This window comes from Lycium barbarum, chromosome 9 (assembly GCF_019175385.1).
Source record: "Lycium barbarum isolate Lr01 chromosome 9, ASM1917538v2, whole genome shotgun sequence".
NCBI classification, from domain to species: domain Eukaryota; kingdom Viridiplantae; phylum Streptophyta; class Magnoliopsida; order Solanales; family Solanaceae; genus Lycium; species Lycium barbarum.
Genome location: NC_083345.1, coordinates 112,144,410 through 112,267,589, shown reverse-complemented (window position 1 = coordinate 112,267,589; position 123,180 = coordinate 112,144,410). Strand labels below are relative to the sequence as shown.

Below are 123,180 nucleotides of genomic sequence, written 5' to 3'. Positions count from 1 at the left end.
GCAATGAAGTACTAGTGGTCTGAGATGTACGAAGTGTCTCATCCTTACTCTGTGTGATGTCATACACCTTCGCTACTGTTACACCCCAGAAATTTTTCGTTAACGTACAGTGAATAGACTAACGAAGGGCACGACATATACGATATTTTAATAAGTAAGAAATAACATTTGATGATTCTAAATGAGATTTCAAAGACATGTGAGGTAGGAGACGGAAGTTGTTAAGGAAAGCAATGTATAGGTTATGTGTCGGGCAAGATTTACGAGTATCGAATTAATGATGGCATAATGATGCTTTGGAGAAGAGTTATAATGTCCCTTAGATTGTTAACGAGGTGTTAAACAAGTGTCAAGAAGGTTCCATAAGGATTGGAGATCAAACGAACGACGGAGATCATTTCAGGGAAATGGGGTTATACGACAAACTTATACAGTCCGTATAACATTATAAAGTCCGTATAAGGGTCCGTATAACACCCAGCAGAGATAATGTTTGCCTGGTGGTGAACCACGACCACTTATACGGGCCGTGCAATGTTATACGGACCGTATAAGTGTCCATGGAAGTCCCGCCGGGCTGAGTTAAGTTCAATTATATAAATGTGATCCCACTTCACTAATTTCATTTCCCACACTTCTTCATCTCTCTCAAGGCTTCTAGAGGGTTCCACACACTTCTTCCATAAGAACTCAAGAGAGATTCAAGATCAACTTCATCAAACAAAGAGAGCCAAGTGTATGAGACACATTAAAGTTCATCCAAGCCGAGGAATTCCAATGGAAGTGTAGGGTTTTGGTGCAAGAGAAGTATTTACACTCAAGGCTTATTCCTACACTATCTAAGGTAAGTTTTACAATCTTTCCATGTTGTTTAGGGTAATGAGAGGTTGAAAGACTTAGATGATGGAAGGAGATAGAAAATGGGTCACAAATATGTGAATAATGAGATTGTGAGTAGTAGTTTGGAATGAGTCATGAATATTGATATGTTGTGATTGTAAGAATTCTATAAGTGACATTTAGAATATAGGATAAGTATTATATGTGAGAAAACGCAATAGTGAATTATGACCATAATTATGGAGGAATTGAAGTGAAATTGTGAAATGTGGATAATGTAGATGAATGATGATTGTTGCGTATAATATTGTGAATGTTGTTATGAATGGTTGGGAGTTGATATGGTATATGGGAAAAGTTGTATAAACAAAGGAAATGTTGCCCAATTTTCTCTAGCTTTAGTAAGCATGTTCTTATAATCAATTAGCTAATGTTAATATGAACTTTCTTGAAGGTAGAAACGCGAGCAACGAAGAAGAATGATCAAACGATAGAATAGCTAAACGAAAGAGGTATGTAAGGCTAATCCTTTCCTTCTATGGCATGACTCCTATGGCTTGAATCTTTCCATTTTTCCATGATCTTCCTATATAACGGAAATTATGAGTCTATGACTATAAGGAGCTATATATGTATAAGATAAAGAAAGGCGATAAGACACGAGTATGATAATGGATGATGATGATGAGTTTAAGTCTAAAGAATCCTAAAGTGAGATATGATGCCCATGAAGTTAATGATTCTAAGTATGGTTCCATTGATGCTTTTTCTTGTGTGCACTCATCTTAAAACGTTATTCCCTTCAAGGTGAGATATGATGATTATGATCACTCCATAATGTAATCGGGGATCCACAACCTCATGTCACCCCGACATCGCCATAGTTGCCTTCAATGTTCTAATGTATGATTTAATGATAGATGTATGGTAATGCTAAGGATGATGTTGATTTCATTTATGTATTTTTATGTATATGTATGTATGTGTGCATAGCACTCCCACTGCTCAGTTATGGATAGCATCGAGTCCCGGAAGGGCCGAGTACGGATAGCATCGAGTCCCGGAAGGGTCGAGTACGGATAGCATCGAGTCCCGGGAGGGCCGAGTACGGATACCATCGAGTCCCGGGAGGGCCGAGTACAGGTGATACCGAGCCTATATGGCCGGGTACGTGGCTGTACTGCATTGTAAACTATTGCATATGTAAGTATGTGGATGTAACAAGTGTATCTCTAGGAGAATAAAGGGGTAAGTACGTATGACGAATGTTTAAAAAAAGTATTATGAGAAATGAACGGTTCTTTTATCTTATGCTATCCCTCATGCTCTTATCATGTTATTATCCACCTCTTACATACTGAGTACATTGCTCGTACTGACGTCCGTTTTCTTTGGACGTTGTGTTCATGCCCACAGGTAGACAGGGAGGCGACCCAAATTCATAGGAGCTACTAGCAGACTTTGAGGGCACTCCATTGTTCCGGAGGTGCCATTGATTTATTATTTTGTGTACATATATATTTTGGGCATGATGGGATCCTGTCCTGTCCATATGTCTAGTACTCTAATAGAGTCTCGTAGATACGTATGTGTGGGTAGTATGGTCTTATTTTGATAGCCGAAGGGTTTATGTATATAAAGGCAATTATGTTTCAAATGAAAAATGGTTTTCCTACGATTATAAGCATACGAAATACGACTGTACGCAGAATGAGTAATAGAACTAGTGGTGCTCGGTGGTTAGCCCCGGGTACCCGTCATGGCCCTAGCCAGGTCGTGACAAAAGTGGAATCAGAGCAGTTCAGTCCTAGGAAGTGTCTACGAGCTGTGTCTAGTAGAGTCCTTTTTATGGTGTGTTGCGCGCCACATTAATAAACAGAAGGCTACAGGGCATTTAGGAAACATGACCATTCTTCTTCTTACTAGATCGTGTTATAGAGCCATGTTATAATATTTTCCCATCCTTAATGGTGCTTTTATGATTTCAGCAAACTTGATGAAAGGAAAAGTTACTGCAGCCCATAAGGGCAAGGCAGTGATTGCAGAAGGGCTTGAACGGGGGCCATCTACGGATATGGAGGAGAGTGAACCCCAAAATAAGGCCCTATCTCGATTTTCCCGTACCTCGCCTACTTTAGAGGATCATAGGGGAGCCTCTACTTTAGCACCCCCACCCCCAATTCCTCCTCCAGATGCCTCGGGCCAAGAAATGAGACAGGCCATTCTTTTATTGACTCAGTTAGTAGCCGCTCAAGCTCAGCGGCAAGATGTGGGCCACGGTAACAGGGGTCGGAGAAAGAGAGTTAATTCTCCAGGGTTTGATCATGAGTTTAGGGGTGCTCCGAGACAACAATTCTCCAGGCACTCAGCTCGTTCAACAACTAGCGTTCCTCCACAGTTCCTTGGACCTAGGTTTGAGGGATCTACTTATTCTAGGCCGCCCCAGAGTCTCAGAGTTGCCAATTCCCGGATTAGGGGTGATTCAAGACAGATAAGATTACCCGTAGCACGATGTAGTCAATGCAGAAAGTTACATTCTGGACCGTGCCGCTTGGGTTCAAATGTTTGTTATGCCTGTGCTCGGCCAGGCCATTTTAGGTGCGATTGTCCATCGTTACGTGGTAAAGATAAGGTTCGGTCTACGGGAATGGTAGCTGGCTCTTCATCATTAGTACACCCTCCTAGGCGGAGGCCGCAGATAGTAGCAGGTTATGATAGAGATCAAAGAGAAGTGCCCAGTCTGAGTGGATCCCAACGCCATACCTATGGATTAGCTGGGCGACAAGATCTTGAGTATCCCTTTGATATTGTCCCAGGTACATTGTTAGTAATCTCTTGTGATATGTATGCGTCGATTGACTCGGGTCCTACACTGTCATATATTACTCCGGATGTGATGATTGTGTTGAGGTGAAAAATCTGAGCCAATCCAACAATTTGAGATGACTATATTTGTTAGTGACCTAGTGATAGCCGGAATCGTGATTTACGAGTAAGTTGATTGACAGTGAGTGAACATAAATAATATGTGTATGTATATATATTGGAATTCTAGACCGAGTGTGCAGGCACAACTTATGAGACAAGCTCTATTATTTATATCCTTTAATGGTAAGTGATCTTGTGTTGCTGAGTTGCATATTATGTGTGTCCCGATATATGTCCTATTGAGGCATCGGACGTGTTTTCTGGGCTATGTGCAGGTTTGGGATTGTTATGTTTACAAGAGAAACTCTGCCAAAATTCTCCCAAGAATCTAAAGGAAATTGTGGGAACTGTAGACAGAATTGCCGTGAAAAGAAAAGAAGGCCAGCAACGAGTGATGAAGGACAGAGCTAGTGACCAAAATGTGGGATAAACATAGCAAGTATGTATTATAATAAGAAAAGGATGAATAGGTTAGGATGGAATAAAGAACATGGGAAGGGAGAATGGTGTGCTTGAGGTAGAAATAATTTTTATATACTAAGGAGAATTAAAGGGATAAGCACTCCAGAAGAAGTTGTAAGTCAGAAAGTTTGGCTAGTTCCCTTCGCCTTTGGGAAGCATTAAGTTATGAGATAAACTTGATGTGTGTCTGTAAGCCAATGCACGATGTGCTAAATCAGATTATTAAGCTATGCTTCGCATAAGGAATAGAGTGGGAGAGACTTTTATGTCACTATAAGCTAACTTTAATGATCTTGGCGATACTTTGAGAAAAGAGAATACAAGAGATGTGTTCACAAAAACGCTTTGCCTAGTAACTTGTTGACCTTGTGATCGCGGTTGTGTTCTGTGTTATAGTTTAAGTTATACCTCCAGGAATCTGTTCGGATGATATTACGGCAGGGATTGCTATTATAGATATGAGGAAAAGCAAAAATAAGATAAAAGTGATCGGCAAAACAAAAGGATGAAAAGTGATGAACGCCCAGCATATGTGATGTACGTGGTAGGAGTGTTAGAAACAAGGAAGGAAGGGTAGGAGTAAGGCAATATGAGGGAAGACCACTAGAGCAGTAACCCGATAAGCGGAGGATGGAAGAGAATCAAAACCTGCGGATCCCCTAATACTACGAGGAAATGTTAGTAGGTGTCGTGAAGCGATTGAAACTTTTAATAAAGTCGTGAGAGCGGTGTGGCTAATTAAATTATGACCCGAGGTATGGAACCAACCATCGAGTAAGATATATTATATGTGGAGGGAAACTTTACACAACATCTTTTCGAAGAATTCTAAAAGGGCCATGTATTACCCTGCCATTAATATGTTGAGGTAGTGGAGGATAGTACTTCTATGGCAGTGTGAATTGATCAGAGGAGATTATGCAAAGAGCGACGTTGAATCATAAGTTGCAGCTTTATCAAAGGTGAGTCAATGATACTCAATGTTTAGGACTATTGTCCTATGAATGAAATCATTTGAGAAAAGGGATGAGAATTAAGGCAAAAGAAGAACAAGGTTTGATTGTGAATGATCAATGAACTGACTTTATATATATGTCAAGACAACAACAAATGGAGTCGCGTCCTCAGTGAGTTATGCAGTGAAAGTCTTAAAGAAAGATCTTTGAGGAAAAGGTGAGTTAAGAGAGGCTAAGTTGAGGACGATACGGTATAGAGAGTATAGAGTGAATATGAGTTATATTAGTAGAAATGGCGAGCATACAAGATAGTCTATGGGTGTTGATAGAAGTAATGAAAGAAACTTAGGGCTAAAGGCAATCCCCTTATAGTTGATAGTGGTGGCAATAAGCGGATAACCAATAGAGACCATCAAAGAAGTAGCCTCCGACTATCCGAGGCAATGTGATCGCTGAAGGCGTAAGAATGAGATGACACAAGATATGGGCCGTAGAACGTAAGACGGGCGGAGAATCCAACATGGCAGTCGTACAATAATAAATAAATTATGGGTTAGAGTTAACAGATGTGCATATGACATAAGAGTAGTATTAACCCCAAGGAGATACATCGTGTGAGTATCGCGACTTCAGTTCAAGCGCAAGGTAGACAGGAATAAACTGGTGTCTCCATATAATAAGGGCTCACACGAATGATTTTATAGCAAGGAGTTACAGGTGACGAGGGTAAGATTCGGACAAAAAGGGGGGAAGTGAATGATGGATTGAGATGGGAAGTCAAGTGCAAATAATCACCGCGAACAAGTTACATGGATGTGAAGTTTCAATGTCGCATAATAATTTAGGAAGCATTGTATAGTGAAAGCCTTAAAGGCGGAGTGCTTGACTCAGAATTTAGTAATGCCTTTGCCAATGGAAAGGTGCGGCGCTAGCAATAAGAGAGGGCCGAAATGGAAATGAATTATCTAAAAACGTGTAAATACTAGATGGTAGCAACCTACATTCAAAAGGAAAACATATGTATGGTCATTTAAAAGAAAAAGTTGATGCATTGTGCGAGAGTTTCAAGCTTAAGGTACTCAAACGCAAGGAAAATTAAGGCCGCATAGCGCAGTAAATGTAGTAAGATAGATTTAGACGAGAAACTGGAAGCGAGCAGTGGGAATGAAGAAGAAAATAAGGAGTAAACTTGTGTGAGACAATCCCGCGGTACTGTTCAAGATGAGGATGGTTTTAGAGCAGAAATAGGCGTGGCAGAGTAAGGAATCATATAAGCTACCTATGAAAATTTGTCAAAATGCTTGGTTCTCTACCAGTGCCTAAAGACTGATACATTTCAAGAAATAGGAGAAGTACAGCTAATAGGCCACGAGTTAATTCAACAAGTAGTAGAAAATGTCAAGGTGATCCGAGATCGATTATTGACAGCCTAAGGTCGCCAAAAATCTTATGCGGACAACCGCCGGCGAGACTTAGAATTTCAAGTTGATGACTGGGTATTTTTGAAGGTGTCTCCAATGAAAGGTGTGATGAGATTTGGTAAGAAAGAAAAGTTAAGTCCTCGATACATTGGACCCTATAAGATTATCCGCAAGCTGGGTCAAGTAGCTTATGAATTGGACTTGCCTCTAGAACTTGAATTAGTCCATCCAGTTTTTTATGTCTCAATGCTCCGCAAGTGTGTTGGAGATCCTATGAGGATTGTTCCAATAGATGATGTTCAAGTGACAGAAAAGCTAGTCTATGAAGAAGTGCCCGTTGCCATATTAGACAGGCATGTACGGAGACTTCGAAATAAGGAAGTAGCCTTAGGTAAAATCTTATGGCTGAATAACAACCGAGAGGAAATGACTTGGGAGCAGAAGAGTGTATGAAATAAATATACCCGCACTTATTTCAGCCCCCAGAAGAGATCCACGATGAAACATCGGGATTATGAGGTTTGTATGTTTTCTTTTTATGCGTATGGGTCGTGTCTGGCCAACTTATATTGCTATTGTGTTGTGGCCCTATGAGGCAATGTTATTATGGGCTGTTGTGACAGGATGGTAGTGCCATATTACAGGGGAAACTCTGGCAAAATTTTTGTAGAAATCCCGAGTGCTTAACATTCAAGGACGAATGTTCCAAAATGGGGGGAGAATGTTACACCCCGGAAATTTCCCGTTAATGTACAGTGAATAGACTAACGAAAGGCACGACGTATATGATGTTTTGATAAGTAAGAAATAACATTTGATGATTCTAAATGTGATTTCAAAGACATGTGAGGTAGGAGACGGAAGTTGTTAAGGAAAGCAAGGTATAGGTTAGGTGTCGGGCAAAATTTACGAGTATCGAATTAATGATGGCTTAATAATATTTTGTAGAAGAGTTATAATGCCCCTTAGATTGTTAACGAGGTAATAAACAAGTGTCAAGAAGGTTCCATAAGAATTGAAGATCAAACGAACGACGGAGATCATTTCAGGGAAATGGGGTTATAAGACCAACTTATACGGTCCGTATAACATTATATGGTCCGTATAACATTATATGGTCCGTATAAGGGTCCGTATAACACCCAACAGATATGATTTTTTCCTGGTGGTGAACCACGACCACTTATACGAGCCGTGCAATGTTATACGGACCGTATAAGTGTCCGTGGAAGTCCCGCCGGGCTGAGTTAAGTTCAATTATATAAATGTGATCCCACTTCACTAATTTCATTTCCCACACTTCTTCATATCTCTCAAGGCTTCTAGAGGGTTCCATACACTTCTTCCATAAGAACTCAAGAGAGATTCAAGATCAACTTCATCAAACAAAGAGAGCCAAGTGTATGAGACACATTAAAGTTCATCCAAGCCGAGGAATTCCAATGGAAGTGTAGGATTTTGGTGCAAGAGAAGTATTTCCACTCAAGTCTTATTCCTACACTATCTAAGGTAAGTTTTACGATTTTTCCATGTTGTTTAGGGTAATGAGAGGTTGAAAGACTTAGATGATGGAAGGAGATAGAAAATGGGTCACAAATATGTGAATAATGAGATTGTGAGTAGTAGTTTGGAATGAGTCATGAATATTGATATGTTGTGATTGTAAGCATGCTATAAGTGACATTTAGAATATGGGATAAGTATTATATGTGAGAAAACGCAATAGTGAATTATGACCATAATTATGAAGGAATTGAAGTGAAATTGTGAAATGTGGATAATGTAGATGAATGATGATTGTTGCGTATAATATTGTGAATGTTGTTATGGATGGTTGGGAGTTGATATGATATATGGGAAAAGTTGTATAAACAAAGGAAATGTTGTCCATTTTTCTCTAGCTTTAGTAAGCATGTTCTTATAATCGATTAGCTAATGTTAATATGAACTTTCTTGAAGGTAGAAACGCGAGCAACGAAGAAGAACGATCAAACGATAAAATAGCTAAACGAAAGAGATATGTAAGGCTAATACTTTCCTTCAATGGCATGACTCCTATGGCATGAATCTTCCCATTTTTCCATGATCTTCCTACATAACAGAAATGATGAGTCTATGACTATAAGGAGCTACATATGTATAAGATAAAGAAAGGGGATATGGCACGAGTATGATAATGGATGACGATGATGAGTTTAAGTCTAAAGAATCTTAAAGTGAGATATGATGCCCATGAAGTTAATGATTCTAAGTATGGTTCCATTGATGCTTTTTCTTGTGTACACTCATCTTAAAACGTTATTCCCTTCAAGGTGAGATATGATGATTATGATCACTCCATAATGTAATCGGGGATCCACGACCTCATGTCACCCTGACATCGCCATAGTTGCCTTCAATGTTCTAATGTATGGTTTAATGATAGATGTATGGTAATGCTAAGGATGATGTTGATTTCATTTATGTATTTTTATGTATATGTATGTATGTATGTATGCGTAGCACTCCTACTGCTCAGTTACGGATAGCATCGAGTCCCGGAAGGGCCGAGTACGGATAGCATCGAGTCCCGGAAGGGCCGAGTACGGATAACATCGAGTCCCGGAAGTGCCGAGTACGGATAGCATCGAGTCCCGGGAGGGCCGAGTACGGATACCATTGAGTCCCGGGAGGGCCCAGTACGGGTGATATCGAGCCTATATGGCCGGGTACGTGGCTGTTATGCATTGTAAATTGTTGCATATGTAAACATGTGGATGTAACAAGTGTATCTCTAGGAGAATAAAGGGGTAAGTACGTATGACGATTGTTTAAGAAAAGTAGTATGAGAAATGAACGGTTCTTTTATCTTATGCTATCCCTCATGCTCTTATCATGTTATTATCCACGCCTTACATACTCTGTACATTACTCGTACTGACGTCCGTTTTCTTTGGACGCTGTGTTCCTGCCCACAGGTAGACAAGGAGGCGACCCAGATTCATAGGAGCTACTAGCAGACTTTGACGGCACTCCATTGTTCTGGAGGTGCCGTTGATTTATTATTTTGTGTACATATATGTTTTGGGTACGACGGGGTCCTGTCCTATCCATATGTCTAGTACTCTAGTAGAGGCTCATAGATACGTATGTGTGGGTACTATGGTCTCACGATGTCCTTATTGTATGTACATTATTTTAATAGCCGAAGGGCTTATGTATATAAAGGTAATTATGTTTCAAATGAAAAATGATTTTCCTACGATTATGAACATAAGAAATACGACTTAACGCCGAATGAATAATAGAACGAGTGGTGCTCAGTGGTTAGCCCCCGGGTACCCATCATGGCCCTAGCCGGGTCGTGACAGCTGATGGGAGAGTGGTGGCGAAGGTCTCAATGTGTCTCACCTGGGCCATCCTGCACAACTGTATGATAAGGCACGGGAATATCAATGTTATCGCCTCCTGTAGTGCGCGTGCCCAAATGGCTCTACTGATCACCTCTCCCAAATTCATCGGGTATCTGGATAGCATTGTAGCCATAATCACTGCTCTATCCGGTGTGAGTATGTTATCCGCTCCCGTAGGCAGAATGCGATATATGACGAAACTCCACTAGAATTTAGCTTCCAAGCTAATATCAGCCTTATATATCTTTGCAGACAAGCTACTCAACCATGGTGCTTTGTCTGCCAGATCCCGAGCCATCATTGTTGCAAACTATTCTCTCACAGAGCGCTCCGCTCTTTTTTCAAATTTATCATCATATTTCACTGTGGCTGGCTCAACAAAGTCATCTCCAAAATAAAACCTGTTGATTGTATGGGCAGAGATATCAACATGCACACCTCGAACATAGATTGTATCTAACGGAGGGGCGACTTTTAAATCTTTCTTTTTCTTGTGCCGCTTCTCTAGTAGCACTCTGTAGGTGGCATAGAATTCCCGAACCATGGTCGGGCAGTAGTCCCCTGGAGGCTGTGTGAATGCCTCTAAATGATAGTGTTGGATGAGCTCAGTAATGTGAGGGTAACTCTCTAATCCACTCATACTGATTTCCTCCTCTTCTTGAATATTCCTCCTCGGATTTCCCCCGGTGACTATAGTCGCCCCGTTTATGTAGTACTTTCTGCACCCACGATAAGGAAATCGGATTGCGGCTATCTCCTTTTTTTTGCAGCCGCATCCGCTGTTGTTCCTCATTTGAATTCAGTTCAGGAGCGACTTGTTGCTCTGTTGCTACCTCGCTAGCACTAGCGGGTGCGAAGGATAACTCCCCCTCTTCAGACTGGGAGGAGTTTTGGACAGGTGATGCTGCACGAGGAGTGGTGGTCCGTGCTCTTTTTGTAGTCGTTGGTACCACCTCTTCACGTTCAGAGTTGGAGGGTTCATCTCTAAGAGCAAGAGTCGATTGTCCCCGACCTCAGCCTTTTTTAGGACCACCACCCCGCTTGAATGGATTCTTTGGAGGCATATCTACAAAAAGGAAACCCTTCTTTATTGAGACAACCATAAAAATATAGCAAAACCAGGAAAAGATGCAAAACATGTGAGAATCTTAAAACTGCTAGTGGTTCCGTCGAACAGCTCGAAGAAACGTCGAACAGATCGACGGAATGTCGAAGTGTTCGTTGAATCAATCGATGGGCCGTCGATCTCACTGTCGATCTAACTTTGGTCACTGGAATTTGAAAATTATTGACGGTGGAAAGGACGCTCCGTCAATTGATTCGACGGACCGTCGAGTCCACCGTCGAGTTTGTTTTTCCTCAACCTTTTGTAAAGAATCATTCGACGTTAAGAAGGACGGTTCGTCGAGTGAATCGACGGACCATCGAACTTAGCATCGAATGGAGTTCTGGTCTTCTCCATACATCACAGAGACATAATGCTGACTTGGGTTCTCAATTCAACAGCATTTACATCTATTCAATATGATCCTCGGGTCGTGGTGCAAACCCTCTCGTAGTTGGGGTTACTATGACTTCACCCAACATTGGCTCGGGTTAGATTATGGAAAACAAGTGGCGAGAAAAACAGCTCTTTGGTCGTAATGCCCTCCAAGCCAAAGTTTCAAACAACACTACTAAAAAAAAATAAAAAAATTCACACTTGTGCATTTCATCAAACAGGTGGCGGGCAAAACAACAGCAATCTCATGAATGAGGTATGTTGGTCGTAATGCCCTCTGACTCGGTGGAAGACCAATGAATCAAACATCTAAAAACAAACCACCCCCACCAAAAATATTGAGCATTCTAGGCTAAATAACAAAAAAACATAGAGCAATTTGAGCAAAAATACACTAACAAAAACAATAATGGAAGTCGAAGCAAACAACTAGTATGAACATATGACAATCAAAACATGATCTAGCATACCTTAAAAGTGAGAGAGGACTCGATTTTAGCACTTAGGGGTGATGAACACATAAAGGGCCACTGCTAGGATTACAACACTACCGAATGAGAGAGCAAATGAGAGTGAGAATGATGGTAATGGGCGTGTTTAAGAGAGGGGAAGGTGGAGTAACTATTGGGTAACAGTTATGGGAGTGGGAAAGGTGGAGGAGGAAGGAAAATTTGAAAAGAAGAAGTGGGGAGAAAGAGAGGGGCGTCGGATTATATAAAAATCTGATAACCCTAATTGATGCATTAAAAGGACGGAACGTTGAATGGTTAGGCGTTCCGTCAAGTGCAACGTCATTTGCCTTTTTTTATTTTTTTTATTTTTATATGTAAGGGAGAAAAATGCCTGTCGAATTGACCGTCGATCAGTTTGACGGAACGTTAAACCTGTCGTCAAAGGGTCATAATTTCCAGTGATGAATCTTTCATGTGGTCCATTTCGACGGCGCATTCTACGGCTCGTCGAGCTACCCAAAAACATTCTAATAACTTGAGAGGAGTTTAACAAAAAGACATTACCTCCCCCATACTCAAATCGTACATTTCACAAAATGTAGAACTGAAGTCGGGGGGTTACTGCTTACCATTGTTTAGTAGTTATAGTAGTTACTGTTAACCTCCCCATCATAGTTCTGGTAGAGGTCTTGAGATTCATCCTCCCAACTGTTAGCACCTGCATCTCCTGCTATCTCTCCAAGCTGTTGAAAATTATTGACACTATCCATAAGTGCAAGATTAGGAACTCCATGTTCAATATACTCCCCATAAGCACCTTGCTGTCGTGCTACTTCGGACGAAGCTTCTCCATGGTCAAATTGATTCTCATGTTCCTGAAAATATTCTTGTCCTATAGGAAAATCAACTCCCATATTTTGTATATTAAACGTTGGGACAGTAGGGATGTTAGTTATAGTAAGTGCTCCTACCACATTGTTAATAATTTTTTCAATGGATTGTAAAATGGTGGTTGAATAAAAGAGAAGTTCCGTTTGCGTAGCTCGAACAGTAGCAAATCTCGAACAGTAGCAAGCTCGTCCCTCATTTGCTGCCGTTGAGTGGACACATTATCAATTTTTTTCTCCAGCCTGTCGAATCGTGCTTGAAGATCAGTAATCCATGCCGGTGGTTGGTGCCTCTGAGGATGTGGCAACTCTGCATTATTTGGTCCGACACATGGTCCTAGAGCACGAATAGTGCCCAGACCAATGTTCGAAGGCACAAAAGTTGTTATTTCATCATGCATAGGATTTCCATAAATGGAGATCAGCTTGGTTATAGTGGAGCTATAATATAGAGATCTAACAGAATTTTTTGTTCGACACTTCTTCATATTGGCGCAAATGACTCGTCCAACGTTAATTTGTTTTTCATTTAGCAGAGCGTACGGCCACGCGGCTCGCATAGGTCGGATTTCATTCGAATTTCTATTTGGTACCAACCTAGAGTTGAGAAACAACAACCATACCTTTGCAACCACACTCAGATTTCTTTGCTGAAACCAGGCCCTTCTGCCGTTCGTATCTACGTGCCATTCCACACCAAAGGGACATAATCCTCGGTATTGATTTATTTCATCCATGTCCGGATGGTTTAGAAACTCCTGGAACTCGGCATCGTCAGGGCTTGGCAATCCATACAACCTGTTAAGGACAGCAGGACCGAAGTGGATGGTACGGCCCCGAACAGTGGAAGTATTTCTTTCAATATCCATATTCGCGTAAAATTCGCGAACAAGGAATGAGACTACAGGTCCTGGATTTTGAGTGAACTCTGCCCAGTTCATTCTTTCAATCATTTCAAGAACGTGTCGAATTTCTTCACCGTCCCCTTCAGTGAATACAAGTCCTCTTTCTTCAATTAAGGGACGGACTTGGGCTGTTTTCTCCCAAGCATAAGCGTCATAGGAGACAAACCTATTAGTATCATACCTGATAGTAGTGCTCCTTGGTGCCATTTTCAGATTTTGAGAATTTTGGTTGAAGGAGAAAAAGAAACAAAAGATTTTAAGCAATAGAAGAGTACTTTTCCTTTTCTCTGGTCACTTGATTTTCTTTTGATTGTGAAAGCTGTTTATAGAGGTTTGCATTGTGTTACAGCATTTGTATAGCAAAGTAATTTGCAGTCGGTTGTTTTCTTGATCAGAGTGAGTTAAATTACCGTGTTCACCTTTCGTATTTTGACGGCACCAACACAATCTTTCCTTATATTCTCTGATATGTGTTACGTTAGTGGAGGAATAGCAAATCTTCTGATTTTCTCACTTTAGTATTTAAGAGGCTTTGGCCTACTTTTTCTATTCTTAACCAGTAAGTAACTAATATATATATATATAAGGAAACGTAATGTCATTATATATATATACACTCATACTATATGTAGTTGAGATATTTTATATATGTATAAACACAAATGGTAAGGTTTTTTTCTTAATTTTTTTTTTTATAATTATGAAAATATGTGTAATCTTATGTCTATATCTGTAGTAAAAAAAAAACTACATAATGACCAAATTGAGTGCATATAAAAGAGTGAAGAAGAAAGTAGTTCTGAATTTAACGTCGTCAGCTCGACTTATTTATATTTTTTTTTTGTTTTTAAGTAAAAACAATTGTTGAAGCCTGTTTATCAAAATTTCTAGTGATATAAGGCTTCAAACGATGACCATTTACTTTAAATTTTTCTCCCCCATCGATATGTTGTATTTCAATGGCACCATAGGGGGTTACTTCTGTTACACTGTATGGTCCTGTCTAACGTGACTTGAATTTTCCAGGGAATAATCTCAATCGACTATTGTACAATAGAACGTGATCTCCTATTTTAAACTCCTTATGGCGGATGAGGTTATCATGCCATCGTTTTGTCTTTTCTTTGTACAATTTAGCATTTTCATATGCTTCAAATCTGAACTCTTCCAATTCATCAAGTTGCAATAAACGATTTTTTCCTGCATTTGATAAATTTAGATTTAACGATTTTATAGCCCAATATGCTTTATGTTCTAATTCCACAGGCAAATGACAAGCTTTTCCAAAAACTACTCTATAAGGCAATGTTCCTATAGGAGTTTGAAAGCAGTTCTGTATGCCCACAAAGCATCATCTAATTTTAGAGACCAATCCTTACGGGAGGAACCAACAGTTTTTTCTAATATTCTTTTCAATTCTCTATTGGATACTTCTATTTGCCCGCTTATTTGAGCATGATATGGAGTTCCCGTTTTATGAGTAACTCCATATCTTGACAACAAACTAGCGAATTGTCTGTTTATAAAATGAGTTCCCTGGTCACTTATGATAACTCGCGGAGTTCCAAATTTAGAAAAAATGTTTTTCTTAATAAAAGCACAGACAACACGAGGGTCATTTGTTTTAGTAGTGATTGCTTCTACCCACCTTGAAACATAATGAACAGCCACTAAAATATATTCACAGCCATTCGAAACAAGGAAAGGACCCATAAAGTCAATGCCCCACACATCAAATATTTCACATACCAGAATAGAGTTAAGAGGCATCTCGTCTCGTTTCGAAATGTTACCGCTTCTTTGCCATTTGTCGCAAGCTGCAACATAATTTCTTGCGTCCTTGAACAGAGTAGGCCAGAAAAAGCCAACTTCAAGTACTTTTGCGGTTGTTTTTCTCCCTCCATAATGTCCTCCTACTGCTCCATCGTGGCAATGACTTAAGATGTTGTTCATTTCGGTTTCTGGTACACATCTTCTGGTTACTTCATCTGCACAAAATTTAAATAGGTAAGGATCTTCCCAATAGTAATGTTTTGCATCTTTTTTTAGCTTTTTTCTTCGTTCATAAGAAAAATATTTTGGGATCCATCCTCCAGACAGATAATTGGCGATGTCAGCAAACCAAGGTGGATGGTTTACAACTGCTATGATTGCATAGATATGTTCATCGGGAAATTCCTCCTTGATATCGGATATTTCAGTAGGAGGGTTTTCCAGACGTGACAAATGATCAGCTACCTGATTTTCTGATCCTTTTCTGTCTTTTATTTCAAGATCAAATTCCTGTAAAAGGAGTATCTATCTTAACAATCTAGGTCTGGCATCTTTCTTTGTTAAGAGATACTTTAAAGCTGCATGATAAGTGAATACTGTAACTTTTGTCCTATCAAATAGGAATGGAATTTGTCAAATGCAAATACTACCGCCAGTAGTTCTTTCTCAGTTGTGGCATAATTTCTTTGAGCTTCATTGAGCGTTCTATTGGCGTAGTAGATAGGTCTGAAAATCTTGTCCTTCTTTTGTCCTAATACGGCTCCAACTGTTGTGTCACTCGCATCGCACATTAGTTCAAATGGTTGGCTCCAATCAGGAGAAACAACAATTGGGGCATTGGTCAATTTTTCTTTGAGGATCTCAAATGCTTTTCTGCAATCATTTGAAAATTCAAACTTCACATCTTTCATCAGTAGGTTAGTTAGTAGTTTTGAAATTGTTGAAAAATCTTTTATAAACCTTCTGTAAAAACCTGCATGCCCTAAGAAACTTCTAATGCCTTTAACAGTAGTAGGAGGGAGTAATCCTGCTATAAGATCAATTTTTGCCTTATCCACTTCTATCCCTTTAGTAGTGATTTTATGTCCTAAAATAATTCCCTCTGTTACCATAAAATGACATTTTTCCCAGTTAAGAACTAGATTTGTCTCTTCATATCTTTTAAGCACCAAGGTTAAATGATAGATACAATCTTCAAATGTCTTACCAAAAAGTGTGAAATCATCCATAAAAATTTCAAGGAACTTTTCAGTCATGTCTAAAAAAATTGCCGACATGCAACGCTGGAATGTAGTAGGGGCGTTACATAGTCCAAATGGCATTTTGCGATAAGCATACGTACCTTGGGGGCATGTGAATGTGGTCTTATCCTGATCTTCTGGAGCAATTGATATTTGATTGTATCCAGAATATCTGTCAAGAAAACAATAAAAAACATGACCTGCAACTCTCTCCAGCATTTGGTCAATAAAAGACAGAGGAAAATGGTCTTTTCTTGTGGCTTCATTAAGTTGTCTGTAATCAATACAGACTCTCCATCCTATGACTGTTCTGGTAGGTATGAGTTCATTATTTTCATTTTTTACTACTGTTATACCTCCTTTCTTTGGTACTACCTGCACAGGACTTACCCAAGGGCTGTCAGATATTGGGTAAATGATACCTGCTGCTAGAAGTTTCACCACTTCTTTCTTGACAACTTCTTGCATTGCTGGGTTCAGTCTCCTTTGGGGTTGGACTATTGGCTTGTAATTATCCTCCATGAGAATTCTATGCATGCAAATAGCTAGATTGATTCCCTTGATGTCAGCTATAGTCCACCCTAAAGCCCAATTAATCTGCTTTCTTGTTCTGTAGTTAAAGAAGATGAGACGATTACTGGAAAAAATTCAGATTCAAGAAAAACATATTTCAAATGAGAAGGAAGAGTTTTGAGTTCAATTTTTGGTTGAACTTCTGGTGGGACTTCCTCATTTTCGAAATCTTTTTCAAGTGTTTTAGCTTCTTCTTTTATTATGGGGTCATCATCACTTGTCGAACCTGATTTGGACAAACATCTTTCCAATAAATCAGTAATCAACTAATCATCTTTGTATTCATCTGCAAGATCATTTAGCAGGTCAATTTGAAAACAAGAAGATGATAACTCATCCTCGGGAAATTTCATTATTTTCTGCATGTCAAAAATTACTCTTTCCTCATCAACTCATAGTATCAATTGTCCTTGATGGACATCAATAATTGCTCTACCTGTAGCGAGAAATGGTCTACCTAAAATTAATGGCACCTCAGTAATTTCTTCCATTTCAAGTACTATAAAATCTGCTGGGAATATAAATTTGTCGACTCTTACAAGAACATTTTCAATTATTCCTTTTGATTTTTTAGTACTTTGATCCGCCAGTTGAAGAGACACACCAGTGTCTTTTATTTCACCAAGTTCTAATTTCCTAAAAATTGAAAAAGGCATTAGATTTATTGATGCGCCTGAATCACATAATGCTTTTTCAAAATGAGCACCTCCTAGAGTGCAAGGAATTGTAAAACTTCCTGGATCACCAAGTTTTTGTGGAAGCTTATTTTGAAGTATAGCACTACATTTTTCTGTAAGCTTAACGACAGAAAGTTCTTCCAATTTTCTTTTACTTGACAAAATATCTTTCAGAAATTTAGCATAAGAAGGCATTTGTGTCAAAGCATCTGTGAAAGGTATATTAATGTAAAGCTTTTTTAAAATTTCCAGAAACTTTGAGAACTGTTTGTCAAGTTTTTCTAGTTTCATCTTTTGGGGAAAGGGGAGAGGTTCAGAATGAGGATTTCTAATGAATTCATTTTCTTCCACCTTTTTCTTTTTGTTCACTTGGAAGCTTAGGTTCATTCTTATTCTCGCTTTCATTTACCTGTTCTACCTCTCGTGGAGTTCCTTGTCGATCCGCATATGGATCATCAAGAGCTTTACCTGACCGTAGGGCAATGGCTTTGAGGTGCTCCCTTGGATTCTTCTCGGTATTGCTCGGTAGAGTACCTTGAATTTGTCCTGACATGAGGGTTGCTAATTGGCTTACCTGAATTTCCAAATTTTTGATGGCTGAATTTTGGCTTTCCATTTTTTCATCAGCAGTCTTAATGTATTTGTATATAAGGTCTTCAAGGCCTGGCTGATGCGTTCTTTGGGGCTGTTGTTCATACTGTTGAAAACTTTGCTGCCCTCTGTTTTGATTTTGAAAACCAGGTGGTGCCTGTACTTGCTGCTTTTGATTAAAAATCGTTGGGAATTTTCAGCACCATTAGGATTACTCCATTGGAATCCTGGATGTTTTTGTGCCATAGGACTACCAAATGAGTAATTGTTTCTGTAACCAATAGCACTTACCTGTTCCTCATTTTGAGTTGAAGCTTGGCATTCGTGATTGGGGTGATTACCTCCACATACATCACAATTCTCAAGTTTAGATGGTGAGTGCGCATTTACCTGAATAGCCTCGACTTTTTGTGTGAGAGTTGCAATTTGTTGTGTCAATGAATTTAAAGCTTCAACTTGATTCACTCCTGCTGCTTTCTTGATAATCATTCTGTCTGAAGGCCATTGAATAGCATTTTCTGAAATTTCATTCAGTAATTGTGTGGCTTCTGCAGTGGTTTTGCCCATTATAGATCCTCCTGATGCTGCATCAATTACATTTCTAGCAGAGGGTTTAAGACCATGATAAAAAATATATAAAATATCAGAATCTTGGATACCATGATGTGGGCATTTTCTTAACATTGAGTTTAATCTTTCCCATGCCTGGTATATAGATTCAGTATCTGTCTGCATAAAATTATTGATTTCTTGTTTCATTTTAATTGTTTTGGCAAGTGAAAAATACTTGTTAAGGAACTTTTGGGTCATTTGGTCCCATGTAGTAATAGAGCCTCTTGGTAAGCCTCGCAACCATGTCTTGGCTTCTCCTTTTAGTGAAAAGGGAAAAAGTCGCAACCTGATAGCGTCTGTTGTGACTCCATTGTACCTGCAAGTTTCAGCTAATTCAAGAAAATCAATTAGGTGGGAATGTGGATCTTCACTTACATCACCCGTAAATTGGCATGAATTTTGGATGGTCTGAATCAAGTATGTGCGGATTTCAAAGTTATTTGCCGCTATTGGTGGTCTCCTTACGCTTGACTCTCCTTCAAAGTGATCTGGCCTTGCATAATCTCTAAGTATCCTATTATGCCGTGGTGCCACCTCATCAAATTGTTCATCCACTTGATGTGGTGGAGGTGGGTTGTTTTCATTGTTCTCCATGTCTTTCAGTGAAGGAATTTGAGATTGTCCTTTTCGTAATAATTTTAAGGATTTTTCAATTTCAGGATCGTATTTAACTAGTTCCCTTGAAGAGGAAAGGGTCATGCACTTCCTGAAGTTGTTTTTTTTGTGAAGTAAAAATTAATAAATAACAAAAATAATGGTTCTCAAATTAGTAGTAAAACAGTTTATCTGTAGTAGACTTTGACAATCCCCGGCAACGGCGCTAAAAATTTGACGAGTGTCTGGCGTATATATATTTTTACTCGTACTCTGTCAAATTATAGTATAGAAAGATGTTGAACCCACAGAGATTGGTTTATCTATTCTACAGACGTTTCTTATTTTAATTACTATTTGAGAATATCAGAAGAGAGTTGATTAGTGAATTAATTAACTAAAAATATGTAATTAAAGCAATGGAGAAATATTTTAATTTATCACAAACGTACTAAAAGGTGTTAGGATCCTGACTTCACTTAATATTTCTATTATAAAGTAAATTCTTTAATCTTCAATTTCTATTTCTCATAAATGTATAAATGCCTCTCACGATTACATTTATATATATAATTACTTAAGTTGAAGAATTAATCGCACTCCTCTCAGTTATATGAATTAATTATCAAAATAGTAATATTAAAGCACCAGAAATATATGCTTGAACTGAAACATGCTCTTTATAGTAAGTCCCTTTCGGTTACCGTACTTGCTATAACTAATCAATACACTATCCGCCTCTCTCGATTACAAATAAGTGTAAAATTAATTATAACATAAAAGAGATAGATGTCACTAAATAAATATTAACATCTATCAATACGACATTAACTATGTTACTTCTTCCGCCTATCTCGATTACAGAATTAGTAACAAATTAATTGGTAGTATAAATTAGATAAACGTTAGCAAATAAAATAACATCTAACTGTAAAGCATATCAAAGTTAAATAGAAAACTTCCGCTCAAACATGTGAAATTGAGGAATAATATTATCTACTATTATATAGAAATATCAAGATCTGTCATTCTCCCAACAGAAAATAAAGTTATTCCATATTGGGAGTTAATACAGCTAATGGAAATATTCTTATCCATTAATAAGAAAATAGAAGAAATATTCAAGAAGAATAATTCCGCTATTTAATTAAAAGTAGGACCTAGAATAATTTCCTAACATCAAACAATTGAAGAAATAGTAGAAGAACTGAAGAAAGGAACAATATATTTTGCAGTCCTCCCTCTCCTCTCTCAAATGCTCTCAATTCGTCTTCTATTTATAGCAGTGATTTTCAACTTCTTCAGCCAATCAAATTGATTGGTTTATGCAACTTGCTTCTTCAATTAGTGAGCACGGTACATTTCCAAAATGGAGACTTGTAGGTACTATAGATGAGATTTTGCTTTTCTTTTCTTCTTGTGGGTCCCACAAAGGAAAACTTGCACAATTTACTTTCCATTTTGCTGCACCTTTCCGTTCCCCTCTTCTTCTTCTTCTTCTTCTTTTCTCATTCTTCTTTTTCTCATTCTTCTTCTTGATTTTGCTATTTTGATTTATTTATTAAAATTATGGTGTCTCCTGCAAATAAAATATAGAAATATTAATATTTAAAATTAAATAACAACTTAATTTATATATGTATTTTTGTCTTATCATCCGCATACCAAGGAGCACCTTCACAAGACACGGCCAAAAGTCTTTCATCAGGAAAAGCATCATTTAATTCAAGATCTGCACTCGGTCTTCTGGCTTCCTCAAGCCTAGATAGATAATCCGCAACTTGATTTTCACAACCTTTTCAATGTTTGGCTTTAAAGTCAAACTCTTGCAACAATAAAACCCAACGAATCAATCGCGGCTTTGCATCTTTCTTTGTCATCAAATAGCTCAATGCCGCATGATCCGTGTGAACAACCACTTTGGATCCCAAAAGATAGGCCCGAAACTTCTCAAAAGCATATACAATGGCTAGAAGTTCTTGCTTGGTGACGATATAATTCATTTGAGCACCATTGAGGGTTTTTCTAGCATAATAAATAGGATGCATGATTTTACTGTGCCTTTTCCCAAGCACCGCACTAATAGCAAATCCGCTCGCATCACACATGAGCTCAAATGGAAATGACCAATCCGGGGAGACAATAATTGGGGTAGAAGTGAGCATTCCCTTCAATTCATTAAATGCCTTAAGGAACTTTTCATCAAACACAAACTTAGCCTCCTTTTCAAGAAGCTTACACATTGGATTGGCGATTTTTGAGAAATCTTTGGCAAATCGCCGATAGAAGCCGGCATGTCCCAAGAAGCTACGAACTCCTTTGACGGAGATAGGTGGAGGAAGGTTGGAAATAATGTCAATCTTTGCTTGGTCTACCTCAATAACCTTATCGGAAATCTTATGGCCAAGGACAATCCCTTCCTTTACAATGAAATGACATTTCTCCCAATTAAGTACAAGGTTGGTTTCTTCACACCGCTTTAATACCTTACCAAGATTGGCAAGACATTCGTCAAAAGAGTCACTAACAACCGAAAAGTCATCCATGAAGACTTCCAAGAAATCTTCTACCATATCCAAGAAAATAGACATCATACACAGTTGGAATGTAGCCGGGGCATTGCATAAGACAAAAGGCATTCGGCTAAAATCAAAGGTGCTATAAGGACAAGTGAAAGTGGTTTTCTCTTGGTCTTCTAAGGAAATGTTAATTTGGTTGTACCCTAAATAGCCATCCAAAAAGCAATAATAAGATCTTCCGACTAGTCGATCAAGCATTTGATCAATAAAAGGCATAGGGAAGTGGTCTTTACAAGTTGCGGTGTTGAGCTTTCGATAGTCCATGCACACTCGTCATCCAGTGACCGTCCTTGTAGGAATCAACTCATTCTTGGAATTAGGGACAACGGTGATGCCCCCCTTCTTTGGCACACATTGTACCAGACTCACCCATGGACTATTTGCAATTGGGTATACAACACCGCATCCAACCATTTGATTATCTCCTTCTTGACCACTTCTTTCATAGGTGGGTTTAGCCTTCTTTGATGCTTTACACTCGGTGAACTATCTTCTTCAAGCTCGATTCTATGTTCACAAATACCAAAGGGAATCCCCCTAATATCCGCAATAGTCCACCCAATAGATCTTCGATAAGCCTGCAATACTTCAAACACCCTTTGAGTTTGTTCCTCATTTAACAAAGATGAGAGAATAACCGGTAGAGTATTATCCGGGCCAAGAAAAGCATACTTCAAATGAGATGGAAGTAGCTTGATCTCAAGTTTTGGTGGCTCAATAATCGATAACTTAGCCGGACGAGTGGTTCTTTTGTCAAGATCAAGAGATAATTTCTTTGGCTCATAAGAATACAAACCTCAAAGAGAATTTACCGTTTCAACACACCTCTCCATTTCATCTGCCTCAAAATTCACCAAAATAGCCGAAAATGTTTTTCAAAGTGTTCCTTCTCTAATTTATGCTCTACCGCTTCGTCTACCACATAGAAAGAATCAATGACCAAAAATGCTCTCATAAGCACTTGGAAATTTAACCCCTTGCTAGCTTGGAAGGTTACCTCTTCATCATTTACCCGAAATTTTATTTCATTATTTTTCGAGTCCATTAAAGCTCTCCCGATGGCAAAAAATAGCCTTCCCAAGATAATTGGGTCTTCTTTGTCAACCACACAATCAAGGATGATAAAATTCACCAGTCATAAGAATTCTCCAACTCTAACAATGACATCATCAACAACCCTTACCGGTTTCTTGATGGTTCTATTGGCCATTTGGAGATGCATGCTCATTGATCTAGGTGTCCCCAAACCGGATTGTTTATATATGGCTAGTGGCATCAAGTTAATACTAGCCCCATTATCACACAGGGCACGAGCAAAATCATGGTGACCGATGGTGCAAGGAATAGTGAAAGCCCCGGGATCTCCCTTCTTCTCAACCTTTGTGGACGAAATAATAGAGCTCACACGTTGGGTGACTCCCACCGTATCATGCTTGATTGGTCTTTTCTTCGTCAACAAGTCCTTCAAGTATTTAGCAAATCCCGACATTTCTTGGAATGCATCAAGAAATGGGATATTCATTGACAACCCTTTCAATTGGTCATAGAAGCGTTGGCACTTGGCATCCTCCATTCTATTTATCAATAATTGTGGAAACGGGGGAGGAGATTTATATGTTTGAGTCAAAGGTCTAATTTCCCCCGTGACCTTGCTCTTTTGAGTGCTACCCTCGGTATCTTTTCAATACTTGGCACCTCATCATCCTCAACAACAATAGGGTATGCCAACTTCTCCTTCTCAATAAGACTAGGCACTTCAATTGGTGCCTCAATTTCTTCTTCAATAACCTCATCAACAACCGGCTCCACAATAATAGGTTCAACCACCCTCTCATCCACAACATTAAGGATCTTCCTACTTCTAGTAGAAATAGCTTTGCATGAGGCAATTTGATCACCTCCACTACCCTTTGGGTTCGGAATTGTGTCACTGGGAAGTCCTCCTTTTTGTGGAGGATGTTACTCACGAGAAAGATCTCGCATTTGTGGCTCGAGTTTTTGTATCAAAGCGGTGTGAGAGCTTACCACTTCGGTCAAATTTTCCATCTTCTTGTTACTCTTGTTTTGGTTTTCCAAGATCTTCTCAAGCATACATTCCATTCGAGTGGTCCCTTGATCATTGGAAGGACCCTCTCGCCAATTTTGAGAGTTGGAAGAACGACCTTTTAGTGGAACATAGGTATTATAATTCCGATTACCATAATTGTTGTTGTTGTAATCCTTCCTATCTGAACCACCATATTCATTTAGGTCATATTGATTGCTTTGTTGTTGGGGTCTCCATTGCTTTTAATAACCCCCTTGAGAGTTATCGATATAATTAGCATCCTCACATTGTTGTTGCCCCTCTAGATAGGTCTCCTCCAAGACTTGATACATTCCGGGAGCATGAGATGGCTTTTCTTCAACAACATTCATACTCTTAGCTTCTTTCTCCGCAAGCCTCTTTGATAGCAAATTCATGGAGGTTTGCAATTGAGCAAAAGCATGATCTTGCTCATGATTCTCTTTGGACACCGCGGCAATAGAAGGACTACCATAGGACAAATCTTCACTATCATTGGAGTGCCAAGCTTGGTGATGAGCGGTGAGCCGATCAAGCAAAGTAGTAATATTTGCAAAAGTCCGATCCATGAAACAACCACCCGCGGCCGTATTAACCGCAATTAGATTCATAGTGTCTAACCCCTTGTAAAAATTCTCCATAAGCACATTCTCCGTGAAACCCTGATTGGGAGATTGGGTTAGATAGTACTTGAACCGATCCCAAGCACTGTGCAGTTGTTCACCCGGTAATTGCTTGAACTCAAAGATTTTGGCTCGGAGTTCTGCCTTTTTGCTCGGCGGAAACCACTTCTTCAAGAAAATATTGGATAATTTGGCCTATGTGTGGATTGAGTTGCTTGGAAGCTTCTCATACCATTCACGAGCTTCTCCAATAAGTGAATATTTGAAAAGCCTCAATCGAAGAGCATCAGAATGAACAACGCCATTTGTTTGTTGAGTACACACATGCAAGAAATTCCTGAGATGGCGAAGTGGGCAATTCTCCGAAGAATTTTTGAAGTACCCCTCAAGTTTCAATAAATGGTAGAGATGACTCTTCACTTTGAAGTTTGCATTTCCAACTCGAGGAGGAACTACCACAGCCGTATACTCCGCATCATTCATAAAATCCGCAAATACATTCTCATCCCGCTACCTGTACAGGTGCAGGAGGGTTTATATGGAGCCCCGCTTGATTTTGATTTCTTCGATTGTTTCGGTTGGCTCTGCCAACCATCTGTTGCCTAATAACAAGGAGACAACAAACAAAGTGATGGAATAGAAAAAGGTTTAAAGAAAAGTAATTAACAATTAGTAAATTTCAAAACCGTATTTTCCGGCAACGGCGCCAAAATTTGATACGCTCAAATTACACCTAAATTATGGCATAAGGCAGTCGGTGTCAAATATAATAAACCAACTAGGTTGGGGTCGAATCCCACAGGGAATAAAGTGTGAAATAAATACTAATCATATATTTTACTAATCTCTAAACACTTTAGTTCTATTCCGACTAGTGTAGAAAAAGGGTTTTGGTTTGTATTCGCTATTTTGAAGTATTTGGAATTTGTTTGGATTAAAAGAACTAAAGTTGTGTCCCCGCTGTGATTAGATGTTATGCTATGGGTATCAATATGATATATTTCTAATGGGTCGTGGTTTTGTATGCACTCAAACTCTAATACACTTCCTAATATTTTTCAATAGCTAGAAAGTATTTTTTTTCATGATTTTCCCAAATATAGAAAAGTTGCAAGTAAAACCGATTAAATATGCCAAGTAGAACTCATCTTATTCCTAAGTGAGTTCATTAAACGAGGGTTAGCGCCCTGAGTCCTTGTTATATTATTTCAACTCAAACCCTAGTTCATCTTTCCAAACAAAACTAGGGTCTGTGCATAAACAAGTGTTTGCAACCACTAACTAACAATGAATATGATAAATAATAAAACACATCACAACCCATTATATATATATATATATATATATATATATATATATATATATATATATATATATATATATATATATGCAATGTTAGACACTCATTACATAACACCCATCATTTGGGTTCACAACTTTGATTAAAGAAACTACTCACACATATTGGTCACAAAAGTAGTAAGCAATAATAGAGACATAAAGCTTACAAAGTGTAATAAAGATGGTGGAATTGGAATATTTTTGTCTTCACTAAACTCCAAAAGTGGTGTATTCAATGCTCACGCATCAATGGAAAAACTGTTAAATGTTGGAGAAAAATCAGATGTGTAAAAAAACCTAAAATGTTCTTTAAATAGGCTCCAAAAAAGCACACCAACGATTGACAAAACTGCCCCTGGCAGCAAGATCAACGGAACGTCGATCAGTTAGACAGTCCATCGATGCCTTCGTCTTTTGTTTCTTCAGTGGTATGGTCCATTCGACGGTGCCGTCGACCAGTTCGACACTCCGTCGAGTCTTCCGTCTTTCTCTCTTCTTGTTGACAAATCTGTTCGACGATACAAATGACGAAACGTCGATCAGTTCGACGCTTCATCGATGCCTCCGTCCTTTGTCCTCTTCAGCGAAGGCCATCACTGGAAAATTGAATTTATCGACGCTTCAAAGGACGGTCCGTCGATCAATCGACAGACCGTCGAATCTTCATTTCTAGGCATTCTTTCCTTTTTTTTTTTTTGCTTTTGGGCCATCGTATTCCTAAAACACAACAAAAACACATTAAAATGCCATAGACTTACTTAAAAACAACCAAGATTCATAGTAAAAGGGTGTCGAATGTGCCACAAATCCGCGGTACATCAATAACTATGCTGGAAAAAATCAGAATCAAAGTTATCGAGAGGATGAATCAAATAAGAGAATTTGCTGAAAAATGGATAGGTAAAGTATCACCTATGGCAATAGAAACTCTTAAAGAGAATGTTGAATATGCAGCAAATTGTGAGTTGAATTTTAATGGTGATATTGGATTTGAGGTTAAAGATCCACCATATAAACATGTTGTTAATCTGAGGAACAAGGTGTGTAGTTATAGGTCATGGAAATTGAAAGGAATTCCTTGTTCACATGCCATTACTGCAATTTAATACAAGAGCTTGGAGGTTGAGGCATTTGTTGAGCACTGGTATGACAAACATGAAGATGTGGCCAAAGAGCACAAGACCACCCATTGAGCCATCTGAAATTATTCAATGCCAGGTAGGCCAAAGAAAAAGAGGAATAAGGATGCTGATGAACCAAAGAAAAAATTTGGAAAAGCTACAAGGAAGGGCAGGAAAATGACATGTTCAGTATGCAACACTATGAGGCATAACAAGGAAGGATGTCCAATTGCTGTAAGTGTTATTCTATTGTATGCCTTTATGATTTTGTCATTTAAATTGGAATACTTAATATTGTGAATGCAGAAAAGTAGTGGTGCTTCTTCTTCAACTGCTGCTGCTGGTGCAACCAATGCAACAACAACTGTTGGTCCTGTTGGTGCAACCAATACAGCAGCAACTGCTGGTCCTACTGCAGCAACTGCAACTGATGGTGGTAGTGTAAGTGCAGGTGGAAGAGATGGTGCAATAAGTGATGCAAGAGGTGGTGGAAGAGGTGGTGCAACAACTGGTGCAAGTGCAAGTGCAAGTGGTGCCACAACAAGTACTCCAACAAATGCTGGTGCGAATACTCAAAAAACTCAATCAAGCACTCAACAGTCAACTAGTACTGCAGGTCCAAAGAAAAAGACTTATTCAGTTAGAAGTGGTGGGACAAATCCTGGTTATAAGAAGCCACCACAAACTAGGTCTAAGAGGCCAAGGGCAGCTCGTTATGGTGTGCTATTTGGAGAAGGTGTTAGTGTGATTGAGAGGGTAAGTATTTCAATTTAAAGACATCATTCTTTTGAAACTTTTGAACATCTCTAACTCAATCCTTTTTATTTCAGACTGGAACAACTGATAGAGTGGTCATAGTGATGGATTAATTAGTTCAGTACCCACTAACATTGATCTTGGTTACAAACCACATGGACTGAGGTGGAATGGTGGAGTTGCACTTACTCAAAGGTAGCTACAAGAACAAAGTGTCAAAAGAGCACACTCTTCTACAAGCACTCAACCTACAACAAACACTCAAACCACACCAGACAACAATTAATAGTGTTTGAAAGTAGATGCTAGACTTGGTAATTTTAAGAGCCAACTATTTTGTTAATTAATTTTGCCCGACAATTGTAATGCTTAAGACAGTTATAATGCTTAAGACAGTTGTAATGCTTAATTTCAAGGTTTATGTTTCAAACTAGACATTGTCATTTTCATAACATTCCTGAACAACAAAAAATTCCATTCCATGACAAGACTAGGCACATGTTCTTAGCAGACTACTAATCTTAGATACTACTAATATTACCTTCCAACTGAAAATAACAAGCCTAAACAAACTAACTAGAACTACTTATCTTACATACAAAAGATAAAGAGCCAAAGAACAATAACCACAACTGTGGCAGCTATGCACCAGGTCGACCTTCCATGCCTTCCCCCACCAAGACTTGTAGAGTTCATTAATGTGTTGTAGTATTGTTCTTCGCATATTGGATCAGCCGGATCGACCCATCTAAAATAGCCACATCCATTACCACTTGCATATCTTTGGCAGCCCAAAACCTTCTTCCAGGATTGATTGGTGTCTTGGACATCTTCAGATCAGCAACAAGTCCACAATAGTAAAAACGTACCTTCATGATTTCTTGAAAAAGAAAATCGACTTAAACAAAAAAAAAAACATCTTGTAAACAACACTGGACAAGAAGAACATATGCAGAAAAGAAAATAAATAAATGGGGAAGAAATTTGGAGGTCAAATTATGGGATAGAGCTCAAAATCGGTTCAACAATGGTGGTTTAAATGATTGGAGAAGAAGGAGGCTTTTAAATACCAAAAAATGACTGTTAATGCCTTTTTGCAAGGCCTCACTCACCTAAAGTGAGTGTATCACACGCACAACTGACTCAAATGCCACATAGGATGAGAAGTGTTTAAAATGCTCAGTTTTGATGGGAAGAGGGGTTCAGTTGACAAACATGAAAGTACAAACACCGGAATGTCAAAAAGTATTAAGTACAGGGGTCTTCCAGACTATACCTCCTAAAATAAATTATAGAAATTTATGTGACTAGAAGTTATTTCATTACGCGTAAAAAAATAAATTTAAAATTAAATTATTACTAAATATAGAAGATTTCATTCTTTGAAAATGACTAAAAAAAGAAAAGAATATCACGTGAGACGAAGGAAGTACTTACAAATCACAATTCTTAAGGAGATTATAAAGTTACTCGTGGACATTGAAAAAGACAAACCAGCTGGAAAAAAAAAATGCTGGTAGCCGTAGCCTTGTTTGAAATGCTAGGAGTACTAGTTTTTGTGACAGCCAATAATAATATATATATACAGCAGTTTGATGTGAAGTGTGAACAAAGATTTGTTTAAAACTTAGCTACCTTGAAACTATCACTTGTAACCAATAACCATTCTTGAATCTGCCTTTTTTTCACCCTTCTCAAAACGAGAGAGTAATTTAGTACTAGCAATATGCAAGTTGAAAGAATAATTAATGGTCTTGGAGACATTTTTGGCATTTAGCAAAGAACAAAGCTTTCAGATCAGATAAAGTACAAAGCTTTCAGATCAGATAAAGTTTGAGTCTTTTCTTTTTTTGAAAGAATAATTTATGGTCTTGGGCAACCTTGGCATTTAGCAAAGAACAAAACTTTCAGATCAGATAAAGTTTGAATCTTTTTTCAGATAAAGTTTACTTCACTGCCATTTGAGTGAAACATAAGTAGTCAAAGTTAAGTTAGGAAGAACTCTCTTAAAACCCCATGGGAAAAACAAGTCCAAGAGATTCCCATTTTCTTGGAAATTGACTTTTCCAAGACATTTTTGTACTAGAATCTTGAAAAAACCCAATCTTGAACTTGGGTTTTACATATTGTGATCCCCATTTGCTTGGAAGTTGACTTTTCCAAGACATTTTTTGTACTAGAATCTTGAAAAAAACCCAATCTTGAACTTGGTTTTGTTGTTATTTTGGGATCCCATTTTGCAGATTTTGGCGAGTAATGGGGGAAGAAGCCAAACTTCAAATTATTCATAGTGAGGAGGAGGAAGTGCAAGAAAGTGAGCATAATAATGGGAGCTGTAGTTTTGTTTGTGCTTCATTTAACTGGTTTAGAATGCTTGCTAAGGAATTGCATTGGAGTTTTGTGTTTGGTGTGGTAATTGTATATGGTATAAGCCAAGGACTTGGTGGAGCTTTTTCCCTCATAAGCACAGAGTACTATATGAAGGATATTCAAAAAGTTCAGCCTTCTGAATCTCAGGTTTATTCAGGAATAACTTCTATCCCTTGGATTGTCAAGCCTCTGTGGGGTCTTCTCACTGATGCTGTTCCCATTTTGGGGTATCGTCGCAGACCTTATTTCTTGTTTGCGGGTATAACTTGCAATGCATTTTGCTATTTAGTTTCCTTGCTGATTTAGAAGTTTCTTGATTATCTGTTAGTTTAACTGTAGTTAATGTTGTTTCTAGGCTGATAGCTTGTTGGTATCTGTCCATATAATATTGTAGTACTACTTACTAAAACTGGAAAATCCTCATGTTATAAGTGAACTTATCAATAAAGAAAGAAAACTTTTAGAGGACTTAGGCGCACGAGTAACTGAGAACCTTGGTACAAGGGATAAGATCCAGATGTGACATGTTTTCGAGAACTATAGCTAAACTTCTCTGCTCTTAGCCTCAGCTGTCATTAGACGAAAGAAACTCATAGAATATGCTACTGGCACATAAATATCTCTTCATCTAAAGAGAGTACTTATCAGTATATCTTAAAGCTATAGAGCACCTTTCTATATTTGCTTTGTTGTGTGTTATTGTTTGGAAGAGAAACACCCAAGGATGTGCCCTCGCGGTCAATGAAGTTTGTGAAAACCTTGGAAACTAGGTTTTGAATCCCCATAAAGACAAAATACACCTTTCCGTCTGCAATTCTGCCTAAGTTTTAGTGGGTAGAGTTACCTTGAAGTTGTGCTAGTGCGAGGTAGCAGCTAGCCTGTGTAATAGTTGAGATGTGCACAAGCTAGCCCGAAAACATAAACATAATGCAACTTGAATAAAACCAAGTTGTATGCTATGTTGGTTGGATTTGATAGGAGGCCTGCGGTTGGAGATCAAATTTGAGAAGTTTGACAAGATTTAATGATTGGTTTTGTCGTAAAACTCGGTGGGGTGGAGTTTTTTGGAGAAGTAGGAACAAATGGTGGCATTATCATGCTAAAAGGAAATATTGGTTTTTGTTTTTTCCCCTTAGGAAAGAACATGCAAATAATCAGCTTTGTCCAAGACAAGTTGGTGTGTCATTTTTATTGTACTCTTTTGCTCATCATCACTTTCTTCAGTTCTTGTCTTTTTTTCTCTTTTCTTTCTCTATCTTTTCTAACATAAGCCTTGAAGTTGGTTCTTCAGGGTGAAAGGCAAGTTTTTCTAGAACCAATTCACAGGCCCATCATTCTTTTGTATGAGTGCCAGTGCTTCCATCAGTTTATGCTGTGACTTCCATTTGGTGAAGCATGAATCACTCATCATGTGAACCATTTTATATTCTATAACGCTGCTACAGTTTAAAAATGTAATTTAAAACTGAGGGAGTAATATCAGTTCCAATAGTTGCATATAGTGGTCGATCAGTTTCTATTCCCTAAGGCGATCAAAAGATTGAAGGAACAAAAGGACAATGGAACTTCGGCAACTATGGGTAATCATGCGTTACAAGGGAGAATATATTCCTTTGGCAGTCAAGAAAGCCTTCCATCTAGTCCGATATGTGAAGTTCATTGCAGATTTAATATTCCAGTCCAAGGGAAAGGCTGATTTCATCACCCAAGGAGAAATATATTTATGGTGAAGTTGGAGCATATGGATGGGAGTGTAATAATAATAATACAACAACAACAACCACATTCCCAGTGTAATCCCACAAGTGGGAAGTGTAATAATAATGTATGCGTATAATTTAGTATGAACCAAATATATGTATATAATCAGGAGTCAGGACTAAGAAATTCCATAGTCAGGGGAGTTATAGCAACAGTTAATTTGTTTAACATAAATTGGACAACTGAGCTCGGGATTGAGGCGTAGTAAATTCAACAGGTTAATTAATTATAAATGGTAGTATGATTAATAATCTTTGTAATATTGTCGTAGTGTGTAAGTACAGACAAGCTGATAGATAATGCTTCCACACATTCTGAAGCTTCGTTTTATCTTTAGTTTATTCTTCAGAATGTATAAGACTTGTGTCCTCAATTTGTTTTATGCTATTTAAATAAGGATCCTGAATGCATGAATATAAATTCATGCGGACTTTTAGCCTATGTTGCTTAGACTCCAAAAATGTTACCCCACCAGTGTCGGATCCTCAAAAAATGTACTATGCGGTACTTTTGAAGAATCCGAGCAAAATGACTTTTAGGTTATCCGGATAGTACTGGCTCATTGGAATCTTCCTCAGCCTTCTAAGTTGTAGTTAGTGCAGGTGGTATGAACGGCCCTTGGTGTTTTGATGGAAAACTCTTAGGCTATGGTTCTGGTTTAGGTTCTCTGCACTTTGAGTAGATGCTTCTCATATTCTTTAAGTATCTAACGACTTAATCGAGGAATTAGTTCCCCTTCCTGAATTTTATGCAAAAAATTGATAAAATTGTCCTCTGCACTTGATGGTGCTTTTTCCACGTGCCTGCACCCCAAGTGAATATTGGTTGAATATTATGGAATTTCAAGTGTGGCGTGCCAGTTTTTCTGGACAACCTTAGCATAACTTGGTTAGTCAATCGACGTGCAGACAAAAGTTAACTCAATGAAAAAGTTAACTTAGAGCCTGTTTGGATGGGCTTATGCCTATAAGCTGCAAACAGCTTATAAGCTAAAAAAAATAAGTTGGGGTAGTCTAACTTATTTTTTTTGGCTTATAAGCTGTTTTCAGCTTATAAGCTGCTTTAGATAAGCTAAGTCAAATGGGCTCAATTATTTTTTTGAGCTTATTTTAAGCACAAAATGACTTTAAGCTGGCCAGCCAAACACTCAAAAAAGCTGAAAACAGCTTATAAGCAACTTATAAGCCAATCCAAACGGGCTCTTAATATCTTCTCTGTTGATTGTTTCTTTTCTATATTTGCAATTTTTCTGTTCTTCTATCAAAGCATGATATTCAATGATTCCAGGTTGTCTTGGAGTTGTCTCCATGCTGTTCTTATCGTTGCACAAGAACTTGCATATTGTGCTTGCACTGCTCTCCTTGACAGCAGGAAGTGCCGCGGTTGCTATTGCTGACGTGACTGTTGATGCATGTGTGGCGCAAAATAGCGGTTCTCATCCTTCCCTCGCAGCTGATATGCAAAGCTTATGTGCCTTGAGTTCCTCAATTGGGGCACTAGTGGGATTTTCTTTAAGTGGTATATTAGTTCACTTACTTGGCCCTATGGTTAGCTTTCTATCCATAATTTAAACAACTTGAAATATTTATTATGGGAAGTTTAGTGATGGGATAATTACTTTTTTGGACCACCCAGAAAACTAATAGCTGGCAAATGTATATATATATGTGTGTGTGTGTGTGTATACACACACACACACACATCAATATACATATAATAGGCATAAGCAATGCATATGTTTTGTATAGTTTGGCTAGTGCCCGTAGTTAATTTTGGTTGACAGGCCAAAAATGAAAAAATCCCATCTCTAAATATAGTAGATTACTTCTGAATCATTTTCTTTGAAAAAAGTGGGTGTATGGCTTATTGTCCATACCAGCCGGGCTTATCATTTTGGTAGGAGTTTTACTCAAGGAATCTCAGACACACAACTTTGCTTATCAACAGGTACTTACATCTCATCTCACTACTTTTTTTTTTTTTTTTTTTTTTTTTTTTAAATCTGTCCATCTGTGCTCATTGAGCATGGACCTGCATATATTTATTGAAACTTCATACAAAAGAAAGGAGTTAAGGTTTCCCCATACTCCTTTTCCTACGGAAGGTGGAACAGCCTCGAACCTATCCATGGTAGTAGGTTAGCACTTAAGTTCACAAAATATCAGCGAAAGGGGGAGATGTTAATTCATACACAAACTCCCCAGTAGAAACTATACACTTCCCTAAGGGACATCAAAAAGATAAAGTCTTTGTAGTTGTCTATCTATGCTAAAAGAGTTTTTGATCTGTTTAGTCCGAAAAGAGGGGAGGCCGAGTTTATCCAAGTTGAACTCCCCCTTAGCTTGTCTCGGCAACTGTGTGAAATCAGTATACTACATATTTTGATTGCATTCGAGTCCTGTATTAGCAAGAGTGTCTGCTACTTTATTTGCTTCACGAAAACAATGTTGAATCTTGAAATCTTCAAAGCTTTCCAAACTAGTTCTGATATCCATCACCACCATCTGAAGATTCCAAGGCATAGAAGCAAAGTTTTGAATCCATTTAATCAGCATAAGGGAATCACTTTCCACTTCGATTTTCCTGATAGCATTGTCTATGCACCACTTCAAACCAGTTTGTAACGCTGTAGCTTCTGAGAGATTATTAGTCATGTATCCCAAAGGAGAGGAGAAGGCACTGATAAGCTTTCCTTGATGATTTCTGATAACACCACCACCACCACTGAGGCCTGGATTCCCTTTAGAACATCCATCTGTATTCAATTTCAACCATCCATCTCTAGGGGGAAACCATTTGACAGGGGTAACCGATATATCGGGCTTTGCTTTGTCTATAAGATCATAAAAGTGGTACCATTTCATAAAAGGTGGTATTCTGGGAAACTGATTGTGTGTCACTAAGTTCAATTGCTGGTTAATCATCAAGATTATGCCATTATATGACATCCTAGAGTTCTCAAATCTGCTCTTACACCTTGATTTCCATATCTGCCAAATGATGATACTTTTTGTGAATAGGTCAGTCTCTAAAATCTTAATCCTTCCTCAGGTAAACCAGAACTTAACTGATGCTGCCAAGGCTATGTGGAATACTTTGAAATGCCCGGAGGTTTGGCGGCCATGTCTTTATATGTACTTGTCCTTTGCGCTGAGTGTAGATATCCAGGAAGGAATGTTTTACTGGGCAACAGATTCAAAGGGAGGACCACATTTTTCAGAGGTGCAAGTCCAGTACATTTGAGAATAATAAATTCCTTTAACTTACCGTTAGCCAAAGGAAACTAATAACGCATTTCAAAAATATCTTACTATCCTCTAACTAACAACACCAGACAAATGATATGAGGACAAAACCAAAGAAGTTAACCTGCTTACATGCCGAGCCAAATGTTGCTTACCTTATCAGCTATACATACAGTAGGCTCTCCTATTTTTTCATTTGGCATCTTGTTTTGACTTCTCATCAATATTGTAACTGCATCCGAAAACCTATGATCAAATTAAAGTTAGTTCTTTGTGCTCTTTTGGGGATGTTAAGTAAATAAAAGAGTGCTCTCTCTAACAGCTTAAGCTTTAAGATGAGATTTAGTCACACTTCAACAGGGGATAGCAAAAGTTGATTGAACTGATTGATTGCACTTTTCCTTCTTCCTATTTCGTGTAACTTCTCCTATGTGGAAAGAAAGAAGCCTACACGAGATAATTCTATTAACTATGCTTACTTTTTGGGCGTTATTGGTTAAGGAACTCACAATGGAAATGTGAAATTTTGTAAACATTTTTTTCCTGCAGGAGAGTATCGGATATATATCAGCGGTAGCTTCCATTGGGGCGCTATTGGGGGCTATACTATACCAATATGGATTGAAAGACCATTCTTTTCGAGACCTGCTCTTTTGGACTCAGTTACTATTTGGTCTGTCAGGAATGCTAGATTTGGTGCTGGTTTTGCGTTTAAATTTGAAATTTGGTATACCCGATTATTTCTTCATGGTGATAGATGCAAGTGTATTTCAAATGGTTGGATGACTAAAGTGGATGCCGCTTCTTGTTCTAAGTTCCAAGCTCTGTCCTCCTGGCATTGAAGGCACCTTTTTCGCCTTGCTCATGTCCATTGACAATTTTGGACTTCTTACATCAAGATGGGGAGGTGGATTGTTGCTTCATGTCTTCAAAATTACAAGGACTAAGTTTCATAATCTCTGGCTATCCATTTTGATAAGGAACATTTTGAGAATTACTCCACTTTTTTTACTATTTTTGGTTCCCAGAAGTGATCCTAACTCCTCAATCCTTCCTGATGAAGTGTCGGATTCAAAAGAAACGACTGAAACCTCAGCAACTCAGAATGAAAAAATTGAACTTGTCGCTCTGGTTCACAACATGGATAGATAGGGAGTCATACATGTTCTTCAGCTAATCTTACAGAAATAGTTACCGGTTACAAATTTTAGACACAGCCCATTATAATTTTTTTGGTTTAGTTTAGATGGTAAAGTTGTTGGATAGAAGATTCATTTTTCTCTGTATTTTTACGAGTTTTTGTCACATTGACAGCAAGCATGTGACAACAGAAATTACACTGTCTGTAAACTTGTAAGACACTTGCTTCTTATGGATTATATAAGAATAATGTGATCCACACACATTCAGCTTGATGCTTTTTATCATTTCATGCCCAATTTTTTTCTTCAAGTATTGGATGTAATTTTTATTGCATATGTAAATTCTTCTATAGAGCTTGAAACTGTAGAAATGGATTGTTTATATGAAACCCCAAAGATGCTCTACTTTCTGCTAACTATATTTGTTAACCTATCCGGCTTCATTATTTTTGGGGTCCCTCAGAAGAGTTGCTACAATTTCTTATCTTGTTATTCTATTTCTTTATGTTCTAAAGATGAATGCCTTTTCAAGAACTCCCCCTAGTTTGTTTGGAACCTAGAGTAATGGAAAGGAAAGGACGAGGAAAGAATGAAAGTATACTTTCCCTTCTGTTGGTTAAGAGGGAAAAGAAAGTAAAAAAAGAAAAGTATTTTTCCTGTAGCCAAACAGTTAAAAAAGAAGTTTTTAATTGATCTGATCTTTTTCCCCCTACTTGTACTTCCTTTTCTTTCCTTAGTTTCCAGGAAAGTGTGGTTAGAAATTAAACAACTTTTAAAAAGTGTAGTTAGAAATAGACATAAACAACTTTTCCTCTGTGAACCTCACCTTCCTTTTGGCCTTTTTAACATGATCATCATTATTCCAAAGATCTATTCCCTCTTATCTACGACAATTGCTTTCATTTAATGTATTCATCCCTTTGTTGCTTCATTAACAAACTCCTTAAATAAAGCTACCCAACTTTATTATCCTAGTTACCCATGTATCATTTCTTTAAAAGGGGGATTTCATGAAGTTCTTTATAAGAATTGGTTTATCATTTTCTATTTGCTTCAATTAGTTCTCTCTAGTTTTATCCATGACTTGGAAATTTATGCTAGTCCTAGCATGGCTAACTACACTAATTTGTTCTACGACGTCTTCGAATAAGGGAGGAGAAAGTTATGTTCGCGATGCATGCAGTGTGACTCGATACCAGGACCTCTGCATCCACTCGCTAACATCATTCTCGAGCACGGCCAAGGACAACCCTAGCAAGTGGGCCCGGGCCGGGGTCTCGGTGACAATAAGTCAAGCCAAGGGTGTCACTCAATCCTTGTTGAAATTGAGGAAACACAATTCCTCGAAAGGGAGAGGAAGAATTGCTATTTTAGACTGTGTTGAATGTTTGCAAGATGCACTTGACAATCTTCACAACTCACTTGGGGTGCTAAGAAAACTTAGCAGCCAAACTTTTAATGACCAAATGGGAGATGTGACCACTTGGCTAAGTGCTGCTCTCACTGATGAAGACACTTGCTTAGATGGACTTGAAGACAAAAGGAGAAAACAGGTTAAGTTACTCTTAAACAGAGTCACAAATGTTAGTTATATCACTAGTAATGCACTTGCTTTAGTCAACAAGCTTGCAACAACTGGACCACAATGCTTAGAAAATTCATAGAACTTAGAGATTTTTCTTTAACTCTATGAATTAATTAGTAACCTTGTAACTGGCTGCTATTAATGATTCTAGTACACTGATAATCTAAAAAGAATCTTTAAATTGTCAGTGTATATATCTTAATATCCTTTTCTTTTAATTAGTTGGGTGGGTGAGTGGAACCGAGGTGGGGAGGTTCAGAAAATGTTACTTGTACTCTAAGTGACTCTTATGTACCTATGTTGGTGAACTATTACTTCCTTATAATACCATTTGGATATTTGTTTTTGTCAATCTTATTTTGTTTTCATCCCTGAGAATGATTTGCAAGAATGATCCCACAAGGATGGTCTTGAATATTTGATCCGCTTAAAAGAAATTTTTAGAAGTGACATCCGCTTAATGTGTGTGGATCACATTATTCTTGTACTAGATGGCCCGTGCCAGTGCTGAGCACGGGCGTATGTCCGACATTGCTGATCGTAGAGCAGAAAAAATTTAAAAAAACTGCACTCACATGAAAGTTAGTGTATTACAAACCAACCTGCTATAATTTGATTTTTATAGTGAACATAATGTTCACACACACACACACACAAAAAAAAAAAAAAAAAGAGAGTTCACTTAATAAGGGGAGTAGCCAATTTCATAAATTTAAATACAACTCACATCAACTATTTACAAAGTTTGTCTATAATCTATTGATTAGCTAATGAGAACTAAATATTTCATGCTTTTGGAAATCTTTTAGCAGCATCAACTATGTCGTACAGATAGTTTTTTGTTCTTTCTGGATATGGCTTCAATGGTAGACCTATTAAAACCTGCACAAATAACATGTGAAATACCAAAATAAAAGAAATCATCAAACATGAAATTGAAAAATAAGCTCAATCTTATAAGTGAAAGTTTGATCACCCTTTTATTTCAATCAACAAAATCTTACATTGAAGTTGTAAGGCAGGAAGTAATCTAAATCACATCTTTATATTACACAAACCAACGTATATATAGGGACTTCATTACCACAAAAGAAAGGAAAAAAAACCAAAGAAACAAACAGCTAGAAGTTGGACTTATATTTGTTCTTATACCCAACACCGTGACATGGAAGCAGTCAATAACATTTAAAATCTCTTTCATATGAAAAGTACATAGGTAATTGATTTGAGCCATTCAGATAAGATCAAAGTTTTCTCTCAATATTACATCAAAACAAACCTGCGTAGTTTTAAATCAAGTAATCTGCGGTTCTGGTCCACAATGTCAAGTTTTATATAAAAGTTTGATGTACTAACAATATATACCAAATGCCTCCAATGCTTAATAATCATTCATTACTAATGCAATATCCGTACCTTTTGAATTCTTGAAAACAAGTACTCTAATACCCTAGGCGTCGTCCCACAATTTACACTATGTCTTCTGGTGCCTCCTTCAGTATTTCCAAGCATGGTTGTGTTTTTCCACTTCCAGTCTGCAAGAGAGACATAGAGTAGCTAAATACAAAACTAGTATAAAGTTCGAGTCTTTTTCACACACTGACATAAAAATTGGGCAGTACTGCTGAAAGCATATATTGGAGATCTTAAACCGTATAACTGAGCAACATACCTGGCCATAGGCAAACACAGAGCTATTGTAGCCTCCCATGCAATTTTCCACCATAGGTACTCCAGTAGCTTAAAGAGCATCTCCTGTATATCGAAAGAAATGAAAACAAACCACACCAAAGATACATGAAAAGAAAGGGTTTTGGTTATTTTCGTTTCAAATTGATACAGAATATATGAAAAAAAATATATATAGCAAAGTTAGAGAGAGATAAGGATAGAAAGAATGAGAAAGATAGGCAGTACTAAGACTCAATCCATGAATTTCCACTGTCCATTTGTCATCGACAATAGTAGAGACTTAGAGTTTCACAGTTTTTGGCCTCCATTGTTATTTGATAGAAAAAGCTTGGAGGTTAGGCATGGAAGAAGATGTGAGATAGAAATCGGTGATAAGTGGAAGCCAGTTGCATCTCATACAACTAAACACTGTCACCAAAAGAGGAAATAAAAGAGCTGCAATCTAGAAATACCTGAAGTGCACATACGAAATAACAGAATCCCGTAAGTACTCTTTGTCGTACCATCACTCCCACTTATTATATAGTTAAGAATAATCCACAAGAAACAAGTGCCTTGCAAGTTTAATACAGTGTAATTTCTGTTTTCACATGCTTGCTGTCAATGTGACCAAAATTCATAAAATACAGAGAAAAATGGATCTTCTGCCCAACAACTTTTACTATCTAAACTAAACCATACAAAAAAAGGGCGGTGTCTAAAATTTGTATCCGGTAACTATTTCTATAATATTAAATGAAAACGTGTATAATCCACTATCTAGTATCCATGTTGTGAACCAGAGCAAGGAGTTCGATATTTTCATTCTGAGTTGCTGGGGTTTCGGTGGTTTCTTTTGAATCTGACACTTCATCAGGAAGGATAGAGGAGTTAGGATCACTTCTGGGAACCAAAAATAGTACAAAAAGGGGAGTGATTCTCAAAATGTTCCTTATCAAAATGGCTAGCCAGAGATTATGAAACTTTGTCCTTGTAATTTTGAAGACATGAAGCAACAATCCACCTCCCCATCTTGATGTTAGAACTCCAGCATTGTCAATTGACATGAGCAAGGCGAAAAATGTGCCTTCAATGCCAGGAGGACAGAGCTTGGAACTTAGAACAAGAAGCGGCATCCACTTTAGGCGTCCAACCATTTGATATACACTTGCATCCATCACCGCGAAGAAATAATCGGGTATACCAAATTTCAAATTTAAACGTAAAACCAGCACCAAATCTAGCATTCCTGATAAACCAAACAATAACTGAGCCCAAAAGAGTAGGTCTCGAAAACAATGGTCTTTCAATCCATATTGGTACAGTATAGTCCCAAATAGCGCTCCAATGGAAGCTACCGCTGATATATATCCGATACTCTCCTGCAGGGAAAAAACGTTTGCAGAATTTCACATTTCCATGTGAGTTCCTTTACTAATACTGCCAAAAAAAAAAGTAAGCATGGTTAATAGAAGGGGTAGTTACATTTTTGGACCGCTCAAAAGAATAATAGCCAGAAAATGTTTAGGTTTTGTGTATTTGAAGTATAAATATACAATTGTATACACCAAATATACATATAATATACATAATCAGTGTATAAATTTTGTATATTTTGACTAGCGGGACAAAAATGAAAAAATCCGAATAGAATATCTCATGTATGCATCTTTCATTTTGAATAAGAGAAGTTATACGAATAGGAAGAAATAAAAGTGCATTCAATCAGGTGAATCAATTTTTTGTTATCCCCAAAAGAGTGGAAAGAACTAATTTTGAATGCACTTTTCTTTCTTCCTATTTCGTTTAACTCGTAAAAGAGTACAAAAACTAATTTTAATTTGATAATAGGTTTTCTGAAAAGATAGCAGAGGCCTACTGTATATATATAGTTGATGGGGTAAGCAACATTTGGCTTGGCACCTAAGCAGGTTAATTAACTCGGACCACTGAGTTCTCTTATTTGTTTTTGTCCTCCTATAATTTGTCTGGTGTTGTTAGTTAGAAGGGGATACTGTCAATTATGCAGAACCTCTCTTGTGTGATGTCACCCCCCTCTAATTAAAGCCTTACAAGTTCGATATTTTGGACATGCGTTATTAGTTTCCTTTAGTTAACAGTAAGTTAAAGGAACTTACGATTCTAAAATGTACTTGGGCACCCAACGGTGTGGCCTAGTGGTAAATGAAGTGGGTTGAGAACCATGAGGTCTCAAGTTCAAATCCCAGCAGAGACAAAAACACTAGGTGATTTCTTTCTATCTGTCCTAGCCTTGGTGGACAGAGTTACCTGGTACCTATTGCTGGTGGCAGGTGTACCGTGGAATTAGTCGAGGTGAGCGCAAGCTGTCCCGGACACCACAGTTACAAAAAAAATGTAATTGGCTTGATTAGAATGTGACATGTCAAACGGTTTTTCCACCTTCGAAAAATGTGGTCCTCCCTCTGAATCTGTTGACCAGTAGAACATTCCGTCCTGAATATCTACACTCAGTGCAAAGGACAAGTACATATAAAGACATGGTCGCCAAACTTCCGGGCGTTTCAAAGTATTCCACATAGCCTTGGCAGCATCAGTTAAGTTCTGGTTTACCTGAGGACGTGTAGATTAGGATTTTAGAGACAGACCTATTCACAAAAAGTAGCGAGATGAGATGTAAGCACCTGTTGATAAGCAAAGTCGCGTGTCTGAGATTCCTTGAGCAGAACTCCTACCAAAACAACAAGCCCGGCTGGTATGGACAATAAGCCATATACCCCCTTTTTTTACAAAGAGAAGGATTCAGAAATCATCTATTATATTTAGAGATTCACTAGCCCATAATGATACTCCCTCTGTCCCAATTTATGCGGCACATTTTACTTTAAGGTTTGTTCCAAAAAGAATGTCATCTTTCTGTAATTAGGAACGACTTAACTTTAAAATTTCCTTTTCACCCTTAATGAAATGATTTATAGCCACACAAATGTATAAGGTTTGTTTTAGACCTCAAATTTCAGTAGCCTTCCTTCTTTCTTAAACTTTGTGCCTAGTCAAACGGTGCCACATAAATTAGGACATAGGGAGTATATAAAAAGTTGTTAAGTACGGATAGAAAGCTAACCATAGGGCCAAGTAAGTGGACTAATATACCACTTAAAGAAAATCCCACTAGTGACCCAATTGAGTAACTCAAGGAATTTAAGCTTTGCATATCAGCTGCAAGAGAAGGATGAGAACCGCTTTTTTGCGCCACGCATGCATCAACAGTCACGTCAGCAATAGCTACCGCAGCACTTCCAGCTGTCAAGGAGACCACTGCAAGCACAATATGCAAGTTCTTGTGCAACGATAAGAACAACATGGAGACAACTCCAAGAGAACCTGGAATCAGTGAATGTCATGCTTTGATGGAAGAACAGCAAAATTGCAAATATATTAAAGAAATAATCAACAGAGAAGATATTCAGTTAACTTATTCATTTTTTTTTTTGATTAGGTAAAAGTATTATTAAAAGAAAGGTACCAAGAAGGTACACCAAATTACATCGGAAACAGACAGACCCTACAAGAGTAACAGATTACAATTTTCCAAGAGAATCCAGAAAGTCCATATACAGATCCATGTTCTCTAAAATATTCTTCTTACACCATATGAACAGATTGAGCAAACACAGGTTCTTAATTCTAGAAATATGATTCGTTTTATTCTCAAAGCAAGCACTGTTCTTTCTCTCCAAATAGTCCAGAAAATACACAAGGGAATGGTCATCCAAAGTTGCTTCTGGCTCTTTGTTACTTTCTGCCCTTGCCAGCTCTCCAATAGACTTCTAACATCTGAAGGCATTACCCAAGCTACATGACACAGGCTCAGTCTAAAGTTCCCAACACTGTTTAGCAACCTTACAATGGATAAAGAGATGATTGACGGATTCCCGCTCCACTTCACATAAATAACACCTGTTGCTTAACTGATATTCAGTTTAACTTATCCATTGAATGTCTGCACTTCAATTCACTAACCAAGTTATGCTATGGTTGTCGAGAAAAACTGGCACCAGACGCTTGAAAATTCCATAAGATCCAACCAATATTCTGTTGGGGTGCAGCTAAGCTGCTCGGACTCGGGTGCGGCTGTCCGATACGAGTGTGGATCTAGAGGTTGGATTCTTCATAATCTAAATTTTAAGATTCAGGAGCACAAGATCTAGGTATGGATACGGGTGTACGATTCGGCTAAAAATAATTCAAATATCTAAATAAAGAGTTATAAAAATATGGAGGTCGAAGATTAGGGTAAAGGGTAGTAGGTAGCTGAGTGTTGTCGTACTTTTATGTGGGAGAGACAGGGGGCTAGTCACCTCTTCTCCTTATCTAGTACTATTATTTAATATTTGCGTAGCATCTTATTCTTCAATTTGTAATGTTACTTGTTGCTTCATTTGCTTTGTTTATCTTGCTATTTTGTTGTCGCTATTATTTCAATCCTGCTTTGATTTCACTTCTTTTGAGCCGGAGGTCTATCGGAAGCAGCCTCTCTACCCCAAAAGGTAGGGATAAGGTTTGCATACATCGTACCCTCGCAGACCCCACTTGTAAGATTGCACTAGGTATGTTGTTGTTATTGAGAGTTATAAATATATACCTAAATTATGGTGGACTATTTGGAAGGAAAGGTACGCACGAATTTTTGAGAGCAAGTTTGATCTATAACTATTATTAAGTACAAATGCATCTCCTTACTATTTTTTAGTGCAACAAAACAACAACATACCAGTGTAATCCCGCAATCTGGAGTCTGGGGAGCGTAGGATGTACACTGACCTTACCCCTTACCTTGTGGGGCAGAGGCTGTTTTTTGGTGCAACATGGCTATTGCACATTCAGCAGTGATGTTGACTGGTAAATATCTTTAAAGCACATTCTGGTTGCTGACCCTACCAAACAACCCTTGTCCACTAAAAGTTCTCCTTGTTTATTGACAAGTCCACTTCTAACATGGGTTTTTCCAGTTTTAGTAAGTACCACAATATTATACAGACAGATTCCAACTAGTTATCAGCCTTGAAACAACATTAGCTACAGTTAAACTAACATCAAGAAAGAATTCTAAAATCAGCAGTAAAACTTTAAAAAGCTAAATGGCATTGCAAGTTTTACCAGCAAACAAGAAATAAGGTCTGCGATGATACCCCAAAATGGGAACAGCATCAGTAAGAAGACCCCAAAGAGGCTTGACAATCCAAGGGATTGAAGTTATCCCTGAATAAACCTGAGATTCAGAAGGCTGAACTTTTTGTACATCCTTCATATAGTACTCTGTGCTTATGAGGGAAAAAGCTCCACCAAGTCCTTGGTTTACTCCATATACAATCACCACACCAAACACATAACTCCAATGCAATTCCATAGCTAGCATTCTGAACCAGTTGAATGGAGCACAAATAGAACTACAGATCCCATTATTATGTTCACTTTCTTGGACTTCCTCCACCTCATTATTAATAATTTGAAGTTTGGCTTCTTCCCCCATTACTCCTCAAAATCTGCAAAATGGGATCCCAAAATGACAAGAAAACTCCAGTTCAAGATTGGGTCTTTTCAAGATTCTGGTACAACAATGTGTTGGAAAAGTCAACTCCCAAGCAAATGGGGATCACAATCTGTAAAACCCCAGTTCAAGATTATTTTTTTTCAAGATTCTGGTACAAAAATGTCTTGGAAAAGTCAACTTCCAAGAAAATGGGAATCTATTGGACTTGTTTTCCCATGGGGTTTAGAGATTTCTTACTACTTAACTTTGACTATTTTATGTTTCCCTCAAATGACAATGAATAAAACTTTGTGTGAAAAAAGAAAAAAAAAGATTCAAACTTTATCTGATCTGAAAGATTTGTTATTTGCTAAATGCCCACAAATATGTCTCCAAGAGCATTAATTATTCTTTCAATTTGCATATTGCTAATACTAAATTACTCTCTCTTCGTTTGAGAAGGGTAAAAAACAGGTAAATTCAAGAATGGTTATTGGGGACAAGCGAAACATTCAAGGTAGTTAAATAGTTTATCAACTATAGTATTATTATAGTAATTCCAAGGGCGGAGGAAGCTGTCATAAAATAACATTTTCAAACGAAAGAGTATGGCTACCTGCTGTTTTGTCTTTGTTAACGTCCATACAAAATGTTTACATGTGATTTGTATTATTTTATGTGTGTGGGGGGTAGGGTGGGCGCTTGTAAACTTTTTTTCCAAGAAGTTGTGAATTAGTGTTAGTGTGCAATAAAAGCTTGGCACTACACTTTTAACCGGGCGTGCTCACGGTTTGGCTAAAAACAGATTCAAATTAAAAAATCAAAATTTTTGTGTGGTTTGATCTGGCTTTAAATTTTAATAAGCCGATAATATTTAATTTGGTTTGATTTTATTAAAAACAACTCAAAAAATCATACCCGATAAATTATATACAGAAATTTTATAATTTTAAATACTTTGTACTATATTTTTTCATGAAAATTTTATTTAACTCTAATAGGCTAATGAACTTACAAACTCCGCCTGTGTGAGCTCGCTTACATTGCCGGTCCCAAGCCCGGATAAAGGAGGAGGGTTGCCGAGGGTCAATCGGAAACAGCCTCCCTACCCAGGTAGGGGTAAGGCTGCGTACATCTTACCCTCCCCAGACCCCACTATTGTGGGATTACACGGGGTAGTGACCAAGACCAAGACCAAGGCTAATGAACTTACACCTTAAACTCATTTCTTAAAAGAAAGTCGTGAATCTCAATTATTCAAGAAACAACTATGAGATAGACCTATATTTTTTTATTTTTTTTTGTATTCCTTATAAATTATATTCACTTGATTAAAACTTATAGATCTTAAGATATTTTTTCCAGAATTCAAGAAAATTATAGCCACCACAATAAAACCTTAATAACGAATTATAAGTTGGTAAAGGATGAAAAATTTAGGGAAAAAAAATGAATGAGAGAAATACCATTAGTTTTTTAAAAAACCGAAAAAACCAAACTGATCCAAACAAAAAAAAAAAAAAGAAAAAAGAAAAACCAAACTGCGACAAACCAACAACAACTAAACCGATGAATGTTCAAGCCTCGAGAACAGAGAAACTCTTGATAGAAGCACTTCTTTTTTAAGTGACCTATGCAATGTGAATCAAGACCAGTCAGGTGTGAGTTATATACAGATACAAGTAGGGCTGCTTATCGGGCGAATTGGGCGGATAACTACGCTTAACGGTTTGGCTTAACGGTTATCGGCTTTTAAAAGTACTAATCCGCTAGCCAACCGATAAGATATCGATTAGTTCGATATCGGGTTAGTAATTATCGGACGGTTATCGAGCGGTGTATCGGTTAAATTACGTAACTACTATTTTTTTTATTTTTTTTTGCCTTGAAAGACAAACGTTTTATTCATAATTCGGAAAAGGTCCAAAAATACCCCTGAACTATTGAAAAAGGCTCATAAATACCCTCCTTCCACCTTTTGGTCTAAAAATACCCTTCCATCCACCTTTTAGGTTTGTTTTTGGCTCAAATTATTTTGTGTTGGAAGTTACTATTGCAATAATTGTGGTTCCAGAGAAAGGTGGTGAAGTGATCACCATCGGAAGGGTTGAGATTAAACTTGTGAATTCTTAACTGTTAAGTCCTATCCCGTGGCTATGAGGCTTAATTGACTTCCTAGTTGTTAAATTATGAACGGTCCAAAAATACCCCTGAACTATTGAAAAAGGCTCATAAATACCCTCCTTCCACCTTTTGGTCTAAAAATACCCTTAAGGTTTGTTTTTGGCTCAAATATACCCCTCAAACTAACAAGTTAAAATTAACTCTTTTAAAAAAGCCAAATGGCAATTTGTAATTGGTCAATAATAAAATTCCGTAATTTTAAAAAAAAATTGCCAATAATAAATTTCCAGTAATTTAAAATTCCAGATTTAAAAAAAAAAATTGCCAATAATAAAATTCCGTAATTTACATATTTTTTTAAAAAAAATTGTGTTTTTTTTTTTTGCATTTCGTGAATTAATCAACAAAATATGTTTTGTTTTTGCATTTCGTGAATAAAAAAACGAAATAGGAAATTATAATTTTTTTTTGCATTTCGTGTATTAAAAAACGAAATAGGATAAAAAAAATTATTTTCGTTCATATAAAAACGAAATTGGAAAATTGGACAAAATATATTTTCCAATTTTGTTTTTATATGAACAAAATTAATTTTTTTATCCTATTTCATTTTTCAATACACGAAATGCAAAAAAAAATTATAATTTCCTATTTCGTTTTTTTATTCACGAAATGCAAAAAAAAACATATTTCGTTGATTAATTCACAAAATGCAAAAAAAAAAAAAATCAGTTTTGTTCATATTTTTTAATTTTTAAATTAAATAATATATGTGTCCAATCACAAAATGCCATTTGACTTTTTAAAAGAGTTAACTTTAACTTTGTTAGTTTGAGGGGTATATTTGAGCCAAAAACAAACCTTAAGGGTATTTTTAGACCAAAAGGTGGAAGGAGGGTATTTATGAGCCTTTTTCAATAGTTCAGGGGTATTTTTGGACCGTTCATAATTTAACAACTAGGAAGTCAATTAAGCCTCATAGCCACGGGATAGGACTTAACAGTTAAGAATTCACAAGTTTAATCTCAACCCTTCCGATGGTGATCACTTTACCACCTTTCTCTGGAACCACAATTATTGCAATAGTAACTTCCAACACAAAATAATAATAATAATAATAATAATAATAATAATAATAATAATAATAATAATAATAATAATAATAATAATTTATGGTTAATGGAAGAGTTTACCGAAGATAATTATTGATGGTTCAGACTTTTCACTTTAGTGCTTTAGCTTTAGATTTTAGTGTTTTAGGTTTACAATACATATTTTATATGTTTAGGGGTAAAAATATAAATATGATAAATTCTTAACGGGTTAACGGTTTGCCCAATAAGAAAATTGTGTAATCCACCCCCGCACCGATAAGCCATTAACTACAAAATTTTAATTCATTCCCCAACCGCTAATCCGATAGCCCACTACCAATAAGTCAATTTTACGGTTGGGTTATCGGCGGCGGTTCGATTTTGAACAGCCCTAGATACAAGATGCATAAAGATTTAAAGGCTTGAATAACAGCTATCCAACTCAGGCAGCTTTTGGGCTTCCTTTCCTTAATATGGTGTCTGCTGTCTAAGTTCAACCAAGGGTTGCTCATGCCCACATATTTGTTCAAGTAATATACTAACAAGAAACCAGGCTCAATTATCATAGATAAACTAGTACAACAACAACAACAACAGCCCAGTGAAATCCCACATCTTGGGGTCTGGGGAGGGTATAATGTACGCAGACCTTACTCCTACCAAGGTAGGATGGCTGTTTCCGAGAGACCCTCGGCTCAATCATAGATAAACTAGTATATCGATTAAAAGTAGCAGAGAAATAAAATCACTAGCAAGTTTAAAATGCTTGTACAATTTACAGACTTATGCAATGTACATCCATGATTCGAATTGCAAGGCCAGTACAGCATTGAGTTCCGACAAAAGTTGGTTCCCCCCTTGAAGCTCTGCAGATAGGATTTGGATTACAGGGAAGAGAAGCATATTATACATAGAGATTCTTTCCAGACTGCGATCCGCCAATCCACAGCTCTTTTCTTCATAAAAGCCAACATGAAATTAATTGAATATGGTAGATATAAACTAGCCTTTTAAGATATATTATCTCTGTGATGCCAGCTTTTTCAGGTGTTGCAATGTTTTCTGCTTTATCCACTGTCGGTCGTTGGGTAAGTAAGCCTGGATGGACTGATCATACCTGCAAGTCATAACATAATGCTGGAATTAGTAGAATTCAAAAGCATAGTGAGTGCTAAGAAAAATTAACACAAAAGCATAGTGAGTGCTAAGAAAAATTAACAATGTGTTCTATCTGGTATGATGGACCAGGGGCCAATCATTTGATGTGCACGTAGCAGTTCATCGTGTTAATGAACTGAAAGTACAGAAACAGAAGAGATAGTCGGAAACGTGCTTACAATGAACTGAAAATATTTGGTGTGAAAAAGCAGTACCATTCAAAGACCTGCTCTCAGGAGCCATATTTACATGTTCATATATGCTTTGCTTTGTCAATAACACAATGTGCAATACTTGCATATTTCACTGACTTGGGATTCTATTCAGGGGGTGCACGGGTGCAATCTCTGTGTGTGTGATACATATATATATATGTGTGTGAGAGAGAGAGAGAGAGAGGAACAGGTACACTAATGCACTCATATCGGCAAGGCCATCTATGAAATTGTAAAGATCTGAGATGTCGTAAGTGATTTCTCTGATAGCTGGGTTCAATTCCTTGAGTTTCCTCTCATACAAAGCACAAATTCCTGCAGGATAAAAGTATCTTAGGAAATGGCTAAACAGAAGAGGAACATTGAAGCTTAAATTACATGCAGATGGTAAAGAATTTATGCCAAAGAATGAGAAGAATCTGCCCCTGAATATTTTCTACAGGGAAAGACAGTTGGGAGCAAAAAGAAAAAGTAAAAATGTTAAATACAAATTCCATCGACACCCCTCCCCCTTCTCATAAAAAATTTAAATCCAATAAACGACGATAGCATTTGACAAATATGCAAGTAAACCATTACTAACTAAATCTCTCCCATCAAATAATACCATCCAACTTTCCAGTCCAGGTAAGCTTATTTTCTCCCGTATTTTTCTCATTCATTCTAGAGATTAGAGATGCTGATGGTGGAATTCACTCTACAGTTGTTCAAGTTCTCTTTTGAAGTTTGAATCTATTTATGATTTCTGATCTGAATATGCTTTGAGATCTTTTGCATTCTTTTTGGGGTTTTAACTCTTTAATGGCTGAGGTGGGATTACACTGGGTATGTTGTTGAGTTTTATTGTGTGCTATGTTTGAAAACTTGAATAAAATTTTACTTGTTGGCTGACCAGAACTCTTCCTTTCATGTGTCTTTGACTTTTTTTTCTACTTTCATAGATGGCAGAAAAAGAAAGTAGAGTAAGCGAAAGTGGGGGTTCAAACGATTGCATACTAACACTTCATGTCCCAATCCAGTTGAAGCTTCTGTTATTTGGGAACATTTTGAGAGGTACAATAATTCTAATGGAGTTGTTAGAGCAAAATGTCGTTTCGTGATAAAAATTATGCAGTTGCTACAAATAGGTAATGGCACTTCATCAATGGAAAAACCATATGAATCAGTATCCTAATTTTTCCCTCATTAAAATTAGTCAAACGTAAGCTTTCAACTAATTTTAAGTGGTCCAAAGGAAGGGGTGATTAACCTTAAGAAAATTGATCAAGCGCGAAATAGGAAGCGCTTTAGCTCAAATGATAATCGTGGATAAGTTGCCATTCAGTTTTGTTGAAAATGAAGGCTTTAAAAACTTTCTGATAGTCACAGAACCTCAATTTCGAATCTTTTTTGTTAACATTGACAAGAGATTGTTATGGGCTTTATAGTGAAGTTGAAAATAGTTTTTCAAAGAAGAATGTTATGAAATTAGTCTTACCACATATACTTGGACTTCTTTGCAAAGAATCAGCTATATATGTCTTACAGCTCATTTCATTGATCGAGATTGGATTTTGCATAAAATACTACTTAATTTTGTCTGATCTCTAGTCATAAGGATGGTGATATGACACTTGTTATTACTAAATGTTTGCTTAATTGGAGTTTGGAAAAGGTGTTCACTATTACGGTTGATAATGCTACAATGATTTCCTGGTGAAAGAAGTGTCTAAACAATTGAACACCTTATCCAAACTCCAGTAAAGCAAACACTTAGTAATAACAGCCTACATTTCATTACCCTTAAACACTAGAGATATGACAAAAGTTAAGTAACATGTTATTGAAAAATCAATCTCTATCAATGAAGTAAGTTGTAAGACATAACGAGCTGATTCTTTCCAAAGAAGTCCAAGCATATGTTGTAAGACAAATTTCTATATGTGCTTCTTTAAAAAACTTATTCAAACAGGGGTCCTCTTCACTAAAAAGCTCATAACAACCTTTTGTCAATGCTCTACCAGGAGGAGTTCGAAATATGAGGTATTATGACTCTCATAAAGTTTCTTAAAGCCTTGCTTCTTTTTTTGATCAAGTAAAGGTATTTTCACTCATAAACATGGCCAAACTGGCCGTATACATGAGGTATACCAAAAGATAAAAAATTTACAGAATATGATTCTCTACAAACTCCGCCCAATCATCTATACAACAAAGAACTTTCTGTTTACACCAAAAGAAAATAAGGGAGCGGAGGCTACTCCTCAACTGAAAGAAATTCGATTCTACTCCTTCAAAGGCTCTCCTATTTCTTTCTCTCCAGACTACCCACATTAGAGCAAGTGGGACCATGTTTCAAGCCCTTCGTCTTCTCCTCCTCCTGCTCTTCCAACTAACCATCAAATCTTTCACGGTTCTTGGCATTGTCCAAGGAATGTGAAACCACTTAAACATATCCCACCATAATCTCATGGTAATCCCGCAATGTAGGAGAAGATGGTCCATGTCCTCGCCCGTCTCCTTGCACATGTAACACCAACTGACCAGACAACCTTCCGCTTTCTAAGATTTTCCGCTATCAGGATCACCCCTCTAGTGGCTAGCCAAGTGAAAAACACACCTTCCTCGGCACGCTTGGAATGCATATTGCATTACAAGGGAAATCAATCTCCTCCCTAACCAAGAGTTTCTCATAAAAAGACTTCACAGAGAACACTCCATTGTTTCCCAAGCCCCACACTTCATAAAGCCTTGCTTCTCAACACAACTAAAGGCCAACCCAACCATAATTATCATTTGAGCTAAAGCCCTCCTATCATTGTTCTTGATTAAATTTACAAGTGTTAATCACCGCTTCCTTTGCACCACTTGAAGTTGGTTGAAAGCTTATTTGTGTTTGACTAATTTTAATGAGAAAAAATTAGGATACTAGTTCATATAATAATTCATTGATGAAGTACCATTACCCTTTGTAGCAGTTGAAGAATTTTTGTCACAGTACTTAAATGCAAAACATCCCCAAACATATTCAATTTCATTCTTAACAACATGGAGAGAGGGCAATGCGAGCAAACAACAACTCCATGTCAACCCCAAGCAAGATGGGATTGGCTATGAGTCCTCATTTTTCATGTGCTCCGTTTAAGCCATCTCACGTCAATCAGGAGATGACAATAAGATTAAAAAGAAAAACATCAACGGGGTTGAAAAAGACGATATCAACGAAAGCAAGTGACTAATAAGAGCGCAAATGGCAGCAAAGGAAAAGAGAAATTAGAGAGATATGCCTATGTGAGCTTTACATTGTCGGTTCCAAGCGAAGATAAAGAAGGGTTGGGGTTAAGTAGCATTTAGTGTACAAAATTGTCATGATCAATTCTCTAGAATATAGAGGTTTCATATAGCTAACCTCACTAGTTTAAGATTGAGGTGTAGTTGATTGATAGAGAGATGAGAACAACAAAAGATGGTTATTTCAAGTTATGATTACAAGGTGAAACACATTGTTAGTTAAGATAATAACTTAGAAACCCAATAATTCCTAGGAGCAAGACAACTCATGAACACTACAACTTCTCAAGTACAAATACTTGAGAGAACTTTGAGAAGTTAATCAACAAAACACGACATATGAACCCAGTTACTACAATTTCTATAAATGCACCAACAGATCCATCAAAGAGAAAACTAGCATGTCAATATGTAAGTCAACCAACACCTTATTAAGTCTTTTTCTTTTAATATATTTTGGAAAATTCACCTTACAAGGTCATTGATAGCTGTATATTAAGTTCCACTATTTTACCAGAACTAACACCACAATGAAACTTCTTGCTTGTCATGGGGTCCATAACAACAGATCCTTGTCAGTCTTTTACAGGCTTTCATGAAAGTAACCACCTATGAATGTGAAGTGTCACCTATAACGCAAAGCAAAACAATGCTCTGTTCAACCCTTCCCTCGACATAACGATCCTATTTATCCCTTCTCAAAAAAAAAAAAAAAAAAAAAAGATCCTACTTATCCCTAAAAGTAGGTCCATACAGGTTGCAGTTCCTTTCTACCATCTAATCCCATCATGAGAGTGACTCTATTTGCCTTTATTTCCTTTACCAGGACATAATTTCTCCCACCAGAAAAATTCTCGTCCATCATAACTCTGAAAGTGTGATGAACAAAATGGGAAGTTAAAATTAACATGCTTGAATTAGCCAGACCAAAGTTTCTTGAACTTCAGTGAGAAGGCAAAGAATAAGTGTTCGTAAAAGTTTAGAATAAGAGGGATTTTCATCTACAGATAATAATACATAATGAAATTGTTTGCAAGGACTACAGGTAGATTACAAAAAATATGTTGGCTTCTAGTTTCAGATTTAAAGCTGCTAACAAATCCAGCTGATTGACAATTATGTTTGTAATCTTTACATATTTTTCCTGGGTTTGTACCTTATTTCTGGTTACCTACATTCAGGTGCCTCGGAGCAATTGCATAGATAATCAGAAAAGGGTAAATATAGAAATGTCGTGATAAATACCGTCCATTGCTTGACTTATTGATTCATAATCCATGAAAGTGCGAGTTGCTCGGTTCTGAGATGTCTGCATGAGAATAATGGTGTGCCTGTTTGCCTGCATAACACCCAAAAGAGTAGTCAAATAAAATATGCTAGTAGCTTTTTGCCTTCATCTTGTTCTTCTTTTTCGGTAAACCTTCATCTTGTTCTTGATGTACTTAAGTTATAAGAATCACGCCAATAAGATCATGCTGTACCCATACAGCACTCATATCAGTATTCGATGTTGGACAACTTTTTTTAAATCAGAATGCAAATACAACTTATCTTAAGAATCTTTAAGCCTGATGAAGTAGCTATATTCTCCTTGGGGATATCCCAAGATGGGAATACCATACATAAATGGGGATGGGAACTATGTACATTAATTTCTCTCAACTGTTAGTAAAATATTGTTGTAGATGATCAGAACTTTTATCTTTACCTAGATGCATATGGTGTGTCTTTGTATGTTTTTTCCCCTCAAAAGAACGACAAAGCGGACAAATATGTCTTCGTATTCAGAACATGTTACTTAAGTCACATAGAGGATTAGAGACTTTGGGCAGCTTAGCTTTTCCAAAAGGTAAAAGCAACATCTAAGGATAATCAGCATCACAAACGACGAAGAAAATCTCTTTCCACGGAGAGAACATCTTAAAAGAGAGAGATACAGTAGGTCCAAGGATAAGGATCATAAATCACCAAGAATATCTTTCTACCAAAAGAAGATCTAAAAGAGAAAATGATTCAGTATGGCCCAAGCAATAATACTATTTGGTAAAGACAACAAGACTAGTAGATATTAGGATGTTGACCAACAAAAAGGAAAGAAGAAAAAAACAAAACCCTATTGAGGCAGCACCAGAATACCTTATGGAGCGGCCATGAGAGAGCAACATAATACAATTGCAAAAGAAGCTAATACCGTCCAAACGAATCAATAAAATGTCCTCATCATATTTAACCTATGTTGGTCAGATTCTTCAAAAATGCCGCCGGTGCGTGTTGGATCCTCCAAGCACAGTGCACTTTCGGAGGATCTAACACAGGTGCGGCAGCACTTTTGGAGAGTTGAGCAACATAGTATAGAGCTAAGCCTCTTTCAAAATCAGCAAAGACATGTTAACTGGATCAGAAGTTCAACCTATTCAAATTATTTCATTTTATTTCACAGTGGAACTTCCTCAAGGGAGTTTTTCTTCACTAGCGGAGAGCCAGAAAACACTATATCCCCAACGACCTTTGCTACTATTAAATTTTTAAGCATTGAGCGTATGACTGGTAAAATTTTAGATATTCATAGCTAAGATATGGTCATAGCTTCTATTATTCCTCCTCACTTTACCTATCTCCACACCCCTCTCCATTTCTATGACTAGGTTACCACTACTAGGACCCAAGTAGGCATGTACACAGATCATACAACCATTCAGCACCTCGGGATTTGTTTATGCTACAACCCCCTGTATCTCACTCATCTGCATACTCTCAAAACATTGTATGTCTCCCAGGTACATCAGAACCCAGAAAAGGACTAATTGTGGAAAAGATATAAACAACAAAACAAAAAATACAACAACAACAACAACACACCCAGTGTAATCTCACAAAAGTTCATGTATATGTAATGCTCTAGAAGGAAAAAATGAAGTCTTTCTTGAATAGTCCCTCTTGCACCCCACTTCACGCCAGAAAACAACTACTAAATAGATAAATTACAAAAACACCAAATAAGAAAGAGGGACAACTGATTTGCTCATCAGTTCAGCTAATCTACTTCTACAATATGTCAACTTAGGGGTGGCAAATGGGATGTTTGGGCTAAGATGGGCTAGGTCAAGATGAGCTAAATCAATAAATGGGTCATTGCCCAACCCTGCCCAAAGTCTACTTGGGCTAAGATGGGTTGGGTCAAGATGGGCTAACCAATGGGTCATAGCCCAACCACCCCAACTTGACACAACTTTTTATCTTAGTGTGATACTACGTACTAAGTAACTAATTTATAAAGATAATAAAACTCGTGAACAACTTTAAATTGGCTGGAAGCATATTCGACGCAATTTGGATTTAACAAAATAAATTTAGTTGATTTATATCCTAAATATTAGAAAAAGTAACATGGAAGAAATAATAATTTTTTACAGACACATCATCTGTGGAACATAGCTAGTGCAAAAGTGCTCCTTTCATTTTTTGATTAGTGTAAAAGCAAAAGTTAAAACTGCTCTTGTAACCATCAAATTTGCTACCATAGAGTTCACAATTGCACAATGAGGGGTAACAGGTATACCACAAGGCTTCTTTACAATCGTTTTTTTCTATGAAGAGTGTTTTGGCCAGTTTGAGGTTGAGCAAACCTCACACTAAGTGTTGTACCTGGGTAAAAACTGAAATTTCCAGAACCATTGGACAAAGCTTCTCTTCATTGGTCAATCAGTTTATAAGTTTAAACAATATAGTTGCATATAATAATTGAAAACCGAAGCAGAAGTCACAGGAAATGTGTCACCTTGTTCCAGCAGCCCTTTGATTACCTCATTTCGTCCAAGAAACAGAAAGGACAACAGGGATTCCAACACCAAAACACAAAGCTAAACTGAGACAAAATTGGAGTTATAACCAAGTGGTTGCAACTTCATCTAACACTCAAGTAGTGCATGGTTAAAATCTCACCCATGCGATTCCCTTTCTCCCCAATTTACAGGCCTCCACTCTTCCTCCCCCCACAAACCCAAAAGGATAAATATTCTATATAGGATTTTGTATTGCTTTTCTGACAATTACCCCCCTACACACATGGTTACCAAGCACCCACGTAAAAACACATTACAGCACTTGTATGCTTGAAAACCATGAGGTTTCAGGGCTCTTATTCTAAGAGCTGTTGATATTCCCTTAACTGCAGATACAACAATACCAGTTTTTTTTTTTTTTAATAACAGTGGTGCCTGGGCCAGCTTGCGTGCACCTCGACTAATTCCACGGAATACCCGCCACCTCCCACCAGCAGCAAGTACCAGGTAACTCTGACAGATGGTATGGGAAGAAATCACCTAGTATTTTTGTCTTTGCTAGGATTTGAACCTGAGACCTCATGGTTCTCAACCCACTTCATTGACCACCATGTCACCACCTTAGGTGCTCGACAGCACCAATTATGAACCTTTATTTCATTTTATATTTTATATCGTCTCGCTCCCTTTTTTCCAACAATTCATCCTAAGATGACACTGAAGTTGTAGCATCAATAGATATTTGGTTCAAATATCATTCCCCTTTGCCCTCTCCACCCAACCAAAGGAAAATAAAAATAAAGCTACATTACATAGTAGATTCTTTTAATCATTTTAAACTAAGACATTAAGTTTAGTTAAAGACTTTAAACCAAGCTAATATGCATATTCATCTCAGCAAACAAAACCAAAAAGTGGGGGTAAAAGAAAGAAAAACATCAAGCAAGTAAACTAACAAAAAAAAAAAAAAAAAAACCTAAACACCCACAATTGAAGAAAGAAAGAAAAAAATTGGAACCCTAAACATAATTATAAAGTTGAAGAAAAATCAAATAAAATTCAAGAAAGAAGCATAAACAACAATGTTGGAATTGAAAAAAATAAAACATTACCATTATGAATGGATAAGGATGATTTTGTATTTTGCTGATATTTCGAAGCAGAGAAACGAAAACCTTGGGAACAAAGGAAGGGAACGAGCTTTGATTTGGGGGTGGAGGGGGGGGTGGTCGAGGGCGAGGGGGGGGGTCTGTACGTTAACAAAGACAATTTGTCGACAGAATTGTTAAAATTGTATTCAATTTATGCGAACTCATTTAACTATGCACGACATTTAAGAAAGAAGAATTTTTTTTAAAATTTATGATTCAAAATAAGTCTTAAATATTTGTGTGGCTGCAAATCATTCATAAAGTGAATTTATTTCTAAATTAGGAAAGAGGTCATTCATTTTGGCACGGACTAAAAAAGAAATAGGTTCACATAAATTGAAACAGAGTGAGTATTTGATTTGTTTAGTTTTATTATAAATTCAAAAAAAATGAAGAAAAAATGTAACCAAATAGATGAATTATAACACCAAAAATAGGCGTTTTGGGCGGAGCCCGAGGCTAGCGAAGCTTACCTGTGGGGCGTAAGTATCGTGGTGTATGCCCCAGTCTTCTGAGCGTTTGTTTAGGCGTAAGCCCGAACATTTTGGACGTTCATTTGTGGCGTAAGTCTCGAGAACTTTTCAAATTTGAGCCAAAATTACTTAATAAATCTTTTTTTTTTTAAGTTAAATATCCAAATGTTAACTCAAGTAAATTCTCAAACTAAAAATCTCAAAAAATCAAAAAAGAAGTTTCTATTTATCCTAATTTCATAATATTTTCTCTTTGTTGTTTACGAAGTAACAGATACATGTTAGACCTATGTATTTAAAGTGCAGACTACAACACAAAATGTTTTATCCTCAAATTCTTACTATGCTTGCATTTTCTTTCTTTATGTTATATTTTCTTCAAAATCTTTTTAGAAATCTTCAATTTATATTTTTCAACATAGTAGTTTTAGTTTTAGAATTTCTTTTGGTCATGCTAGTATAGATAATGTTCTGAAGATTCTATTCCACCTATTTCTATTACTAGTTTCATCAGGCCCGTGCTAATCCCGGGCCCAAACTCAAAATATAAAAATAGTATTTTAAATTTAAAAAGTATAATTTGTATCACATTTTTTTATTTCATAATTAATATAATTTAGTGGCACGTTAAACATGTCTTGTTGATAAGTCTTCATAATTATTAAAGTTTGTAATCACATAATTGGATAAGTTTAAGTAAAAAATTATTTATGAGGAAGGAAGTTTAGCTAGAGAATTAGAAAATATGAAAGGGACTACAAGTGATTCGCTATTCTGTAAAATAACATAATTTAAAATATGTTAATAATTACAACTTGATGAAGATTATAATCCACAAAACATTGGCAATTTATGAATTTGTGAACATGTAATTTCTTAGTTATTGACAGTAATAAATTAAATCGGTGTTTAATAAATCCTAATTTCACTTATAAATTTCATGTAGCAAGAGTTTTTGACAAAACTCTTTTTTTTTTTTAATCTTCTAGGATCATCTAGTACAATAAAATTCTCAATGACTTCAAGTTTATAGTACAATATTTATAACATTTTTAGAGTCTTTACATAAATTAATCCAATAATAATTGAAGTACATAAATAATGTATTCCCTCTTATCCATTTTACATGTTTATATTTTGGACGCCCCTTAAAAAATACTCACTCCATCCTCTTTTAATTCTCGTTTTTGCTCTTTTCACGTTCATTAATAAACATAATAAGTAGAAGATATTATTTACTAAGTTATCTCTATTTATTAAATGTTTTTTTAGACTTGAGAAATATTAAAAAGATTTATAAGGGTATAGTTGAAAAAATTGCAAATTTTAATCTTGATTATCTAAATTAATAATTATTTCAGGATAAGTATTTTTAGCTAAAGTCATTGTTAATTTAGGACGGATGGACTATTGATTAAAATGATAATTTGACTAAATTACCTTATATATTTTTGCTCTCAATTAATATTTATCTTTCTTTCACCACATTAATCTATCTCCGTATTTTAGATCAATTATTATTAATAACCATAACAATTTAAGTAGACTAAAAAGGGAAAATAATTTTTAATATCATACCAGAAACTTAATTTAGAACAAACCTTTATAAACATACGTATAAGCTCATTAAAGAAGCAAAGCCCAAAATGTATAACCCAGATAATGCAAAAGCTAATTCAATAAGGGGACCTAAGTGGGTTTGGTTTTAAAAGAAAAGATGAGGACAAAAAGTCAACACCAACAACACGTGTAGGGGTGTATCTGGTCCAAATCATCAAAGAATGAAATTACTATTTTGACCCGGTGAGGACTACAAAAAATTTGTATCCTCACTTATATAATTTTTTAAAATTTGTGATTTAAAACAAATTTTAAATAACTGTGTGATTATAAATTATAAAGGCATAACGGAAGTTTTAAGTTATTTTTAATTATAAAAAGGTGACTTTTTTTTTACAGATTAAAAATAAAATAGTGTCACATAAATTGAAATAGATGGAATAAGATATAAGAGTGAATTCACAAAAAGTTACACCTATTACAAAGAGTCGGGTGGATTATCTTAAGAAAATGAAAGAGGGAAAACATGAGAATACAAAATGTAAAAAGTAACATTCACGTGGAGCAGCTTCATAGGACCAAATGATAATGTGAGGACGACAAATCTTTTCCATTGCTGCTTATATATAATAGTTATAATGAGTATTCCCCCCATTTCAATTTATGTGAACCTATTACTATTTGGAGAGTCTACGAAGTGATTCTTTGATCACATTTTCCTTACATTTTTTTCTAAATTATTTGAACTATAAATTATCAGGACTTATAGTACTTTTTATGTAGTTTCAAAATACATAAATTTTATTTTTACATACTTGAAAAATCTATATCAAAATTTATGGTTAAAGTTATAAAGTTTGACCCTCGTACTGCGAAAAGGTTCACATAAATTGAAACGGATGGAGTATTAATTTGTTATCTAGTTTTAGGTTTTAAAACAATGACTTTAAATTATTGTCATTTTTACCTTTGAATTATGAGGATAGAGTATCATTTTTACAAATTTAATTATGTCTCATCATGATCATGTTATTGGTGCATTGCATCTTTACGTCATTCACTTTTTCAAGATTTTTTGTTAATCGTTCATGCAGATGTTAGCATGTTAATAATAGATATTACATTATTCTATTATATTTTTTAATAATTTTAATGTATTTTTATTTATATGTTTATTTTATTAATTTATAAAATATTAAAAATTAAATACCTATGCGGCTTACGTCTTAGGGCTTACACCCTGCCGAGGCATATGTAAAATGCCTCGCCTTACGACCACAACTTTTAAAAGACTGGTTGTAAATGCAAAATTTACATATCCGAAGTCACAATATGTCATCCAACTCTAACAGTCACCATACCACACAACCAATAGAAAATGTACTATCATTATACCGTAATTACATTCCAAAATACAACAAAATATCATCAAACTAACTTAATAGTTCATTTCCCCTTTCTTGGTCTTAATTTTTGAAGTCTCTACCGCCTACTTTGCTTCTCTACCTGATTTTCAGTACTGTAGTCTTTCCCTTCCCTATTTGCTTTCTTGATAAGTCAGGAAGATCCGTGCGTTCACTAACACGTATGTCATTTCTTGTGAAACCGATTTTCCTGGTCCATATCATTACTAAGCTTTTCCAAGGCTTAGAATGTTACAAATTTGAACACCCATTTCAGTTTCAAGTAGCTTTCTTATTCCTAACTCAAGCTATTAGATAGGGTTTAAAGCCCCAAATTCTTGCTATTTAACTTTTTTCCTAACATCTACTTTCTTTTCCAAGCAAAAATACAAGTGTTTAGGCACAAATAATGTGGGCCACCATTAAAAGTCGTTCAAGCTTGAAGAGTTAATAGAAAACATCTTTAACATACAATTGAAGTTTGAATACAAAACCTAATCACATAACTAACACATTTGGTCCCACAACCTTAGTTAATGGGTTTAGCTACTCATATTCATTAATGTAAAAACAAAAGTAGATAAATATTCATGACACTTACAAATAGTAGTTGAAGTGATGACAAAAAGTAAAATATTCTCCTTAGAATCTTCAACAATTAGAATCTTCAACAACCAATACTAAATGCTTGTAATACTAAGAGACAACAAAAACTGAATAGAGAATGCCTTTTACAAAAGCCTAGGAGAGTATTTATAACATCCCAACAACGTGCACCAGCTTTGGACAAAAATACCCTTCCGTGCATATCGTGCGAGCCGCAAGTGGTGTCGGAGATGCAACTTGTGAACCGTAGGTTGCACCAAACTTCCGCAGGTTGAGCCAAAGTCAATGTGTAGATGGCTCATCTCCGACATCAGATATGACTCGCAGGTTAAAAGATAAAGTCTTCTAATAACTGACTAACTAGACTATATCTATGAAGCGTCTAAAGATAACTGTCTAACTGTTGAGAAGATTGAAGTAGGATAACACCCCGGAGGAACTAGGGCTCACCAATAGCTGATATGAGCGGGTCCTAGCTAGCTAGATCGTCAACCTGTATATCATTGCTTGCATCGCGAGATGCAGGCCCCTAAGTAATAAAAGGGACATCAACACATTTGAATTGTACTAGTATGTAAAGCAACTGAAAGAAAGAATATAAGTACTGAAACTGAAACTGAACTAGACAGGAAAGCAAGAGTCTGAAGTACTCTTTGTTCTGAATGAAGAATCACCCGTAAAACTGTAAATATAACTGTGTCCTAGGGCCCAAATAATGTGCACAAAACTGTGGCCTCAAGCCCAAGCAATACTTATGCATAAACTATGGCCTAAGGCCCAAAAATACAGATACAGGTGTTCAACATTAAATAATTTACAAGACTGTGATTGGCTGTAGCTGATAGCATGATAACTGTTTCTGATTTTGCAACTTAAACAAATAACTGATTATATACTGACTGAGACTCGTGTGATGTCAATACACAAGTCTATCATAATTACGTACTGAGTTCATGATATTCAAAGTGATCACCATGAACGAATTATGAAACTATAACCCTAAAAGATAGGGGTTCTACAACTATTCAAGAAACTAGGGCTAAATTGCATTCTGATTCAGATTACTAATAAGCATGTAGAATGAGGCGTATGAAGAATCATAAACGTTCCCTAACGTAGATGGTTAGCCTAACATACCTGTATATGCTCTAAATCTTATAGCTACTGGTCTGAAATTGAGAAGAATCCCAAAAGTCTAAGTCTTGAACCATTAGGTGGGTTTTCTTGAAAATCTTGGGTTAAGAACAATGTTTCCCTAATTAGGTTAGATGAGCATATGATTTAATCCACTTGGAATAAGTTAGGATAGCTTACCTTAGTGTTCTTGATAGTGGAGGAGGAGAGCAGGTCGTTCTAGAGTTCAGGGACTTGTAAAAATAAAAAGAAAAACTTAACTAGGTATTTATAGGTTCTGGTGCGGGTTGGGAAATACGAACCAAAATACGGTCTGTATCCCAAATTATGGTCCGTATTATGGACCGTAATTAATCATGTTCCAAAAAAATAGAAACACCGCCTTACTTCCCTCCTCAAATACGATCTGAATTACGGGCCGTAAACCAGATTACGGTTTGTAATTAACAATATAATTCCCCAAGAAAAATTCCATAATGTATAATGAATTTGGATGGCATTTTACGATTTTAAATACGGGTTGTATAATGAATTACGGTCCGTAATCTGAGACGTAAATCCTCATCTGATAACTGTAGAGAATTTTCCAATTCTAACATTCTCTATATGATTTTCTAAGTCTAAAATCATGGTCAAGGCTTATGTTAAAGGTATGATGTGCTACACACTTGCAGCCAATTGGTTTCTTGCCTTATGGAAAAGGAACCGCTTGCCATGTTTAGTTGTTTTCTAATGCTTCTATCTCAGCTTGCATTGTATCAACCCATCTTGGCTCCTTACCTGCTTCTGCATAGCAAGTAGGTTCAACAATATTAGAGAAGGCTACAAGATAACTTTGGTATTCTGGTGATAATTTCTCATAGGATATGTATTTAGATAAAGCATAAGACATATTATCATGAACATTCAAATACATGAAATCCTTCATCCATCAAGGAGGATGTTTTCCTCTAGTGGATTTTCTTGTATTTGTTGTATGTTGTACTACTAGTGTATGATTTTGCACTACTGGTTGATGTGCTATAACATGTTCTGGTTGTTCTTTTGGAGATATATGAGGTGCTTGTTGAGCTGCATCTTGTTGCTATTGTTGTATATTATGCAGATTAGGTAACAAATCATATATCTAAGCTCCACTTGTTCTTGGTTCTTCATTTGTGAAACCGTGATTAGGAGTTGTAAACATATTTGGTGACTGCTGAGATTCAGACCATTTAAATGGGAATATATCTTCTCTGAAAGTAACATCCCTATTAACAAAAAAAAAGCACTTTATGAGTAATTTCATAGCGTATATATTACTTTTGGATTTCAGAATATCTCGTATGCACTATTTATTTGGTTCTGGGCATAAGTTTGCCATTTTCTTTAACTATTTTTGCATGGCACAAATACCTTGGAATTCTCACGTGTGAGAGTGAAGATTTCCTTCCATGTAACTTTAAATATGGAGATATGTTCCCTATCACAGTAGATGGAATTCTATTTATCAAATAAGTTACAGCTTTAACACAATGACCCCAAAACTCAATGGAATATTAGCCTGAAATCTTCTCTTGTAATTTCTAGAATATGTTTGTATTTTCTTTTAGCTATGCCATTTTTGTTGAGGTATACAAGGACATGATGTCTGATATATAATACCTAAACTGTTAAATAAGTCACTACATAATGAGTTTATGAACTCAGTTCCATTGTCTGTTCTCACAGTTTTTACACAAGTATCAAATTGAGTCTTAACAGAAATAAGAAACTGTCTGAAGAACAATAATAACATCATATTTGAGTTTCAGTTGAAATATCCATGTCATTCTAGAAATTCATCCACAATAGTTAAGAATGATTTGTAACCATCACAAGTAGCAACCTAATAAGGTCCCCACAAATCCATATGAATCAATTCAAATAACTTAGTACTAATAGATGAACTAATAGGAAAAGACAATCTAGTTTGTCTAACTTTAGGGCAAACAGTACATCATTCATTATTTCAAATTTATGAGATCTTTGCCTAGGGAACAACTTGTGCAAGGTATTGGATGGAGCATGCCAAGCCTCAGGCCTTCTATGCCAAGTGTCGATCTCCCCTTTATTCAGCCTTATTGTAGTTGATATAGTTGCATTATTAGCAGATATATGAATTCTAGCTCCAGTTTTTCTACTTTCCAGTAGTCTTTGATTGACTAGAAAGTATAAACCATCCCATTCTCTATCAATCTCCTTCACCTGCCCATTGTAGAGATCCTGAAACACACAAAAGTCAGGAAAAAAATCTAGCTAAACATTGTAATTGTCTAGTTGCTTTTGATACTGAAAGTAAGTTGTACTTAAATTGAGGCACATTTAAAACATTTTGTAAAGTGCTTCTGGTTGATATATCACTTGTACCAGTATGAGCAACATGTGATATATCCCCATTAGGTAAAAACACTTTTCTTGGATTGTCAATTTTTGAGATAGTATTATTATTTAGAAACTAAACATATGAAGCCATGTGATTAGTAGCCCCTGTGTCAATAATCCAACATGGAGGAGGATTATTTGTTACAACTGGAGCACTAATGTTACCTGACATATTCACTAAATTAGTGGAGATATTATTGCCTTGATTCTATTCAACCATCCTGCAAATTTTTTCATACTGTTCCTGAATGAACTTAGGAGGTAAAACAATATTCCATGCATTTGTGTTGGGTACACCAGCAGTGGTGGTTGTTGGTTGAACTTATTGCACATTGTAGTTATTGCTTCCTTGACCATGTTGCCGATAACCATACATTTGAGACAGGTTCTGAGAGTTCCACTCCCCTTTAGCCACAACATTGTGTGCACTTGGGTCTATCCTTCTCTGCTTGTCTCTATAATCAAAGATCCTACTTGTTGATGATAGCATCACTCACATAAGTTGATGCCAAATATAGTGGATTATTATGATCCATTGCTTGTGTATTGGTTGCAGGAATTGCAGTAGTACTTTATGAACTATTTGTCGCATTTGAGACATTGATTGCATTGTTGTTTATCGCCTTATCTTCAGAACTTGACAATAAGACTCAAATCTATCAAACAGATTCAGAATTCAACCGTAAATGAGTAGAATTGATTCACTGTGTGAACGGTAGTTGCAATTTGAATGTATTGTGAATTGTGATTACAATCGTAACCCTAGAATATTCTCATAATTGAATTGAATTTAACAATAAGAATTTGTCAAGATCTTGACTAAATTTTGGATCATATCTGCTGATTCAATCAGCTGTGCTCCGACACCATAAAGAATGATGAGGATTCATCAATGGTGAATCCAAGAACAAGATGAGAATTTAGAGAGAAGATGATATTTTCATATTATCAAACTTGTGTTGAATGGCAACAAGGCTCTATATATATGGTTAGAGAATAGAATTAGTTTAGAGTTAAGCGTCAAAAACACACCTCAAGTATCGCCTCTTTTTGAGTTTCCTTCATGAATTATCAGTTGTGAGAGTTTCCTACCTAAACTATCACAACTAGTTTGCAAAACACACCTCAACTATCAGTAGTTCACTTTTCCTACCTAAACTATCAGCAACTAGTTTGCAAAACACACCTTTGTTCACTTTTAGTGAGGTGTTTTTTGCAAACTAGTTGGTGATAGTTCATGTAGGAAAAGTGACCAACTGATAGTTGAGGTGTGTTTTGCAAACTAGTTGGTGATAGTTCAGGTAGGAAACTCTCACACTTGATAGTTCAGGTAGGAAACTAAAAAAAAGTGATACTTGAGGTGTGTTTTTGATCATTATCTCAATTAGTTTAACTAACTAATCCTCTACTTAGTCACTAACGGCTAATACTACCTTAGTAACTAGGGAAAAGTATTCAAAACACACTCAAACTATGGCCAAAATTGCCATAACACACCTCAACTTTAAGGGGGTCCTATGACCCCTCTGGACTTATTTTTTGTGTATTATTTACGCTTTCAACCGGTGACCTGGACTAGCAAGTGAAGCTGCTCTCCTTCAGCGCGTAAGAGATGATAAAAATGATATGGACCAGTGTATATTTGCCACATGGCCGTCCAAATAACGATTTTAATTCCCCAAATCCAAAATCAAAACCCCTCAAACGGCTAGATCATCTCTTCTTCCACATTGATTTCTTCCCCAAATTTTGTGGTAAATTTCTTCTCTTTATGTTTCAATTCTTACCCAAGATTGGATTCTTACAATTTCTTTCCCCAAATTTCTGATTAAAAATTCGGGTTAGCTATGGAAGAAACAAGATTGGATTTGAATAAGCTTTGTATGGACAATGAAGATCCAATGTTGAATGCGGAGGTGCGATGCAGTCATGGTGTGTTGCTCCCATTGAAGACTTCTTGGTCCGACAACAATCCCGGAAGAAGATATTGGTCTTGCCCCTACTATGGTTCGAAGAAGTGTAAATTTTTTCGATGGAGGGATCTTTCCAAAGTTGATGAAAGATCGAAATACATTATTCCAAAGTTGGTCAACAAAATGAAGGAGATGCATGGAGAATTAGCTTCAAAAGAGAAGAAAATTAAGGAGATGGAAGAAGGATATGGAAGTTCCGAAATTGCCGAGATGTTGAAAGAGATTGAAATGGAAGAACAATCTGTCTCAAGTCATATGAAAATGAAGGAGATGGAAGAACAATCAAGTGTGATTAATCTGGGCGAAATTGAAAATGTAAAAGAGATAAAATCGAAAAAGAAGGGGATCAACAACTTTAGCTCTAATTTGATTTTCACATTTTGTATCTTGTTTTGTTTTGCTAGTTGGATCAGTTGGTTAATGCGAGGAAATGGTTCAACTTGTCATGACCAATTGCCTTAGTGTTTGTTGTATTTTTGAAGTTCTGGGTTTAGTTTTGTGCTTGATTTTAGGTAGGCAGTGCTTGGGAAAATGTCTTTTGTGTTGTGGTTAATGTTAGTTAGGAACTACTTTTCCCTTTTCTCTTGTCTTCTGGTTAATGTATGTTAGGAAATCCTTTCTAGTTTTCTTTTGTTTTGGGTTTAATGTAAGTTCGAAATTGATGAATGAAATCCCTTTAATTTAGAAAGAAAAGGTGTTACATGTGCTCCAACATAAACCTTGCTTAAATTGAAAACACGGAGACCAATCTAATCTATTTCTATGATCTCCTGTTTTTTTTTCAACAAGGAAGTGTATCCGGTCCCTAGCAGCGTCACAGGCCTTGAAACACAATACATCCCCTGTCCTGAATCCGTTAGCATCTATAAATTCTTTCCATCCTTGATAGAGCCGCGTATGAGCACCAACTTTGTATTTCATTAAGTATGCACCTCTTTCAGAAATTACAACAGCTTCACGGTCATTGTCTGGGAGAAATTCAAGAATGCTACCTGGAAGGATCTGCGGAAAAACATGTGATTACTAAAACTAAAATAACAATTGAAAATAACAAATAAATTAGATGAATACTTACAAAATCATCCTTGCCGACGTATGATTTGGTCAATTTTTTCTCAAAATAAGCTACCATTTTCAAATTAAGGCTCATGTTAGAGGCTGTGTAGAATGCTATTTCATGGTATTAGAGTGTGAGTGAAAGCCTATATTTATAATGTGTATTGCAATAAATTCCCCACTACTTAACCCCCAACCACCTTAGCTGTTGTTGATCACCTTTAAATCCGGTCAAAAGCTTGACCACAATTAGTGAGCAACAATAATTTCGTTCAAAATGCTTGACCAGATTTGGTAAGCAACATTAATGTAGTTCAAATGCATGACCAGATTTCACTTGGTCCATAAACTGCACTTTCAAAAAGACCAGATCTGTTGGAACATAGGTTCCACATTCTGGACATTAAAAATGTTCACCAACAATGTCAAATAGAAACAGACATTCTGGACATAAACTGCTGAAAGAGACAGGACTTAATAATAGAAACAAACCTTGCTATATATAAACAATTGCACCAATATAAGTTTGTACAAAAGTAGTGCAGTAGCATAATGTCACAAAACAAACATCTAAACCACAGCTACTTTAGTTTGTTTATGAACTGCAAAAACTGTCAACTACATTAACTTGTACCAACATATTAACACTACTTCCATGGATCCTTTGTCTGCGAGTTCTGGGTTGCTGTCACTTTTTTCCTTTTCTTTACCCTCATCTGTTCAAGCTGGCTTGATGTATTGATGCTTTGCCCTTCCACCTCACTCCATTCCTTGCTTTGTGACCAAGGTCCCCAGTAACATCAGCTGACCTTATATGCTTTGTTGGAGCAGCATCAATTATCCTACTACTTGGCAAGCCATGCTGTAGACAAAGCAAAATAATTGTTTATAGTTAGTAAACTCAGTTGCAACAAATATACCCATTCCAACAAATATTTCAGCTCTTACATTGTATGTTGTAAATCCATTTTCTGCCACAAATACACCCATTCCAACAGTCCTAGGCCTTTTGTAAAGGGTAGTTTGAGAGGTTTTTCTTGGTCTTCCCCTCCTCATATTAGACTGAGAAGCAGCAGGTTGATCAAGTGCATTGGCTGCAACAGGTGCAGCACTAGAAGATTGAGAGGTTTTTCTTGGTCTTCCCCTACTCACATTAGACTGAGAAGCAACAGGTTGGACAGGTGCATTGGCTGCAACAGGTGCGACATAACTTGTTGCATTTTCAAACCATTTAGCAGTAATGGTTGTCCTCCTTGTTCCCATACCTCTTGTTGGTGCTTGAGAAGTACTTCTGGGCCTTGCACTTGTTGTTGTTGGTGCTTCAGAAGTACTTCTGGGCCCTGCACTTGCTGTTGTTGGTGCTTGAGAAGTACTTCTGGGCCTTGCACTTGCTGTTGTTGGTGCTTGAGAAGTACTTCTGGGCCCTGCACTTGCTGTTGTTGGTGCTTGAGAAGTACTTCTGGGCCTTGCACTTGCTGTTGGTGGTGCTTCAGAAGTACTCCTTGGCCTTGCACTTGCTCTTGTTGGTGCATCAGAAGTTAATGGATTTTTCCTTGGCCTTCCCCTAGCTTTTGCTGTTGTTGGTGCTTGAGAAGTCTTTCTTGGCCTTCCCCTAGCTCTTGCAGGTGCAACACTTGATTAAGCAAAGCTTGCTTGAGATGCTGCAGCAATATCTGCAACAATATCTGGTCCATTACCATAACTTGTTCTACCAGAATCCTACCAAAAACAGTAGTGTCAAATCAAAACCATTACTACAAAGAGTATAAAAAATAGAGGTTACTTTAAAAGCTCATACCTTCAAAGGACAGCCTCTTTTATTATGGTTTTTACCATGACAAATGCTGCAAGTCATGTCAACTCCTTTTCTTGACAACTTACCATATCTTTTTGACTCAGTTGCTTCTCTTCTCCTCACCTTCTTTGGTCTGCCTGACATAGGCTTTACAACTGGTGGTGCAACATAGGGGTTATTGGACTCAGGCCACATTTTCATATTGGTGACTGGTTGAAGAAAATGACAATAAGTCCTCAAGTAGGCCTCCTTACTGTAGCAGCTATCAACAAACTCAATGGGTTCATACTTCTTATATAATTTGGCAGTAAGGGCATGTTGACATGGTATTCCCTTGAGCATCCAGGCCCTACAACTGCAAGTTCTATTTCTCAAATCAACAGTATGTTGATATGGCCCATCACTAATTTCAAACCCTCTCTCACCATTGAAATCAATATTACATTCCATTGACTTCTTTATGTTGATTTTTAGTACCCTCAGTGCCATTGGAGATATATTGGTTAACAATGTTTTCGGAAATTGACTCAACTGACCGATTCTAGTCATTACCTTCACTCTAATCTCTTCAAGCATAGTGATAATGGTTTTATGCCTTGGTCTTAAAATCCAGGCATTGAAGCTCTCAAACATATTATTGTCCACACTATCACACTTAATGTCAGTTCTAAAGTACAGTTTACACCAAGTTTCAGGTGGGTAGTACAGTAAATCTGCAACAATATCCTTACTATCCTTGGCAGTACCAAGTTGTTTCATTTTGTCCAGATTTATCTTCATCTCTCCTTCAAAGGTGCTTTTTGCACACTTCCAGAATTGGTTCCTTCTTTGAAGACCTCTCCATCCTTTTGCCCAGTTGGCTAGGATGTGTCTTGCACACATCCTGTGCTCCAACAGTGGTAACAATTCTTGCATAGTTGATTGAAGCCCCTACAATTTTGAGAAACAGATATATATGAATGGACAAAAACTAAATGAAGAAAAAAAAGTGATTGTCATACCTTTTGCATGTCTGATATCACTGTGTAGTTGCTGCCATCTCCCATTCCCAAATCAGCTATCAACAATTTCAAAAACCATGTCCAAGTGTTCTTATTCTTATATTCCACTATAGCCCAAGAAATAGGCAACATTTGATTATTAGCATCTTTAGCAACAACAGCCAATAACTGTCCTTTGGTTATTCCCTTTAAGAAACAACCATCCAAACCAATACATTTCCTACAGCCACCTAAAAAGCATTTTTTCAAAGCATCAAAGCAAATATAAAAAATTTCAAACACCAACCTACCACTTTCACCAGAGTCATCAACCTTAACAACACAAGTACTCCCAGGATTAGTCCTCAACATTTCATCCCTATAGTCAAATATTCTTCCAAACTCTAACACATGATCACCCATGATTTCTTAGAGTACTTTAGCTCTAGCTCTCCTGGCAGTGGTTTTTCCAACATGTATGTTAAGTTCTTCCCTAATCAACTGCTGAAACTTGAAAATCCTAATGTTTGGTTGTTCTGTAATTCTATTCTTGTAATGCTTAGACAAGAACTTAGCATTGCACATGTAATTTCTAGTAGTCTTGACACACCTATGTTTAGGATTGTAGGTTTTGATCATGAAATCATTAGTCTTCTTGTCAAGACTTGCATATAGCAGCCATGGGCAGCCATCCCTACACCTCACCCTAACCTTTTTGGGTTCATTGACAAATTTCTCTAACTGCACACCCCTTTGAATGCATATTTTGTAACAGCATCCCTAAACTCATTTACATCCTCAAAAACCATCCCCAACTCCCACATCACTTTTTCAACAGTTTTGTCAAAAATTATCCTTCTCCTAGCCCTCTTAGACCCTGACTCATCATCTGTATCTGATTCAACACTATATGCATCAGAACTGACATACACTGGCTCATCCCCCGCAACCTTACCTTTCAAGCTTGTGTCAGGAGTAGCAGTTTCATCAAAGCCCAGATCTGGACCAATTTCACCAACAAGAATTTCTCCAGGGTCATTTGGTATCCTTTCTCTTCTTTTCCTCCTTTGATATGACCTCCTTTCATCCCTCAAATTTATGCACTCTTCATGAACATCATCACTTTCATGTTCAGCATCATGTTCATTAAATAGTTCAGCTTGGTCAGACTCAGAACTATCAATAGTGGACTGGTCAGATTCAAGAATAGGAAATTCACTACTTAATGGGTTTTCAGAAGCAGCAGTTTCAGCAGCTACTAGTTCAGCAGGTGCTGCAGTTTCAGTAGCTGCTGGTTCTTTATTAAAAGCAAACTCATCCCCTTCTTGGATACCCCCATCGCTTTCTTCATTAAAAGCACCCAAAGATTCCTCATTGGGGCTAGTGTATTCCAGCAAAGCAATGGGACCATCTACATTATCTAAATTATCAACCATGTGACAGACATAGATTTCAATAGTATCCCCATTTTCAAAACTTTGTGAAATTTCCATAATGTCCCTATCAGTTTGGATTTCTACAACACTGTCACTATTAGGTCTCCTAACACAAAATGAACAACTTGTAGTATACCCTAGTTCTTTAATATAATACCTTAGTTCAAAAAAAGACATCCTATCCACATCAATATCCAAAAACTCTGTTATTTGTCCACCCTCATACTTTGGTTGCCCACTACTGACATCCAAAATCCCACCATGATACCATCTCAATGTTACTAATACAAACTCACTCATACCTGAAATTACAATTCAATAATAGTACAAACAATCAGTACCACACATATACAATAACAATATATGGTCAACAACAATCACAACCCCACACACAGCAAATAACAACAATTAAATTCAGACTTCTGACAACACAAGGCCAAACAGACCCCAAAATCACATTTTGGGGTGAAAATAAATTGGACGCACTTACAATAGTAATACTACATGACATAAGCTTAGACATCTCTTAACCCCAAATAACCCCAATTTAAACTAAGAAAAACCCATAATTTTTTAACAAACCCTAGAAATTCATACGACAATGTCACAAATCCTATCTAATATAGAAAAAAATAAACTTTACGCGTACAATACTGACAAAAAACACGACTAACCTGGTATTTTTTCAGTTCACTAAAAGCTTGCCGCTACCTTCAAGATAAATCGACGATTTTGGGTCAAAATCCTCCGCGATGTTACCACCTAAACTTAGTTTAACTATGATTCACACTGATTTGTAGAATAAAATGGTATTTGAGTGATTAAAATGGTAGAAATCGAGTGGAAGGTGAGTGAGAATTCTGGATTTCAAATTTTGGAGAGCAAAATAATGAAAAATACCCGTCTGGTTTTAACTTTATGAGCGCGTGCATACACTCGATGTCATTTGAGTGACTTTGTCCGGTTAAAAGCGTAAATAATACACAAAAACTAAGTCCAGGGGGGTCATAGGACCCCCGCAAAGTTGAGGTGTGTTATGGCAATTTTGGCCATATTTTGAGTGTGTTTTGAATACTTTTCCCTAATAACTATAATGACTAACAACTTCCTAACTACTCTAATCAACAAATTGAAGCGTTCAGTTGCCAGCTGAAGCCTAATTAAGGTGTTTATCTATATATTATGCCATTAGGAAATGACAGTGTTAAGGTAGTCTTGATGTTCCGAAGTATCTAAAGCTCCATTCTGTTATAGGGAAACTTTTTTTTTGATCCTCATATCTACATGCAAACCAACCTTTCCATATTTTTAAAAATTTGCAATATCAGCTTGTGGACATTATTGTCATGACCCATTTCAGCCTAGGTCATGCGGGCACCTACCTTTCCCACCTTGGTAGGCGAACCCTTAACTCCACATTCACAATAATAGAAAATAGCGGAAGAAAGTAAAATAACGTAAGTCTCACAATATAATATAATGTTAACAAGTGCGGAAGTAAATGAAATCCACCCCAACATCTAGTCTGGTCATACAAGAGCATCTAAATCCTTATACTAAAGGCCTGAATAATAATACATAAGTAGTCTCAAATCATATCTCTGAATGGAAAGTAAGACATAAGTAATGGAAGAGTCTCTAAGGTCAGCGGACGCCATGCTTACCCTGGAAAACTCAAGTGGAAGCTGAAGAGTCGATCAACCACGAGTCAGAGAAGTAGATCCGACCTGATACTCTGCATTCATAAAAGAATGCAGCAAGTGCAGGTCAGTACAAATAACGGTACTGGTAGGCATCATCACCCGACCAAACATAGATAACACAATTCAGAAAATAAGTAGATAGCAAGGAATCCAACAAGTATAAGATAATAATATCATAACCAAGTGTTCATCATCGCCTACGTAAAGCCCCTAAACCTAAGTACACCAAGTTCGAAATATATATATCCAATCTAATCATCACAATCGATCACCACGAATCGAAATCAAGCCAATGCAATGCAATGCAGTAATGGAATGAATGAGATGTAATGCCATGCAAATGAGGTGTACACATGTACTCTGGACGGAAGTATCGACGTCTCGGTAGCACAACTCGGTGTGACTCGCGTAGTCTAAGTGCCACCCGTCCTGGATCTTTGCCCAACAAATAGACGGGACTTTGGCTAATTTCTCACAGGGGTAGTCTCACCGACACCACCCTTGGGGACCCGCGGCGCCCATGCACTAACAATGATTTTGGAATAACATCGAAATCGGCCATGCCACAACAATGCCGGAATAGATCGTCGGTCATCGGCCTCGCACAATCACTTAAGTAAAAGAGTCGCTCAATCAACGATACCGGACAATTACCGACTATCGGCCATGCATCATAAATATAAGGGAATGTATGCAATGCACTTATCAATGATTCCGGAATTGAACCTCGAACATCGGCCTTCTCACAATCACTTAAGTAAAAGAGTTTATCAAACATCAGTTTCATACAATCAATGATTCCGGAATGGATCTTCGGACATCGGCCTTTACAATCACTCAAATAAGGAGTTTATCAAATATCAATTTACTCAATCAATGATACCGGATTATCACTGGGTGTCGGCCATGCATCATGAATGTGTGAGAATGAGTGCAATGCGTACATCAAGTATCAACAATCAAGTTCAACATCACAATTACCACGAAGGGGTACGCTATAAATGTATCATATCACCATACCATCAAGGGTATGCCAACAATATATCAATATTACTAGTACCAACAACGGGTACGTCAACAATGTATCACTATGCAAATACCAACAACGGTATGTCAACCATATCTCAGTTAAGATAGTAACACAGATTCTGATATTTACCACTACTCATAGCATCAACCATCAAAATGAAACAATAAACACACATAAAGGGTAGTTAGTCCCAACACATATCAGGGCCCAACCTAAGGAAATATCCAACCCAACTTCATACTCGAAGGTTCGCATGCTGTCTCCGACATTATATTCTAAATATGTGATTCGCTACGCATAGTCTCACTAGTGGTAAGCCATAATCTACCTGGACTGCCGAACCGTAACAACAACAACAAGAAGTCACTCTATCGCGTTGCCCTTCCTCTGAAACTCAGAACCAAAGTAGTCTAAGCAAACTAGAATTCTAAATTAGAAATCATAGAGACTGATACTAATATTGCTATGATATCAATTAGGTCCATTTTAACCCTAGAAATTAGGGGAACGGGCCCACAAGGGCGAAACGGGAAATTCGCGGGTAAAATACCAAATTGAATCCTAGGTAATCATAACCCAATCATTAATTGTTTATTTAACTCAAGAATTGTCTTAAATCTGATTTCAAGTAAAAATCCCCAAATTGGGTATGAACCCTAATTCTCCAAATCCGAAATTCAACGTTAACAGTGGAAGATATGGGCTTACTAAGCTTACATTCATCACATTTTAACATTAACATCATCAATTTATCAAGTATAATCTTAGAGAAAAATCTCCAAAAACCCTTCTTTAAATTCCATTTCTATGGGATTAAAAAGGGAAGGGGAAAATCTAAGATGATTGTGATTAAAGAGGAGTAAAGGATTAGACAAAGTTTTACCTTTAAGAATTCCTTCAATTTGTCTCCAAGAACAGCTTTCCCGAGCTCCAATATCGAGATATGAAATAATGAGGGTCTAAGACTCATTTAATAGATTTAACTGCCCGTCACACTCTATAGCGGCACTGTGACCGCCCCAGCGGCTACCTGACCTCTTTAGTGGTCAAGCCTAAATGGCTCGTACCTCTTCAGTGGCAGGTCCACCGTTCTAGCGGTGCCGCTGTTGCGGTGCTGGTGTAGCCAAAGCGGGTATCAGACACCAAAAACTTTAGCCCAATATTTTCCTTCGATCCGATTTTTTGACTAACTCCCGAGACCATCTGCTCTCATATCAGATACTTAGTCCCACATAAAAATGCACTACGAACGCACCTGTGGTCTCAGAATTTCCAACGGAGGTCTCGTTGACCGAGTCAACCAACGATGTCTTAATTCCCATTTCCCATCCAATGTTTCGAAATGCATCTGAATGCATTGGGAACTGAATAAAGCACACACACAAGTTCTAAAGGACTATCCAAACCTCTTGAAATTACCAGAATTCCGAAAAAGGTTCGTTTGCCCAAAATTCAACCTCGGGTCAACCCTCTTTCACTTCAAGTCTATATTTTTCCCAAAGTTGTCCGAATCCAGTCTAGACACCTCAGGAAGCATGTCAACTGTTCCCTCGGGTCAAAAGGGAGCTAATCAATGCTTGGGAGCAGGCGAAAGTGCCAAAAGAACTATAACGACCGAACAGGTCGTTACAATTATTTTTGGATTTAATATCCCACCGTTGAAAACTTCTCTAATTGGCTAATGGTGATGGATAATCCCCAGAAGTATCCCTATAACCTTCCAGAGTATGAGACAATGAATTTAAATGGTTCTTTGGGGATGCCATTTTGAAGTTTTGGTTAAAATATGAAGTTATTTATGAAGATTTAAGCTATTTGGTGATCTTTTTGACCAATTTTTCGTCAGTTGCAGTTGTAGGAAACGAATCACAGTTTTTGTATAATAGTGTAAAGTTTGCATAAGCACCTCTTATACATTATTATACTTTTTATACAAGGTTGATACATTGTATAAATTTAGTGTATAATATTATATACCAGGTAGGGGCGGCCGTTTGATATTTTCAAAGTTTGGTTTTGGTAATTCAATAATCGATACTGAAATATCTAACTTTCAAAAGTTCAATCCAGTATGATAAATCAAACTTCGATACGGTAAATTCCAATATTTCTATAATTATATCTTCAATATTTGACTAACCAGTATTATTATTTATTTTAAATTTTAGAAAAATAGGACAACGGAAAAAGAAGAAACCAGTTAAGTTTTAGAGCTTACGATGGTAATAAAGATTTGGCAAAAAAACAATCGTCAAAAAAAATTATTTACACAGTAGTGACCATGTATTTAAATTTAAACTATTAATAAGTGAAAGTTGTTTGGTACGATGAAGGGTATAATCATAATTTATGAAGGGTCCCACCAGGTGTCCAACTATAGAAGCCACAGGGTTTTTGTTTACCATTTTGCCTTCACTTCTATATGAAAGCATCTCTCTGTCCTTCGACCTCTTCTATCTCTCTCTTAATGGTAAATTCCTTCTTCTTCATTTTTTGGCTCAGTTTTTGAGTTGTTCTTCCTCTTTCTCTTTTGTTCCATTTTTTGTTTTAGAGCCTGTTTGGATGGGCTTATGCCTATAAGTTGAAAACTGCTTATAAGCTGCTTTAGATAAGCTAAGTCAAATGGACCCAATTATTTTTTTGAGCTTATTTTAAGCACAAAATGACTTTAAGTTGGCCAGCCGAACACTCAAAAAAGCTGAAAACAACTTATAAGCAACTTATAAGCCAATCCAAACGGGCTCTTAGTCTTCTTCTACTTTTTGGTCAGTTTTCTGTTCTTTGCATTGCTTTGTATTTTAGTCTTTTATTTTTTGGGATCTTCTGATGATGGAGTATTATTTTTTATTGTTACAAAAATTGATGAGTCTCATGTAGCTACTATAATCTTGAACTTAATTATCATTCACTTGAGTCTATTTAGCTTTTCCTCGCATAAAATTGAAATTATGAAAAAAGGAAATGGAAACAAAAAGTCAAGCCACACACTCCAAAGGGTTAAACATAACTTTCTTTTTTTACAAATTTCGGTGAAGTCCAACATAAACACACAATTTTTTTTGAATTTCTTTGGTAACTTTTTGATTTCTGGCTACTAAAAAATAGCCATGTATGTGTTTCAAACTTAAATTATGGATATCTTGAACTTTTGGGTTGTTTTTGTCACGACCCATTTTCACTAAGTCGTGCGGGCACCTACCTTTCTCACCTCGGTAGGTGAACCCTTATCCCAACAATCATAAAACATAAGTAAAGCAAAAGAAAATAGTATAACGTAAGTCTCACAATAATGATATGAAGAAATGAGGAAATAATGAGAATCCAATCCCAGTATCTGGTCTGGTCATACAAGAGCATCTAAACCAAAATACTACCAGTCTGAATAGTGATAATAATACATAAATAGTCTCAAATCATGTCTCAGAATGAAAAGTAAAACATAAGTAGTAGGAAAAGTCTTCGGGCAGCAAACGTCCTCATGCTCACCATGAATAGACTCGAATCAGCAGCCTCAGACTATCAGCCACGAGGAGTAGAAGCGGATCTAACCTGGTACTCTGCATTCATAAAAGAATGCAGCAAGTGTAGGTCAAGGGGGTGGCTAGACCCCAATCATTCAACAAGGCCCAACCTAAGGCAATAGCTAACTCAACTTCATACCCGAAGGTTTACATGCATTGTCCGACAATATTATCTAGCATACGCTTCACTAATCGAAGATTCACCATGAGGAAGTCATCAATCTACAACTATGCCAGTGATACACAAAACCACCATTTTTTATTCATTATCTATCTAAGGTTTCCATCCCAATCTCCGAAATCCTATACGTGTATTCTTTGCTTCATCTAACACGAGCATATGAAAGTCTAACTGGAGTCTACCAACATAGGGAAGCCGTAACCTACCTCAAGGCCGAACAGGTGTGCGAACATCTACTTGGACTCCGTCTTCCATCCTTGTAGGGAATTTTGTAGATCCAACAGGTCTAGAAACGATGGATAATTTCAAGTAAGTAACAATTTAGAACGCTAGGTTCATAGGGGTAAAATCATCATTTCTTAAATAAAATACCTGGTCCTCAATTTATTGCTATTTAACCTTATTTTATAGAAATCAAGGTTTACATAAGTCAAACTTACCTTACTAGTCCATATTCCTCATTATCAAAGCCTAACAAGTTAACCCATTTTGAAATAGAAGGATTTATCTTAGAACTTGTTATTAATCTAGGTCTTGCAATAAATAAGCCATCTTTGAGTTACTATTTACTCTTGGTCAATAATACCACTTATACCCAATAGTCTCTTAAGAATTTTAAGAAAGAACTTTCATTTAATGCTTTGCTATAACCATAAATGGTGTAAAAAGAAAGAGAGAATTAAATACAGATGCATTGAGACACATTTGATACGAGTCATCTCTGGGCTGTGTGCGGAGTGACCGATACTAGTTTGAGACTTATTGTATATCGAGTCATCTCATGTGCGGAATGACTGATATGAGACGTATTGGTTAGATATAGAATTATCTCTAGGCTGTGTGCGGAGTGACTGGTACATGGACTTTGCGGGTCCCCCATGGGTTGTGTTGCCGAGCTATGATGTTCCATGGTCGGAGTACATGTGTACGGTGCATATGCATTGCATTCATCATTCATATATTATTACATTGGATTGTACCTTTTGGTTTTCTGTGATATGATTGTGATATATTGGTTCGGATTGGTTATACCGAGACTTGACACAATTGGGTTTAGATGCGTCATAGGGTTGTGATTTATGGATTCAGAGTCGATATACTGAGACTTGGCATATATTTCGATCATATTTTGTTGTCTCTCTTATGTGCCGAGCGTGATTTGGGCTGTTGCTTGGATTTAATATGGATTGTGTTGGGATCCGTGTATGTGACTAAATGGGGATGGGATACTGTAGTTATACTTAGGTCTTGGATGGATATTCTCGAACTTGGCACAATTGGGTTTAGTTGCTATAGCCATAGGCTGTGATCTTGGATTGGGAAAGTGGGGTGCTAGATGACCTTAATATGGTTGTGTATGACTTGCTAGGTTTGGGTGAGTGATGAATATTAGAATGATGAGAGAGTTTTCCTTAAAACAAATTATGGATACGATAAATGATAGGTTGACTTGCGGTATTGGCATAGGAGTGGCCCTGTTAGTAGTTGTAATGTTACGGTATTTTGAGCATGGCTACCTAATTAGTATGCTAGATGAATTAGAATGTGAGGAATGATAGAAGTTAAGGAAATGGAGTACTAGAAGAGCGTTAATGGAGTAAGGCTTCATAGTTGTTTGGGACGAGTGGAAGGTTATATTCATGAATTGATTTAAGATCGCCTACCAAGTTTATTTGTGGATTCTATTATCGTTATGTTATTCTAGCCATTGTCGGCCTATGATTCTTACTAGTACTAGTGTTGTACTGATACTACTCTTGCTACGTCCCTCTCGGAGTGTAGAGTTGTGCAGGTTATTGGTTGATTTGGAGATTTCGGGAGATGTGCAGTGCCTATCTTGAAGACCTCCATCATCTTATTCCTAGATGGAGGTTAAGTATTTTATTTTCATTGTACATTGTCTCCAAATTAGTCGCTCTTGTACTAGTCTAGACCAGGTCATGGGAAAAGGAGTCAGTGTATATAAAAATTGTTTGTAAACAATTCCGCTTTATTTATACAAGTGAGTTTACTTCCGCATCTTGTTTATGTCATAACTTGAAGGAAATTGAGTCTTGTTTTATGATTGCTAAATTGGTTAGGTTTTGGGTTAAGGGTTCGTCTACTGAGGTGGGAATGGTAGGTGCTTGCGCAATCCTAAAATGGATCGTGATAGTTGTTGGATTTTCCACATGCATGCTCATAATTTTGTGATTGTTCTCAAAGTCAATCAAGTTTACTTACATCACCACATTATTATTGAATGGATTTCTCTTTTCCCCCCTAAATTATTAGTATTTGTTACTATTTTTATGAGATTTCGGTAAGCCATATAGTTTGTCAAAAATTTGATGCTTCTTAGATGAACTTGAGTTGAACTTTTCTTGAAGATTAAGCTGAGCTGATTTTTCAAGGAATATTGATTCTAACGAACACATTTTTTTGTTTTTCAAGTTTTTGAAAGTGGAAGTTGCTCAAGGATACAAAAGAGGACACTGCTTAGACTGAAGGAGGGTAATTTCTGCACCTTTTTTTGTTATAATGTTATATGATTAGTTATAATGATAAATGGTTGTGCTTTATATTTCATGTTAGACTGTATAGATGTGTGTACTTAAGGAATAAATTAATTTTTAAGATTATGCCTTTTATTAGGGTTTGTTTCGTATGATTTAATCTAAACCCCATTTGTGGGATTGCATAGGGCATGTTGTTGTTATTGTTGTATGTTAATGTGGAGAAGGACTTCGGGATAGGAGGAGGAAAATCTCCTAGACTTGTTATGAGGAAAAGGGATTCTTTTCCTTTATGGTTTCCTGCCATACTATTTTTCAAGTTATCTTTGAGGAAAATTCTATCAAATATACATTTTGAATACTACCGTTCGGGTAGACATTACTTTCCTTGTCATTGAACTTAAAACAAGCTCCAAAATATTCATTATGTGAAAAGAAGAATCATAGGTACTTTTAACTTAACTAGTCTCTATAAATGTGCGTTGCCACGTCAATCTTTAAAACTTTTATTCAAAAGATAGTAAATTTTTTCCGCATTAATATTTAGAAAACATTTACTTGAGTTATGAACAAATAATGGCAGAGGCCATATGCTTGTTTCCTTACTTGATATAGTTCATGACACTATACTTGTCCGTAAAAACTATGAGAACTTGTATACTCTCCACCTTGATTTTAGTTTGAAGTTCAATGGAAAAAAGAATTAAAATAAGAGACAAATGTACTGCTAATTTTAGAAAGACTTATAAAGATAGTAGGTATTTTATAAACATGAATCAAAAATTTCAAATAGTTTCAGGGTACGAGAAATCATCCTTGTCTAGGTACCTGCAAAACATAACATTATGCAGAACTTTGTAATAATATAAGGCTAAGATATACCCAAAACATCATCCTTTATTTACTTAATTATCTACAACACACAATATTAATTAGGAATTCTGTAATCTCACTAATAAAAATATCAAGAAATCATAATTCAATATATCACAACGAGAAAAGATTTTTCAACCCCAACTAAGTATGGCTATTAATGGCGGTATCAATAGTGTTAGAAACGGACTCTTTGCTTGGCTGTTATGATATGCATGAAGGACAAGGAGGGCAATCTAATCCCTAAATAGAACTATTTGACATGTTTGTAAATATTATAGTTTTCTTAAATTTTGATATTAGATTGTAATTTGGACTCTCAAAACAAGGGACTTGATTATTGACCAATAAATTCTTAGACAACTTGGACTCTACGAATAAGTAATGCATTTGTTCATAAATTTGATAGAAACCTTCTACAATTAGAATTCAAAGTGGCAAAATCATATTTAACTTTAAATCATGAATCCTAATTCACCCAAGATTAAAAGTATTTATTAGGTATTATTATAATATTCTCCTTAATGAAACGTATTTATTTAGTGCTCAAAGGGTATAAAAGTCATTCAATATTTGAATGATATTTTGGTCAACCAACATTTGTATTCATGCTTTTAAAATAATATAGATAAATGATGAGAAAAGTAGGAGCAGGAATCATAGGAGGTTGATTTATGGCTAAGAAGCGAGCATGTAACTCTTCTGAAAAAAGTTCCATACTTTTAATCTTTATACGACACATTTTGTTCTTTCTTTCCTTTAAACAATTGATTTGCTATATATCCAATTCTATGTTCAATTTGTTTAGTTGGCTAATATGAACTGGCCGGCGAGCAATTACTATTTCGGAAAGGTAGAAATCCAGAAATCATGCAATCAAAGAATACAAAATGAGATCAAGATCAGCCATGTTAGTTCAAGAGCTGATGGATGGCATTATGGAGGCAAAAGCTTTCAAGTGGTAAGCTCTTCCAGAAGTTTTGTATGCTCTTTTAATATGATTGAGTTTCTATTGGACTTGTGATATTTCAGAAGATCATTCAAACACAACTTTGATGCTTTGTGGTAGGAGATTATGAGCAAACTTGAAAGAAGATTGTTTTCTGGTAAGCTTTGGAAAAAGTACAGAGGTTGTTGAGGCATTTTTACTAGGGGGTAGCTAGGTAGTTTCTCATTTGGAATTTTTTAGAATTTGATGTTCCACATGATAGATATCAAACATCAATATGAATTGGATCTTCTGTTTCTAGATATCAAGAGAGTTCAAAATGTTGAGGAAAAGGTATGTAAATTTTTATGGATGTTTGAGCACGTCTCGATTTTTTGTAGTGCCTAAATTAAAGATCATGCCGATGCAACTAAACTTGAAATGTTCCATGACTCCAAACCAGTGGCAACACACGATCGTTTGGTACTACAGGTGGCAAGAGTGGTATTTATTACATTTCTTATGCATACATACATATATAGAATTTCAACCGAGACGTCCGGATGCCGTGGCATCCTCACCCTCCCACATAGATCCGTCCCTGATTATACGTGATATATTCTATATTTATAATATATATCTTATTGAATACCCAAATCAAGAAGGAGGCATAGGAAGTTGTCTTACCTGTAACATGTTGTCTTACCTATAACATGCCTGCACACACAGGTGCATTAAGGGAATATGGAAGAGTTCTTGTGAAGCGCCGTGAAGCGTTTCAAGCAGTGTATAAACATAAATGTGAAACTTTTAAAACTAGTATGTGCTAAAAACGGTAAGAAAAAAAAAAGACATAGATCTGCTCCTCTTTCTATACTTAGAAGGCTCCTTGGGCAATTTTTACTTAATTTTTTCCTTAGATGAGACCAAAATTTTGGATGAAATGTTGTTGAACATATGATTGAAATAAAATAAATATAGTTGGGTGCACTTAGCTTTCAGATGGAGGGAAGAGTAGAGATGAAAACTTCAGTCTTTATGAATTCTATTGGCATAGCTCTCACTATGCATTAAAAACATTAGGGTATAAAAACGTTTACACTACCTTTGAATTTAAATATGAATCCACCCCTTTTCTTAAGACGCACAACCTCACGTGGCATGAGGAAGTCACTTGAGTACTCATCTTGGAAAGAAAGAATTCAAATGTAAAGCAGAGAAGGGATAACTTAGAGTTTTATCTTTATTCCCTCTAATTAGAAAAAATGGTGCCCATTAACTCTTCTGGAAGGTTGTGATGACCAGTCTTTTTATGTGCAGGGCTAGACCCTATAAGGTATGGGTTCACGTGAACCCAATTGATTTTCTTAATATTTTGTATTTGTATTAAGAAACTTATAAAATATTTATAAATACTTGACTGTGAACCAATTCTCTTATTATATGTTAATTTGAGGTCATTATAGGAACTCATAAAATTAACTTTTCGGATATGCCTTTGTTTATGAATCCCTAAAGTTTTCTTTTTAGTTTCCCTTATTCTAATTATTGTAAGGCACACATTTACTTCCCTTTCCTAGGGTGGAGCTCTTTCTAATTTTTCCAGTGTTATAAATTTTTTGTATTTGTTTTTGCATATGGTGCAAGGAACAAGGGGCAAGAAAGTATTAAGTAATTAATTTTTGACAAGGCATTTCATGTGCTATTAACAGCTTCCAATACTCATAACTACTTTTGTCTTTTGAATATTGTTTCACCACTATATTGATTCCTGCTTATGAAGATATACTTTCTTCGAACCTTTAGGGAGTTCATTTCAGTACAACTGTGCCTTTGCATGGTTCAATATGTCACCTTGCTAGATGATTTCTGTACTTGTGATAATCAACATGGAAGAGATTGTAGTTTATATCATATGTTACTTTATTTGGGTTTCTACACTTTGTACTTCTAAGTTTTCTATATGCTTTAACTTAATCAATCCAAAATGTGTTATCTTTCCCTCTATGCAGTGTATTTACAAATCTCATCTATTGATTTTTATTTGACATCTCAGGTGACTAAAAAATGATTGGACAGTGCATTATCAATATGTCCAATGTTGAGTATATCAAACTACTGCACCTTTTGCTACAGTCTGATGGTTAACAGGTAAATTGTAACTGGCTTAAATTTATTTTTTTATTTCTTTCCGTTTACATTATTTCGGGAGCTGGTGTGGAACTGTTTCTTTGTGTATTATGCTGTTATACAAAACTTCATATGGATTGAACATCTGTATTTTTTACTGTCTATGTTATAACATTTATTATTCATGAACAAAATTTAGTAGTTTAGTAGGGAGAGCTTTTCTCTGTACAACAATTAGTGTCACTCACTACTGGAAAATAGGCTTATGGCAACGCCGAGAAAACCGTTGCTATAGACAGGAGAACCGTTGCTATAGATCTATAGCAACGGTTTAACGTGCGTTCCATCTGCTCGCGTGCCCATATATATATGGCAACGGTTTCTGCAACTGTTGGTAAAACCCGTTGCTCTAGCCATATCTACAGCAACGGTTGTTCTTCTTTCTGATGCAACGATTTTTTGTGTTATTTGGAACGGTTTCCAACCGTCCCCATAGCCCTTTAAGCAACGACTTTTGAGGCTATTGCAACGGTTTCGTAGAGGTTATTGCAACAGGCTTTTCCTTTATTGCAACGATCTTTTTTTTTGTACAAAAATCCAGTGCAATTATTTGGAACAACGTTGTTACCCACCAAATAAAATAATCTCGAAAGTTGAAACAATTAATAAGCGGAATCATAGCTCATAATATCTATAGAAACAAAATATACAAAAATTGTTTTCAAGAGTTAGCACATGTTTCAAAATGTTAGAAAACAAAACAAGTCCCAATATGTTGGAAAACAAAATATTAGAGCTAGAATATTTGAAGTTTCTACAACTTTCAACCAATTTTCTCAAGTAAGATCTTCAATGCGTTCATCTTTCTCTTCTTCATTTTCTCCACCTGCAAAAGACGATAAAAAAAGTTATTAACCAAAATAAAGAGTTAAATTAAAGGTGATCTGCGTCAAATCTTGAATGGGAAAAGGAAACAAACTGTTGAGAGTGGAAATAATGCTAGGCAATCTCATGGTGTAAATGGCACAGAAAAAAATACCTTTGAAAATCTAGTACAAGAATTTGTGGATAATACTACAAGCAACAAGAAGTTGGTACTATCTAAAGAGGGAGAGACTGATGCTTATAAAAGGAAAAAACAGCCCACTCCCGTAGATGGTATAAAAGAATTTCTGGTAGTTACTCCACTTTGATATGTAAACAAGGGATCTCCTCCTGGATGGAACTATTTTACGCCCACTCCCGTAGATGGTATAAAAGAATTCCATTCCAGCCCACTGTATCTTAACTATTCCGCTTTTCCTCAGTTGACTAACGTAATTAAAGGACACATGTCATCTATGTGAGCTCCGATGAAGCTCTAAATATAAGATCTAAATCTCTAGCTTGTAATACAGGATTTAATCTTTTTCCGAACCTTTTTTGCCATCATGTTTATCTTTGCTTATTGCTTGGTGCCCCATTCTTTAAAAATGTCTTGGGTATCTAATACCTTGCCTAGTATTCTTCAATTTTTCAAGTTAGTGTCATTGTCCCACTGCTGACCTCACTATATTCCACTACCCTAAAGCTCCCAATCCTGTCTATAGCCTTCCATATATGCTTGTATTATTATCAGACATGAGAAGCTAGAAGTGTTACTTTATGAGCATTTAATTTGCATACCCCTGTAGTGAATGTGGTTGCAACGCCTGACATAAATTTGAGAGCCTCATAAGCCCTATTAGCTTGTATCAACATAAACCTCTGGAAGTAAGAATGAACCTCCGTCAACGTGTCACTTTTTGAAAACTGCGGATAAGCAAGTTTTTGAAACAAATCCAGAATATAATTTTACTTGGTGCAAAAGGATGCCAATGTGATGCATTAGCAGCACTTATAGCTTGCTTCGCTTTTTAATGTAAACCCAACTGCCTTACCTATTCATCCTAGATTTTTTTTTTGGGTCATGATATGTTTCTCAAAGATTAACATTTCCATCTCTTTTTCCCCAGATGATATACAACAAGGTCTTTGGAATGATCAACTTTTATGAGGATGCATCTTCTTTTGTCTTTCTCATCAGTGGAAGCAAGCTAAAGAATGTGTTTTGTTACAAATACATATTTTGGATATTGTATGACTTTGTTCCTCAAATAAATGTACATCATATGAAATGTTATTATATTGTTAATCTTTTGCCAGCTTGATATCATTACATCATTTTAGTAATAGTGATGTCAGGCATATGCCCGTGCTGTGCACAGGCGCATCTAGTGAACAAATATGTACTTTAAACTTCTCCTTTTTTTTTTTATAATGTTTATACGGACTAGAAAAGTTCATCCATATACGTATATATTTAATTTAAAAGAAAGAAGGGTTCCATTATTATACTTTATTCGCAGCTTACTATATTTTATATTCGTACATAATTTATTACGTAATTTGTAAATTGTAGAAGAGAGTACGAAAAAGAAAATAGAAAACAACAAATTCCCACATCAGTGTCTGCCATGAAAACTTGGGTACCGGTTATCGAATTACCAAAATTGAATATCGAAATTAATTACCTAAATTCTGAATTACCATAATCGAATACCGTATTAATTATCGAATTACAGACTATTGCATTACCGAAATTTCGGTTCGACTCGGTAATTCAATTTTCAGTGATTATGTCCACAAAATTTAATGGGTTCAAAATCTATTATTTATACATATTTTATGATTTTTTTAAACACATATACATAATCTAACCAAATTCCTAGCTAATACATTGGATACACTCTGACTAGGTATATAAACTAAAAATATAAATAAGAGTGTTAGGCCATAAGTTTTTAAAAGTTCCTTAAAATAATATGAAATTAGCCCTTGAAGCTCAGGCAAAACTTAGGAATAAATACGTAAAAAAATTACCAACATTATTTATTAATAACATGTATCCCCAGTACATTATTTTGCTACGACGTACACACAATATGAGCAATACATCATTAACTTTGATGTAAATTGTTTAATTTTACCAAAGCACTCCATAAAACAATATGAAGAATATGTCAACTTTGCTGATGGCCACTCTGTTTCACCACTCTTTAAAAAATTGAGCAATTTCATTCTGGAAATAGGTGAAACACAAAGAGTCAACTTTGACGTTAATTCTTAAAAAGAAAAAAAGTAAACTTCAATTTAAACGAATAAATGAAATTTTGACAAGGAATATTTAAAATATATATTGGCCTGCTTGTTTTGCATCTGAAGTTACTAAAAATGTAACAATTTGGTTATTGATTACTTGTATTAAAATAATGGTTCATTACTTACTTAAATTTAATTATGAGTCCAAAAACCAAAGTTCCAAACTATGATTCTGCTTGGGAATGATAAAATTAACTCAAGAAATATAACTCATCAGACATATACTCCATTGTTATCAGTATTTGAATTACTTTTTTTTCATTTTTATAGGAAAAATAAATAATTTCTTTACCCCGCCATTTCAAAAAGGATGACTCACTTTAATATCTAAAAACTATTTAATTGAAATTTTTAATCTTACTCTTAATGTCGACAAGCTTTTGTACCCATTCAATGCTATGCCATGTTAAAAATATAAGAAAAATATTTTTTCTTTCTTAATTTTTGTACCCAATGAATATATTATTTCTAATGTTAAACGACATTTCTGATCAACTTTTTCATGCATGTATAAGGCGATTTTAATTATAAAAAAATAGAGTATAATTTGTAGTAATTATGTACCTTTAATTAAATGTTATACGAAAACAATTAAGAAAATGACGTCCGAATTGAATTGAAATAAGAAATTAAAAACTATTAGTATCATTTTTGGTCCCTCAATTATTCATAAATTTTAATTTTAGTCCCTATAATATTTGATTAAGTACATCAAACCTTCAATTAATTGCATTGTGCACTTTTGATCCTTTTGCTTGCGAATATTCACAAATGAACCTTAATTATTAATTGTTTCACCACTAAATTACTCATGTATTGTGTTGAGTCTATATTGTTTTATCATATTTAACGGTAATATTGTTCTATATATAGTCAAACTAGACAGTCTATGCCCGTGTTGCGCACGGGCCCAACATTTTAGATTATAATGTATCTATGTGTATGTAGTTGTCTTTGAATAGTGATTATATATATATATATATATATATATATATATATATATATATATATATATATATATATATATATATATATTATGTTTAAAACACGATTAATATAACATTGTAGTTTGTGCTCCGTATCTAAAATTTTAATATATTAATGTTTGTTACGAATACAAAATCGGCAAATTTATTAATATTTTTTAAAAGAGAAGACTTGTTTAAAAGGAAACTATTTTCCTCTCTTTGAGATAAAACAATAGCAATATTTAAGCATCAGTTGATACTTTTAATTTTAATTCGATTAATTTAAAGGTGTAAAATACTTATTATTTTTTATCAAATTTTGATTTGGATAATTCTAATTCAAATTCTCGGTTTAGCTCATTTTACTTGTCATGTTGTCTTTTGCATGGTTTTTTAAGAAAACGTCGATTAGAATTAAATTTGACTAAATTACCTTATTCATTATTTGATCAAAATAAAAAAGTAATTAAATTCTATGTTATTTTAAAATAAAAATATTTTAAGTATATTTATTTTAGTGAACATAACAAATAAATGACATGGCGGAATAGCAAATACAACAGTTTAATATCTAGATTAGATCTCAGGCTAATATAAAAAAAGAAAGAAAACTGTATGGTTTGACTACTTAACTTTTGAAGAAAAACAATTTTATTTGCTCCCACTAATGGATTGATACGCACGTGGCAATGAATCAATCATTATTGACTTAATGAGATACTTTGAAAATTATATGAATATTGTTTGATTTTTTAATATGAAGTGCACTTTTGTTTTTGGACATTATTAATTTGCACTATTGTTATGCATATATATATATACACACACACTATGTTCAAAACACGATTAACATAACATTGTAGTTTGTACTTTGTATCTAAAACTTTAGTATATTAGTGTTTACTACGAATACAAAGTCTGCACTTTTTTTTTTACATTATTTTTTTAATATGGGGTTCACTTTTTTTTTTTTTTGATATTGTTAATATGGGGTCCATTTTTTTTTTTTTACAGTGAGTTTGGAGATGGTGGGTTCCAATTTTTTTTTTTTTTTATTTTTTATTTTTATATTGCTTGATGTTGTTTAGTATGATGTCCACCCTTTATGGGATGCACTTTTTTTTTTTGGACATTATTAGTTTGTACTATTTTTATGCATATAATATATATACATATGCTATGTTCAAACACGATTAATATAACATTGTAGTTTGTGCTCCGTATCTAAAACTTTATTATAGTGTTTGCTACAAAATATAAAGCCAACACTTTTTTTCTAACATTATATTTTTTTTAATATGGGGTTCATCTTTATTTATTTTTTGATATTGCTTGATTTTGATAATATAGGGTCCACTTTTTTTTTCCCATGAGTTTGGAGATGGTGAGTTCCACTTTTTTTTATTGCTCGGTGTTATTTAGTATGGGGCCCACCATTTTTTTAAGGGACAACGGACGACGAAGCATGGGTCTAAACCCATGCTTTATATAGTTTCTTATTTTTTTATTTTTATTTTTTATATTGCTTGGTGTTTTTTAGTATGGGACCCACCCTTTTGGACATTATTAATTTGCACTATTTTTATGCATATATATATATACACACACACACGGGTTACTATAATCAAAACACGATTAATATAACATTATAGTTTGTGCTTCGTATTTAAAATTTTATTATATTAGTGTTTGCTACGAATACGCACGTGGCAATGAATCCATCATTATTGACTTAATGAGATACTTTGGAAATTACATGAAACACGATTAATATAACATTGTAGTTTGTGCTCTGTATTTAAAACTTTATTATATTAGTGTTTGCTACAATACGCACGTGGCAATGAATCCATCATTATTGACTTAATGAGATATTTTGGAAATTACATGAATATTGTTTGATTTTTTAATATGGGGTGCACTTTTTTTTTTTTGACATTATTAATTTGCACTTTTTTTAATATTAGTTGTTGTTTAATATATATGGGGCCCACAACTTTTTAAAAAAAAATTTGGAACGAATATATATATACCATAGAATTATGGGGTCCACAATTTTTTTTTGTTCAAAACACGATTAATATAACATTGTAGTTTGTGCTCCGTATTTAAAACTTTATTATATTAGTGTTTGCTACGAATACGCACGTGACAATGAATCCATCATTATTGACTGAATGAGATACTTTGAAAATTACATGATTAGTGTTTGATTTTTTAATATGGGGTGCACTTTTTTTTTTACATTATTAATTTGCACTATTTTTTAATATTAGTTGTTGTTTAATATATATATGGAGCCCATAACTTTTAAAAAAAAATTGGAACGGATATATATATACCATAGAATTATGGGGCCCACATTTTTAATATTAGTTGTTTTGTTTAATATATATGGGTGGGGCCCAAAATTTTTTAAAAAGAAAATTAAATTGGAAACGGACGACGAAAATGAGTTGGACTCACTTTTCTTATTGTAATTTGTGCTCCGTATTTAAAACTTTATTATATTAGTGTTTGCTACGAATACACATGTGGTAATAAATCCATCATTATTGACTTAATGAGATACTTTGAAAATTACATGAATATTGTTTGATTTTTTAATATGGGGTGCACTTTTTTTTTGACATTATTAATTTGCACTATTTTTTTAATATTAGTTGTTGTTTAATATATATGGGACCCACAACTTTTTTTTTTAAAAATTGGAACGAATATATATATACCATAGAATTATGGGGTCCACAATTTTTTTATATTAGTTGTTTTGTTTAATATATATGGGTGGGGCTCACATTTTTTTTTAAAAATTAAAGTGAAAACGGACGACGAAAGTGAGTTGGACTTACTTTTCTTAATAGTAGTAATATAACATATTTTCTGCATAGAGGGATCAAAATACACATTTTAATTAATTGAAAGTTAAATATGTTGGGTCACATATCTCAAGGACCAAAAGGACAATCTACCATTAACTTAGGGACCAAAAATGCTACTCCCTCTATCCAACTTATGTGATATTTTTCGTTTTTGAGATTCATATTGCATGAACTTTGACCAACATTTTAAGATGTATTTTTTCACTATTTTGATATGAGAAAAGTTGCAACTTACAGTACTTTTCATGTAGTTTCAAGTATATAAATTTTAATCTTAAAATATTGAATTAATCTTATTCAATTTCACTTTAAAATTTAGTCAAATTAACTCGCGAAAAATATCACATAAATAGAGACAAAAAAATATATTAAGGCTATCTTTCATATATTCTGAATTGATTCATCACTCTTTTAATGGAATAAATACCTCTATAGGATAGCGAGTGTCTGGTCGTTGTCCAGCGCTTGGACCGGGATCACCACCAGATACCTTGGGTTGCGATTCGAACGTTTCATAGTCAAACCGAGGGTAGTGCTTCTGAGGGATTCCCTGTCGATCTACTAGAAATGCTTCGAAATCTTCTTTGATTTTGTTTTCTTCTTCCCCACCACTAATGGTTTTATTCCTGAGTAAGTGCCAAAGATCTTTATCTTCCTTTCGTTGGTTCACCCAACCATGTCCATACTCTCTATTCAGTTCAACCTGTTAATTAAGTAAAACATTACGTCAGTGTTTAGATAAAAGTTCTAACTCGAAATTTATAGTTAAGATCGGGTGAATCCTAACTTGTTCCGAATTGAGACGTAAATCAAACACTTCCTTCCCCTCTCTATTGCAAACCTAACAGATATGCTCACTCCTTTTTCTAATTGACTTTTTTAAACGATTATTTACCCTTACATTATCAACTTTTGTTACTTTTTTTTTTTACTTCTTTAAAATTTTGATTTTTTTATTTTCTTAATCTATGTAATAAATCTTCTATAAAAATAGTATTATTTTCGAGACCAAAAAAAATAAAAATATCCTAATTTAGTATATAAGCTAATGACGTTCTATAATGAAATAAATGAGCAGATTAATAAAAAATAAGTTTACTAAGAATAATGAAAATATCAATATGATAAATTTATAAACATATTTTACTGTAGGTACTATAAAAATAATCAATAAAAATAGAGGTATATCTTATAATGATTTTTTTTATAAAGATATCTATTTATATGATGAATAAATTTTAAATTATAATTTAAAAAGTATTTGATTAATGACAATGAAAATTCATTTATCTTTATAGCCTATAGAGAATAAGAGATAAGTGAAACTTAAATATACACGCGCTCTCTCTCTCTCTCTCTCTTTCACACACACACACACAAATAATTAATACAAACACAAATATATGGTAACTAATTTCTTTATTACCAAAAGGGAATAATTAACACAAACACATATATACATAATGCATGTAATTTTAAAATAAAAATCATAAAAATTGCATTAGATCTTGAAATAAATTCATAAAAGAATTATTCTACTTATCATGTTAATGAACTTAAATAAAAATCTATAACTATCAAGGTCGAAAAATAAAATTTTCAATATAATATAAAAAAAGAATTATATTGATGGAGAAATATAAAATGTTCAAAGGTAAATTAGATGTTGCATAGGATAAGGGGGGAGAATGTCTATTTTTAAAAATTGACTGGAGAGTTTGATTTATAAAGCAATGTTGCGGGGTGAAATGATTTTCACCCTTGGATATTCCATAACCTTAATGAATTAATAATTTTCAAACATTTCACTGCATATGTGTTAAGTTAAATTTATATTGCTATTCCAAATTTGAGGGTAATAATATTCTAAAACTAAGCTATTGAATATATATATATTTTTTCATGTAAAGGGACAAAATTCACACAATTTACTAGGGACCAGATGGTAACCTAATCGACTTTGACGTGTCAATCTTTTGTAGCTGTTTCGATAACATATGAGTTAAGTAATTGAAGTTGAAGTTAGAAAAAAGGTATTGGAAGTTGAAGTTGTGTCTCTACAACCGGACAACAACTTCATTTAAGAAACTTCTATTCGTGAGTAGAAAATTATTTATTCGCTTAAATACTTCTTAAATATATATTTAAAAATATAAGTGTATGAGATCCTTCTACTCATGATTAAAGATATTTCGGGTTCGATCCATAAATTATGAGATCTTCTAGAGGGAGAGATTCCCTCTTTAATGAGTCTTATTATGCAAGACAAACTAGATTAATCAGGTTAATAAGTATAAAATATCACATCGTCCACACAAAAGAAAAATTAGAGCCTACCATCCCGAAAATTGGAAATTCAACTTTGCCAAGAATTTCTGTAACTGATTTTTCATCGAGTTCATTCTTGTGATGATGGAAAAGACCTTTCCATCTTGCACGAAAATGTTCTTGTTTTTCGAGTTCATTCTTGTCATACAAAAATCCTAAAACTTCAAATCCTGCAAAAAAAAAAAGGAGGAGAAATATCTTTCACACCAATAGAAATAGAAAACGGTACGAAAATATAATTCAGTTAGCTATATGCTTTATGTTTGATTTTCAAACATCTGTTATAGTATAGTTGTGCTTTATTTTGAAAGGGCACAATACATAAACAAGCCCTCAAACTTGGTCTCAGCTGGCAAGTATGCACTCCAACTTTGGATATGCACAAGTAGGCACCTTAACTTGTCTCCACTCTGTCAGTTGAACACTCCAACTTACAAATGATCATTTAGACACCTCCAAAATTTATGTGTCACGTCAGTGTCACATCAATATTTGTATTTACGAGTTCAACTTTATGCAAATTTAGGTGCCTAGTTGTGTTAGCTGAGGCCAAGTTAGAGTCTATGAATTATATCTTCTGAAAGTTATTTTAACTTTTTGAAGCTATATGTCCTTTGTTTTGGCTAAACTGCAACCATGTTTTTCTTTTAAAATAAATATTATAAATGATATGACTATTTTGAAAATTAAAATCAAAACAAAGTCAAGCAAATACAACTACTAGAACAACACATTTAATCTCTAACTAGTTGGATATGATATGACTATCTAATTCTAATAAGGCATCTTTTTTTACTTAATTTTGACCTATTTTATTCCAATATTTAATAACTTGGAGGTTCTTTAATACTTAAGTCTATATCATTTCTCCTAACATAATAATCGCTAAACAAAAACAAAGAGATTCTTAAGAAATACTGAGCTTATAAATTTAAGCTTATAATTGTAACTAAATTTTAATTTCACTAGTTGATATCATTTATATTTACAAAATAAAAAAGTTACATTCATTAATTATGATCAATTTATTGATAATTTGCATGAATTTCAAAAGATTGTACGTCTTTAAGACTACCTCACCATATATGTTTTAGATCTACCGCATTCTTTCTTAACACATTCAATCATTAGAATTTCACCTGACTTTTGTATTGGTGCATTAATCTTGTCTAATTTTATATGATACATTCATCGTAATTTGTACATCTACAGCACTAGCTCATCTTGTAAATATGTAGGGACGTAAAGCTCAACATTCATTCTCATACACCGTTCTGCGACACTTACAACCTTTCTATAAAACTTAATTCCTTTTTAGTTTAGCGGGTATCCTCCTGTCACATAACATTCCTATATCACTCTATTTCAACTGCCTTATTTTAATAATATGCATTACACTTTCATTATCATGTCATTCTTTTGGGAAGAGCCTAGACATCTGAAATGCACATTTAGGCTCTGCAATTCTTTGCCGAGGTAAATATGCAATGAATATATTCTGTATTACTCCTGCTTGTAAAAGTTCTTATTTTCTAGGGTGCTTCCATATAGTTTATGTTTTTGATTTACACCTCCATTAATTTCATCAATTGACATCATATATATGGTTTGCTAATAACATACATCATGAAACCTCATGATTAACTCATTCATAACCAAGAAAAAACAAATTATTCAATATAGAATTTTTGGTGTAAACTCATTGTTTCGGGAAACTCTTCTAATAGCTCCAACCATTATTCTTACCCTTGAAATAACTCTTCAATGCATATCCTTCATGATATCTATATATTAACTACTTATTAATTTAAAATATTTTAATATACTATCTAAACATGTATACGTAATTTTAGTTTTAAAATAAAAATGGATGTCCTAACTCCTAATCCATACAGAAATTTGATTTGTTGATCCTTGTTCCTCATTTTTTTTTTGAGACGGAGGTAGTGCGTGATATTTGTTGGCATCCTAGAACTATTGATGGTTGGGAGATGGGCCTTGTAGTGCACGATCTAAATTTAAGTGCGCTCCAGTGCGGGTATCAATAATATTTATTTTCGATCCTTGTGTACATGATTCAGCATATTAAACATTTAATTGGTTAAAATGTGTTTTTGATCACTTCATGCAAAAATAAAGTTATATTTACTATTTATAAATTATATATTATCGTCTAGTATAGAAGACGAAGATAATTAAAGAGAAGTGAAAAATGATACCTTTCGTGCAGTACTTTTTACGTAGCTTATTGAGATAGCCGATCTGCGATTTTGACCATTCAGAACTGAAAGGAAAAATTGAACATAACACATGAATGCATTTATTTTTCGTCTTACATAAAATAAATAATGATAAATCATGAAATTATATACGGTCAGACCTCTCTATAATAGTCATTTTCTATAACAATAGTTTTACTATCCCACATACGCATTAAAAAAAAAATCTTGGTTTTGGACTTTCTGCATCTTTCCTGTCAAGTTTTCTTTGGAATTGACTTTCATATTATGTTATATACTTATATTATATGTTCTCTATAACAACACCTCACTATAGCGGTCAAAAGATATCCGAACAAATGACGTTATAGAAAATTTTGACTGTATATGCATGCTAATTCATAATTGCTTAAATTTGAAGATCAATTATTTGCTATATATGATAAAAATTAGATTAAAATTTCATTGATGGTAACTCAACTTTTTATTTTATTTCACAAAAGTCACTACACTACTTTTTTATAACATAAAAGACACTTAATTTTGTCTAAGTAGTATCACTGAAAGTTACTAAGAGAAAACAAAAGAGACATTTTGTATGTTATTTGAGCAATGTTTAAGACCTTTTGGTTATAAAAAACAAAACAAAAAGAGTTTTATAAGTAATATTTGTTATACTTGAGCAAAATCGAGTAACTTCCTCGCATAAAATATAATTTAATGTCTTTGATACAGAAAATAAATGTTAAAGTGATTATCAGTTATATTATCCCTGCTTCAAAATCTGCTCCATTATCATCACTTGGTGTGCAATGCTACCCAAATTAGACCTTCCTATGTCCCCCTTATCAATCATGCACAAAAAAAAAAAAAAAAAAAAAAAAAGGAGAATTTTCCCAACGTATTCCTAAATTTCAAGCACCATTTTTAGAAGGCCCAAAAAAAAAAGCACCATTTTACAGAAGTTCTTTTATTACTTTTTATAATTTTAAAACGGGACAGTGAAGGCTCGTGAAGTAGAAAAAAATCCGAGATAATAGAAAATATCTTGCAGTGGTCAATTATTTTAGGGTCAAAAGTGTGCATTTCACAAATTAGAGATATATACCCTTGCTGAGGAATATTAACAATTAGCAGAACCTTCCCTGTGTAGTCACTGAGGGGGATATCTGTACGTGTTACAGGGCCTTGTTTCTGTAAAAGATTACAAACAATTAATATATTACTAATTGTTTACCCAAAAGGTACAAAACGGAAAGGACTATAAATATAACTATGAAATAATATTAACTATTTTGGCACAAAATTTAGCAGAAAGGCAAATCTTGAATCTATTTGAAACAACAAAAGGATTTTAAAGAACTATAAGAGGTAACAAGTGTATTAAAACAAATAATATTAGTATCTACTCTCTCTGTCCCAATTTTTATGGCACCTTTTCAAGTTTGCATGCGTCAAAACGATATATGGAGTCATCCATGCTGGCTTTAATAATATTCAAAGATGGAGATACTGTTGAAGCAACTCTTGGAAATTTTAGCAATGAAAATTCAGAGAAACCATCACCCTTGGTAAATGAAGATTTGGAAGACTCAATATCAGAAATGTTGTAGGATAAATGTACATAAGAATTTGGCTTGGACTGTAAAGGAACATAACATGAAGAACGAGGGTAATTTGAGTTTGTTCTTAATTTGACATGTGATTGAGCACTCAAAGGCAATGATGCAAAAACCATGGAGGCCATTTTTTGTTTTTGTTTTTGGGAGGATTTTTGGTTGGGGAGGTAGAGCTGGGGAAAGGTGGGGTTCTCTATCTCTAGATATATGGATTTGAACAATGACTTCTTTACATAGTATTTATAAATGCATGAGTAGGTAGGGTGTCCATAAATCTTCATAGACAGTGTTATATGGTACTTGTGTTGGTGAAAGATAACAATTCAATTAAATAATTGTGTATTAGCAAACACATGTTCTGCATGTGTTGATGTGGTGTAAATACAGAGTGCTTTACCATCGAATAATCGACAAGTGCACGAACTGGTTTGGATTGTCGGTATATAAAAAGTAAAAATAAATAAAATACATGTAGTGCTCAAAGGTGGCCAGAATTACTTGATACTATTTGTGAGAAATAATTGATATTCGTTCAAATAGTCAAAGTGCACACAAGTTAATCTAGATACCATTATTTTATTTTATTTTTTAAAAAAAGAGTAAGAAAAAAACATGAATATGTAGGGTACAAGTGATTCTCATTGATTATGCGTTGGCTTTCTTTATTCTTGACTTGGTATAAACGAGATTTTTTTTTATGTATGGGACCAATTTGGAGCAATGTGTTTCTTGTAATCTAAACACAAGAGTAGTTCTTCAATGGAAAGCCCCTTTAAAAGTCTAATTTACAGAATTGTAAAAGTTTGGTAAAAAGAAATACTTAAATAATTGTTGAGCAAAATTTAGTACTCTCCCAGGTTCGAGGACACAACTTTTTTCGCTAATAGTTGGTTGCAAAATTAATTTAATACTAATGTTGTAGTTTATGTAAAACAACTTTTTATAGTAGTATTTAAATAAATACACGACAAATTAAATCTAGGCATGATGGCCACAGTGGAAACTATACCTGTAGTTTTTATTATGTACATAATTCTTATATTTATTTTGAACAGCACCAACACCGAGGCAGAGGCCCTAGCCATTTTACAGGCTCTCAGGTATTTAAAAGACAGTCAATGGGATCAAATAAGGATAGAGACAGATTCACTTTTGCTGAAGAACTCTATTCAAAGGACATGGGAAATTCCTTGGCAAATCATTACTATGGTGGAAGAAATTTGGAGAATAAGTGAGGAAAAAGTGGTGGTGATAGAGCATATTTATAGGGAAGGAAACAAATTAGCAGATCACTTGGCTAATTTAGCTTTGGACACAGGGGACATACAATTCAATTCCTTTCATGACATGGAGAGCCACTGTAAAAGAATTGTGAACAGTGACAAATTACAGCTGCCCTGTCTAAGAATTAGATCATGTTAAGGAGACTGAATATAGGGGGAAGGTGGGAGAAAAGGAGGTCCTCACACTCAAATCATTTGGGAGGAGAATGTGAAGGATTTGGTTTACACTAACTGTTTGCTAATGGTTGCAGGTACACAAACTAACATAAATGGAGGATTTTAATTCAACAGGTACCACAGAACAACCACACTGAAGGAATACCAACAAGCAGCGAAACACAGTGTAATCAGAATGTTGAGAAGTTTTACCAGCATAAATTGCAACTGGTTGGAGGCACTTTTGACAAATGACATGAAGTGGAATTACTGCTCCAAATGATTGAGCACATGGAACACAACAGACCTCTTGAGTACACATGGGCATACAGTTTCTATTTAGTGGTTGTTTCTTAGTTGGTGGTATTAGCACCCCGGGATGCTCATCCTACTGAGAACTGGTCATTAGTTAGAAAATGTACTGCCTTGGTGCATATAGAGGGCCAAATATCGAGCATGTGAGATATAGAAACAGAAGTTCTTTATGGAGCAATTATTTCAAATTTCATTCTATTAGTAATTTTTTAACAATTTGTAATATCAAATTAAGACAAGTTATAAGTCTTAATTTGATCATTAGTTTAAATTTTGTATTTTCATTAGCCTTTTTGGCTAGAGTTGTACAAACTTCTGGATTTTTTGATAAAATTTATAAAATTAGCCCTAGGCCAAAAGCCTAGTGGACTTTTATTAAAAAAAAAAAAAAATATTTTGAACAACTTGTACTTCTCATTCTTAAATTTCATGTCATTTCGGTTTTTGGGTCATTCGTTATTTGACCTTACGTATTATGCCTTAAACTTCGTTGATTACTTTTAGAAAGCTGTTAATTTCTTTTTATTCTGCCTAAGTAATTAAATCTTTAGTTCATAAACAGAAACGGGAGAAAAATCTTGAGGTTTTGGATAGTCTTTATACCATTTTATATTATATATTAGTATAAACATAAGCAGCGGCACTTTTTTTTTTTTTTTTTTTTTTTTTTTTTTTTTTTTAAGGAACACAAAAAAGACAAAGGTGGAGTACTGTGTGTGGGGTCATTTTGAGCAATAGTTATTCTTTTTCTTCTTTTAGAAAAGACATGCCTTCGTCTTTAAATAAACAAATCGGAGTGTAACTTTAGATTGAAGAACCAAAAAACGTTAATTGTGCCTTCAACTTTTTCTACTTTTTTTTTTTTTAAAATTTTAAGAAATGGTGTACGTGTTGTTCTTATTTGGATGGTTGGTCTAAGTTTAAAAAAAAGAAGAAGTTGTCTTCAAGGATTTATTGATGCCATTATGCCTTACGTGTTAAGTGGTTTCACATTCAATGTGGGACATAAACACTCAAAATCAGTATACTGGCCAAAACAAAAACAAAAAGAACGTTTTTAGAGCTTATTTATTAGGAATGTTTACTACAGCCGCCCACTAGAATAATAGCCGATAAATATTTTTTTGTTATATAATATGTAATGTACATATTTTAGACATAATTGGTGTATGTCTTTTATATATTTGACTACCGGTTGTGGTGATTTGGTCAAGCGGTCAAATGTGGTAAAAGCCTTATTTATTAACCTAAAATCAACTTATAATGAATTTTTCATAAGAGCTTAATCGCATGCTTGATAAAATTTCTAGAAAATCAGAAGTGTTAATTCTCTTTTTTAAAAAGAAATATTTATTTTAGAAGAAATTGGCCTAAGTTAAAGGTTTTTTTTTTTTTTAGAAGTAATAGTAGATGTCAAATTAGGCATTGGTACACCCCAAAAGCTAGCTTAAAGGGAGAAGGATTGCCCAATTCTTATAACGAGTCCAGGGTTCTGGTCCGTCACTGATGTGGCATATGTTATGTGCGTTTTGACCCTTTTAGCCTCAATGACCCTTCCCCTGGCCCTGTTAGAGTGTTTTTGACCCCCGGGGATGGGCGATACGGTTCCCGAGGTCATCGGGCGGGTTTTGATAGGATTTGAGGAAGTTAGAACCTTAAAGTGAAAAATGTTTGCCCAATAGTTGACTTTTAGGTAAACAGACCTTTTCAAAATTTCGTCGATTCCATGAGGTCCGAAGGGTCGATTATGACCTGATGGGATATTTTGTTCGGTTCCCGAGGCATTCAGGAGCGTTTTGTACCCTTGGTTTAGGCCGTTTGGGGGTTGACTGAGTCAAGATGACCTCCGTTGGGAATTCTGAGGTCACGGTTGAGTCCGTAGCGCGTTTTTACATGTGTCTACATGCTTGATTTGTATTCAGGAGGTCTGGGATGGATGTCAAAATTTTGGGTGGAACTTGGTAAAAATCAATTTTTTTGGTTTTCTGATGTCCCGCTTCGGCGGGTGTGTTTCCGCCTCTGCTGGTCTGCCCATGCTGGACTTGGCCCACAGATGTGAGAAGCTGAGTTATTAATAAGGTCTGCCTCAGCAGACGACTATCCGCCCAGGCGGGAGCGCGTAAGCGGATCCTTGCTCCGCGTAAGCGGAGACTGCTGAACTAAATTCCCTTATACTTTTCCAATTCGAACCCTTCCTTTTCCATTCACCAAATTGAAATCTAGAGAGTACAAAGGGCAAATTGAGGAGTTCTTGGCTTGAATCATCTTTGGGAAAGTTCTTTTAACCCTAATTTATGTTTATTTATGATCTAAGTTAGAATTCATGGTGGAATTAATGAGGTTAGTTGGAAAGCAAGGTTGTAACTCTAGTTTTGACATCTTGAAATCTTATGCTATGAAAATGAGTTTTATTGGTAGATCTTGTTTAATCTAGTCATAAATTACTTGGATTAAGTGGATACTAAGTTGAATCTATCTATATTTCTTGGTTTATGAATATGGAAGGTTAGGGTTCCTTTGTAATTTGGGGTTTTTGTTTTTATTAAAGGGTGAAATTGATGGTTATTGGGCTTAATAGTAATTTAGGGATAGTAATAGACTTCCTAAGTGTTGATTTACCGATTTTTTCTCGAAATTCCTATTTTTCCATTGTGGGACCGGTTTTCTCTTTTAAAATGGTTATTTCTGATTCGACTAGTATTGTAGCAATATGGGTATCATTAGTCTTCGTTTCTAATGTAGATTACATTGTTGAATAGAGTTTGATCATTTGGAAGGGCAATGCTCGTGTTGGATAGTTCGTGGCACCCGCTTGGCATCGAGGTAAGTTACAGTTTACCTTTCGGTTAGACTCCAATTAGTGAAGCATATGTAGGAGTTAGATATTGACAGGGAAAGAATGCTAATGTAGCTCTTGTACTGTTACAAACTAGATTCCCTGGGGATAATGAGGTTCTTATTCCGCACTTATTCTATCTCATATATGCTAAGACTGCTTAAATATTGATATTCCCTTTGCGTATGCTTAAGTCGAATGTTGAACAAGGGAAGGGTTCGCCCACCAGGAAGGTTAGTGTAGGTGCCCGCTCGACCCACGAGTTGGGTCGTGACAAGTTGGTATCAAAGCCCTAAGTTACTGATAACGTCCAAATCCACTCCTCAAGTGAGAAAGTATACACGGTCTTATGCAATATAATTAACCCAACTATGAGTCGGGGTCGAATCCCACAGGGAACAATATACTAGGCGATCAAGAAAGTAAGAAACTATCACCAACTAAGCTAAGCCAAGCCAAACACTTTTTCAATATTTGATTTTTTGATTTAAGAACTAATAAAGATAAAACTAACCTAGAAAGCAAGTAAAATGATCAATGGCCACAAGGATGGATACAAGGGAAATTACTCTCAAGTAACGATCCAATGTATTTCATGATTTTATAACTAAGAGTGAGTCTATGTTAGATAATGATTTCTAAAATCTCATTGAAAGTCTTCCAACCAAATCAATAAATTTCACTCTAAGCTTTTCCAAGCCTTAGAGTGTGCTATTAAGCACAACCAATTAAATCTCAAGTTAACTTTCTTATTCCTAGCTCAAGTTATTAGATGAGGTTTAAAGCCCCAAATCCTCGCTAATTAATCTTTTCCAACCTCAATTTTCCTCTTCTGAGCTCAAATCGAAGTGCATGGAGAGTCTTAGGGTTTGCTAATCCCTTAAGAAACATTAAAGACTAAGATTAATTAAAAAAAAACAAAGACTCACTTCATTGGAATTAAAAATAGTTCAATTCATAAGCAAAACAAGAAATTTAATTCAACACTTGATAATGAATATTCTCATAAACAAGATTCAAGTTAGAGAATAAAATACAACACACTTAAATATGCAATATATAACAAGGAATTGAAGAAAGGGTTAAGAGTTTTCTCATGAAAGCACTTCAATCTTCTCTTCCAAGGTGTTGGTTGATGAACCCTAGCTCTCCAAGCTTGAAAAATATGGCCAAAGATGATAGTTCTCGCATTTTTCCAAGTCCAAAAATAACAAAATAAGCCTCTAATTTCAGATTTTGTAGATTTGGCCAATTTTGCATTTTTAACCACTTTTCTCATTTCTTCATTTTGGCCTCTTTTTGACTTGTTTTTCACTTGGTTCATTCCCGATCATTTCTCAATCACATAAACCTATAAATAGAACTAAACCATAGTGAATGCACTATTTTATCAATTAAACATAACAAAAAGTCTAAGATTAAATAAGAGATAAGTGGATAAAATGCCAACTTATCAGTTACCGGTCTTATAAGTACAAGAGCATGTCTAGTAGAGTTTTGTAGATAGGTATGATAAGCTCCGTACTTATCTGGGAGAGGCTATAGGACATTGAGGAAACTTCAAATTCCTTCATTCTTTCATCCTACCTTATTCAAATTGGTATCTAGAGTATTCGTATTGGTATCTAGGATGTTCAAATTGGTTTATGACTTTATTTCTATTCTCTCATAGATGGTGAGGATCCGTGCTACTATTGCGATGGATGAGGTGCTCGAACTCTCTGCTGGGGCCGGAGCATGAGGACGAGGCCGAGCGAGAGGCCGTGGGCGTAGTGCAACACCAGCCAGGGGTAGGGCCTCTGCGGTCGGTCAGAGACGAACTAGATCCTTATCTTCAAAGCCAGAGCATCAGCCTAAGCACGAGCCCGCGGATGAGGGAGAGTTGGGACTAGCCCAGGCTCAGCCCGAGGTGATTGCTACTCTTGTGCTTCAGGACACCATGGTATGTATTATGCACTATGTTGATGGGTTGTACGCCGTGGGTGGCCTTCCAGCCACTCTAGGAGGATCTCAGACTGGAGTGGGAGCACAGACTCCCGAGCAGGGCCAGACTCAGGGGATGCAACCTGTGACTGCTATGGCTCCCCGTATCGATGAGATCCCAGCACCTGCATGATAACATCCAAATCCCCTCCTCAAAGAGAAAGTTTATACAGTCGTCGCAATATAATTTACCCAACTTTGAGTCGGGGTCGATCTCACAGGGAACAATATACTAGGTGATCAAGAAAGTAAGTAATTTTCACTTTCTACATTAAGCCAAACACTTTTTTAATATTTGGTTTTTGATTTAAAAACTAACAAAGACAAAACTAACTGAGAAATCAAGTAAAATGATCAATGGCCACAAGCATAGATACAAAGGAATTTACACTCAAGTAACGATCCATTGTATTTAACAATTTTACAACTAAGAGCAAGTGCAAGTTAATAGGTAATGATTTCTAAGATCTCATTGAAACTCTTCTAACCAAATCAATGAATTTCACTATAAGCTCTTCCAAGTCTTAGAGTGTGTAGTTAGTACAGTCAATTTAACCTCAAGTTTATTTTTCTATTCCTAGCTCAAGTTATGAGATGTAGTTTAAAGCCTAAGATCCTTGTTAATTAATCCTTTCCAACCTCAATTTTCCTCTTCCTAGCTCAAATTGAAGTAAATGGGCAAGTCCTAGGGTTAGCTAATCCCTTGAGAAATATTCAAGAACAACATTAATAAAATAAACAAAGACCACTTCAATAGAAATAAAAATCATTCAATACATAAACATAACAAGAGTTTCAATCCAAACGTGGACAATGAATATTTCTTAAACAAGATTCAAGTGATGGAATAGAGTACTACACACTTAGATACATAACATGGAATTTAAGAAAGAGTTTAGAATATGCTCATTAAAGTGCTACAATCTTTTCTTCCAAAGTGTTGGTGATGAAACCTAGCTCTCCAAGCTTGAAAATGTGGTATGATAAATATTTTCTCCGAGCTTTGCTTTTATAATTTTCAATTTTTCCACATCAAGACATGACAAAAATAGCCTCATATTTTGCAGAATTTCCGAAATTGCAATTCTGGCCACTTTTTGCAGTTCTAGCCAATTTTCTCATTTTCTACAATTTAGCCTCTTTTTGACCTGTTTTCACTTGGTTTCTTCCAGATCAATTCTCAATCATATAAAACTATAAAATTCAATCACACCATTGTAAATGCACTATTTTTTCAATCAAACATAACAAAAATCTAAGCATAAAGAAGAGATAAATTGGTAAAAATAACAACTTATCACTGCATGTGATCCTAGGATCGTTGTCGGTCCAGCTATGACCGTTGGGGATCAGGATTCGTCTTCCAGATTCATCTAGATGGAGCCGCCAAAGTTCTTTGGTACTCTAGTTGAGGATGCCTAGCAGTTTATCGTTGACAGTCACGAGAGGTTGTACAAGATGGGTTTTGATGATTCACATAGAGTTGATTATGTGTCCTATCAGTTACGTGGGGATGCAAAGATGTGGTGAAGGTCCTTTGTCGAGTGTCGGCCATCCGAGTTGCCTCCATTTTCTTAGGCCTAGTTTTATCAGGATTTCTTGGAGAAGTACGTCTCCCGTACGTTGAAGGATCTGAGGAAAGACCAGATCAACAATCTGGAGCAAAAGGGTATGTCTGTTGCTGAATACGAGGCCTAATTCCTTTCCTTGGCTCGCTATGCTGTTTAGTTAATTCCCACCGAGGCCGAGAGGGTTATGAGGTTCATCCAGGGGTTGGTACTTCCCGTTGCATTTGGCTTATCTTCAGCTTGTGGCTATAAGTTCTTCATTCCAGTCTGTGGTGGATCATACTACTAGTGTTGAGTCTGCTAGGGTCCGAGCTCACGGTGGGGGTAGTGACAAGAGGGCCTATCAAGTTGGAAATTTCAGTAGTTATACTTCGAGGGGCAGGGGCCAGTCAAGCAGGACTCACCAGCATTATCCTGGCAACCCCATCCAGTCAGCGCTTCAGGCTTCAACTAGTAGTCCTTCAATGCAGAGTGGATTTAGTGCAGGGCAGACTTCTAGAGGTTATTTTTCTAGACCGGCAGACCGTGGTGGTTACACCAGTTCTTCAACTTCTGTGTCACAGCCCCGGGAGGTTAGCTTCTATGAGTGTGATGACTTGGGGCACTTTCCAGAGAGTGTTCCAGGCCTAGAGAGAGAGGGGCCCACGAGGATTTTAGACTCCCAGGACACCAACGTCTTCAGTTAGCAGAGGTGGATACTCTAGTAGGGGCAGTGCTCAGAAAGGCTGCGGTGGTTCTCAGTCTGCTAGAGGTGGTTATCTGCCCAGTAGGGGCGGTTCTCAGGGTTTTAGAGGAGGAGCTCAATCAGGCCAGAGTGGTCATGGTGATGTGCAGTCCGATAGCGGACGGGTCCATTATTATGCATTCCCTGGTAGACCTGAGGCGGAGGCTTCTGATGCTGTCATCACAAGTACCATTTTTGTTTGTCATTGTCATGACTTAAAATTGGGGATTGTGCGGGAACCTCCCAAGTCCTACCTAGGAGGCGAACCCTTTTACCCAAAACACTCACATTACATGAAAAATGAATAACACAATGCTAAACAATTTCCATTATCCCTTAAAATCAGAATTTATACAAGAAATACTTTTACAAATACTAATTCCCAAAATCGGGTCTAGACTAGTACAAGAGCTTTTAAGATTTACAACTGAATAATGTTAATACAATAGAGGACAACATATGTTTTGGTATAGAATTAACAGAAGTCTTCAAGATACATGTTGGCGAATTCTCGGATGCTACTAATCCATAAACTCAACCTGTAACAACTTTACACCCCTTATAGGATGTAGCTAGAGTGATATCAGTACAATAAGCGTACTGGTAAGTATCATAGGCTGATGACAATGAGAAGATCATAATAACAATAGCAAATAACATATAAGTATGGTAGGCAATAACTCAGTCAATCAACAGAATCAGTACGGGAAAACGGGTTCTACCACAAGGATACAATACAACATTCAACCTAGATACGAACTTGTACTCCATAATCCACCAACCACATAATACGGGTCAAGATTCACACGAATACTACCTAAGTCAACAAATTGAAATAACCATACTAAGACCAATTATAGAACAAGTTCACACCTACTACTCGAGGTATGACTACCCTCAACAGTATTCTCTTCCACCTCATTTAACATGGTAAACAGGCTAATTCGCACAACAAGGGTATACAACAATCAACACGGAGTTTAATTTCTAAGTACGGGGTCGAATAATACCACCAAACATAGCTCAAGCATAGAATCGCAAGTACAGAAAGACCAATAGTCGAATCATAGCCTATGCTGAAGCACCAGAACACAAGTCTGCCATGTTTTTCACAATTCCTTAAAATGATCACATCATAAGTATAACACACGAATCCGATCAATAGATGCAAATGAGATGATAATGATGAATGCATATGCAATGCAATAATACTCACATGCTCCAGGCGGAATACATCCATGCCTCGATATTCATGACCCATAGGGGACCCGCGAACTCTATGTACCTGCTGCGGCGCATAACCCGATCCAATATATGTATAAAATATGTTGCGGTGCGCAACCCAATCCAATATAAGTATAATATAAGTTGCGGCGTGAAACCCGATCCAAAAGCATGAGCATGAATGCATGAATGATATCAAAGCCAATGAGAATCTATCAATATCAATGGTGCCACACATGGACACATATCACGAGACTCTATCAATATCAATTGTACCACACATGGTCACCTATCACAATATCACAAATAAATCACATCCTTTCTCTTTACAAGACAACACCAAATAAATGAGAGATACAGGTTCATAATCATGATAAGTGATGTACCGTGAAATTACGGGATATTCGATGCTAATCTCTTAAGCTTTTGTAACTCTTCAAGTACTTTTGGTATTACTTTTGCTGTGTTTTTGTCATTTTGTAGGAAAAGATAATCAGAAAGCATAACGGAGTAAAGTGAAGCAAAGTAGGACAAGTTGCGCAACATGCGAGTTCAACATGCGGTCCGCATGTTCAACATGCGGCACAACATTGTCACCGCAAAGAGTGACAGTCACTGAAGAATAGAAATGAAAAGTTGTGCCATATGCGAGTCCAACATGCGGTCCGCATGTTCAACATGCGGCACAACATTGTCACCGCAAAGAGTGACAGTCACTGAAGAATAGAAATGAAAAGTTGTGCCATATGCGAGTCCAACATGCGGTCCGCATGTTCAACATGCGGCACAACATTGTCACCGCAAGAGAAATGAAAAGCTGCACAACCTGCGAGTTCAAACATGCGGTACGCATGTCAAACATGCGGTCCGCATGTCCGACATGCGGTACAACAATGTTCACGCAACTTGTGCCAGAACTCTGGGAAGCTTGAAAGCAAAAGCACAAGGTGCGGCGGCTGAGCACGACATGCGTCTCGCATGTTAAACATGCGGTAAGCTATGCGAGACGCATGTTGTATCTGCAGGGGTACTTTTGTCTAATTTTGTGCACGTTTTTGGGAGATATAAATAGCCAACTAGGGTTCTGACAAGGGAGATACTAGAGGTTGATATTGTCTTTTCTTTTGGACGAACAAAAACATTTTTTTTGTCTGGTTGTTGAAGCCAGAAGAAGATTCTGGGACTTTATTTTGAGTTGTTTTTCCAACAAACTTTGTAAGCATTATGACTACATTATTTATCTTTGTTTCTTACTTAATGCAAATGTCTAGCTAATCTCGTTAGCTAAGGTTGTGAGACCAAATGTGTTAGTAATGTGATTGGGTTCATATCTGTACCTCATTCGTATGTTGATGGTGCATTCTATCTACTCTTCGTACCTTAATATCTCTTGATGGTTGCAAACATCATTTGTGCCTAATCACTTTCACCTTGCTTGAGAAAGGGGGTGGAAGTTAGGAAAAGAGTTAGATAGCAAGGATTTGGGTCAATATACCCATCTAATAGCTTGAGCTAGAGATAGGATGGCGAACTTGTAGCGTATTGGATGTATATTTAGTTTACATTCTAAGGCTTGAGAAAGCTTAGTAATGATCTTTATTAATTTGGTCGAAAGACTTTTAATAAACTTAAACAATCCAATGTTAATTGCATCTCAGCATTCGACGAGGTTAAATTGAGACCCACTAGCATTACTTTCCATTGGAACCACAACCTTAGTCACTTTCTTGAATAGTTTACATCTCACTACAATACCATTTAATTGTCAGTAACAAATCATTGAACCCAATATTATTATATCCCCTCGCCCTCGAAATATAGACTAATAGCTGAGTATTACACTTGATAAGTCCATTTCTTCACTCTATTCTCTGTGGGATTCGACCCCAACCTTGTTGGGTTCTATATTTGACAACGACCGCTTACTCCTGATAAAAAGGGTGTAAATTGGGCGTATCAATAAGGCAACTCAACAACAAGTCTAGTATCATGCACGTGGTGACAAGCCAATAGATCACAACAAGGCAACAAGCCATAATCAACCAAAAATATCAACCTAAGTAATCCATCCAACTTCTTGTCCGGAGACCAAGGCATGCTTTCTCCATAACTTTTTACTGCCTATATATGAAATCCTAACCGGAGTCTAACTCAAATAAGTCATAACCTACCTCGAGGCCGAGCAGGTGCTGCTAACATCCATTTGATCTTCATCTTCCATCTCTGAATCGGAAGCTGAGAGGAAAGGGTCTAAGAATAGTAAGGAATCCGAGTAAGCAAGAGTCGAGGATTATGGCATTCATACCCTCTGGCATTCTAAAGAATCTAAATGCAATTCTGGGCCCACAAGGGTAAATCTTGAACTTTTCCTCAAAGTAGGTTTTCTAGGTTTCCACTGACTAATAATCTAGATTTCATGGTTAACTATATCAATACAAGTTATAAAAAGCATTTGTCCTTTTAAATCCCCAATTTCAATAAAACCAACTCTTAACTGATTTGCAAAAATAGTTGAAGAAATAGGATTTGGGGTTGGTTAACTAGCATAGAGTATGAATCTAAGAGGTCCTTCGAAAATGCCATGTTTTTAAATAACAAAAACCCATTTTACCTTTCTAGGGTTTTTACAAATTAGGAAATCACCATTTTTATTAAACCCTATAATTAAAACTTAGTAAATGAAGGAAGATATTCAAGGGAGATGAAATAATGAGTACTAACTATTACCTTTCCCGAGCACCTACGAGATTAGCTCTGAAATGCCCCAAATGGCTACTTGGATTGAGAGGTTAGAGATAAATAAGGTCAAATCCCGAAATGAATTTTAAATACTAGGTCTGTCCAGCATCACCCACTGTGGCGAATGCGGAGCCACTGCAGCAAGCTACAGCTATGGCGGAAAACTGGTCGTGGGGGAGGACTCAAGGGAAATCACCTATTCTGCCGTGGCAGAAGTGAAATCCGCTTGGGAAAATTTTGAACAACCTGCTATAGCAAGACACTGTTTGCTGAGACGGGCCCGCTACTGCGGTCCACCCTTCGCTGCGGCTAAGTACTGGGCCCAGTGGCCCTAATCAATTTTAATTTCCTTCCAATTTGACTATGGTTCAACTTAATTAGAAAAATCCTCTGCATAAAACTAATGGCACAACTGATCAAGGAGGTTTTAGGATACGAATTAAGAAAATTTTGATAACAGCCAAACGAGTCATTACATCAGATACCAATTAAACAACCGTTCATCCTCAAACGGCATGGGGTGAAAAGGAGACGAACGGGGTCGACACCATACATAACAATAGATAGCAAGGGTTCACGTCAGACTTCACACCTGAATTTATCGATCCTAGCCTTTATTTACGAATCAAATCTTATTCGCGAAAGAATTGGGATCGTCCGCTTGCGAATACAAATTAACAACATAACTTATTAGAGAAAATTTTTAATAGTCTAACCAATTTAAAAGAGTTGCGGAGTACCGAATTTTAATGACCTACAAGGTTCACTAGGGTCAAACTCCAACTGGGAATAGACTCGAATTGTGTTAGACCGGATTAAATACTCTCAACTGGCGAAGGAACGACAGTCTCGCTACTGCGGGAAATGAGCCATGGGCGCGCAATTAATGGCGCGAAACACATAGCACTGAGGCGAAAGATTCCAAGAAAAGCATGAGCCACTGCAGCGGTTCGATTGATCGCTATCGTGGCCTCCGTTGTGGGCGGAAGTTGACGTTTCCAGAACAAAAAGAACAAAAATGGGGGAGTGTTTTGCCTCTTCCCCACTTTTTCACTCTACTACCTATTACCCGAAACCCTTCCCACTCCCAAAACAATTTAACCTCTCAACTCCCTCTTTTAGTACAAAAACACTTCCCTCTTAACCTTTACTCAAAACCCATGCTCAATTAACACTTGAAAATCTCAAAATCAAAAAGAGAAGGGCAAAATTTTCTTAGCAAGGAGGTTCAACAAAATTTGGTGCAATCATCCCCCAAGTCTTCAAATAGATATGTAACCCAAGTCTTCAAATCAAGGTATGCAATCGCTTCTAACGACTCTGTAATACACTTTGGTACTATTAATTTGAACTCTTCATGTCTAATTACTGAGAATTTGCAAGAAAATTTTGAAGTTTGGGTTTCGGCTTAGTGGTGTGTGGGGGGGGGGGGGGGGAGGGGGGATTTGAAATTTCGTAACTTGTTTAATGTCAAAATAGTTCCATCATTGCGTAATGCTTTAGAATTGCTCAATTTTAGGGGTGAGAAACTTGATTGTAATAGTGGGTTGTTCTTGGTAGTAGGTTAGTTTCCTTCGAAAAATTTGGGGTTGTTTGTTGCTTGAAATTGTTGTCCATACAGTTTAAAGGTCATGCATTCTTGAATATTAGCCGATCCGTGAGTAAAATACTGATTTGAGTCCAAAAATTAAAAAAAAATTTAATTTTTTTTGGGTTATTTAGCTGAGGATGACGAGTTCGCCACCGTGGGGATCGTTCCCGCTGGCGCGACTCTGCCATGGCATACAGTATTGCACTGGCGCCGACCAAGGGGAAAAAAAGCTATTAAGCGGGCGCAAGAGTTTGCTCCCGCGTCCCAAAAATCGCTAGCGCGGAGAAGGTACACCCTGGTGGACATGTTTCTGCTATTGCGGTCTCGCTACGGCGGTGCTACTACCGGTGCAATGAACCTGCACAAAAGTGACAAAATACAGTAGGCTAGCATTGGTGTAATCGGGGTTATTTTTGCTGGTTTTCTTAGCTCGTAAAACACGTAATTAGTTACTGGACATAGTGCAATTCATGAAACTAACTTCGTCGATTGTTGTAGGTATAAAAATTCAGACATGGCCTAAAATGAAGGAGGAGACATTGCCCCTAATCAAAACGAAGGAGTTCAGAATTATATTCGTTTCTTGATTCCTGAAAGTCATCAACGCTTCCTAGAGTATATGAGTAATTGGTGGCTATTAGAGCGGGGTTTTAACATGAATACAGTGGAGCAATGTGCCCCCGAGTTCTACAATTGGGTGGACTTGCCTTATGGAGGATCCTGGCAAATGCAATGAAACTTGGGCAAGGGAGTTCTATGCCATGCTCAAAATATTGAACCTATCCACCTCGGATCCGAAAATCATAATTCGGGGTACCGTGATGAAAATTAAGGCCGAGATTATTAATGACCATTACAACTTGGATAACCATTTGGTGAGTGACATGGAGGTGAGGGACTATGAAGGCAACGGACCTTAGTTGGTGTCGATGCTGGTAGCAGAGGAAGAGAGGAGGTTGATCGACTGGGTCAACAAAAGGCCCGAAATAAAGAGTACTTATTTTACTGCCGAGGTCAATAGGTGCCTGAACATCGTTTCCCAATGGGTACACCTCTTAGGTAACACTACCGATGTTACGTACCCCCGGGCTCTCATAATTGCGTGTATTCTGGATGATGTTTTGGTGAACATGGGTCTTCTGGTAATCCAGGAGTAGAGGGAGTTTGTGGCTATCTGGGTCCAAGCTTGATATTTCCTTCACTCATCACTGCCCTATGCAAGGATGCAAGTGTTCTGAGGAGGAATGAGGATAGTTTGGTCGATTCAGACATTGATTTCGACCCGTTGAAAGTGAAGGGACATAGTTCTTTGATCCTGAGCAAGAAAAGAAAGACCAACAAGGTCGCCGGGATGGATGTGGGTCTTGGAGAGAGATGGGGGATGAGGCTACGCCTTCACAGACTCAAGGTTCTTTTAAGCGGCTGGATGCTCAAATGGAGGTGGTGAAGGATTGGATCCTTGGGCTCTCTAGGCCTTCCAGCAAGGCCGGCCCGTCAGGTACTGTTGCTGGTTACTTCCCTCAAGACAAGATGAAAGAGTATATGAAGACACATGATGAGATGAAGACTTCAGTGGCCACCTTGCAGAGCATCTACACCTCCATGGCTAAGGCCCATGGTGAGCTCCAGACAAGTTTTGATAAGGAGAGGAAGAAGAACAAGTCTAGGGATAAGCTATTTGTGAAGATGTGGAGAGGCATCAAGGGTATATTCAGCTGATGAACCCGAAGGCGAGGCTCCCAATTGAGGACAAGGATAACTTGGAGCGTTACTCTTTTCTGAGCGAGTCCAAAGGTGGTGGGGAGGCCAGCAGCTCAGATGATTATGCGAATGAATCAATCAGTAAAAGGAAGGAGTAGGGTTTTTCCCCCTTTTGACATGGTTTTGCCCTTATGGGGATTTTATTTCTAAACATTTGGTTTATTTTGATGAATGTTTAAACAATTGGCTTCCTTATTTTTGGTGATTTACTTTGATGGATTTTGCCCTTGTCGAGCTTGGTAATGCATATGATTTGCTGGTTAAGAACTGTTGTTTTTTGAATTTTTGAATTTGGACAGGTTTTGAAAAAATTGTCAGTCAGTCACTGTTTTCTGCTATACAACCGCTGTAGTGGACGTGAGATCCGCTATGGCGGATACGCTATCATGAAGGATGTTGCACGGTAGCGTATAAGAAGAAACTTAAATAGTTTACTGTAGCGGACAGGAATCCGCTATGGCGGACACTTTATAATGAAAAATTATATGTGACGGGGGACTAGAAAGAACATGAGGAGTTCGTTACAGCGGACAGAATCCGCTATGGCATACTCGTTGTTGCGGACTAGGCTCTGCTGGCGCAGCACTCAATGCAAATCTTACCATCGCCACAGCGGCCCTCCTTTCGTGCCCGCAGTCCCCGCTGCAGCGAGAAGGTTGAACAGTGGGCAATTTCTGATGTCCTCAAGACTTGCACAACACAAGGAACTTGTCCAATTGCTTTTCGCACACAAAACAGACCATACAACACCACAACAAAACTATCGTTAGATATTAGAATCAACCAAATACCAATTAGACATATCTAGAGGTCGAATTGACAGAAATGGCATGATAAGAGAGAAAGAACGGAAGTTTCCTAAATGCCCTATTGCCTCTCGCGGATAGGTACGGGCGTCTACGTACCATTCCACATGACTCTACTAGACACTGCTCTTGTACTTATGAGACCGGTAACCTAAGGCTTTGATACCAACTTGTCACGATCCAAAATTGGGGATCATGCAGGTGTCACGACCTAAACCGATGAGTCGTGGTGAGTGTCTGACCTCTAGTAACCAAACACCCCTATACTTATATCTGAAACATACTGAACATCAAGGGCCCATAAGTGACTTAAACTGATCTCATACTGCCTCATGAAGGGGTGACATCATGAACTCTGTACATTTACATACATACAAGCTGAAAGAACAGTGCAAGCCAACTAGGACGCTACATGTACTGTACACAAAAGAATAGAAGCTGACAAGGCTACATCATCTGACATACACATACACCTGTCTACAGACCTCTAGTGGAATAGAATCTGTAGGAAGGATGGGACAGGGCCCCGTCATACCCATATGCAAATACATCTCCAGAAGATTGGCATACCAAAATAGACTGCAGCTCCGGATCAAATGGAGCGCACCAACTACTGCTCAGTAAAGGTCCTATTGAATGGGACCGCCTGTATGTCTACCTGTACCTGCAGGCATGAATGCAGTCCCCCAAGTAATAGGGGAGTCAGTACGGACAATATACTGAGTATGTAAGGCATAAGAGTAACATAAGTATAACCATAATGATCATGAACGAAATTTGGAACTCAAAGCTAACTGGCTGTCTGCATAGTTTTGTATGAACACGTATCTATATAACTGACAATGCCTCTGTGGGTGCATAATATGCATGCTCTCAATGATAATGATGCTCATGTATATAAATATAAGTCATAGTGCTGAGGAACGTTCAGTCCGATCCATATCCCATATAATAGTGCCGAGGAACGTACAACCCGATCCATATATCATATAATAATACCGAGAAATGTACGGCCCGATCCATATTTCATATAATATTGCCAAGGAACGTACGGCCCGATGCATATATCATCATCAAGGTGAACCAGCTGATCAGGTGGTAATGCGTATGTAACGCCTATCCATTTTCCCATACCCCATGTACATATAATATACGCGTATATAACGCCTTCTGGTCATGGGTCAATATGCATATGTATATGAATGCAATGCATAACTGAAATATGTACATAGAACTCTCGGAGTTACATAAGGTCATATTACCTCCGATGGACAACTTTTGAGCTAACATCATTAACATAAGTAATCTCAAGACCCATGAACAGAAGGAACAATCATACGGGGTATAGTGATATCAAAGACTAAAATACTTGTAGTGCTACGAAGAGTAGAGTAATATGGAAGCTTATTTAATCGCTTGTTGGCTCATAACATAGGATCATGCCAAAATGAAGAAGGAATAGACTTAACATACCTTAACGTCTCCTTAATCGTTTAACGTTCTCCTTCCACGTTCACGAGATCTACATTTAAAAAGGAGCATACTAAGGTTAAGTCTTAAAGACATTCTTAAGTTCAAACTAGAATAATTCATGAGCTAGCGAAAATTGGGCAGCATTTCCCCTGTTTTATCGACTTCCATTATATCATAAAACAACTCCCATTCAACAATGACATTATCATCAATTTCGTAATTAAGAGACTTCATTACATGCCCAAAACTCCTTTTCATAACCAACACACAATAACAATTTCAATACAACTTTATATACACTTGTATACCACACTTCCTCATCATCATTACTACCATTCATAGCAAGATTATACCCAAAGTACTCCAACAATTACAACTCAAGTCAATTTATTACCAATAACATCATCAACCCACCTTTGAACTTCCTTTTTTGCTTTCTTTCCCTCAATCAAGTTATTCAACAACTAGACATTCTTTTTAACATGGAAACAAGTATAAAAACTCACCTTAATCACACAAGAGCAAGCTTTGAATTAAATCATTCATTTGAGTGAAACCCCAACTTCAACACCAAAGAAAATCTTGAGTTCTACAAACCCTAGTGAGCCTTCCAACACTTGGATCCCTTGATTCTTTCTATTTGATCTATGATCCCTCTTGGGTTTGTGTGGATATTGTTGGAGGAAGGTTCTAGAGCTTTCAAGACTTGGGGAAATGTTGGAAATGAAATAAATGAACAAGGGTCGTCCATATATAAAAAAAACAAAAACTGGCCCAACTCGATTATACGGCCATTTATACGATCCGTATAAATGGACCGTATAATCCCACCATGGAATTACCCTTCTCTGGAAGGGTTATACAGACCATTATACGGGCCGTATAAATTTATATGGTCCATATAAGTGACCGTACAACTCAAATTTTTTCGAAACGCATTCCCGTCGATTCGTTCAACCTCCAATCCTTATGGAACCTTATTGGCACTTGCATAACACTTCATTAACCATATAAGGATCCCTATAGCTCCTCCTCAAGACATTACTAAATAATTATTAGCTCAATTGTTACGAAACCTTCTCAACATAACTTGCGTTTCACTTTCTTTGAAGAGCTTAGTTCCATCGGTTCGTATGACTTCAAAATCTCATGGTACGCACTTAAGGTTATCAAATACTATTCTTTATCTCGTAAGGACTTCATGTTCACCTTAAGCTCGAGCTGGTCTACTCATAATGCAACAATCCAAAATCTCCGAGATGTGACATTCTTCCCCCCTAGGAACATTCATCCTCGAATGTTAGACTCTTGGGGATTCTACAAAATTTTTGCCAGAGTGTCCCCTGTAATATGGAACTACCATCCTGTCACAACAACCCAAAATATATCGCCTCACAGGGCTACAACAACAACAACAACCACTATGGCCACACACGACCAAAAAAACATCAAAGAAAGCATTACATACCTGAGGAAAATGGTGCCTCTGCCTGAGTCTCCTCTGGAGATGGAAATAAATGTGGGTACTTGAACTTCATGTCTTCTTCCACTTCCCATGTCATTTCCTCTCTATTATTATTTCTCCATAAGACTTTACTGAAGCTACATCTTTGGTTCTGAGTCTCCGTACTTGCCTATCTAGAATGGCAATAGGAGTTTCTTCGTAGGATAGTCGCTCGGTGACTTGAACATCATCTACAGATATAATTCTGGAAAGATCCACAATGCACTTACGAAGCATCGACACATGACAAATCGGGTGCACAGACCCCAACGCAGAAGGTAGCTCTAACTCATATGCCACCTTACCCACTGTACGGACAATTCTGTATGGTCCGATGTACCGAGGGCTCAACTTGCCTTTCTTGCCAAATCTCATCACTCCCTTCATATGTAAAATTTTCAGGAATACCCAATCGCCTACTTCAAATTACACAATGCTAAACAATTTCCATTATCCCTTAAAATAAGAATTTATACAAGAAATACTTTTACAAGTACCAATTCCTAAAACAGGGTCTAGACTAGTACAAGAGCTTCTAAGATTTAAAACTGAATAGTGTTAAAACAATAGAGCACAACCTCTGTTTTGGTATAGAATTAATAGAAGTCTTCAAGATATACGTCGACGAATCCTCAGAAGCTACTAATCCACGAACTCAACCTGTAACAACTCTACACTGCGAATAGGGTGTAGCAAGAGTAGTATCAGTACAACACTGGTACTGGTAAGTATCATAGGCCGATAACGATTATAAGATCATAATAACAATAGCAAATAACAGATAAGTATGATAGGCAATAACTCAGTCAATCCAAAGAATCGGTACGGGGAAAGGGGTTCTACCACAAGGGTACAATATAACATTCAACCTAGATACGAACTTCTACTCCACAATCGACCAACTACATAATACGGGTCAAGATTCACACGAATACTACCTAAGTCAACAAATTGAAATAACCATACTAAGACCAATTATAGAACAAGTTCACACCTACTACCCGAGGTACGACTACCCTCAATAGTATTCTCTTCCACCTCACTTAACAAGATAAACAGGCTAATTCGCACAATAAGGGTATATAACAATCAACTCGGATTTTAATTTCTAAGTACTGGGTTGAACAATACCACGAAACATAGTTCAGGCATAGCATCACAAGTATAAAAATACCAACAGCCGAATCATAGCCTATGCTGAAGAACCTAAACACAAGTCTCCTATGTTTCCAATAATTCCTTAGAATGATCAGAACACAAGTAGAACACACCAATCCGATCAACAGATGCAAATGATATGATAATGATGAATGCATATGCAATGCAATGATACGCACACGCTTTGAGCGGAATACCTCCACGCCTTGGTAGTTATGACCCATGGGGACCCGTGAAGTTCATGTTCCTGCTGCAGCGCATAACCCGTATATATATATATATATATATATATATATTGCGGCGCGAAACCTGATCCAATATATGTATAAAATATGTTGCGGCGCTCAACCCGATCCAAGATAAGTATAATATATTTTATGGCGCACAACCCGATCCAAACGTACGAGCATGAATGATATCAATGCCAATAAGAATCTATTAATATCAATGGTGCCACACATGGACACATCTCACGAGAATCTATCAATATCAATTGTGCCACACAGGGTCACCTATCACAATATCACAAGTAAATCACATCCTTCCTCTTTACAGGACAACACCAAATAAATGAGTGATAGGGTTCACAATCATAATAAGGTAACTCAACAACAAGTCCAGTATCACGTACGTGGCAAGAAACCAATAGATCAGAACAAGGCAACAAGCCACAATCAAACAACAATACTAACCTAAGTAATCCATCCTAACATCTTGTCCGGAGACCTCACATGCTTTCTCCGTCACTCTCTACTGCACATGTATGAAATCCTAATCAGAGTCTAATTCAAGTAAGCCGTAACCTACCTCGAGGCCGAGCAGGTGCCTCGAACATCCATTTGATCTTTATTTTCTATCTCTGAACTGGAAGCTGAGACGGAAGGGTCTAAAAATAGTAAGGATCCGAGTAAGAAAAAGTCGAGGATTAAGGCATTCATACCCGCTAGGATTCTAGAGAATCTAAATACAATTTCGGGCTCACAAGGGTAAAACCTGAACTTTTCCTCAAATTAGGTTTTCTAGGTTTTCATTGACTAATAACCTACATTTCATGGTTATCTATATCAATACAAGTCATAAAGAGCATTCTTCCTTTAAAATCCCCAATTTCAAGAAAACTAAGTGTTAACCCATTTGTAAAAATAGTTGAAGAAATGGGATTTGGGGTTGGTTAACTAGGATACAGTATGAATCTAAGAGTTCCTTAAAAAATTCCATGTTTTTAAGTAATGAAAACCCATTTTACCTTCCTAGGGTTTTTGCAAATTATAAAATCACCATTTTTATTAAACCCTATAATCAAAACTTAGAAAATGAAGGGAAAGATTCAAGGGAGATAAAATAAATGAGTTTTAAATGTTACCCTTCCTAAGCACCCACGAGATTAGCTTTGAAATGCCCCAAATGGCAACTTGGATTGAGAGTTGGGAGAAAAATGAGGTCAAATACCAAAATGAACTTTCAATACTAGGTTTGTCCAGCGTTACCCGTTGTGGCAAATACGGAGCTGCTGAAGTGAGCTACTGCTATGGCGGTAAACTAGTCACAGGGGCAGACTCAAGGGAAATCACCTCTTCGAATGTGGCGGAAGTGAAATCCGCTGGGGTAAAAACCTCAAATTTTGAATAGCCTACTATAGTGAGACACTATTAGCTGGGGTGGACCTGCTGTGGTGGTCCACCCTTTCCTGCGATGAAGTATTGGGCCCAGTGGCCCTACTCGATTTTATTTTCCTTCCAACTCGACTACGATTCACCTTAAATAGGAAAATCCCCCGCATAAAACAAATGGCACAGCTGATCAAGGAGATTTTAAGATACAAATTAAGAAAAGTTCGTTAACGTCCAAACGGGTCATTACAGTCATTAGGCAGCTTTGGTTTTATTTGATACAGGTTCTACCTTCTCATATGTGTCTACCTACTTTTCAACTGGATTAGATATGACTTGTGATGTTCTTAATGTTGCCATACGTGTATTTACTCTAGTTGGAGATTCTGTGGTAGTGGATCGAGTCTATCGGTCTTGTGTGGTTACTTTTATAGGCTATGATACGTGGGTAGATTTGGTGATCCTTAGTATGGTGGACTTCGATGTTATCTTGGGCATAAACTGGTTATCTCCGTACTACTCGATCTTACACTATCACACCAAGATAGTCACGCTAGCTATGCCCAGCATTCTATGTTTGGAGTGGAAGGTACTCCCAGCCCTGCTCCTAAGAAGATCATTTCATTCCTCCGGGCGAAAAAGTTAGTGGATCGAGGGTGCCTAGCCTATTTGGCTCATATTCATGACACAAGCGTGAATACTCCTTCCTTGGAGACTGTTCCTATAGTTAGTGAGTTTACGGAGGTCTTTCTCGCTGACTTGCCTAGTATTCCACCTGATCGTGATATCAATTTCTGTATCGATTTGGACCCAGACACTCGGCCTATTTCTATTCCACCTTATATCGTATGGCTCCAGCCGAGTTAAGAGAGTTAAAGGAACAGTTACAGGATCTGTTGAGCAAGGGGTTCACTCATTCTAGTGTTTCCTCTTGGGGTACTCCCGTGCTATTCGTGAAGAAGAAGGATGGTTCTATATGGATGTGTATCAATTTTCAACAATTGAACAAGGTTACTATTCGGAACAAGTATTCGATACCCTGCATAGATGACTTATTCGGTCAGCTTTGGTGTGTATCGGTCTTCTCGAATACCGACTTGACGTCACGGTATCATCAGTTGAAGATCTGGGCAGAGGATATTCCGAAGATAGTCTTCAGGACCCGTTATGGTCATTATGAGTTTCTAGTTATGTCTTTCGAAC

General features: G+C 36.4%; 7 protein-coding genes, 2 non-coding genes and 1 pseudogene across 10 annotated transcripts; 5 read left to right on the top strand and 5 right to left on the bottom strand.

Annotated features, from left to right (window-relative positions):
• Positions 1-17,339: 17,339 nt before the first annotated feature.
• On the bottom strand, positions 17,340-18,299 carry LOC132612181 (uncharacterized). The gene is made up of 2 exons (XM_060326503.1): positions 17,768-18,299; positions 17,340-17,557 (listed from the first exon to the last, which is right to left on the bottom strand). Exons 1-2 carry the CDS (start codon positions 18,297-18,299, stop codon positions 17,340-17,342), a joined length of 750 nt encoding a protein of 249 aa, XP_060182486.1.
• Positions 18,300-18,345: 46 nt separating this feature from the next.
• Positions 18,346-19,805, bottom strand: LOC132612180 (uncharacterized). Its single transcript, XM_060326502.1, has 2 exons — positions 18,891-19,805; positions 18,346-18,765 (listed from the first exon to the last, which is right to left on the bottom strand). The coding sequence occupies exons 1-2, from the start codon at positions 19,803-19,805 to the stop codon at positions 18,346-18,348; spliced, it is 1,335 nt and encodes a 444-aa protein (XP_060182485.1).
• On the top strand, positions 19,255-19,361 carry LOC132612451 (small nucleolar RNA R71). Its single transcript, XR_009571810.1, has one exon. It is a non-coding gene; the product is annotated as a small nucleolar RNA R71 (small nucleolar RNA).
• A 5,301-nt stretch (positions 19,806-25,106) lies between the features above and the next one.
• LOC132612476 (small nucleolar RNA R71) lies at positions 25,107-25,213 on the top strand. The gene has a single exon (XR_009571834.1). It is a non-coding gene; the product is annotated as a small nucleolar RNA R71 (small nucleolar RNA).
• Positions 25,214-27,624: 2,411 nt separating this feature from the next.
• Positions 27,625-28,403, top strand: LOC132612179 (uncharacterized). The gene is made up of 3 exons (XM_060326501.1): positions 27,625-27,768; positions 27,841-28,290; positions 28,365-28,403. The coding sequence occupies exons 1-3, from the start codon at positions 27,625-27,627 to the stop codon at positions 28,401-28,403; spliced, it is 633 nt and encodes a 210-aa protein (XP_060182484.1).
• Positions 28,404-29,858: 1,455 nt separating this feature from the next.
• On the top strand, positions 29,859-37,093 carry LOC132609437 (probable folate-biopterin transporter 2; annotated as a pseudogene).
• A 579-nt stretch (positions 37,094-37,672) lies between these two features.
• On the top strand, positions 37,673-38,745 carry LOC132609438 (pectinesterase inhibitor 6-like). The gene has a single exon (XM_060323413.1). The coding sequence runs from the start codon at positions 37,888-37,890 to the stop codon at positions 38,470-38,472; it is 585 nt and encodes a 194-aa protein (XP_060179396.1). The 5' UTR covers positions 37,673-37,887; the 3' UTR covers positions 38,473-38,745.
• A 1,840-nt stretch (positions 38,746-40,585) lies between these two features.
• LOC132609436 (probable folate-biopterin transporter 2) lies at positions 40,586-46,238 on the bottom strand. Its single transcript, XM_060323412.1, has 5 exons — positions 45,204-46,238; positions 43,168-43,427; positions 42,728-42,823; positions 42,486-42,656; positions 40,586-41,446 (listed from the first exon to the last, which is right to left on the bottom strand). The coding sequence occupies exons 1-5, from the start codon at positions 45,574-45,576 to the stop codon at positions 40,841-40,843; spliced, it is 1,506 nt and encodes a 501-aa protein (XP_060179395.1). The 5' UTR covers positions 45,577-46,238; the 3' UTR covers positions 40,586-40,840.
• A 3,258-nt stretch (positions 46,239-49,496) lies between these two features.
• Positions 49,497-58,466, bottom strand: LOC132609435 (enhancer of rudimentary homolog). 2 transcript variants are annotated; one of them, XM_060323411.1, is made up of 5 exons: positions 58,332-58,466; positions 54,683-54,776; positions 50,362-50,482; positions 49,802-49,911; positions 49,497-49,660 (listed from the first exon to the last, which is right to left on the bottom strand). In XM_060323411.1, exons 1-4 carry the CDS (start codon positions 58,332-58,334, stop codon positions 49,815-49,817), a joined length of 315 nt encoding a protein of 104 aa, XP_060179394.1. In that variant the 5' UTR covers positions 58,335-58,466; the 3' UTR covers positions 49,497-49,660; positions 49,802-49,814. The 2 variants fall into 2 exon arrangements, with proteins under 2 accessions (XP_060179394.1, XP_060179393.1); XM_060323410.1 differs by having other exon boundaries at positions 49,497-49,911.
• Positions 58,467-88,867: 30,401 nt separating this feature from the next.
• Positions 88,868-99,469, bottom strand: LOC132611455 (phospholipid hydroperoxide glutathione peroxidase, chloroplastic-like). The gene is made up of 6 exons (XM_060325885.1): positions 99,063-99,469; positions 98,736-98,821; positions 97,628-97,692; positions 95,418-95,578; positions 93,508-93,783; positions 88,868-89,150 (listed from the first exon to the last, which is right to left on the bottom strand). The coding sequence occupies exons 1-6, from the start codon at positions 99,372-99,374 to the stop codon at positions 89,118-89,120; spliced, it is 933 nt and encodes a 310-aa protein (XP_060181868.1). The 5' UTR covers positions 99,375-99,469; the 3' UTR covers positions 88,868-89,117.
• Positions 99,470-123,180: the final 23,711 nt, after the last annotated feature.

Coding starts and splice junctions, on each gene's coding strand:
- LOC132612181 (XM_060326503.1), bottom strand. CDS start 18,299: ATGAAACTAGAAAAACTTGACAAACAGTTCTCAAAGTTTCTGGAAATT. Junction 17,558..17,767: donor TAGACCATTTCTCGCTACAG/GTAGAGCAATTA, acceptor TGTCCAAATCAG/GTTCGACAAGTGATGATGAC.
- LOC132612180 (XM_060326502.1), bottom strand. CDS start 19,805: ATGGAGAACAATGAAAACAACCCACCTCCACCACATCAAGTGGATGAA. Junction 18,766..18,890: donor CAACTCAAAATGAGGAACAG/GTAAGTGCTATT, acceptor AATCAAAAGCAG/CAAGTACAGGCACCACCTGG.
- LOC132612179 (XM_060326501.1), top strand. CDS start 27,625: ATGCCAGGTAGGCCAAAGAAAAAGAGGAATAAGGATGCTGATGAACCA. Junction 27,769..27,840: donor AGGAAGGATGTCCAATTGCT/GTAAGTGTTATT, acceptor TTGTGAATGCAG/AAAAGTAGTGGTGCTTCTTC. Junction 28,291..28,364: donor GTGTTAGTGTGATTGAGAGG/GTAAGTATTTCA, acceptor TTTTTATTTCAG/ACTGGAACAACTGATAGAGT.
- LOC132609438 (XM_060323413.1), top strand. CDS start 37,888: ATGACTTGGAAATTTATGCTAGTCCTAGCATGGCTAACTACACTAATT.
- LOC132609436 (XM_060323412.1), bottom strand. CDS start 45,576: ATGGGGGAAGAAGCCAAACTTCAAATTATTAATAATGAGGTGGAGGAA. Junction 43,428..45,203: donor ACCTTATTTCTTGTTTGCTG/GTAAAACTTGCA, acceptor CACTGATTCCAG/GTTCTCTTGGAGTTGTCTCC. Junction 42,657..42,727: donor GCGACTTTGCTTATCAACAG/GTGCTTACATCT, acceptor ACACGTCCTCAG/GTAAACCAGAACTTAACTGA.
- LOC132609435 (XM_060323410.1), bottom strand. Junction 50,483..54,682: donor AATAAGTCAAGCAATGGACG/GTATTTATCACG, acceptor TTTATCCTGCAG/GAATTTGTGCTTTGTATGAG. Junction 49,912..50,361: donor GCCGATATGAGTGCATTAGT/GTACCTGTTCCT, acceptor TATGACTTGCAG/GTATGATCAGTCCATCCAGG.
- LOC132611455 (XM_060325885.1), bottom strand. CDS start 99,374: ATGGCCTCCATGGTTTTTGCATCATTGCCTTTGAGTGCTCAATCACAT. Junction 97,693..98,735: donor GTTAATATTCCTCAGCAAGG/GTATATATCTCT, acceptor TTTTCCTTTCAG/TTCTGAATGGTCAAAATCGC. Junction 93,784..95,417: donor AATTTCCAATTTTCGGGATG/GTAGGCTCTAAT, acceptor CTTAATTAACAG/GTTGAACTGAATAGAGAGTA.